Source organism: Lissotriton vulgaris, chromosome 2_1 (genome assembly GCF_964263255.1).
Source record: "Lissotriton vulgaris chromosome 2_1, aLisVul1.2, whole genome shotgun sequence".
NCBI lineage: Eukaryota > Metazoa > Chordata > Amphibia > Caudata > Salamandridae > Lissotriton > Lissotriton vulgaris.
In genome coordinates this window covers 2,079,232,452-2,079,376,630 of record NC_141687.1, presented here as the reverse complement: position 1 = coordinate 2,079,376,630, position 144,179 = coordinate 2,079,232,452, and the positions used below count along the sequence as shown (strand labels likewise).

At 44.3% G+C, this 144,179-nt stretch overlaps 1 protein-coding gene across 2 annotated transcripts; it reads left to right on the top strand.

The window, feature by feature from the left end:
* Nucleotides 1-47,697: 47,697 nt before the first annotated feature.
* Nucleotides 47,698-118,838, top strand: ONECUT1 (one cut homeobox 1). 2 transcript variants are annotated; one of them, XR_015308541.1, is made up of 5 exons: nt 47,698-48,889; nt 78,419-78,526; nt 104,999-105,040; nt 112,781-114,330; nt 116,871-118,838. XR_015308541.1 is itself a non-coding variant. In XM_086958314.1 (4 exons), exons 1-4 carry the CDS (start codon nt 47,827-47,829, stop codon nt 113,068-113,070), a joined length of 1,503 nt encoding a protein of 500 aa, XP_086814440.1. In that variant the 5' UTR covers nt 47,698-47,826; the 3' UTR covers nt 113,071-115,284. The 2 variants fall into 2 exon arrangements, 1 of the variants encoding a protein (XP_086814440.1); XM_086958314.1 differs by lacking the exon at nt 116,871-118,838 and having other exon boundaries at nt 112,781-115,284.
* The last annotated feature ends 25,341 nt before the right edge of the window (nt 118,839-144,179 follow it).

Here is a 144,179-nt window from a genome sequence, read left to right as displayed (position 1 = left end):
GATGACATCTCCGAACTCCGTACGCAGTTAGCCTCGGATCTCCGGGAGGTGAGGAGAGATGTGGATGGGATTGGTGAAAGTGTGGCGACGCTGGAGGACCACGATCTGAGCATGGCAAATGATGTGCACCAGCTCCAACAGGACATTATCCGCCTAACTGAGCAGAATTTGGATCTGCAAAGGACTTGGAGAACCGTTCTAGGAGAACTTGGAGAACCGTTCTAGGAGAAATAACATTCGTATCAAAGCGGTGCCGTGGGACGGTGAAGCGGGGGACCTGCGTGGGTACGTCCAGGCCCTGTTTCTGCAGATTCTGGAGGATGAAGAGGTGCGAGACGTTCAGATGGACAGAGTGCACAGAGTGGGGTTGCCCAGACGGGGGGGGTCCACCTCCGGATATCCTCGTCTGTGTGCATGACTTTCAGCTGAAGGAGAGGATTTTGAGGAAAGCTAGAACCATCTCTTCCTTGCAGTTTAGAGACCACCGCCCGTAGCTGTATCAGGACCTAGCGGCGACGACATTGCAGAAGCGGAGGGATTTCCGGCCTGTGACCGCCTTCCTCCGGGAGCGCGGGGTCTCCTACTCGTGGGGTCATCCCTTCCGGATTATCTTTCGATGGGAAAATAGGCTGAGGCAGATCAATTCCCTGGAGGTGGCGAAGGACCTTCTGGGCATAGAGGACGAGGACCCTTCTCAGGGGGCCCGCGGCTCACCATCGAGGAGGCGGCGTCGTTCTTCTTCCTGGCACAGAGTGGGCACTTCACCAGAGCGGCGGCGACCGGACCCTACAACTAGAGAGCAGGAGAGAGGGGCCGCGGTGGCTTCGGTGGCCTCGGCCACTATGGGGGATTCACAGACGAGCTCTGGGGCGGCATGACCCCGGTCCCTTTGCCTGGCGTCGGAGGGGCCCTTGCCTTGAGGTCCCTGGGGTTCGATTGTACTTTTGGAGGAGACACCCCGGACTTTGGACCTGGGGGTTGCCTGGTTGTCACCCCGGCCCCTATTCCAGTCCAGTGAGGGACATCCGAACTGTGGCCTGCTGGAACTGATGACTACGAGGTTCAGGTTCAGTGCCTTGAGTTATGTTTTGTTGTATCTCTGTTTTTTGGGGGTGACTGGGGGGGGTTCTGGGGCTGGGGTAAGCGGTGGGGCGTTGGGGCTTAAGGGGGGGTCGGGGTCTGGTGGTGGCGGCCGTGGGATGTGTGTGAGGGGTGCTGCGAGGAAGGGTGGGGTTCTGCGCTGTATTTTACTCTTATGACTCAAATTTCGGGGGCTGTGCTTGATACGCTCTTACTTGTGGATGGCGTGCTAGTAGTGTGGGGAAGGGTGCGGTGGGTGGATGGCGACGGGGGTCGGGGTGACGAAGGGGGATTGGCTGGGTCCTCGGGTGAGGAGGTAAGAGGTCCCCGTCCCGGGCTGTCCCTACTCTGGAGCGGGGGCTGTTTCCTGGGTTGTCATGACTATTAGTGTAGGCACCTGGAACGTGAAGGGGCTTAATTCACCGCAGAAGCGGCAGAAGGTGTGGAAGTATCTAACGGACCATCATCTAGACGTGGTGGGTCTTCAGGAGACTCACCTAGCCAGGAAAGACGAGCTCAGGCTTAGGCACCGACACTTTCCTCTCATATACAGGGCGTCCGCTTCCACTAAGCACAGGGGGGTGGCCCTTTTGTTTCGGGCCTCCCTCCACTTCCAACCGGTTGGGGTGAATGGGGATAAGGAGGGGAGATGGCTGATGGTGAAGGGGTTGCTGTATGGACATATGTGCACTTTTGTGGTGGTGTATGGGCCCAATGCTTCACAGAACGGCTTCTTGCAGACACTGTTGGAGAGGGTGGGGGAATTCATGGAGGGCCAGCTGTTCCTATTGGGGGACTTCAATATGGTGTGGGACAAAGTGCTGGATAGCTCGTGCGCGCAAAGGTCGGGAGCTGGGGTCTTTTCCACTGAGACGCAGCGGCGGGTGGGGGAACTGGGGCTGATAGATAGCTGGCGTTTCTTGTATCCCCAGTCTAGGGACTACACCTATTTCTCCCACGTTCATTTGTCATACTCCAGGATTGATCATATTTTTATAAGCCAGGCTCTGCGGGGGGACACCCAGGTTTCCAGTATCTTCCCACTCTCAGTGTCGTATCACAGCTTAGTCGTGCTGGGGTTGCAGTGGTCGATGGGGGGTGACGGTTGGAAGAAATGGTATTTCCCAGATGCGCTGACTCGGGATGATGTTGCGTGTAGAGATCTGAGGAAGGCCATTCGGGACTTCCTGGAGCTTAACCCGCCTTCGGACACCTCGGTGTATACCACTTGGGATGCCTGTAAGGCCTCGCTGCGGGGTACCTGCTTGAGCCTTAATGCCAATCTTAATAGGCACAGGAGGAAAGAACGTGAGGCTCTAGAGTCTGAACTAGCTGCGTTGGAACAGGCTCATAAAGCTAACCCGTCCCGGGTGACCCTGCGGCCTTTGACTGCGGTCCGGGGGAAGCTCCGGGCTCACTATACTAACAGGGCTGAATTCACACTCCTGCGGCTGCGGAGGACTTCTTACGCGATGGGGAACAAGGTGGGGAAGCACTTGGCGAGACAGCTTCGAGATAAACGGGAGCGTGAGTATGTCGGGGGGATTAAGGATGAGACGGGGAAGGACCAACATAGGGATGTGGACAAGGCTGCCACCTTTGGCCGCTTCTATGCTGCTCTATATGGAGGAGAAGACCTGGACCGAGCTGCCCAGTCTGCTTTCCTGGCTGGCCTCCCTATACCTCGGGTCTCCAGGGAGTGGAATGAGCTCCTCTCGGCTCCTATCTCGAGGGAGGAAGTGATGGACGCTATCAAAGCTCTGAAACTTCACAAGGCCCCAGGCCCAGACGGGTACATGGCCTCGTTCTACAAGTCGTTTGCGGGAGAACTATGTGATTTTTTTGGTCATCCTCTTCAACGCCATGGCTGTTGAGGGGCGGACCTCGGGATCGATGGCCGAGGCTTTGGTCACCATTTTCCCCAAACCGGGGAAGGATCCCACCCAGTGCACCTCCTACCGTCCGATAGCGCTCCTTAACCTGGATGCCAAGCTGTACTCTTCGATTCTTGCTAAACGGCTCCAGGATCTGATGCCGGCCATTATCCACCCGGACCAGTCTGGGTTTATCAAAGGGCGGCAAACCCATGACAATCTGCGCCGGGTGATGCATTTGATTGAAAAGGCTGACCGGTTCCGCATTCCTGCTATACTGGTAGGTCTAGACGCGGAAAAGGCCTTCGACCGGGTGGATTGGGGGTTCTTGACCTTAACGCTGGAGGCTTTCGGCTTCTCCCCTCAATTCATGACGATGATCCGGGCTAATTACGATCGGCCGGTGCCTAGGGTGCTAGTTAACGGGCATAGATCTGCCTGCTTTCCCCATTCCCGTGGTACGCGACAGGGGTGCCCTCTTTCCCCGCTTCTCTTCGCTCTCAGTATAGAACCCCTGGCCCTTGCTATTAGAGAGAGGGAACAGATCGTCGGCCTTCCCTTCACCGGCGAACAACATAAGATCTCGCTGTTCGCGGATGATGTCCTCCTGTCATTAGGGGACCCGGCCCGCTCGCTACCTTATGTCCATGCGGTTCTGTCTGAGTTCGAGGGGGTTGCGGGTTTTAAAGTTAATATGAATAAGTCATACATTTTGAATCTGACTCTTCCTCCGGCTGAAGTAAACCATGTGCGAACGCTTACGTCCCTCTCGTGGTCCGCCTCCTCGTTGCTGTATCTTGGTATTAGATTAACTCCCACCTTGGGTGGGCTGTTTGCAGCTAACTTCCCCCCTGCGTTGGCGGCGGTCCGTGGGGAGCTGGAAAGGTGGAAGCCGAAGTTCATTTCTTGGCTCGGTCGCGTGAACGCGATCAAGATGGTGCTGCTGCCCAAATTCTTGTACCTTTTTCAGGCTCTGCCCGTACCTGTGGACCTGGATTTCTTCCGGCGCTTGAAGACCCTGATGTTGAAATTTGTGTGGCAGGGAGGCCGTGCGCGGCTTTCATATGCTGTACTTCGACGGCCACGGGGGGAGGGGGGAGTGGGCTTTCCCGACATGCATTTATACTATAAGGCTGCACAATTGAGGGTACTGGTAGAATGGTCGCAGCCTCTCTCGGAGAAGCATTGGCTCCATATGGAACGTAGTGTAGCTGGACGGTCCATTTGGGACTTGGCCTGGAAGCCTAAACCTGATCGGCCTAAGAACGCCTATATATGCACTCCCACTAGCACTGTCCTGAAAGTCTGGGACACGGTCAGTAGCGATGAACGCTGGACCACCTTTCCGTCACCATTTACCCCAATACACAGGAATCCATCCTTTCCGCCGGCGGTGCGAGATGGACCATTTACACTTTGGAACGAGGGGGGCTGTAGAGTGCTCACTCATCTGTTTCATGGGGCGGAGCCCCTCACCTTCCACAACTGCATGAGGGACTATGGTGTCCCTCCCACTGAACGATTCCATCATATTCAGCTGGTGCACTGGGCTACTTCGCCAGAAGTGCGGGAGGCGGCCACGAGGCGACTGACGCCATTCGAGGCATTTATCGCTCGTACTTCTGGTATGAAGGGGGCGATCTCCTTCTTGTATAGACTACTCCTGGACACTGTCATATTTCCAAGGCCCCGCTATATGGAGCACTGGGAGACTTGTCTTGGAAGAGACATCTCTGATGGTGAGTGGGCGGGGTTGTGGCGAGATATCAAAGCCCATAACCATTCAACTGACCTTAGGGAGGCTCATTTGAAACTTATGTATGACTGGTACCTCTATCCATCCAAGTTACATCGCATATTTCCATCGTCATCGGACAGGTGCTGGCGGGGCTGCGGCCTCTTGGGAGATTTCCGCCATATATGGTGGGACTGTCCAGCTATCAAGCCCTTCTGGGCCGAGATACTAGCCCACATTAAAGAGGTGGTGGGGTATCCGATTCCGGAGTCCATGGACTATGTCCTGTTGGGACTTCGTGACCCGAGGTTGGAGCACCAAACTAGAGCCGACAAGCGGATTACTTGGCTTTGTCTAGGGGCGGCTAAATTGACATTGGCGGCGGCGTGGAAGAAGCCGGAGGCGCCGGCGATCTCCTTGTGGCATGCACGGCTGTGGCGCTTACTGAGTCTGGAAAGGGTGTCTGATATATTTCTAGGCAACTTTAAGAACTTCTTGTTTAAATGGGGCCCCTTGGTCTGGTTTCTTTCTCGAGGCCTTCAGTCAGCAGTATGTCCTTCAGCGTTGAGAGAGCTACATCTGTTTCAGATCTGATTGATGGGGTGTGTGCATCCTGGTATGATTGTGAAGTTGGTCGCCACCACGGGGAGGGGTGGGGCGGGGGGGGTCTTAGTTGGGGACTGTTGTTTTTTTTCTTCCTGTGTGACACTATTTGGCGGCTGGAGCGGACCAGGGAGGACTCCGGGGCAGATGCTTACCGGGCTGGGACCCTGGCCTGATGGACTACCGCCTCTTGTGGCGCATTGGGGATTGGTGGGCCCGGGCTTTGGCCTCGGCTGTTCCACTGTAGCGAAGGGACATGGACCTTGCATTGACTTTACAGCTTTTGCATACTGTATTCCCGTGGGCTTCTGGAAGGGTGTCCTAGGAGTCCCCTGGGTGGGAATAACTGATATCTGTCGAGGGTGTCTTCTTATTGTTATTATCTTTGTTTCTGAATCAATAAATACATCTTTGACAAAAAAAAATGTCATACTTTCTACAAGGCAACAATGAGTCAATTGGATTGTTGGCAGGTAGGCCCTCATTTCCAACTTATTGGCTCAATGACATATCATTTCAGAAAACTTTGTTAATGGGGTACTGATGACTTGCTCATGTTATTGCTGCAGTCTGTGATAAATACATGCAATTCTCTGGTGGTGTTAAGACTCTGGTCAACAGTCGGGTGATCAATTTGGTTTCTGCTCTCCCAACAGGGTCATATTTCTATCACCACCTTTGAAGTCACATTCAGTGTGTGCTATACCATGAAACTTGATGTGTATTAGTTCTGTTTCCAAGTGAGCCATGTTGTAGTGTGTAGCCATAGGGTAACTTGCATTGTTGTTTTGGATCGCCCTTATGTGCTCTTGTATGCATTCTTTTAAGGGTCTAATGGTACTTTTCACATGTATTTTTTGACAATGGAAAACTATACAGTATTCAGAACGCAAGGGCACCACATTTTGATCCCCATCAAGATGCCCAGCCATGAGTGATAAAAGAAGGCCTCATGGGGGACTACGGGGTCTAGAGCATGATGGAATCCCGGAACTGTTGGATGTGTGACTAGTTAGTAGTGGGAATAACAGAGGGGAAGAATACGAGTTGTGGCCAATGTAATAATGTTTTTTTTAAACGAGTAGTTTTTTCACAGGGTCATGCAGTTACTTTACTTAAGTTATTAATGGATGTTTTCAGTTCATTTACAATAGAACTAATATCATTGAACTGATGGTTGTGCATTTCTTTGTTTGCATTTTAGAAAACCCTGACAAAGAGTTTAGTCCCGAAATGCATTGGGTGACAATAAACATCTGTTATTCAGTGCCAAGATGCCTCCGGGTGAACGTGTGCTTTACAAATACACGTGTTATGTTATTTTAAATAAAGCGTGACGTGGATTTATTCATGCCTCCTGTGTCTTCATGAACAACAAATAACCAATATGAAATTGAGTAAAATGAATTGAAAAAAATAAGGGTGAAAAGGGTTGGAAAATAGTGGATAAAATTGGGGAATAATTGAAGAGTTTAATATGAATTTAATTCATTGAACTCGTTTGAGACAGTCATGGCTGTGCAGCTTGAAGGTGATCAAAATGTGGTGCCCTTGTGTTCTGACTACAATGCAGCACATTTGGACGGTTAAGGGCGGGAGTGAAAGAGGATCTTAAGTGTGGCGCAGTTTCCTGAAGGATTTTAACGGGCGGGTGGTGTGGCCTGCCCCTCCGGTGTCCAGCACGGAGCTAGGCTTCTTTACTGATTCAGCAGGCAGCATTGGCTTTGGTGCTATCTTGAGCTCTGCCTGGTGCGGGGCAGTTTGGCCGGCAGCATGGCACAAGGCCGGGCTTACTAAGAACATAGCCTTCTTGGAACTCTTCCCCATTTGGGTGGCGGTCACTATCTGGGCTGAACGCTTCAGGGACAGGGCAGTAACTTTCTGGTCTGACAACATGGCTGTGGTTCAGGTCATCAATAGGCAGGGGGCTACTGAAATTATTGGTGTTGGCTTGCTTGAGATTGAATTTAACTTTCAAGGCTGCACATATACCAGGTATTGATAACCACGCTGCTGATGCTTTGTCTCGTTCCAAGTTGCAGGAATTCCGGAAGTTTTACCCGCAGGCGGAAGATCGCATGACTATGTTCCCTACATCACTGTGGACAATTGGAGCCCCGCTTTAGAGGGGCTGGTAGGTGCCTCCCTGAGCGACCGCACGAAGCGTGCTTATCAACAGCATTTCAATGTTTACATATCTTTCTTACAGCAGGCAGGGATTGCTAAGAATTTTTCCCCAGAGTCAACCTACGGTTTTCTACAGGTATTAAGGGACCAGGGCAGAGCCGTGGCTTATGCTAGGGTGAACCTGTCGGCAATCGGTTTCTTTGCTAAAGTAGTGGGGGAGAAGGACCCGGGGCCCTCTTCCTAGTTAGGAAGGCCTTGGCAGGATGAGCTAAAGTGGAGGGGCCAAGGCAGGATTGTCGTAAGCCTCTGAATCTCCCTACCTTGATTGATGTTCTGGGGGTCTTACCGTCAATATGCGAGTCACTGTTCGAGGGAGTCTTTATGGGGGCGGCCTTCTGCTTAGCTTTCTATGGGGCGTTCCGCCTAGGGGAGATAGTCGGGCCTCCAGATCTGACCAGGGGGGGGCCTGCAATTCCGGGATATGGTCCTTTCTCCGGGGGAGGGCTGGTGGTACTGTTAAGACGTTCCAAAACTGACCAGATGGGTAAAGGGGCCACCATTCACTTACGGCCCGCTCCGGGCGTGGCGGCCTGCCCCGTAACCCGGATGCAGGCGTACCTGGCCTTACGTCCTGCTGGGGGGTGGCGGCCCTGTTCATACACGAGAATGGACATTACCTGTCTCAGTATCAATTTAAAGCAGTGTTCAAGTTGGCCCTGGGTGAATTGGGTCTGGGTACAGCAGGTTTCTCCTCGCATTCATTTAGGATTGGCGCTGCCACCTTGGCGGCCAGGGCAGGCCTCTCTCCTGCCGCAGTAAGGGGCATGGGGCGCTGGGCGTCAGGGTGCTATAAAAGATATGTCAGGCCGGAATTGTTATGACCAAATGTGGCATTCTCGTGTCAGACGGTGTTTAACAGTGTCATTTCTCTCCTTCTGACTAGTATGCCCGCGTCGGTGGTGTGGGTACTTGGGCACTTGTTTGTGCGTTGCGCGACAGTGCGCTTGCAGCAACGACAGGTGGTGAAACCGGTGGACTTGAGCGAGACCGAATTCCTGTGGCGTGGCGTCGGGGGGATGCGAATCCGACACTTGAGGCGGCTCGTTGAGGAGCTCAGGGCGCAGGAAGGGAACAGGCCCCCTGACTGGATTATCTTACATTTGGGAGGCAACGACATGGTCGACAGAGGACGCTTGGCAGTCAAGGAGGCTTTACTTGCAGAGTTTGCCAGGTTGGGGCACATTTTTCCAGCAGCAAAGATTGTTTGGTCGGGCATGCTCTCACGCAGGACATGGGGCCCGGGAGTCCGTGTGAGATCTTTGAATGTTTCAGTGAGGAGATTGAACGGTGAACTGGCAAGGTTGTGCTCAGTGAAGGGCCGCTTGCGCTACATACAACACCGGATGATTTCTGGAGAAGCAATGTACCACCAGGATGGGGTACACCTGTCGGACTTAGGGACGGACACTTTCATAAGAGAACTTTGGTCATTTATCTTGAACGCAGGTGGGAAAGGTGTCAGACCTGAGGGCCTTGGCCACCCTTGTGGCGGAAATGTGACCTGCGATCAGTAAACAGTGGTTGATGGGAGGCCGCTTGGCGGACTCAATAGGCCAGCTCTGAGGGGGGATATGGTAAGCTCTCCGCTGGGAGGAAGTCACCACCGGCTGGGGAGGCTAGGGCGACAGATTTCGAGCTTCCCGGGCGTCCCAGGGCAGCCTGGTGGTAGAGGGGTGCGCCCTGGTAATGTCGGACAAGGACCAGGGGTTCGGGCCCACCAGTCTAAGGGGCAGGTGCACGGCACCTGGCATAGGATACCCAGTGCAAGATGCGAGCCAGATGGGGCTCCTCCCTTAGGGCTGGGAATGTGAGAGGTACATGAAATGTCTTGAAAAATGTTATTATGAATATCAAATATGCATGTTATGTGCTTGTCATGTTTATTCAATGTTGTGATTAAACATGGCCTTTTACCCCACCGGAATCTTTTTGGTTATTACAAGGTGGGGGATACTGCATTGGGTATTCATGTGGAGGGGGAGGCGGGGGCAGAACTGGAGGGTACGGGTCCTATGCCAAGCGCAGAGTATCGCGAGGCACACCCTTAGGACCCGGCACCTCCGGGCCCCACCCCGCAGTCGTTGTGGTTGGGCGGCCGGGCGGCCATTCGGCGGCCGGCCGCCCCTTGTACATCCGGGTCACGGGCGACGACGCACATCCGGAGTGGTGGGGGGCGGAGACCTTTGGCCTATTTAGGGTCAACTCCCTGTGACCGGGGTCTCTGTTCCCTCCACCACTCCAGGACTGCATAGTGCCCCGTTGCTGCCTTCTCCGCAAGCAGGACCAGCCTTCTTTGTTAATTCCCACCCACCCGTCCCTTTAGAATAGTGGTTTGAGGGGGGCGTTGTTGCGGAAATGTGACCTGCGATCAGTAAACAGTGGTTGATGGGAGGCCACTTGGCAGACTCCATAGGCCAGCTCTGAGGGGGGATATGGTAAGCTCTCTGCTGGGAGGAAGTCACCACTGGCTGGGGAGGCTAGGGCGACAGATTTCGAGCCTCCCGGGCGTCCCAGGGCAGCCTGATGGTAGAGGGGTGGGCCCTGGTAATGCCGGACAAGGACCAGGGGTGCGGGCCCACCACTCTAAGGGGCAGGTGCACGGCACCTGGCATAGAATACCCTGTGCGAGATGCAAGCCAGATGGGGCGCCTCCCTTAGGGCTGGGAATGTGAGAGGTACATGAAATGTCTTGAAAAATGTGATTATGAATATCAAATATGCATGTTATGTGCTTGTCATGTTTATTCAATGTTGTGATTAAACATGGCCTTTTACCCCACTGGAATCTTTTTGGTTATTACAAGGTGGGGGATACTGCATTGGGTATTCATGTGGAGGGGGAGGCGGGGGCAGAACTGGAGGGTACGGGTCCTATGCACCCAGGACAAAGTGGAGTGTTGAACTGGTTTAAACAATGGGACATTAACATAAACATATTAACAACATCGATGACACAGGAGTCATGTTTCTGAGTCATGCTGATTTTGTTCATCGTGTAATACAATTTATAACGTAAAAGTTATGTTTGCATGCAATTTTTAATGTTACAGTGGTGGTCTATAAATAGTCAGTTTAACCCTTGTTGTTCAATTTATTCAAATTGGCTTGAATGCATTTATTCTTATATTGGCAATGTGTTGCCTGAGATCAGGTCAGATAAAGATTTTTTGATTCCATGTATAGCACATTCTGGGAATTGGAGTCACCTCAGATTAACAACGGGGTGATTAATTAGTGAGTAATACTTTGAATCCGGGACAGGGTTTAGTTTGCGCACAATAGAGTCATGTGATTGATCACCTGAGGGGGGCGAGCAACATGTGATGAACACCAGCCCAAGCTCGAAATTAGGTTAGGCAGCCTCCATTGAGAAGCAGAGAGGTGCGGAAGCACACTAAGCGAAATTTGAGTAACATTAAGTAGTGCTGCAGAAATCAGTGTTAATGGAGTAACGTTCTTATTTTAAAGCATATCCATGAATGTCACAGTAAGCGCACCAGCATTACCTTTGTTTAGAGTGATGAAGCAAGGCCTCACGAGGACTACGGGGTCTAGGGTATGATGGAATCACGGAATTGTTGGATGTGTGACTAGTTTTTAGTGGGAATAACAGAGGGGATGATTCCGAGTTGTGGCCAATGTAATGATGTTTTTTTTAAAAGAGTAACAGTTTTTTCACAGGGTCACACAGTTACTTTACTTAAGTGATTAATGGATGTTTTCAGTTCATTTAGTACAAAAGAACTAATATAATTGAACTGATGGTTGTGCATTTATTTATTTTTTGCATTTTAGATAGCCCTGATGAAGGGTTTTATCCCGAAATGCATTGGGTGATTTTAAATAAAGCGTGACATGTGGATCTATTCATGCCTTCTGTGTCTTCATGAACAACAAATAACCAATATGAAATTGAGTAAAATGAATTGAAAAAAAGCTAAGGGAGAAAAAGGTTGAATAATAATGGATAATATTGTGGAATAATTGAAGAGTTTAATATGATTTTAATTAATTGGACTCGTTTGAGACAGTCATGGCTGTGCAGCTTGATGGGGATCGGAATGTGGTGGCCTTGTGTTCTGACTACATTGCAGCACAATTGGACGGAGCGTGGAGCAAGCGAGCCCGCCTACTAGGTTAAAGTTACAGAGTACGTCAAACAAGGAATATAGTCAGAAATGGAGTACAGAGGTGTGCATCTCACCATCATTTTTGTAAATTTAAGCTATACAGTATATCACATATTTAGTATTACAGTTGATATGCTCCTAAATGTAGTGTTTCGTCATAGTGTTATATTCAAAACACGTTTTATTGTCTGTGGCATATTGACATGCATTGCATCTTGTGCATTTAAAGAAACCTTCAATCCATGAACCCATCTCTTTGTAGGGACTAGGCGTAATGTAACTTGGACACAAGATATTTCTCAATGTAGCGCCTCTTTTGTATGTGACCACTGGTTTGGGAGATCTATAATTCATCAAAGTAAAATACAATATTAGTATATGCCAGTGCTTGTTAAGGACTTTTTACACATTCCGACATTGCGTGCAGTATTTAGTAATCAGATTCAGTTGCTGATTAGTATTACGTTTTTTTGATTTGTGTTTCAGAAGTGAATTGCGTTCTGTTTTATCCTCATGCTTTAGTTAGTATCTCATCAGAGTAGCCTATCTGTCTGAAGCAAAGCTCTAGTTGATCAAATTCCGTCATAAAAGTCAGGTCATCACTACAATTTTGCCTAAGGCGAGTCATTTCGTCCAAGGGAATAGCGTTTATTTGTGCATAGGGATGTGCACCGTTTGTGTGCAAAATAGAGTTACAGGAAGCATGCTTGAGGCTATATTGGTCCCGTCTGTATATAGAATGACATCTAAAAATTCTATCTGCTTAGGATTAACATCATGTTTGAAAGTCAAGTTGCAAGGATTGTTTTTCAGATACTCAAACAGTATGGTAAGTTGAGTCAAACTGCCTGTTCAAATGAGAAAAATGTAATCTATATAACTTCCCCGATATTGTTTAGTTGCAAAATTTTAGGCAGTAGTGTTCCCCTGAGATTGGAGAAGCGTCCACACATTCGTTAAGATTCTCTAAGATATATGTAGCACGTGAATTGTATCTACTATAGTTTGTGTTGACCACAGAACATGGGTGTTCAGGTAGCCCTATTCACACCTACCACCCCAAGGCATTGCCTAGCACACAAGGTGCACAAAATATCACTTCAAAAGAAAGGGCTCAGTCAGCACACCAAAAAGTGGTCTGAGATATGTTAATTGTAGACAGTACTAGGTCTCCATAAGGTGACTAAAAGTTTCCCCCACTAAATAAGGAGGAAAAGGCCAACTGAAACAATGTCCATTCAAAACGTATTATGTGCAGATATAAAGATCCAAAGCAGAAGGTATTCTTCAAATTCTTTATTCCAAAAGTTCATATAAAAAACTTCTCAGCTCACAACGCCGACACGTGTTTTGTCTCAATCCTGAGACTTTTTCAAGGCATATAATGTGAAAGAATCTTTCTGTTCACTAGTTGTACGTGGTAGCTCAACCTATCCGTTAATGCGAGAAAGCACAAAGGGGCCGTGCTGGTACACCCCAGATCACAGGCTATTTGTGACTAAATAGTCACAATGGCTGCCTCACGTGACCTCACAAGGCAAAATCTATTGTGTACTTCACGATTAGCAGCACCTTTAATAAAAACTAAATAGGGTTGTATATAGGCCGAGTGTCTTTATAATAATCTCATTCTCCTAATATTCATTCAGACAAAATGTATCTGGGTCTTTCACCGTGTGATGACGCAGTGTGACTGTTAGAATAAAACCCTCTTCTCCTGCCATTTGGTTGGCTGTCCTCGTATCTTCAACAATATGTATACGTTGGAATGTTACTGTGTGTAATGAACTGCTGTAATTAAGCTTTACACATTGCGAGGGTACTTCTTGTGTTGTTGTTCGGCTTGCTTTATTAAAACTAGGATCAGCATAGAGAACTTAGGAACAGAGTAAGCAATTCTTATATATTGTAGTTTTGTGAGAGACATTTCAGTACAGGAATGTATCTTAGGATTTAAAAGACAGAGAACTTAAGGACAAATGACCAATAACTAACGGTGCACGGAACCTTCAGAGAGCCAAACAGCAGGGCAAAATTAGTCCATAACTGAGCCAAAGAAACGAGGGGACAGAGGTAAAAGAAACGGGACTTGTCACAGGTCGTTCTAAATACAAAGTATGGACAATGGTCAGGCAAGAGGAGACAATTGTTTTCAGTGTTGTGTCTCACCTCACACTTCACTTTTACACTCTTTGCCCCAAAATGCTCTTTTGCCTTCATGAACTAAAATTAGTTCAAGTAGTCTTAGACCTCCTTTCTGTCTTTAATATTATTGTTGCTGTCTCCCATATCTTAAGTGTTATTTTTTTATGTTTGTTTCATTTATTTTCTGTAAAGGAGGAAGATGTGTTTTATATTGATTCTTCTTGTAATATGGCTGGCAGTAGTCATTAGCCCTTCCTGAGTGTTTTCACCTTCTCAGTCTCCCAGAATACCTGTGAGTGTTCTAATCTGTACCAGAGTGTTCTATCTGTGTCAGTTGATGGTCTGGTCAGCTGGCGAGGTTTTGTACTCAGCTGTGTCTTGGAATAAATCTACATGTAATCAACTAGAAGTATCCTGTCATCTATCACCATCTTATTTACAACAGCTACCTGCAATATCAGGCGTCGTGACATCATGTCATGATTTCACTTGACCATAAACTAACCTGGTTAGTCCCCCCACTTCTTTTTTTTAGTACTTGTGCACTGCAGAGAACCACGTACCTAGAAAACAAAGACAACAAAGGTGAGTCACTGGGGAGCATAGAGAAAGATAAGACTTGCACAGTGAAGCAGTCTCCAACGTCCTCGAATCCCGGGGAATTAGAAGCTTCTCAAAATCCAGTATGTTGTGTTTACTTAATCACTGTACAGGCAATGTACCAGCACGCGACTAGAGCTGGATGGGTTGTGACGTCAGTGTGTTCTGATCTGGAACGCTGGCAAGGGGAATGACAGTTGGGGGGACAGTTGCTGGCGAGAGGCGCATGAGAGAAGGCGTACCTTTGGTGTCAGTGTACTTATGAATAAAAGCTTGATTCATCTTACCTGGCGGTGTTGCCATCTTTACAATTTGGCGACGATACGGGATTACTGACACCACAACGGACCCACCTTATCAGCTGTTCTTCGATTTATATGAGGTTGTCTTAGAGGAGCCTGGTTCACGTTCCAGTCTGCAGGTCCCCAGTGGCGGTTTTCACCTTATCGCTTGCGGGTGTCCTTGTGGAAGCTTCAGGGAGTTACTAGCTGATCGATCCTTCCCGAACCTGTGGGCTGCCTGGTTGTCAAGATCTACTTTGCGGCAGTTTCGGCGGTTCTTGGCTTGGAGGTTGGCTACTCCTGGAGGTGGTGATCGGAGCAGCAGTGAGAGCTCCTGGGAGACGGTTCCATTCACCGGGTCTGGTCGGTGAGTTTTGTGTCAGCTTGAGGACTTTGCGTGCTGTCAAATTTCGAGTGGCGCGATGTCCTCGCTTTATAGGCAGTTGGTTGTGCCTGTCATTTGACTGCTTGGAGGCTCGGTTGTAACTCCGCTCTGCAGAGTGATTTTTTTTTCCTCACGGGATCTGATGCGCATTTCGAGCAAGCTGCGCATTCCTGTCAGAAGTATCAGTTCCGCTTGTGAGCGTCACTGGAACGCATACGTCGTTCGACGTCTGGCGTCCATTTTGAAAGCGGAATTGAAAGTGCAGAAGCGTGTCTCCTGCTACGGTGACACGCACACCTATTTCTTCATTACAGCGTCTGGGGCAATTATCCACACAGTTAGAGCGTGTCTCCAACGGTCACACGCACACCTCCTTTGGAGAATATAAAGCGTGTCTACAACAACGGTGACACGCACACCAATTAATTTATTGCATTTTGATCAGCCATTGTCTGTGTGTCTTCTGCAACGGTGACAGGCACATCAGTGCTTTTCAATAACATCGTTGGAGGTATTTGCCAACTGATTCGGAGTGTGTTTCCACGAGAACACGCAAACCTATACATGTAATTGGAATTAATAGGGAGCTATATTACGTGTTACTTAGGGGTGACACGCATATTTTGAGCACCATTCTTTATACTATTCACAAGAGCAGGGTGCCTTATCCTGTCTGGGTTTTCAGGAGCTCTCTATCATTTTGTCCCATTTGTGCTTGCCTTGGATAAGTTGATTCTATACTTTGTTACGATACCTTTCCTTCTACACATACAATATGGCATCGGGCAATGTGTGGAATCTGTCTCCCCCACTGCCTTTCATTCCTTCAACAGGTGATGATGCACTTACATGGGAAGAGTGGCAAGAATACTTTGAGAACTATATGTCTACTTTCGAGGATGAAGAAGAATTGACTCCTGAAAAGAAGAAAAAAATTCTCCTTCATTGTTTAGGTGCCAAAGCTATGAAAATTTACAATCGTATTAACAAAAAACCTAGAGTAGGTGATGTATATACAATCGCGTTGGAAGATTTGACTATGTATTTCAAGCCCACTATTTCTATTTCAGTTAACAGGTTTAAGTTTTTTCAACGTAAACAAGGCCCAGAGGAATCGGTGGAAGAGGCCCAGAGGAGTCGGTGGAAGATTATGTGGCTGCGTTGAAGAACTTAGCGCTTACTTGCAGGTTTGGGGCATTACATGATGAATTAGTTCGCACCAAGTTGTCATGAGGTCCTCTAATAAACATGTTCAGGAGAAATTGTGGGCTAAAGGCGAATTGCCTTTAGAGGAAGTAGTGGAATTTGTTAAATGTACTGAGCTTACTGGAAGATGTGCCAAAGCTGTATTGAAGGAAGAGTAGTCTTCCACAGAAGACAAATCCACAGTTGCAAAAGTAATGGTTTCTAAAAATACTAACTGCAAACCCTGCGCTAGTTATGTACAAAGAAAAGATTCAAATTATAAGGTTAAACTTTCTGATGATTGGAAATGTTTTAGATGTGTTAGCAGATACCATTTGGCTAATGACAAATCTTGTCTAGCTTTGAGGCAAAAGTGTTCAAATTGTGGGGGAGTTGGGCATTTCATTGCAATGTGTCCGAAGAAACAGAAAGGAGGAAGAAATGTAAAAGCAATTGTGCTTGATGAACAAGAGGGTAGTATCTCTTCGGATGAGGATGATATGAATTTATTTGTGTTGAATGTTGATGATGGAGGAGGCAAAAGGAAGAAACCGATTTGTCACATGAATATTGGTGGGGTGGACATTTCAATAGTAGCTGATTCAGGTTCACCTTATACCATTGTTAATGAAATGGTGTGGCTGGAATAATGTGTTCCTGTTATAGGCAGAAAATTACAAAAAAGATTAGTGAGATGCTTTCCAACACTAATGGAGCAAAGTGGTTTTCCACAATTCATCTTAGCTCAGCCTACCACCAAGTGGCTTTGCATCCCAGAAGTAGGAGCCTCACACGTTTGTAACGCCTTTGGGATGTTTTAGGTTTAAGAGGGTACCTTTCGGACTGGCTTCGGCTGCGGCCATGTTCCAAAGGTTAATGAGCACACTCTTTAAGGAAGAGAAGGATCTCTTAATTTTTCAAGATGACATCATGGTAACAGGCACCACCAGAAGAGAACATGATAATAGACTGAACAGAGTCTTGGGGGTATTGGAACACCATGGCCTTACGGCCGATTTGCGTAAGTGTAAATTTGCTACAAATAAGGTTACTTATTTGGGACACGAAATTGATGGCAGTGGCATAAAACCAAAGAAAGAACTGTTGTCAGCTATTAGGGAAGCTCCTTCACCCAAGAACAAGGAGGAAGTTAGGGCCTTCCTTGGCCTTTCGGAATTTTATGCCAAATGTTTGCGTAATTTTTCTGCAAAGACCTTTCACTTAAGAGAACTTATCAAACAAAAAAGCACATTCGAATGGCGTGCCACGTGTGAAGAATCCTTTATAAGGATTAAAGATGATATCTGCAATGCCCCATCCCTCCAGGGGTTCAATCCCTCATTCCACAGCGTGGTCACCACAGATGCGAGTAATAAAGGGCTGGGAGCTGTACTGTCACAGATAACTGAAGAAGGAAAGAAGGTTACTGTAGCCTTTGCCTCACGATCGATCACACCCACAGAAGAAAGGTATTCTGTGATTGAGAGAGAGGCACTGGTGTGTGCTTGGGGTTTGGATCATTTTAGGCAGTACATTTGGGGTTACAAATTCACCCTAAGAAGTGATCATAAACCTCTAATAAAGGTACTTTCTACAAAGGGTCTCCAAATCACATCCCCCCGCTTAGCTCGCATCTCCATGAAGCTGCTAGAGTTTAACTATGAGGTTGAGTACCTTCCTGGAATTAGAAATAAGGTTGCTGACTGTCTAAGTCGTTTACCTTTACCCAACATTGACGGGAAAGTCTCGGACATTGATACTTTTTGGATAGCCAACATCGTAGATGAAATACCTTGTATTTCTGGGGCAGATTGGTCTGCAGCTATGGAGGAAGACGTTGTACTTCTTGAAGTAAAAAAAATATAAAAGCTGGGTGGCCGGTAAAGAAAAGAGTTCCTGGACATTTACATTCATTTTGGGAACTCAAGGATGAACTGTCTGTGGTAGGAGATTTGGTACTTAGGAATGGCAAGGTTGTTCCTCCCAAGTGTTTACATGCCAAACTTCTAGAGATTTGTCATGAGGGACACCTGGGGATAGGTAAAACCAAGAGTAGAGTCAGAAACTCGTACTGGTGGCCCGGGTATGACATCAAAATTGAAAGGAGTGTCAGGAATTGTGTGGCATGTGAAAATTCGAACAAATCTAAACACACATTGAGACCACCCCTTTCTTGTCCATCCATGCCCTGGGTCAGACTAGGGATTGACATTTGTGAACCTATTCGTGAACACGATGAACAATTGTACCTTATTGTGTTAGTAGACCATTTTTCAAAGTGGCCAGAAGTAGAAGTGGTCCAGGATGCTGAAGCCAGAAGTGTGGTAGGATTCTTACGTAAGTTATTCCTTAGAGAAGGCCTTCCAAATTGTATAGTATCAGACAATGGTCCACAATTTATGTGTGCAGTATTTAAAGAATTCATTTCTAAACATGGAATCAAACATAAAACCACATCTGTATACCATCCTGCTGGTAATGGCGCAGTTGAAAGGTTCAATCGGGTCATTAAGGGGGTCATTCAACTAGCCAACCAAAATGACCTGTCTTGGAGAAAGCAACTCATCAACAATCTTTGGGCTTTCCGAGTAACTCCTTGTGAATCCACGGGACCCAGTCCTTTTGTGCTCTTGAGAGGGAGGACCCCCATAACTAACGACAATGTGAGTTGGGCACTACCCAAAAGAGAGTGTTGGTCCCCCGACGAAGTTCAAAGAAATTTGCGGGAGTCACAAACTGTGGGAAAAGATACTATGACTCCAAACATGCTTGCAAAGAGGTTTCCATCCAGGTGGGAGACAAAGTTAGAGTGAAGAAATCGAAATGTTCAAGCAAAGGGAAGAATCACTACTCCCAACCAATGGAAGTCAAAAAAGTTTTTTGTAATTCGGCGCTACTGAGTGATGGTAAAACATGGCATTTTTCCTCATTGTCAATGTGTAAAGAGGGGGTGGCCACGTCTCATCCTCAGTGCGTACCTGTTGACCGAGATGGTGCCTATGCTCAAGACTACGATTGGATTCTGGATCGTGAGGTGTGTGGAGGCTCTCACCCACAGGGTACAAATAATGTATCTTCGGGTACAAATTATGTATCTTCTGGGTGCGAGCATACTTCTGACGGTTCACTGATTCGGGAGGACAGTAGTAATAGGTTGAGCGAGGAGTCATCGGAAGTGTACAAAGGATATCAGACCACTAGTGATACCAATGTTGATTTAGATGATTCTGTTGATGAAGATCGTACGGCTCGATACATCAGTCTAAATGGTGAGCCTACTGTGAGCAGATTTGGGAGAGTAGTCAAACCACCAGCTAAGTTACACGATTTTGTGTGCGATTAGCGTTTGGTCTTATCTCTGTTCCAAGACAGCTCACTTGCTGGTGCCACACATTTCTGTTTTGTTGTTATTGATAAGGAGATGTGTTGTGTTTACTTAATCACTGTACAAGCAATGTACCAGCACGCGACTCGTGCTGGATGGGTTGTGACGTCAGTGTGTTCTGATCTGGAACGCTGGCAAGGGGAATGACAGTTGGGGGGACAGTTGCTGGCGAGAGGCTCATGAGAGAAGGCATACCTTTGGTGTCAGTGTACTTATGAATAAAAGCTTGATTCATCTTACCTGGCGGGGTTGCCATCCTTACACAGTACTATATAGAATGGGTTGCAATAAACATGGTTGTTCTAAAGCTGTGTTCTTCGGCTCTCATATTCTTCAAAATACAACATGCAGAATCCCATCCGCTTTCTTCGCAATCTCTATGGGAGTGTGTATTTTCCCTTCATTGCCTTTTTTTGTTTGCTTCTGAAATCGGGGTTACAACCGCGATTTGTCAAATGTATAAACTGTATATTGAAATTGGTGGACATCGACAACCTCGTTCTTTCCGTTTCCGGGGCCTGATATTGGGCCCTGCCGCTGAGTGGCGTGACGTCATCGCGCGTCACGTTCAGTAACTGAGGTCATCATACTGTGCACCGTTACGCACCGCGCGCCGTCTGCATTTACATGAGCGCGTCAAGTTATGAATAACTCCTTTCGGCAGCGCTGAAAGAGAGAGTGCGGTAGGTGTTCTGTTCAAAGACCCTTCAGGTAACTACAAGTCCAATAAAGACTTCCCGGAGCTAACGATTATCCTGTTAAATGTGCGCAGCTTAACTACACAAACCAGGATTGATTGCAGCACCGAAATGATTTGTTTAAACGGCTCTCTCCGCGGCTGTCGACAGCGGGGGCTGAGTGAGGGCCAGCAGCCTTGGTGCTGAGGTGCATGCGTTCCAGCATCCTGTTCGCCTCATTTGGTAACTACGACACGTGTGTTTTTATTTCACAGTTCCTTAGTATTTACAAACGGTATGTAGCCAGCATTCCCACTTTCTGTTTCTCTTTCACTGCGCTAATCTTTTCTGGTTCACGTCACATATGCAAACATTAAGAGCTTAAAAGAGATAAGTAGATCGGGGTCTTATTTCACCAACATACATTCTAGGGTGTTCCAAAAATGATGTTGTTGATACATTTAAAGGATTGGTCTTTGCATTGACTAACAGTGATTATAGATCGATAACTGGATGAGTTTATATTTTTTACCTTGGTAATTGGTTTTTCGAAAACAATGTTTTTTGCTGCTCACAGGAAAGACGCGCATAGTGCTTGCTTTTTGAATTTTCGTTTTTTTATATACTAAATAACAAAACGGCCGCCGATGTGTAATGACGTTAACATAAACAAAGCTGTCAAATGCAGCAAGAATCTAGACAGGCGGTGGGGATTTCCACTGGTTGCTCTCCCCTGGCTGGACTATGCGGCGAATGCGCGTGTTTTCACTGTGTCTTTCTTCTTGGCTAGAATGGCAGGAGGTGAGGGTTTCCGCCGTGTATGCTTCTCATTCGCTAGAATACCTGGCAGAGGTAAGGTTTGGAACTGTGTTGGCTTCTTTTCTAAAATGTGTGAAGGAGGCGAGGGTTTACACGGTTTGCTTATCCCTGGCTAGCCTACATGGAGGAGGGAAGTGTTTACACTGTTTTGTTTCTCGCTGGCTAGCTACATGGAGGACGTGAGGGTTTACACTGTTTGTTTCTCCCTGGCTAACCTACATGGAGGTGGCGAGGATTTACACTATTCCCTTCTCCTTGCGTGGTCTATGTGGAATATGTGAAGATTTGTGCTGTGTTTGCTTCTCCTATTCTAAAATTTGTGAATAAGGCCAAGGTTTACACTGTTTGCTTTTCCCTGGCTAGTCTACATGAAGGAAGGGAGGGTTTACGCAGTGTTTGCTTCTCCTTGCGTGGTATATATGGAATATGTGCGAATTTGCGCTTTGTTTGCGTAACCTTTTCTAAAAATTGTGAAAGAGGTGATGGTTTGCACTGTGTTTGCTTCTCCGTGGCTAGCCTACATGAAGGAGGTAAGGGTTTACGCTGTGTTTGCTTCTTCCTGGCTAGCCTAGATAGAGAAGGTGAGGGTTTACACTATTTCCTTCTCCTTGTGTGGTATTTATGGAATGTGTAAGGATTTGCGCTGTGTGCATAGCCTTTTCTAAAAATTGTTAAAGAGGTGAGGGTTTACTCTGTGTTTGCTTCTCCGTGGCTAGCCTGCATAGAGGATGCTAGGGTTTACACTATTTTTTTCTTTTTTTCCGTGCCTGTTATATGTGGAGGAGGTAAAGGTTTGCACTATGTTTGCTTCTTCTTTCCTAAAATGTGTGAAGGATGCAAGGGTTTGCTTCTCCTTTTTAAAAAATTTCTAAAATATGTGAAGTATGCAAGGGTTTGCACTGTTTGCTCCTCCTATTTTTAAATGTGTGGAGGATGCAAGATGAGGCTGAGTTTGCACAGTTTCATTCACCTTGGCTGTGAAAATTTATTAGAATACGTGGAGGGGCGATTTGTCTAGCGTTTGCGCCCCCTCTTTTAGAATAGCCGGGTCTGGTGGCTCAGTGGACTAAGGCGTCCACTGCAGGGGCCTGTGTTCGACCTCATGGTCACAGATTAAAATCCCAGCGGGTCCACTCAGCCTTTCATTCATCTCAGGTTGGTAAAATGAGTACAGTTTAGTTGGGTAGCAATAAACATCTGTTATTTAACACCAAGATGCCTATGGGTGAACATGCGCTTTACAAATGCACCTGTTATATTATGATAGAATATGTAGAGAAAGCAAGGTTTTACATTGTGTTTGCATCTCCTTTTCTGGAAAAAGTGAATGAGGCACTGAGTTGGGGTTTTTCAGAGCAGTTGTTCGGTCAGAGAGCCATATCCAGCTCCTTCCGTCAGTAAGCAGACACGAAAAGTTGTCCCCGAGCCTTCCCTTAATGGAAACCAGTTTGTGCTCTGGAGCAATATTCACACTTACACCCACCATGGCACTCTGTCAAGTAGCACTCCGCCCCAAGAAATTCCCAACCTGTCCTCTCTGTACCCTCGACATATGGTGCCAACGTTCTAGGCTTGGATATAATGCTGACTCTTCAATAAACTACCTAAATGGTTGTTTCAACTTTATTTTGGTTCTTATGGGATTGGTACACTCATTCAAAGAGGAAAATGAACAAAATCACAATGTACTATGTAACTATTATTACCGTACAACGGGAGCATGTCCCATTCTGATTCATTAATACGATAATGACTCTGTATTTTTGCTCTGATCACTATGCTAATAAACAGATTTTCAAAAAAAATGGTTGTTTCAACTTTATCTGGTATTCTGCCTATTTAATGTACAACATTTGGCGACGATTGGTGCAGCTGACCTGATTCCAGAATTCCAGCATATCAGTTGAAGTACATCGTTTTTCAGAAATCTTATCTCCAACGGCGGATCCAGTGTGCAGCTCTTCCTGCCTCGTCCAGCTTTCTTTAAAAAAAGAAATCGGCAGATTTTCGGAAGTATTGGCGGCTTTGAGTCGTTTGGATCGGTGTCGAGGAGCAGCAGTCACAGCTGTAAGGGGAGAAGCCAGCGTTATTTTTGGCGCTCCACAAGTCTGTGTCGAGGAGCAGCAGTCACAGCTGTATGGGGAGAAGCCAGCGTTATTTTTGACGCTCTACAAGTACCCTCTGTCTCACCCATTTTCCTGTGGCTTCTCCGGTTCAGGGGTTCGGAGCTCACCAAGAGGCAAGAAGAAAGGTGCGGGTTGGCTCCAACTCCAGCTCCCAGGTTCCCGCACCTTGGCGATAGGAGCAGCCCAGCTCTACCCCACGCGGGAGGTAAGTGGTTGAGGCGAGCGCGGCCGCCGATAGAGGCGGCTGCAAAATAAGAGCCCGGGGAGTAGACCGAGGGGCTGCCTGACCAGGTCTTCCACCTTGCGGTTCCCCTGAGTGCTCCGCTTGCCCCCCCACTCCCCCCCTTCCAAGACGAGCAGACTCAGAAAAGACTGGCTCAAATCTTAAATCTCTTGCATAGATCAGCTCGGATATTCCCTGATATTTCCAAGGCTTATCATCGGTGCCTCGTCTGACACCCCCCTTCATTTCCATAGGCGCTCTCAAAAGCGGCCAAGTGCCGCGGTCGGCGAACCATCTTACCGGGTCGTTTTCTGTACCGCTTGTCGAGTGAACCAGTAGGTGTTCAATCCAAATCTCAAAATCCTAGTCCACGCAACCACACCACGATACCCGCCCCTAGAATCGGGTAGACTCGGGAAACTACGTGCTGACATAAAGGATTCTGGGTGCTGTAGTCTACTTTGATGCCAGCGTGCTCGCGGAGCCAGTAGCACAAGTCAAACATAGGTGACATAGTTTAACAAGGAGGCTCTAAAGCATTGAATCACATCATACAGAGCCCTAGCTACTGGCGCCTAAGAATGACGCTCAAAAAGACCCAGCCAAGCACGAGGTGGAGGTGGACCCCGAAAGTACAGTACAAAGAAGGATAACAAGGAGCATAAGCTCCCAAAAATCCCAGGATTCCGTCAATAGCAATATTCTCCCCCAAGGTCTCATCACTCATTTCTTCCAGGCGTCTAGTGGTCCAACAACTTTAGACGACGGGCAAGCAGGGTCAGAGACCGTCTTCAAACAGGGAACCCGAAAGACTATAAAGGATCTGAGGGGCCTCCATTCTTGTGAGTTTGCTACTACTCAGAGAATCAGGAGTCCCGAGGTACGTCTCCAGCCCATCGCCAGGGCAAAAAGCCTGTTAAGGATCACAGCTGACATTCATGAGAGACCTACAGTGGGGGAGAATCAATCAATCAAAGCATGAGAAGTGGGGAGAAAGGGAAGGAGGAGCATAAGGAGGCAGTCACAGCTTTTTCTCCAAAGAGCAAAAGTAAGCGTTTGATTCCATCTGAGACACCTCGGGTAAATCAGAAGATAATCTCCCCGGGAATGGATGCACTAACAACTTCATTCCTGCAAAAATTAGAACAGTCCATCGAACGAACTCTGGAAGCCACACCAATAAACCCAGGAAGACCTACTGTCCTGAGAACGCCACAAACAGAGGGTTGGAGCCCGCTGGGCCTAGCACAACAGCAGGACGTAACGGAAGAAGTCACTTTCAAAGAGTTAAACCTGTAAGCAATAAGATAAGTACACTATACAATGGCTAGGGCGTTGCTATGGCAGTCCACAAAGATGGAAGTACAAATTGATCTGCTGTACTCAATTGCCCGGCACTTGGCGCGCCAAGACGAGAAGTTGGCAAAACTAGAGGTCTTATTCGAAGCTCAACACGCCAACGCGGCTAATACCGACTCCTGTGCCGCCATTATAGAAAAATGGGCAAGTCTACCAGAAGTACTAAAGGACATGTTGGCATTAGCCAAGGGACAAAGAGAGACGTTCCCTTTTGAACAAGCTATCCAAAAGTCATCAGCCTTGAAGACGGTGCACCCTAAAATGACTAATTTTTGCAGTGCGGTAAGCAGCCCTCCAAAGGAGATACTGGCTGGGCCAAGCAATAATATTACTTTGGAAGCACAAGGGAACGGGGACCCCGAGGTCATGACACTTGGCACTACAAGTGACGACTCAATTAACGCTGCCCCTTCGGCGGCGATGGCTGAAGGTGCATCGGCAGGAGGAAAAGCACCGCTGTCTAGGGGGGCTAAAAAAAGACTAAAGAAACAACTGAAGAAATCTAAAGCCAAAAGCAGACAAATACTACCGGCAACACAAACTACTGGTGCCATAGACAACAAAAACAGCCCAACGCCACTCTTTCCCGTTTTTAACTTTAAACAGGAAACCAAGGCCACGAAGTCAAAGAGATGCACCCACCGTCCCAGGAGATGCCCAAAGACATCAGAACACCCATCGGGAGGGTCCACATGACAAGGAGGCTCAGCCGAGGAGATTGCAGGAGGAAGTCAGTACACAACCCAACGCCCTAAGCCCCTCAGGCCGGGCACACCTACACAGGATGGAAGCAGACCCCAATTCAAACCAGGCCGAGCTGCATGGAGTGCAAAGCGAGGAAGGTTTACCAAACGAGGTGCCAGGCAGACAGCCGCCTGGAGACACCTACATAAATCCTCTAAACTCAAATTGCCAGAGGCATATCATCGTGGGAGAACGGCAGACATTCTGGCACCTTCAACATAAAATTCAGCCAGCAACTTACGAGGTACTGCTTACTCCCAGATACACAGCCAAAGGCTCCTATGATATTCTAAATAGGTCTAACATTGTCCGCCTCTTTAGTCATATTGATTCCTTGGCACAAATCACCTCAGATAAGATCGAGTGGGTAAAGTTCAAAAGTCTGGAGATGGACACCCATGGCGACTCCACTTTAGTTGGATTCACTCTGCAGCAGGTCCAACATGCTGTCCTTAAGGAAGCAACACAACTCGCAGAATGGGGCATTGAAGTCACTATCCTCAGCGTACCAAAATACCCAATCATGGTCAGCAAGAATTCACTTCAGTCTTCAAAGTGACAAGGCCAACAAGCCTAGATGGGGGGACGAAAACAGGGAGGATAAGAACCCCGCTAAAAATAACATCTTGCTTAAAGACACGCAGCGGAGAGTGCAGCGGCCTCAGCAAGGACTGGTCCATATGGAAGACACCAGGAGACAGGGTCCCTAACCAAATATATACCCATGGAAACAGAGCACGCTCAAATCCTTTTAGAGGTAAAGATCGTAAGCTAACCATCATCTCATGGAACATAGCAGGGCTAAATAACATTTTCAGAGACACGGCCACACTTGATTACCTCACACAGGTGGACATACTGTGCATCTAGGAGACTTGGGCGAGGTCAACTACTCCAATTGGTGGCTTCTATGAATATTTTAAATCAGCAACCAAAAGGACGATCTTCGGATGCCCGGCAGGGGGCCTTTCCATCTTTGTAAGTTACGCTTGCAAACTCAAGATCACAGAACTAAAAGTGGTGTCACCTGACCTCCAAGCAATCACAATAGAGAGGTTGAAGAGTGTCCCACCCTCTTTTATTAATTAATTGCTACATCAATCCAACGCATCAGGGTATTGAATCACTTACCAGCACGTTGGAAGATCTACTCATAAGTCTGGAGCACCATGACGTGATAATTGTGGGAGACTTCAACAAAAGAGGCCTGGACCTGATCCCTGTTGCACCCCCAAGCCAGAAGTCAGCCCAACTGATTTCATTCCTCACAAATTTTAACCTGCAATCCACCCATGGGACACAAAAAACGAGTTACCCTGCATGGTCTGCCAAACCAACCTTCAGGAATGTCTCTATCATGGACTACATTTTCACTAATGAAGGGCTGGCCCACAAACTTTGCGATTTCACTGTGGACGATAGGGATGAAAGCGACCACAGGCCTCTCTGCACCACATTTAACTTGGCGCGGGAACAGGTGGAAGCACAGGAAATAATAGGAGCAACCACAGGCGATGAACATCATCTGGTCCTCAAAAGACTAAAATGGACGATCCACCTCAGCCACAGCCTGTCAGTTTGTAGCCAGCAGGGAGGCAGCACTAAAGTCCCAAGATATAAAGAACATCACACACTTCTGGGAATCACTGACCATGGATTTATTGAAGAGCATGGGTAATACTAACCAACCAAGAAGCTGTCAAAGTTATAACAGGCCGAAACGCAAAAAAACGCGGAGTCTGATACAAAGCAAACAAGCGCTCAACAAGGCAATCAAGGCAAAAAAGAAGGGCATTTATTTGCCACAGAAGTCCTCTATCCCTGCCCTGCGAGCCACTCACAAAAAGAAAGCTTGGGAGCTGAAAAGGCAGTGGTCAGAAAAGAACTGGCTCAAAGTGTTCTCCTTAATTAAAGAAAAAGACAACAGTAAGCTATGGTGATTCATTAATAGCCTGACGCCTAGAGCCGAGCGCAAGGAAAACAATGTTGCAGGGAATGTGTGGGAACAGTACGTAAAGGGGTTGTACACCTGCGGGGTAAATAAGACTAACGCTGGCAGTTTAGCGTGGTCCAATGTTGCAGCGGAAAATATTAAAACTCAAATCGCCCCGAATGTCGCTTCAGGGCCCAGTGAACCCGCTAAGTACACAGAGGAGGAGACTTTGAAATACATTAGAGCTATAAGAACAGAAGGGGCTCCTGGTCCAAATGGAGTACCCGCCCAGGTCTTTAAAACTGCCCCAGCCTTTTTTTGCAACCATACTTACCCCGCTATTCAATTATTCATTCGCCACAGCAATCCTGCCAACATCTTGGAAAGGCTCGGTCCTATTTCCTATACATAAGAAGGGTGACCACTCAAACCCGGCTAATTACAGGCTCATAGCCCTTCTTGATATAGAAGCCAAGGTATACGCCCACCTACTACTAAGGGACTTGGAGGCCTGGGTGGATAAGAACGACATTCTCCCGCCTACACAGACTGGCTTCAGGGCCAATAGTTCCACCTTGGATAACATTACAGCGCTCTCCTATCTCGCGAAGCAAGCCAACAAGAAGAACAAGTTGCCCCTGTTTTGTTGTTTTATAGACTATTCCACCGCTTTCGATCGAGTAAACAGAAGTCGGTTATGGGCAAAACTTGAAACTTGGGGGCTCCCTCAAGCCTTGCTTAAAGCCATAAAAGCACTCATGGGTCCAGGTGAAACTAAGTCCAACAATCACAACAGCAAGAATTGATACCAACTCTGGACTAAAGCAGGGGTGTGTACTGGCCCCCCTACTGTTCAACTTGTATACAGCGGACATGGGGCAAGCCTTTAAAGATGCTAATTTATTACTTCCAAGATTGGGGAAGCTGGTCCTGGGAACCCTGCAGTATGCAGACGACACGGTGGTAATGGACCACACCAGGGTGGGGCTCCAAAGAGCTTTGAACAGTCTTGCAACATACAACAAGGAAAATAGCCTTCAGATCAACGAGAGCAAGACAAAGATTGTAATCTTCGGTAAATACCACCATAAAAAACAAGCAATATGGTCCTTGGGGGAGCACCGAATTAGAACAGCCTCATTATATAATTACCTGGGGGTCTGGGTGTCAGAGAGAGCCACCACAGTCAAACACTTAAAGGAGCTAAAACCAAGAATTGACAAAATAATTCTGTCCCTTAGACATCTAAGCCATCGCCTAGCTAGTCCCTCAGTAGAACCGATGTTGACTGTACTCAGGGCAAAACTGATTCCCTCTATTACGTATGGTCACATAGCTTAACCAGGTACATTTGAGAAAGTGATCAAAGCGGCCCAGGTGAAAGCGTATAAACTTGTGCTACAGGCCCCAAGACAGGCAAGGAACAACAGGCTAAGGCTAGAAATAGGCTTTAAACGCCCAGAGCTGGTACTACAGGGGGACCTGTTAAAATACTACATCAGAGTACTGAAAGTACCTGAAAACAATCTTAAACATTTTCAAAAAATTTTGGGGGGAGAAGTGGGCACCCTATGGCACACCAAGGTGGCACAAGGCATTGAAAATCAAGGGAAACAGCTTGCCCCTTCAAGAAATTTCACATTCTGCTTGGGTCTTAGCTATCAAGCGCCAAGTCCAGACCATCTCGTACGAGCTGGATTGCTCATCACTCCGATATAATCCACTAACTCTGGCCCTGGACAAGTCTTATATTCCTGGCAAACCCCAACCGTATCTGCAAGACTCACTATCAACCCAAGCGAGAAAGAAAATTCTGTATCTGTGCCTCTTGGCCCTTGGGATCGTAGATTTTAACCCAAAATGGGCACGAACGGATTGTGCCATTGCCTGCCGGCTATGCAACTACCATAGAGAATCTTGGATACACCTTTTGTGCTGCTGTACAAAGTTGGTCAGCGATCGCCATCGCCTGCTGCGCCCGACCCTACGGAACCTAGGCTATAGAACCTGCAGAGAGGCCTCGGACTGGTGCTTTTCGGAAACAACGACCTGTCTACTAGCCAGGGTCGGCAAGTTCGTCCATCAAGTCAGAACTGCACTTGACACCCACCAAAAGGCCACTGACCCGAAGGTTCCTGTCATTGAGCCATGAGCTCCATCTGGTGCCCTAAGCTGTCAGTCAATTTAGGAGCTATTGCTAAGTAATTGGGATTACTAGACCCAGACACCAAACCAGGGGCGGGTAAGGGGCTAGTGAAGTACTTTCCCATTGACATATGGCATCGAGTTGAGATTAACCTTGCTGAACTTTGATTTAACTTTCTAGACTCTCGAAGGCGCAAAGACAAGGAACAAACAAAAGACGTTTTAACAGACATAATGTAGTAAAAACAGCCATTATGTTATCTTAATGTTGTATATAGGGTTTTACTGTGGGAAGGGTATTCTGTGGGGGGGGGGTGTTCATGTGTTTTATGCTGTAAAGATTTTAAGTAATCGCACAGTTAATAAAGTTTACTTCCTTAATGCTGACTCATTAACCCTTCCTCACTAGACTCTCTATCCTGGAGCCTCCAACGGGTAGCTTGAAAGCTACTGGTAGCTTGCCAGACCCTTTGACGCAGCTCCTTGAAGTTCAGTATGTAGTTTAAAGAATCTGGCCTAATAAAAGAAGGCAGCACTACACATCTCCAGACCTTCAGAGTGCTTGCCAGCCAAATCAATGGCGAGGTCGTACACCTGCACACAAACACATACTGTGACAGCCTAGGGGACTTAAAACATATCACATGGAGATTTGTCACTTTCCAAGCCCCAATCTGTAAGTCTATTGTGGATGGAAAAGACAAGATTTTTTGGAATCTTTTTATCCATAATATTTAATAGGAAAATTTGTATTTTGCTAAAGGGATAAGCTGATGCTTCAAAACAAAATGTTTGAAAAATATTTAAAGCTGCTCTTTGAATAATACTTCATGATATGTTTGGGAGATTTGCAGCTATTAACATTTTCTTTGTGCCAGTTGGCACTTGCTGCTGTAGCTGTTATTTCATTAGTCATGTGGGGTCATTTTATACTGATAATGATAAAGCTGTGCTCCCAAAATTGCAATTGGTAAGCATATTCCACTTTTTTTTTTAATGATTGTATTTACTTAAAGATACATATGTGTGTCTATATCTTCAATAGATTAGGAAATAGAGTTGAGAATAGCATGCCGGTCCTTACCTAAGTATGACTACCTTCATGATATGTATTCAGGATTCTGGAAACAAAACTTTGATGATATTTCTTCACTTGATATTGTGAAATACGTCTAGTTGATCCATACTATAATCTTGTGAAATGTGACCCCTACTGTGGTCATATCTGATACAATGATCAAAGTAAGTAGCTCTGGACTATTTGTATTGATCAGACATGGGTCTCATTATAGAAAAGGTTGGAGACCCTTGCTGTTTACACTCAGTCCTCCCTCTCTAAACCATCCTTGCTATGTTCCGCCCCTCTTCTCTACATAGTCAAATTCCTATCCTCGCTTTTCCAAGCCCTGATTACACCTCATGCTCGGATATGAAGCCCCCTTTCTGTTCCTTTCACTTGGGCCACCTGTACTATGTCCCTCCATATTCTATTCATATGATCCCTGACCAATCCTCCCTGGGTCTTCTGCGTGTGCTTCTACCCACCCCTAGAGTAAAGACCTAAATTCCTGGCCCTTAACGCCACTCCTGTCTGTGAAATAAAACTCAATCCGCGACCAGTGGTCTACTTGCCCTCTGTACGGGACTCCTCCAGTCCTTCGTTGGTATAGAGCTCACACACCCACCCTTCTGCTCTGCATCCTCTGTACGAAACCCTCCAGTCTCTCATCGGAATAAAAGCCACACACCCACCCTTCTGCTCTGGGTCCTCTATATGGGGCCCCTTCAGTCTCTCTTTGGTATCAAGCTAACACACCCACCCTTCCTCTCTGAGTCCTCTGCACGAGGCCCCTCCAGTCTCTCCTCTGTATAAAGTTCACACACCCACCCTTCCTCTCTCGGTCCTCTGCATAAGGTCCCTCCAGTCTCTCTTCTATATAAAGCTCATACACCCACCCTTCCACTCTGGGTCTTCTGCACGGGTCCCTCCAGTCTCTCGTTGGTTAAAGTTCACACACCCACCCTACTGCTCTGGTTCCTCTGTACGGGGCCCCTCCAGTCCCTCATAACTAGAAAGATCACACTCCTCCCTTCCTCTCTGGGTTCTCTGTACAGGGCCTCTCCAGTCTCTCGTCAGTATGAAGCTCGCGCACCACCCTTCCTCTCTGGGTCCACTGTACAGGGCCCACCAGTCTCTCCCTTCTCCTCTCGGTCCTCTGTACAGGGCCCACCAGTCTCTCCCTTCCTCGCTGGGTCCTTTGTACTGTCTCTTTCCACAAACCTTAAACCCTGAGCTGTTCCCTCCAAGCCCTCTCTACAATGCCCCCTAGTCTCTGATCAGTATAAAGTTCACTTCTCATCTCTCCTTCTTGAGCCCTCGTTATTATGCCCCCTACCTTTTCCTTTGATATAGTTCTCACTCCCTGACCCATAACGCGCCGGTGATGTAAACCTCCGCATTTCTACTGTGGGGTTGTATGACAGAACAATGACTCCCTAAACAATGCATGCCTTAACAACAGGGTCTTAACAGCAACCGTGTTTTATCATGCATGCCTTTATCACGCTTGCCTTTAAAAAGAACTTTGTTGTAAAGGCATGACTGGTAAAGGTATATGCGTGATAAAGATCACAACACAGCCCCTCTGCCCTGAGCCCTAAAACCCAGCCCCTAGCCCTACATTCTACCCGCCCCAGCCCTAAAAACTACTCGTACGCTGAGCCCTAAAACCCGGCCCCAACCTAACAAACTACCCCGACCCCCCACCTTGATCCCTAAAACCGACCCTCAGCCCTAAAACCTATCCCAGACACACCCCAACCCTACTAACCAAGTTGTGTCCCTGTCCTTCCTCTTCTGATTCTTCCTGTTTTTCCCCCCATCTACCCTCCCAGTATCCAGAGCACCGACTACCGTGACCACATATGCTTGGTTAAGGCAAGCGTGGTAAAGGAAGTGACCTGATTAGGGCCACCAGGGTCACTCGCGACCACCTCTCAGCCTTCCATACAAATGAAGAGTCGGTCAGACAATAAAGAATACAAACCAAGTATATTTTATTCAGGTACACTCAAGCAGAGTCCAGTCTAACCAGCCTCCTAGGATTGCTGCAGAGGGACGTACTTCAGCAAACATAGAGTTTACATTTTGTACGTTTCTGATCCAAGAATGTCCCGTCCATACTGAAAATCTACTAGCTGGTGCAGCTAAAACAAAGAAGTACAGTAAGATGAGTCTTGACTCTGAGACCGGGCAGACATTATCTTTATTCCAAGGTTGTTCTGTTTGTGTCTATCGCTAGACTAGTGGGAGAAAGGCTCTATCTATGGCAGAGGAATGTGTTAATAAGAACTGTGTATTCATTAGCAGTGCAAGGCCTAACCTTGGAGAAATGAACATTTCCACAGCCTGCTTCTCGAGTCAGAGAATACGTAGCTGACAACATGATACAAAATGGCAGCTAAACATAAATTGGTGTCGCGAATGCTAACTTAACAAGAGAACAAAGCACAAAAAAAATAACAAAACTATTTTCATTTCATCAGAGGTAACGCTTAAGGGGTAACAGAATGCGTGGTTCGGCCCGTGTTGTAAATGCCTTTTCCCTCTACTGTAACCTCCGCACAGTGGTCCTGTAGTCTGTGCACTCAAATAACGCCTCTCCTGTGACATAAAGCGCAGCCTTACTGCCTCTGACCTGTGTGCAGTGGCCCTCTAGTCTATGATCTCATATAACGCCTTTCCTGCCGCTGATATAAAGGTCGGCCCGTACTTTTATATAATATCTTCGCCATATGTGACATACAGCTCAGCCTTACCCCTTCTCACCTGCGTGCCGTGTCCCTGCAATCTGTACTCTCATACAACGCCTTTCTTGTGCTCTACAGCTCAGCCTTACTCCCTCTCTCCTGTATGCAGTGGTCCTGCAGTCTCTACTCTCGTATAACGCCTTTCCTGTGTTCTACAGCTCCGCCTTACTCCCTCTCGCCTGTGTGCAGTAGTCCTGCAGTCTCTACTCTCGTATTTTGCCCTTCTTTACTGAGCTATACTGCTCAGCCAAGCCCCCTCTGGTCGGTGTGCAGTGGCCCTGCAGTCTCTACTCTCGTATAACGCCTTTCTTTACTGTGCGATACAGCTCAGCCATGCCCCCTCTGGTCGGTGTGCAGTGGCCCTTGAGTCTACTCTCGGATAACGCCTTTCTTTATTGTGCTATTCTGCTTAGCCATGCCCCACAGGTCTGTGTGCAGTGGCCCTTGAGTCTCTACTCTCCTGTAACGCCTTTATTTACTGTGCTATACTGCTTAGCCATGCCCCCTCTGGTCGGTGTGCAGTGGCCCTGCAGTCTGTACTCTCATATAATGCCTTTCTTTACTATGCTTTACAGCTCAGCCATGCCCCCTTTGGTTGGTGTGCAGTGGCCCTTCAGTCTCTCCTCTCGTATAACACCCTTCTTTACTGTCATATACAACTCAGCCATGCTCCCTCTGGTCAGTGTGCAGTGGCCCTTGAGTCTCTATTCTCATAAACTGTCTTTCTTTACTGTGCTATACTGCTCAGCCATGCCCCACTGGTCAGTGTGCAGTGGCCCTTGAGTCTCTATTCTCGTATAATGCCTTTCTTTACTGTGCTATACAGCTCAGCCATGCTCACTCTGGTTGGTGTGCAGCAGTCATGCAGTATGTACTCTCGTATGACGCCTTTCCTGTGTTCTACAGCTCTGCCATGCTCCATCTGGTCGGTGTGCAGTGGTCCTGCAGTCTGTACTCTCGTACACCTTTCTTTACTGTGCTATACAGCTCAGCCATGCTCCCTCTGGTCGGTGTGTAATGGTCCTGCAGTCTGTACTCTTGTATAACACCTTTCTTTACTGTGCTATACAGCTCAGCCATGCCCCTCTGGTCAATGTGCAGAGGCCCTGCAGTCGCTACTCCCGTATAACAGCTTTCCTGTGTTCTACAGCTCAGCCATGCTCCCTCTGGCCGGTGTGCAGTGGTCCTGCAGTCTCTACTCTGGTATAACACCTTTCCTGTGTTCTACAGCTCAGCCATGCTCCCACTGGCTGGTGTGCAGTGGCCCTGCAGTCTGTACTCTCGTATAACGCCTTTCTTTACTCTGCTATACAGCTCAGCCATGCTCCCTCTGGTCGGTGTGCAGCGGCCCTGCAGTCTGTACTCTCGTATAACGCCTTTCTTTACTGTGCTATACAGCTTAGCCATGCTCCCTCTGGTTGGTGTGCAGTGGTCCTGCAGTCTCTACTCTTGTATAAAGCCTTTCTTTACTGTGCTTTACGCTCGGCCATGCTCCCTCTGATCGGAGTGCAGGGGTCCTACAGTCTGTACTCACGTATAACGCCTTTCTTTCCTGTGTTCTGCAGCTCAGCCTTACTCCCTCTGGTCGGTGTGCAGTGGTCCTGCAGTCTCTACTCTCGTATAACGCCTTTCCTGTGTTTTACAGCTCAGCCATGCTCCCTCTCGCCTGTGTGCAGTGGTCCTGCAGTCTCTACTCTCGTATAACTCCTTTCTTTACTTTGCTATACAGCTTAGCTATGCTCCCTCTGGTTGGTGTGCAGTGGTACGGCAGTCTCTACTCTCGTATAACGCCTTTCCTGTGTTCTACAGCTCAGCTATGCTCCCTCTCGCCTGTGTGCAGTGGTCCTGCATCTCTACTCTCATATAAGGCCTTTCTTTACTGTGCTTTACAGCACAGCCATGCTCCCTCTGGTCGGTGTGCAGGGGTCCTACAGTCTGTACTCTTGTATAATGCCTTTCCTGTGCTATACAGCTCAGCCATGCTCCCTCTTGCCTGTGTGCAGTGGTCCTGCAGTCTCTACTCTCGTATAACGCCTTTCTTTTCTGTGTTCTACAGTTCAGCCATGCTCCCTCTGGTCGGTGTGCAGTGGCCCTGCAGTCTGTACTCTCGTGTAACGCCTTTCTTTAATGTGCTATACAGCTCAGCCATGCTCCCTCTGGTAGATGTGCAGCGGCCCTGCAGTCTGTACTCTTATATAACGCCTTTCTTTACTGTGCTTAGCCAAACTCCCTCTAGTTGGTGTGCAGTGGTCCTGCAGTCTGTACTCTCGTATACACCTTTCTTTACTGTGCTATACAGCTCAGCCATGCTCCCTCTGGTCGGTGTGTAATGGTCCTACAGTCTGTACTCTCGTATAACACCTTTCTTTACTGTGCTATACAGCTCAGCCATGCCCCTCTGGTCAATGTGCAGAGGCCCTGCAGTCGCTACTCTCGTATAACAGCTTTCCTGTGTTATACAGCTCAGCCATGCTCCCTCTGGTCGGTGTGCAGTGGTCCTGCAGTCTCTACTCTCGTATAACGCCTTTCCTGTGTTCTACAGCTCAGCCATGCTCCCTCTGGTCGGTGTGCAGCGGCCCTGCAATCTGTACTCTCATATAACGCCTTTCTTTACTGTGCTACACAGCTTAGCCATGCTCCCTCTGGTTGGTGTGCAGTGGTCCTGCAGTCTCTACTCTTGTATAAAGCCTTTCTTTACTGTGCTTTACGCTCGGCCATGCTCCCTCTGATCGGTGTGCAGGGGTCCTACAGTCTGTACTCACGTATAACGCCTTTCTTTCCTGTGTTCTGCAGCTCAGCCTTACGCCCTCTGGTCGGTGTGCAGTGGTCCTGCAGTCTCTACTCTCGTATAACGCCTTTCCTGTGTTTTACAGCTCAGCCATGCTCCCTCTCGCCTGTGTGCAGTGGTCCTGCAGTCTCTACTCTCGTATAACGCCTTTCTTTACTTTGCTATACAGCTTAGCCATGCTCCCTCTGGTTGGTGTGCAGTGGTCCTGCAGTCTCTACTCTCGTATAACGCCTTTCCTCTGTTCTACAGCTCAGCCATGCTCCCTCTCGCCTGTGTGCAGTGGTCCTGCATCTCTACTCTTGTATAAGGCCTTTCTTTACTGTGCTTTACAGCACAGCCATGCTCCCTCTGGTCAGTGTGCAGGGGTCCTACAGTCTGTACTCTCGTAGAACGCCTTTACTGTGCTATACAGATCAGCCACGCTCCCTCTGGTCAGTGAGCAGTGGTCCTGCAGTCTGTACTCTCATATAACGACTTTCTTTCCTGTGTTCTGCAACTCAGCTTTACTCCCTCTCGCCTGTGTGCAGTGGTCCTGCAGTCTCTACTCTCATATAACGCCTTTCTTTTCTGTGTTCTACAGTTCAGCCATGCTCTCTCTGGTCGGTGTGCAGTGGCCCTGCAGTCTGTACTCTCGTATAACGCCTTTCTTTACTGTGCTTTACAGCTCAGCCATGCCCCCTTTGGTCAGTGTGCAGTGGCCCTTCAGTCTCTAATCTCGTATAACGCCCTTCTTTACTGTGATATACAACTCAGCCATGCTCCCTCTGGTCAGTGTGCAGTGGCCCTGCAGTCTCTACTCTCGTATAACGCCTTTCTTTACTGTGCTATGCAGCTCAGCCATGCCCCCTCTGGTCAGTGTGCAGTGGCCCTTGAGTCTCTACTCTCGTATAACGTCTTTCTTTACTGTGATATACTGCTCAGCCATGCCCCTCTGGTCAGTGTGCAGTGGCCCTTGAGTCTATATTCTCAAAAACCGTCTTTCTTTACTGTGCTATACTGCCCAGCCATGCCCCACTGGTCAGTGTGCAGTGGCCCTTGAGTATCTATTCTCGTATAATGCCTTTCTTTACTGTGCTATACAGCTCAGCCATGCTCACTCTGGTTGGTGTGCAGCAGCCATGCAGTATGTACTCGCGTATAACGCCTTTCCTGTGTTCTACAGCTCTGCCATGCTCCCTCTGGTCGGTGTGCAGTGGTCCTGCAGTCTGTACTCTCGTATAGCGCCTTTCTTTACTGTGCTATACAGCTCAGCCTTGCTCCCTCAGGTCGGTGTGCAATGGTCCTGCAGTCTGTAATCTCGTATAACGCCTTTCTTTACTGTGCTATACAGCTCAGCCATGCCCCTCTGGTCGGTTTGCAGTGGTCCTGCAGTCTCTACTCTAGTATAACACCTTTCCTGTGTTCTACAGCTCATCCATGCTCCCTCTGGTCGGTGTGCAGTGATCCTGTAGTCTCTACTCTCGTATAACGCCTTTCCTGTGTTCTACAGCTCTGCCATGCTCCCTCTGGTCGGTGTGCAGTGGTCCTGCAGTCTGTACTCTCGTATAACGCCTTTCTTTACTGTGCTATACAGCTCAGCCTTGCTCCCTCAGGTCGGTGTGTAATGGTCCTGCAGTCTGTACTCTCGTATAACGCTTTTCTTTACTCTGCTATACAGCTCAGCCATGCTCCCTCTGGTTGGTGTGCAGTGGTCCTGCAGTCTCTACTCTCATATAACGCCTTTCTTTACTCTGCTATACAGGTGAGCTATGCTCCCTCTGGTCGGTGTGCAGCGGCCCTGCAGTCTGTACTCTCGTATAATGCCTTTCTTTACTGTGCTATACAGCTTAGCCATGCTCCCTCTGGTTGGTGTGCAGTGGTCCTGCAGTCTCTACTCTTGTATAATGCCTTTCCTGTGTTCTACAGCTCAGTCATGCTCCCTCTCGTCTGTGTGCAATGGTCCTGCAGTCTCTACTATTGTATAAAGCCTTTCTTTACTGTGCTTTACAGCTCGGCCATGCTCCCTCTTATCGGTGTGCAGGGGTCCTACAGTCTGTACTCGCGTATAATGCCTTTCTTTCCTGTGTTCTGCAGCTCAGCCTTACTCCCTCTGGTCAGTGTGCAGTGGTCCTACAGTCTCTACTCTCGTATAACGCCTTTCCTATATTCTACAGCTCAGCCATGCTCCCTCTGGTCGGCCTGCAGTGGTCCTGCAGTCTCCACTCTCACATAAAGCCTTTCCTGTGTTCTATAGCTCAGCCATGCTCCCTCTGGTCGGTGTGCAGTTGCCTTGCAGTCTGTACTCTCGTATAATGCATTTCTTTACTTTGCTATACAGCTTAGCCATGCTCCCTCTGGTTGGTGTGCAGTGGTACGGCAGTCTCTACTCTCGTATAACGCCTTTCCTGTGATCTACAGCTCAGCTATGCTCCCTCTCGCCTGTGTGCAGTGGTCCTGCATCTCTACTCTAATATAACGCCTTTCTTTACTGTGCTTTACAGCACAGCCATGCTCCCTCTAGTCGGTGTGCAGGGGTCCTACAGTCTGTACTCTTGTATAATGCCTTTCCTGTGCTATACAGCTCAGCCATGCTCCCTCTTGCCTGTGTGCAGTGGTCCTGCAGTCTCTACTCTCGTATAACGCCTTTCTTTTCTGTGTTCTACAGTTCAGCCATGCTCCCTCTGGTCGGTGTGCAGTGGCCCTGCAGTCTGTACTCTCGTGTAACGCCTTTCTTTAATGTGCTATACAGCTCAGCCATGCTCCCTCTGGTAGATGTGCAGCGGCCCTGCAGTCTGTACTCTCATATAACGCCTTTCTTTACTGTGCTTAGCCAAACTCCCTCTGGTTGGTGTGCAGTGGTCCTGCAGTCTCTACTCTTGTATAATGCCTTTCCTGTGTTCTACAGCTCAGCAATGCTCCCTCTCGCCTGTATGCAGTTGTCCTGCAGTCTCTACTCTTGTATAACGCCTTTCTTTACTGTGCTTTACAGCTCAGCCATGCTTCCTCTGGTTGGTGTGCAGGGGTCCTACAGTCTGTACTCTCGTAGAACGCCTTTCTTTCCTGTGTTCTGCAGCTCAACCTTACTCCCTCTCGCCTGTGTGCAGTGCTCCTGCAGTCTCTACTCTCCTATAACTCCTTTCTTTACTGTGTTCTACAGCTCAGCCGTGCCCCCTCTGGTCGGTGTGCAGTAGTCCTGCAGTCTCTACTCTCGTATAATGTCTTTCCTGCATTCTACAGCTCAGCCATGCTCCCTCTGGTCGGTGTGCAGTGGTCCTGCAGTCTCTACTCTCATATAAAGCCTTTCCTGTGTTCTATAGCTCAGCCATGCTCCCTCTGGTCGGTGTGCAGTGGCCCTGCAGTCTGTACTCCTGTATAACGCCTTTGTTTACTGAGCTATACAGCTCAGCCATTCTCCCTCTGGTCGGTGTGCAGCGGACCTGCAGTCTGTACTCTCGTATAACGCCTGTCTTTACTGTGCTATACAGCTTATCTGTGCTCCCTCTGGTTGGTGTGCAGTGGTCCTGCAGTCTCTACTCTCGTATAACGCCTTTCCTGTGTTCTACAGCTCAGCCATGCTCCCTCTCACCTGTGTGCAGTGGTCTTGCAGTCTCTACTCTCGTATAACGCCTTTCTTTACTGTGCTTTTCAGCTTAGTCATGCTCCCTCTGGTTGGTGTGCAATGGTCCTGCTGTCTCTACTCTCGTATATCGCCTTACCTAAGTTCTACAGCTCAGCCATGCTCCTTCTCGCCTGTGTGCAGTGGTCCTGCAGTCTCTACTCTCGTATAATGCCTTTCTCTACTGTGCTTTACACCTCAGCCATGCTCCCTCTGGTCGGTGTGCAGCGGCCCTGCAGTCTGAACTCTCGTATCAAACATCTGGGGGCATTTCAGAGGGACTTACTTGGTTCCTCACGGTCCCGCTGTTGTTTCCTTCCCGCTGCTGAGCCCGGCCACCAGCGCAGCGTGGACGGACTTGGGGGACTACATCTCCCGTGAGCCCTTGTGCCGGAAGCTGACACCGCCTGCATTCTACCGCGCCCGGAGGCGCTTAAAAGATAAGAGAGCCCCGGTGGAGCGGGGCTCTGTAGCAGCTGTAGCAAACTCTCGTATAACGCCTGTCTTTACTGTGCTATACAGCTTAGCCATGCTCCCTCTGGTTGTTGTGCAGAGGTCCTGCAGTCTCTACTCTCGTATAACGCCTTTCCTGTGTTCTACAGCTCAGCCATGCTCCCTCTCGCCTGTGTACAGTGGTTCTGCATCTCTACTCTCGTATAAGGCCTTTCTTTACTGTGCTTTACAGCACAGCCATGCTCCCTCTGGTCGGTGTGCAGGGGTCCTACAGTCTGTACTCTCGTAGAACGCCTTTCCTGTGCTATACAGCTCAGCCATGCTCCCTCTGGTCGGTGAGCAGTGGTCCTGCATTCTGTACTCTCATATAACGACTTTCTTTCCTGTGCTATACAGCTCAGCCATGCTCCCGGTGGTCGGTGTGTAATGGTCCTGCAGTCTGTACTCTCGTATAACGCCTTTCTTATCTGTGTTCTACAGTTCAGCCATGGTCCCTCTGGTCGGTGTGCAGTGGCCCTGCAGTCTGAACTCTCGTATAACGCCTTTCTTTACTGTGCGATACAGCTCAGCGATGCCCCCTCTGGTCGGTGTGCAGTGACCCTTGAGTCTCTACTCTCGTATAACGCCTTTCTTTACTGTGCTTTTCAGCTTAGTCATGCTCCCTCTAGTTGGTGTGCAATGGTCCTGCTGTCTCTACTCTCATATAACGCCTTTCCTAAGTTCTACAGCTCAGCCATGCTCCTTCTCGCCTGTGTGCAGTGGTCCTGCAGTCTCTACTCTCGTATAATGCCTTTCTTTACTGTGCTTTACAGCGCAGCCATTCTCCCTCTGGTCGGTGTGCAGCGGCCCTGCAGTCTGAACTCTCGTATAACGCCTGTCTTTACTGTGCTATACAGCTTAGCCATGCCCCCTCTGGTCAGTGTGCAGTGGCCCTTGAGTCTCTAATCTTGTATAAGGTCTTTCTTTACTGTGATTTACTGCTCAGCCATGCCCCTCTGGTCAGTGTGCAGTGGCCCTTGAGTCTCTACTCTCGTATAATGCCTTTCTTTACTGTGCTATACAGCTCAGCCATGCTCACTCTGGTTGGTGTGCAGCGGCCATGCAGTATGTACTCTCTTATAACGCCTTTCCTGTGTTCTACAGCTCTGCCATGCTCCCTCTGGTCGGTGTGCAGTGGTCCTGCAGTCTGTACTCTCGTATACCGCCTTTCTTTACTGTGCTATACAGCTCAGCCATGCTCCCTCTGGTCGGTGTGTAATGGTCCTGCAGTCTGTACTCTCGTATAACGCCTTTCTTTACTGTGCTATACAGCTCAGCCATGCCCCTCTGGTCAATGTGCAACGCCTTTCTTTACTCTGCTATACAGCTCAGCCATGCTCCCTCTGGTCGGTGTGCAGAGGCCCTGCAGTCTGTACTCTCGTATAACGCCTTTCTTTACTGTGCTATACAGCTTATCCATGCTCCCTCTGGTTGGTGTGCAGTGGTCCTGCAGTGTCTACTCTTGTATAACTCCTTTCGTGTGTTCTACAGCTCAGTTATGCTCCCTCTCGCCTGTGTGCAGTGGTTCTGCATCTCTACTCTCGTATAAGGCCTTTCTTTACTGTGCTTTACAGCACAGCCATGCTCCCTCTATTCGGTGTGCAGGGGTCCTACAGTCTGTACTCTAGTAGAACGCCTTTCCTGTGCTCTACAGCTCAGCCATGCTCCCTCTCGCCTGTGTGCAGTGGTTCTGCATCTCTACTCTCGTATAAGGCCTTTCTTTACTGTGCTTTACAGCACAGCCATGCTCCCTCTATTCGGTGTGCAGGGGTCCTACAGTCTGTACTCTAGTAGAACGCCTTTCCTGTGCTCTACAGCTCAGCCATGCTCCCTCTGGTCGGTGAACAGTGGTCCTGCAGTCTGTACTCTCATATAACGACTTTCTTTCCTGTGTTCTGCAGCTCAGCTTTACTCCCTCTCGCCTGTGTGCAGTGGTCCTGCAGTCTCTACTCTCGTATAACGCCTTTCTTATCTGTGTTCTACAGTTCAGCCATGCTCCCTCTGGTCGGTGTGCAGTGGCCCTGCAGTCTCTACTCTCGTATAACGCCTTTCTTTATTGTGCTATACTGCTTATCCATGCCTCACTGGTCAGTGTGAAGAGGCCCTTGAGTCTCTACTCTCCTATAACGCCTTTATTTACTGTGCTATACTACTTAGCCATGCACCATCTGGTCGGTGTGCAGTGGCCCTGCAGTCTGTACTCTCGTATAACGCCTTTCTTTACTGTGCTTCACAGCTCAGCCATGCCCCCTTTGGTCGGTGTCCAATGGCCCTTCAGTATCTACTCTCGTATAATGCCCTTCTTTACTGTGATATACAACTCAGCCATGCTCCCTCTGGTCGGTGCGCAGTGGCCCTGCAGTCTCTACTCTCGTATAACGCCTTTCTTTACTATGCTATGCAGCTCAGCCATGCCCCCTCTGGTCAGTGTGCAGTGGCCCTTGAGTCTCTAATCTCGTATAAGGTCTTTCTTTACTGTGATTTACTGCTCAGCCATGGCCCTCTGGTCAGTGTGCAGTGGCCCTTGAGTCTCTATTCTCAAAAAACGTCTTTCTTTACTGTGTTATACTGCTCAGCCATGCCCCACTGGTCAGTGTACAGTGGCCCTTGAGTCTCTATTCTCGTATAACGCCTTTCTTTACTGTGCTATACTGCTCAGCCATGTCCCTCTGGTCAGTGTGCAGTGGCCCTTGAGTCTCTACTCTCGTATAATGCCTTTCTTTACTGTGCTATACAGCTCAGCCATGCTCACTCTGGTTGGTGTGCAGCGGCCATGCAGTATGTACTCTCGTATAACGCCTTTCCTGTGCTATAAAGCTCAGCCATGCTCTCTCTGGACGGTGTGTAATGGTCTTGCAGTCTGTACTCTCGTATAACGCCTTTCTTTACTGTGCTATACAGCTCAGCCATGCCCCTCTGGTCAATGCGCAGTGGCCCTGCAGTCACTACTCTCGTATAACGCCTTTCCTGTGTTCTACAGCTCAGCCATGCTCCCTCTGGTCGGTGTGCAGTGGTTCTGCAGTCTCTATTCTCGTATAACGCCTTTCCTGTGTTCTACAGCTCATCCATGCTCCCTCTGGTCGGTGTACAGTGGCCCTGCAGTCTCTACTCTCGTATAACGCCTTTCCTGTGTTCTACAGCTCAGTCATGCTCTCTCTGGTCGGTGTGCAGAGGCCCTGCAGTCTGTACTCTCCTATAACCCCTTTCTTTACTCTGCTATACAGCTCAGCCATGCTCCCTCTGGTCGGTGTGCAGAGGCCCTGCAGTCTGTACTCTCGTATAACGCCTTTCTTTCCTGTGTTCTGCAGCTCAGCCTTACTCCCTGTCGCCTGTGTGCAGTGGTCCTGCAGTCTCTACACTCGTATAACGCCTTTCTTTACTGTGTTCTACAGCACAGCCATGCTCCCTCTGGTCGGTGTGCAGTGGTCCTGCAGTCTCTACTATCACATAAAGCCTTTCCTGTGTTCTATAGCTCAGCTAATATCCCTCTGGTCGGTGTGAAGTAGCCCTGCAGTCTGTACTCTCGTATAACGCCTTTCTTTACTGTGCTATACAGCTTAGCCATGCTCCCTCTGGTCGGTGTGCAGTGGTCCTGCAGTCTCTACTCTTGTATAACGCCTTTCCTGTGTTCTACAGCTCAGCCATGCTCCCTCTTGCCTGTGTGCAGTGGTCCTGCAGTCTCTACTCTCATATAACGCCTTTCTTTACTTTGCTATACAGCTTAGCCAAACTCCCTCTGGTTGGTGTGCAGTGGTCCGGCAGTCTCTACTCTCGTATAACGCCTTTCCTGTGTTCTACAGCTCAGCCATGCTCCCTCTCGCCTGTGTGCAGTGGTCGTGCATCTCTACTCTTGTATAAGGCCTTTCTTTACTGTGCTTTACAGCACAGCCACGCTCCCTCTGGTCGGTGTGCAGGGGTCTACAGTCTGTGCTCTCGTATAACGCCTTTCCTGTGTTCTACTGCTCAGCCATGCACTCTCTGGTCGGTGTGCAGTGGTCCTGCAGTCTCTACTCTCGTATAACACCTTTCCTGTGTTCTACAGCTCAGCCATGCTCCCTCTGGTCGGTGTGCAGTGGTCCTGCAGTCTCTACTCTTGATTAACACCTTTACTGTGTTCTACAGCTCATCCATGCTCCCTCTGGTCGGTGTGCAGTGGTCCTGCGGTCTCTACTCTCGTATAACGCCTTTAATGTGTTCTTCAGCTCAGCTATACTCCCTCTGGTTGGTGTGCAGTGGTCCTGCAGTCTCTACTCTCGTATAACACCTTTCCTGTGTTCTACAGCTCATCCATGCTCCCTTTGGTCGGTGTGCAGTGGTCCTGCGGTCTCTACTCTCGTATAACGCCTTTCCTCTGTTCTACGGCTCAGCCATACTCCCTCTGGTTGGTGTGCAGTGGTCCTGCAGTCTCTACTCTCGTATAACACCTTTCCTGTGTTCTACAGCTCATCCATGCTCCCTCTGGTCGGTGTGCAGTGGTCCTGCGGTCTCTACTCTCGTATAACGCCTTTAATGTGTTCTTCAGCTCAGCCTTACTCCCTCTGGTTGGTGTGCAGCGGTCCTGCAGTCTCTACTCTCGTATAACACCTTACCTGTGTTCTACAGCTCAGCCATGCTCCCTCTGGTCGGTGTGCAGTGGTCCTGCGGTCTCTACTCTCGTATAACGCCTTTCCTGTGTTCTACAGCTCAGCCATGCTCCCTCTAGTCTGTGTGCAGTGGCCCTGCAGTCTGTACTCTCGTATAACGCCTTTCTTTACTGTGCTATACAGCTTAGCCATGCTCCCCCTGGTCGGTGTGCAGCGGCCCTGCAGTCTGTACTCTCGTATAACGCCTTCCTTTACTGTGCTATACAGCTCACCCATGCTCCCTCTGGTCGGTGTGCAGGAGCCCTGCAGTCTGTACTCTCGTATAACGCCTTTCTTTACTGTGCTATACAGCTTAGCCATGCTCCCTCTGGTTGGTGTGCAGTGGTCCTGCAGTCTCTACTCTTGTATAATGCCTTTCCTGTGTTCTACAGCTCAGCCATGCTCCCTCTCGCCTGTGTGCAGTGGTCCTGCAGTCTCTACTCTCGTATAACGCCTTTCTTTACTGTGCTATACAGCTCAGCCATGCTCCCTCTGGTCGGTGTGCAGGAGCCCTGCAGTCTGTACTCTCGTATAACGCCTTTCTTTACTCTGCTATACAGCTTAGCCATGCTCCCTCTGGTTGGTGTGCAGTGGTCCTGCAGTCTCTACTCTTGTATAATGCCTTTCCTGTGTTCTACAGCTCAGCCATGCTCCCTCTCGCCGGTGTGCAGTGGTCCTGCAGTCTGTTCTCTCCTATAACGCCTTTCCTGTCTAATAATATAAAGCTCAGACCGCACGCCCCCTGGCCCTCGTCCAGTGCACCTGCCACCCGCTCTCGTACAAGGCTTCAGCCCCTCTCTTGTGCTATAAGGCTCGGCCCGCATCCTTCATACAGTGGCCCTGCAGCCCGCACTCCCTTTTACCCACCCCTCCCCGCCCCGCACAAAGTCCCCCAGCCTCCACCTGCCCCGCCTCCCGCTCTCGGGCCCTGGCAGGAGGACCCCGTGCCTGCGCGGCCTCTTGTTGTTAATAGTCGAACAATGGGCACATCTGCCCTTTCTTCGGACACAAATCCTCGTCTCGGGGAGCTGCTACCTAGCAGCAGGCGCGGGCTGCGGGAGCGTCCGGCCCCTGCGGACACCAGCAGCACTCGCCCCAGACCCCCCCTCCACCACAGCCTCTCCAGCTGGAGATGGAGCTGGCGCTTGGAAATGCCATTGTATGTCCCTTTGTCAGGCTCTGCAGCAGGTTCCCCAAGTCAGAAATCTCCTTCTGGGGTTTATTTCGGAGGCGTCCAAATGATCAGTGTTACAAAAACACATGACGACTCTTTAAGACGCTCATCCCGACCCCCTACAGACGAAGCCACGCGCAACATTAAATAATATTATGGTTTTTGCATTAGTCCAAAATGTATAAACGTGAACTGATAAACGAGTGCATGCCTTTCTTTTCCCAATGTCCATTCTCTTCGAGTCCAAATGGCTGGGTGTTTAGAGAGAATGTATTTCACTCCCTCCCCCCCCCCCCCCCGAACCCCACACACACCCACACACCCACACTCGCTACTGTAATGACGGATGGGCCCAGCCCAGGGCGCTGCTAATTTCCTACACATCTGTTTTTATTTTGCTGCTCGGCTAAATAGGGGCCGTGATTTTCCTCATTGACGTATTGACTCTAGGAAACCCGGAAGTAAATGTTAAAATTCAGCTTAAGGAGGCTCCCTCGCTGCACATGCTAAGTGAAAAAAGGGGAGGTGTCAGTGAGCTTAATTACTGGCTCTCTGCCGCTCTCACTCGGGGGTCTGTGCTGAAGCTGTGTGTGCAGGTCGCCTCGCAAGCTACACTGCTTAAGCGTGTAACAGCATCATCCAAACACCATCTGAGCCAGTATTTCACTCTCCAACAGAAAATGGACCACGAGTCAATCAACTTATTTATTCATTGCTGCACATTTGGGTGTTCTGAGGCGCGGTGAGGGGGTGGTGATGGGTTGCTTATATACTGTCATGTGTGGGTGTGTGCAGGTGTGCCCCTTTGTACGTGGTTGCCTAGGTACGTGGCTGTGTGTATCCCCACACCCATGCGAGCGAAAATGAAAGTATATGCACGCGCGCGTGTTTATGTACCGTATATGTGCACCTGTTCACCTGTCTGTGTGCGCCCCCACACTGTGTGTGTGTGTGCAGGCGTGTGTATGTGGGCACCTTTGTGTGGGTGTAAAACTCCTTACACTATAGCAGTGTGTCTGTGTTAGCAGCATAGGTCACATATAGTGCGGTGCATATGTTCTTGTGGATTCCCTTGCGATAATTGCGTGTCACGGACTTGCGATTCTGCACTCCACTGTATCCGCAGTCCTCTGCTTTTGTTGCTGCTGCTAATTTTAATGGTCTTAGTAATGCCCTGTGCCCACTGCCCCTGAGAGTGTCCCGAGCCACGGGAGCTGCTTCTGGAGGCCGCTCTGAGTCCACGCTCAGAGCTCTGCTCAGCCCCTCTGGCCGCAGTCCCTTAATATGCACGGTGCTGATGTCACAGGCAGCGGCGCTGAGGCCACTGCGCATGCGCCGGCTCTCTTCAGCGGTAGCAGCTGCAGAGCGGCAGCCAAAGCCATTGGAAGAGTGAGACATGGCTAGAGATGGCGAGGGACACTATCAGGCTGCAGGAGCGACCCTGAAGGAGCAGGGGGCTTGAGGCGCATGAGAACACCGAGGAACAGCAAGCGTACAGAGCACACAGGGAGCTGCCGCCGGACTGCACAGGTGGAGCGGGGGAGCTGCTGCCGGGGGGCGACTGGGAATCCCTGGAGTAACCGGACGCTGCTCCGAGGGTAGGGAGAGCTGGGCGGCCGCCTGACCGCTGCCCGGGGGAGCCCCTGAGCGCAGCCCAGGGCAGGAGGGGCGGGCTGGCACATCGCCTCATAGATGTGCGGTCCGGCGGCTGCCCGCCCGGACACCCGCGATGAACGGCCAGCTGAGCATGGAAACCCTGGGGGAGCTGCACGGGGTCGGCGGGCATGAGGACGTGATGACCGGGAGCCCCCACCACCGGCACCGCGGCAGCCACCTGTCCGGCCACCCCCGAGCCATGGGCATGTCCTCCATCCTGGACGGCAGCGAGTACCACCACCACCACCACCGTCCCCCCGAGCACCTGTCCGGGCCCCTGCACCCCACCATGACCATGGCGTGCGAGACACCCCCGGGCATGAGCATGAGCAGCACCTACACCACGCTCACCCCCCTGCAGCCGCTCCCTCCCATCTCCACCGTCTCCGACAAGTTTCCGCATCACCACCACCATCACCACCACCACCACCCGCACCACCCGCACCAGCGCCTCCCGGGGGGCAACGTCAGCGGCAGCTTCACCCTGATGAGAGACGAGCGGGCTCTTACGTCCATGAACAACCTGTACACCCCCTACCACAAGGATGTGACCGGCATGGGCCAGAGCCTCTCGCCCCTCTCGGGCTCCGGGCTGGGCAGCCTTCACAACTCCCAGCAGGGGCTGCCACACTATGCCCACCCCAGCGCCACCATGCCCTCGGAGAAGATGCTCACCCCCAACGGATTTGAAGCCCACCACCCGTCCATGCTGTCCAGGCACGGAGAGCAGCACCTCACCCCTCCCTCGGCCGGCATGGTGCCCCTCAACGGGCTCCCCCACCACCCGCATGCCCACCTCAATGCCCAGAACCACGGACAGCTCCTGGGCTCCCCCCGGGAGCAAAACCCCTCCCTGGGAGGCTCACAGACCAGCAATGGAAGCAATTCAGGGCAAATGGAAGAGATTAATACCAAAGACGTGGCGCAGAGGATCACCACAGAGCTGAAGCGCTACAGCATCCCCCAGGCCATCTTCGCCCAGAGGGTGCTGTGCCGCTCCCAGGGGACTCTCTCCGACCTGCTCAGGAACCCCAAGCCCTGGAGCAAGCTCAAGTCCGGCCGGGAGACCTTCCGCAGGATGTGGAAGTGGCTGCAGGAGCCCGAGTTCCAGAGGATGTCGGCGCTCCGGCTCGCAGGTGAGCGCCAGGGTGCTTCGAGGAATGTGCCTGCCCGCGCGCGCCCCACGCGCGGATCAATGAATCCATGCGCGCCGCGCGCCCACTCCAGCCCATAGTCACTGGCAATCGATGCTGCCGGCTCTTTGTTTATCAATTACTCTCAATGGTCGTGTTTACAATGCAGGCAGCTTCCAGCTCAGCCGACCGGCCAACACACCACCCCGTGGAAGGTGCCTGTCTCTCACACGGCCCCGAGCTGAGGAAACAATAGCTCTGACAGCGAGACGGTGTAAACCCACAACAACTCACACGCACGCAAACACAGGCGCGCAGGCACACACACACAGACCAGGGAAAAGAGCAAGCAGGCCTATCTATGGTCGAGTCCGGATTGCGCGCCAGTTGTGCATTTAGAATGCCGCTCACACAAAGGACACGTATTTGTGGTAACCTGAAGCAAGCATGTAGCGATAGCTCAGTTTTCTTGCACGCCTATCCTGCCAGCGCCTCTTACCAGCTGCGTGTGGCTTGTACGATCATGTTTAACTAATTGCGTTCATGCATAGGGCCGAAGGACCGTGGCACAAGTGGGCAGTGAGCCATTTTCGGTACAGCTTTTGTTTTATTTTTACCAATTGTGTATATGGACATGTTTTTTTTAATGTATTGTGTTTTGCTAGAGAATACGAACGAAGCCACTGGTACAGTGAAATGCATGTATGTTGATATATGGCGGTTTCTTTAAAGCCTGCTCCCGTTGCCTGTTTACTGGTTATGGTGTTCACATACGTGATTATTAATTAAATATGTCTGAGGAATGTATAGGAGGTCAGAGAAAAAGTATTATAAGTGTATGTTGACAGGGTAAATTTTCTTTGCCACCGACGCCCCTGTGCCTGTGTTGTGTTGGTTGCACATACGCTGTGAATTGTACGTGTATGGCGCGTGTGTAAGACCGTTCGCTCTGCTGCGCTCGGACGCCCCTCTTCAATGCCGCAGCCCCGTGGAGAGGCTTCAGATAATCTCACAATCCGTCAGAGCCCTCTCTTGCCGCGGGGCTCTGGGTCAAGTAGTCCTGTCTGTGCGCCGGTGACAGCGCGGCTGCAGTGCTGTGCAAATGCACTCTTTACCTAGATCGGGATAGCTGCGTTGTGTGGGGGCGGCTGTGTGTGCCTGTGACAGCCGTGTTGTACAGTGGGCGCTGTTTACCTACATCGGGCTAGCTGCGTGGTGTGGGTGGGTGGTGAGGGCGGCTGTGTGTGCCTATGACAGCCGTGCTGTACATGTGCCCTGTTTACCTAAGTCTTGCTGGTTGCGTGGTGTGGGTGGGTGGTGACGGCGGCTGTGTGTGCCTGTGACAGTCGTGTTGTACAGTGGGCGCTGTTTACCTGTCTTGCTGGCTGCTTGGTGTGGATGGGGGTAGGGGTGGCTATGTGTGCCTCTGAAAGCCGTCCTATTCATTTGCCCTGTTTACCTAAGTCTTGTTGGGTGGGGTGGGGTGGGGGCGGCAGTGTGTGCCCGTGACAGTGCGGCCGTTGTGCTACACCATGCGCATTGTTTACCTAGGGCCTGCTGGCTTCAGGGAGCTACTAGAGTGATGTAGACGCTGTAGGGTGAGTGGCGAGATCGGGCCGCCCAGGGTTCCACTCACAAACGCTCTTCTCTCTCCAGGAATCTAACCTGGAAGTCGTGTAATCCACCGGCCACTTAAAACGTGGCCACCATTAGCGACCCAAACAGTTACAAAATTTCCCGTATTTGCAAAATGAGGCATATCTGAACTTGTAGAGACCTGCTGTACAAGGTGTGTGAGACGTGTGTGCGCCTGCTGCAGGCAGTGCTCGTGGTACAATGAGGGAAATAAACAATTAAAAAAGAGGCACACCTGAACATAAACAGGCCCACAATCTGCCAAAAGCGGCCAAACGGAGTGGTTAGCCCAGTCCGTCTGGCGCTGCCAGATTGCCCCATAGGCCTGTTCCCCCTGCCTGCTTGAGACAAAAGGCCGGCCAGGCACAGGCCTGTGAGCTGTGAGTAGCACGCAGACTCCCGACTGTCGACGTTTTACTCACAAGCCTATTTATATCCGCATATACCTAGGATTATGTATGTTTGTGTCACATATTGATCTATCGATTCACTTATCGATCTATCAGCCCTTCCTTCACTCTGACTGTATTTATACCCCTCGGCCCCCATGCCAATGACCACATCCGGTGGGTCGTACTCGTAGGAGTCTGCTGTGTGCATCTGCCTTTTTCTACTCAGTGGCTGTAACGTGCGTGCGTGCTTTGTGTGCGTGTTTGCTGTCCTGAAAACTGCTGCTGGAGCTCACACGCTTTGATTACAATTGCGCTTCCCTCGGCGAGGGCTTGTTAATTAACTGATAGGTCTCCATTAATTTGTCCCCCGGGGCCGCAGGCGGTCAATCGCGCCAGAGTCGGGTCACTCGTCCGTTTTATAGACAAAAAGTAAAGGCGAGAACCGCTGCGCCTTCTGCACACTGCACAGAAGAGGCCTCGTTTGTTCGTTCTCGAAGACGCTTTTAAATACTTCGTCATGGATACAATCTTTTGTCCCACTCCTACACCTGCTTTCATTTGTGCACACGTAAGTATAATTCCATCTATATCTGGAACAGGAACTGCATCGTGTGGTACTATCCGAATACGTAAACCAGACCCATAGAGATCTGCGCCATTGTAAATACACTTCTTAAATGAAGTCGGTTGAGGAGTTTCCATGTTCCCTTCTCCTACAGTGTGTCGTGTTCGGCCCATACACAAAGGCGCGGCCTGCAGAAGGCTTCCCAATTATAACCCGGGCCGGGCTACTGCTCAGGGCGCAGACCGAGGCAATTTGTCGATGCTATTTCCATATATTTTGCATGGATCGATAAAGGAAACCACCTCCGGGTTCAGGCTCTGCCGGGGAAGCGCGCGAGCCCAGGGCTGGCTGCAGAGGGGGGTTTAATGAGCTACCGGAGCAAGCCGCGGAGCGGGCATTAATGAGCGCCAAAAGCCGACTGTAACAGGGGGCACTATTGAGCGGCAACTGCCAGCTGCAGGGGACATTAATGAGCAGGCCGCAGAAGGGCATTAACGAGCTCCCAGTGCTAGTTGCTGAGATGGCATTAATGAACGTCCAGCCCTGTCTGCAGAGGGCATTAATACGTATCAAACGCCGACTGTAGAGGGGGCATTAATGAGCTGCCATACTGGCTGCAGAAGGCATTAACGAGCTCACGGTGCTGTTGCCGAGATGGCATTAATGAACGTCCAGCCCTGTCTGCAGAGGGCATTAATGAACGGCCATGCTGGTTGCAGAGGGTAAAGCGGGTACAAACGAAAGCCCGGTGGTGGCTGCTGTGGGAGCTTCATGAGCGTCCAGGCATTTTACAACAATAAACACTGGAAGCCAAAATGTATTTACGTATGCGACAACGGGCCTCGGCGTAGGACCCGGAATACGATGAAGGAAAACAAGCGACTCCTGACTTTACTTTATTTAATCATTAGATCGAAGACTTAGGAATTGCAAACGTTTTTAAACATGTGGGTATGTTTTATTTTTTGTTTTACACCAAAGCAGTTATTTAATTATAAACTTTTAGTCGGCTAAGATGGTAAATGGATCCAAATTTCGTAGTTTTACCACCAAAAGACCGCAAGGTATGAGGCCCAGGTGGGGTAGTTTTTTCCTATTTTATGCCCTGTATTTTCCGAAGGATACACCATGGCTTGGTGTGAAATGCACGCGTTCTGATGTTTACTGCCCGTTTTTCTGAAAAATCTGCTGGACAAGGTTTTACGTTTGAGCTGTGTCACTTTCGGATCTTATATTTTCTCATATTTTACTTGCCTCGCCTCCCTGTCCCCACTATAAACCCACAGGCTGACAGAATATCGGACGCGGCCTACAGACACACGGGAAATAACATCAGCAAAGAGGGGTGAGGACACGAGCGAAATTTCCCTGCAGCCCGGAACGAAATTCGTTTCGGTTTCAATTTCAATCGGTGGGAAGGATTAAAATAGAAAATTGGCAACACAATTATTCGTGTATTTATTGCAATTTTCTGCGCAACAGAATTTTCGAATTTTTCCTAGATGCAAATGATGTTGTGGAAAAGAAGACAGGACAGATCTCCTGAGTGGGCGGCTGCAGGCCGAGGTAAATATTGTGTGGGAGCACGTGATTAGCTAATCGATGGCTCTAATCAATAGAACAACACCCCGGGCTGCCTCCGACCGATGCACCTGCGACAGAAACACCACAAACCAACGTGCTCTGCGCCTCGGAGAGAAGATGGAGGCGAAAACAGCGCGCACTGTGCCGCAGCGCGCCCGAGACTAAGGCCAGACGAGGCGTGCAATATCCCGAAACACCGCCTTGGATATAATACACTCTGGGAGGCAGACTGAGATTTAATGCACACTCGGTGAGGCAGACACATGGATAACGCACAGTGTGAGAGGTTTACAGCGTTCTACAGCGCAGCCCAACATACGACGCACCTTCGGGCTGTAAAACTAAGGTAGAACCCACATTGCGATAGGCAGGCAGTAGAACGCGACGATATGTTTTAAAACAAAAACGGGTTAGTATATAATACCTGTCCTAAAACGGTTCGTAACTCCGGTCAGTGCTCGAGCCTTGCACGAGCTGCTGTCTTTGCGCGTCGTAAGAGGTTATTTGTATTATAGTGGAGGGTTGTTGTGGCAATTCGAAAGGTTATTTTACTTCTAGGGGATTGATTATAAGAGAGCAGAACACTTCACAAAACACGCAACCCTTTCAGTACGTGCATCTACACGTTTTCTATGGTCGGATGATATATATATATATATATATATATATATATATATATATATTCAATTAATCAATCATTTGTAAAGCGCACTACATACCCGCCAGGGTCTCAAGGCGATATATATATATATATATATATATATAAAAAAAAAAAGATATATATATATATATATATATATATATATATATATATATATACACAGACAAACACACACAATGGCATTATAAATCTCTGATTGTTTTATCTATTTTCATTATGTTTGGAATCCGTCATTTATCTGTGAAGGTTCTCGGCAATATTCTCTCTAAAGCTTCACGGCACAAAAAACTGAAGGGCGAGACTTGCAGCGCCATCTCGTGGCTACCTGCATCAAGCCATGTGTGAACACTAAATATCGGTTAACACGAGCTGGCAACTTAATACGGATTTACAATAAATGACAACCTTTTAAGTTGATCATATGGCACAAACTGCTACGATGTATTTGTTTTCCCTTTAAACACTAGACCGCAGTCCAGCTGAGCTAACTTAGTGCATGCTTTGCAAAGTGTCGTCTGTTTGTGCACGTGGCTAAGGCTGGATCGTCCTTGTGCTCCATCCTGCAAGAAATCACTATGCACGCATGGAAGGGCTGGCAGAGCCTCGTTTTATGACGGGGCCTTTCTCTGATTGGCTGAAAAGCAGTGCGTGCGTGGGTGTACGTCGCACACCCGTGGGAGTCTATGCGGGCACTTAGAAGTCAACACTTTCTGTATTTGGAACACAAGGTTCACCACCCTTTATTCACACCCTCCTGGCGGCTAAGAGTGGCAGAGGGGCTCTTACACCATCGTAAAACTAGGCAACAGGAGTCCCTATCAGGGCTGTCCTTCACCGCTGATCCTACAGTCGCCCCAGTTCTGCCAGCGCCCCCTGTCACACTCTGCTAGGAAAACGGGCCTATCCTGAGATACATGTCTTCTAGTGTGACACCGTTGGTTTATACCGGACCCAGCTGTGACATGTAGGCCGGGGGTATAATATGTGACTAACAGAAGCAGTAAAAAAAAAAGAACATTAAAATAAAAACTTACAATGAAGCAGGTAGTGAAAGATCACACAGCTCACTTCCAAAGGGCATCTGGTTTTAACTGTAATCTTCTCCGTCGTAGTCCAGCAGTTATTGAAAACAGCAAATGAAGGACTACTGGAATTATACTGGAGGCGATCACCTAATTATGCGCCAATGTTTACTAAAATTATGCAGCTAGAAATGGCAAATTATGCGGTGTAATGCGGCTCCCCCCCCCCCCCCCCCCCCCCCAGCGCCTTGAGACCCTACGGGTATGTAGCGCGCTCTATAAGTGTCACTGATTGATTGATTGATTGATTGATTTTCTGATAGTATTTCTTCATTACATTGCAATTGTTGTACTGCAACAATGTCCAGGTAAAGGTTTCATCTCAGTACCAATTTAACATTCAAATTCAATAGTAAATAACTGAAAGGTGAACAGTCAACCACTGGGAAGGACCATCCACTGGGCGGCAACACATGTTGTTGTGTTTTTAGTTACTTTTGATCTGTCTGAACTAGAAACACATATTTTTTCTAAAATCTGCAGAATATGCAACGGTGGATGCCCTATGTGGCAAATGCGGTAAATCTATAACTATGGAGAAAACCCATTTGCAGCAAAATAAAATAGTTCTATGTCTCTTACCATTTGGCAGTCACTGGGTAGTGTGTAACTGTCAAGAGGGCTTTCTACCAGCATACCTCACTGAACGTCCTGCAAATAAAGGCCCATACATAAAGATTGACTTTAGTTTCTCATTCCAAACACCTTTACTAGAGGCAGAATTTCACACCTAATACCCCTTGCTGAACCTCCACGCCATAACTGTGTAACTCTAGGACCCCTTGCTGAACCTCCACGCCATGACTGGGTAACTCTAGGACTCCTTGCTGAATCTCCACGCCATGACTGCGTAACTCTAGGACCCCTTGCTGAACCTCCACGCCATGACTGCGTAACTCTAGGACTCCTTGCTGAATCTCCATGCCATGACTGCGTAACTCTAGGACCCCTTGCTGAACCTCCACACCATGACTGCGTAACTCTAGGACTCCTTGCTGAACCTCCAAGCCATAGATGCGCAACTCTAGGACCCCTTGCTGAACCTCCACGCCATGACTGCGTAACTCTAGGACTCCTTGCTGAACCTCCACGCCATGGCTGCGTAACTCTAGGACCCTTGCTGAACCTCCACGCCATGGCTGCGTAACTCTAGGACCCCTTGCTGAACCTCCACGCCATGACTGCGTAACTCTAGGACTCCTTGCTGAACCTCCACACCATGACTGCGTAACTCTAGGACTCCTTGCTGAACCTCCACGCCATGACTGCGTAACTCTAGGACCCCTTGCTGAACCTCCACGCCATGACTGCGTAACTCTAGGACTCCTTGCTGAACCCCCACGCCATGACTGCGTAACTCTACGACTCCTGGCTGAACCTCCACGCCATTACTGCGTAACTCTAGGCCACGCCCTCATTTCAGCATTTCAGGCCAGTAACATAAAAGATTTGCATAACCCCGCTGCAAATGGATTATGTTACACTGCGAACCTTTGCTACCCAAAGAGTAAAACACGCGTAATAAACACAATTTAATTTGCATTCTAAGAATTTCGACTGACAATTGTTTTGTTATTTCCATCTTCCATTAATAATTACAGATCCATTTCAGATCTTGTCTGGGTGCGTAATTCTGGACGCCATATTAACGGTGGTGTTGATTTCACCTGAATTTAATCAGATTTAGAAACGTTCAGCTGTCCATTCTATAATGTTATTGATGAATATCGAACGTACATAAAAACAAACACGCTCTGTTATTTACTTTATATCTGGCACCTCAAAATGTCCAATTGTTTTCTTCTGACTCTTCATTGCTCCAGAATAGAACCATATATATATGAGGATTATTTTATATTACCAATGACAGTGCCATCCACGTGAAACAGCTGCATAAGTGTGGCATGTAATATTTGCAGACTATGGGTGTGGATCAAATGCATAGCATGCTTAGAAGTAGATAGGTTCCATAGTAATTGAAACAAATGAAAGCTTTGTATGTGAGCACCTGTACTGTGATACAGATCTTGTAGCAACGAGGGCCTATCCGCCACGAGACCCACCCCATGACTATTCAGTTCATGGGTTGTGCTTTGTAGGCTTGAAGCCATTTTGTTTACTCTAATAAACCACACAGCCACCCACTGTATGTACACCACCTCCAAGGTGTGTTCAAAAAGGTACTTCTGCCCTCCATCTTCCACAGGGAAGGTTTGAAATAGCAGTGGTTATTTTCCATACAATTGTGGATACAGTTGTGCCCATAACCAACCAAACCATATCACAACAATGAATGAATAAAATATCGCATGTTTCATGTGATCAATGGGTAAAAATTACTTCTGGGACACACTGATATGCCTGGAACATGGCAGGATGGCATACAAGAGAGTCCAGACACATACAACAGCACCATTCCTGAAAAGAGGGCAGGGTGAAAACACAATACAGAAGCTGACATCATTTATATAAATCGCACAGAGCCTAAACACGAAACACAAGAATACACCATTCAAGAACATAGACACAGCACACAAAGCCACCGTCCATGGAAAGAGGCAAGGCTCAGACACCACACACAAGGTGAGACATCTTGTAAAGAAGAGAACTGAGACTAAACACACAAGCAAAGTGTCCATTTTAAAGAAGAGGAGAATGTGCAAAAACGACATACAAAAAAATAGGACAAGAACAAAATACAACATGCAAGGTAAAATCTTGTGAGAAGACAGCCCAAGCAAAACACACACGGTGACACATCTTATGAGAAGAGATGTTCCAAAATACATAAAGCAGGACTTCTTATGAGTAGAGGACAGAGGAAAACAGAGACCAAACACATCACCAAATTATAGAATTTGTCATGGGAAGAGAATTAGACCCAAATAGTTCCTCTTATTATAAGAGGACTGAGCTGAAAAACAACACTCAGGACAGCATCACCCATGATGAGAGGAGAGTAGCCAATCACCCTATAGGAGAGAAGGTTCAGAATAATGAGGCTTGTATCAATGATGAACAGTTGCAGACTTAAATAGCAATTTAGGTTGTATATAAGTGTACAAATACAGTTTCATTAAGGATTGGCGTTGTTTTGTTGGTGTACGAATACATTTCATGGAATTGATTGAAGAGGAGTTACAGGTCTGCAATTAGAAAAGTGTGTTTATTACAGGTGTAAAAACATACTTCGGGACGCTGTGAGGGAATTTATACACTTACTGGTAGAGGTGCTCATTTGAGAAAGCGTATTGTTGATGTAGAATTACAGATTTGTAGACGGGTTGAGGATGTTGGTGGTGCTCATGCAGGTTCGTAGACGAGTTGAGGTGTACAATGATTCTTTAAATACAGATTCACATGTGATTTGATGCTTATTACAAGTGGACACATGCACATGCCTGGATGATTTGATGTCAATTGTAGGTGTGCAAGTTTTCACCCAGAAATATTTTGTTGTCTGTTGCAAGTGTAGAAATGCATATTAATTGACAATCTGGGGTGTATAATGGACAAATGCGGATTTATTGGGGATTTGAGGCCCATTCTGGGTGCACATATATATTTTCACAGATGATCTGAGGACTATTATAGATCCACAAATGGATACTAATGGATGATTTGGGGCCTGCTGTAGATTCACACTTAGAGATAGATGCACATATTACATGAATCCTGTGAATAGAACATGATACATGTGTACATAATCAGATGTGTCAATGGTGCACAAAGACTCTCAGGGTTGATTCATGCATGTTGACAATGATTTGGAAAAATATAGGCTGGCACGTAAACTGTCCCTGGTGTTTCCTTTAAGCAACAAAGGAAATAGCCGTTCCAACATTTCTTATGTATGGACCTTCTCAGGTATCACGCTGATCTGACCCTAGACCACTTTGTTGAAGAGAGATCTCTGGCACCTGTAAGCCTACACTTCTAGGATACCCTGACTCTGAAATGTGTGCCATTGTTTAGAGATGCCTCCTTCAGAAGGTCAGCACAGTCCTGGCAGCTAGGACAAGGATCTAACGTGTCTGCTTCTTGCTTCCTCAACATCATTTTTGTATTCTCACCTTTGTGTAACATTTGCCAAGTTGCTAAAATCGATTTTTAAGTCTGCTAATAGCGATAGAATGCATTTGCATGTCAAATTACAGATGATTTAAAATGGAGAACAACTGCATAAGATTGTCAGTGGTACTGTCAGTTACATTTGTTGAGATGCATAGAGCTGTAATTAGAGATCAGTGAAATAGGAACTGTTTTGGAGGGAAACACATTTACAAATGTGAGAGCAATCTGAATAGAAATAGAGGCAATGAAAAATATGTGAACTGGGCTTATTAGGTCAATGAATTCAGATGCACATGAGATAGTATCTGTGACAGTTAAGTAGAGATCTGTGGCAAAAGGGTTGTTGATGTGCAGATACACAGCACACACTAGAGAGTTGTGACTAATGACTTGTAGTGTGTCACGAGACATAATTCTTCGTTCGAGGTGTACATTTGCAAAGCACTCCCTACAATCCAAACTGCCTTTTGTGGTCGAACCGAACAACAAGAGTGCCTCAAGAGGTTTATGAAACTTCAAATGGTTGGGGCAAAATTCACGAAAAGGGGGAATGTGTCCCACAGCTTAGGCTTTGATAGGTGTATCACATCACTTTGTTAGACTGAGAGAGAAAGGAGGAAAGATACTGAATGATTGAGAGGCAAACGGAAATGTGTCGAAGAGAAGACATAGAAGGAACGCGCAGGCAGAGTAATTGAAAACATTCTTATATCCAAGACAAATCGACTTGATTCTTTTTTTTGGATTTGCGCAGAGGTTAGTGAGGTTGATAATCTTTTACAGTTTTTGGATGCCACTAGCTTTGAGGTAGACTTTGATATATTAATGTTTGCTCCTAAGTTTTATAAGGAAAACTCAAAACAAATTGGTAGAGCATAGTTATTGACAGGCGTGTCAGATCATAATACCAGCTTCCATTTTTGGAATGCTGAGAATAAGGCATTTTAACTGACAAAAAGGTGCAAATAGGAGTCATGTTCACAGAAAATATTTCACCAGTTGGATTAGTCATGGAGCAATGCAAATCCTATTGTTTGATTTGTGTTTCTACTGGATATTTGTCCTGAAAAATGTTAAGATTTAAAACGGACATTTGTAAGAATTTCCTAGGTACCAATACCATTGAGTCTGGCTTGAAGTCATTCCATTTGAAGGGACATATATTAATTCATACTGTATATGTGAGGATATTCATTAGTAACAGATAACACATTGATGGGAATTCTTCCACTAAGATAACACATGCTTATGGCATTGACACAAGTGTGAATTTTTAGCTCAAATCTGGTTGTTTTCGTACATGATAAATATAAAGAAGAATTAGATTAAAAGGCAGCCTTGGGAATGCCCACGGTATCTGTAGACCAGGGTAAATTAGTACATGGTCTATCAGAAAACAGTGAATGCAATTTGAGGTATCATCCGAGATTCCACCACTTAGCAAAGCCATTGCAAAAATATCCAATAGATTAATTCGCAATTAGTAATCATCACGTTGTCTTGCTCTAGCTTTGAAGTTTTAAAGTAAATGTTAGTGTTATGGTGCTCACGCTCTCTACTCAGCGGTAACAAGTAGTTGCACAAAAAATATTTATCACACAAAGTTGCACCCACATTCAAATAGAAAAGACAAGGTTGCCTATCCCATTGCTATGATTTATTCACATTTACAGTTAAACATTTACTTTTAACTCACACTTTTCACTCCTCATGTTTGCACTTTGTTACTATTTTAGTTCAGGGTTGTGTAATGTCCTTTGTAATTTTTTCGTTTTCACATGCAAACATGAATAAATAAAAACAATAAATGAACAGCTTTGACTTATCTGCTTACAGCTAAGTTGCCCCAATTTCGAGTGGTACATAAAATCACCCAGTACTCTTCCATGGTGAAGGCACTAAAGAGTGTTGCAAGTACAAATACGTAGCCCCCATGTTAGTCATAAGCACATTATTCCAGATGGCAAGAAGCATTATCTAAGTCGATGAATATTGATTGTAGGTGTGTGAAACCCACTCACAAATGGCAAGAGAAAATTGATCAATGATTGGGGCTGGGAAAAGATGGAAGTACAGATTCACAGATGATCAGAGATATATCTCTCTCATTTATAATAAGAAAAATAATTTATCAAAAGACCTCTAAAAGAGACTGTGTTGGTGGTATTGTATGGCAATATCCAATAAAATACTTGACTCCTATCTGACAATAGAGTGAAATACTGGCCAGCCATATGAAAATTAATAACTGAATTAGGACCAAAGGGACTATAGGCCAAGAGGCAATGTCAGAGAAAAAACACAGTATGCATGTAAAAATATTATGTTTGAAGATTCAGATTATAATTGGCATTCAGAAATCTATGATATTACCTCTACTGAAAAAAAACAACAAGCTACGTTTCTTAACCACAATATTTTATGTAAAACATCCTTACTGATTGGGGTCCTGCTCATTGGCAATATATGTAAAATAAACATAGCATGCCTTAATATAAGATAGAGGACTGGTCATTCCTCATTCCACACTCAGAACTAAACAAACATTAACATTAACATTCAGTAGAATTCAAGAAAGTAATGTGTCAGAGGAGCAGAAACCATTACTCACTCAGAGGAAACACAAACGATTGCTTAAAGAGTGTTTTCATAATTGTTTTAACATATCACCAGGGTTTGGTAAAGTATTAAGCAGCATTTCACACTCCTATCATGGAATGGCCATTAAATATATTTTAGTGAACCTATATGTGAGCATTTTAGAAAAGCAGCTTCAGATTCACGCATGCCACAATGGGATTTTACAAAATAAAGATAACCTTGTACCTCCGAGAATAATGTGTAACATTGCAACATGGCAGAGCCTCTTCTTTCTAAAGCCTTTTATTGTTTTATCACAGACTGTAGCCTTGTATGCCACTATACATTATTGTATTTGCTTATGAAAAAAATGCTCAACCCAGATATTTTATTATTCGTATTTACTCAATATGGATGGTAAATTATTTTCAACATTCATTAATTATTCTTTGCAAAGTCACAATGTTACAAGTCTCTGATCTAGCATTAAAGTGAATTTATACATGCATTTTATATCATCAAACATATTTTACTCGACTTTGAAACAAGTTATAATCATAAATGATGCATCTCTTCATGGCATCCATAAACTTAACAAAAGTCTTCAATCTATCTCACAAAGAGAGAGGGGCATTATTGCCTAGACAAAAGTAGGAGAAACACAAGTGAGACTGATAATCAGAATTTAAAATCCACAACGTAAAATGGTGTGCCATGAAAGCAACGAACTGAAGAAAGAACTTGTGAAACAGGTTGCATCCAACACAAAGTCTTTCAGAATGTTTATTAGAAATCTGGACAATGGTATTGTAGTAGATACATGAGACGTTGAAGTGTTCTGGATACATACATAGCGAACATCCCTTTTGATTATGAATTTGTTTTCTTGTCAAAACCCACCCCCCTCTTACAGGAAAAAAGTTTTATACTACTGACATGAATTCTTTCAGAATAACTGATTATAGACCTTTAAAAAAAAATAATGGAAATCTACTGACACAAAAAGCACAATTGCTTGAATTTTGGAATGAATTTACTTAACGACTTCTCTTTAAACAACCCTATAAGATTATATAAGAAAATTACAATTGTCAATAAGTTGAATACAAAACTCTCCTGAAACTACAGTGTAAAACATTTGGAATTGTTTGACCTATTGTTCAAATAAAATGAAAGCTATTCTGTTGTATGGAATGAAATGACACAGCTATAGCTACAATGTTATTGACCTTTTTGAAAATACCTTTTTTGAGGAAGCACTCAGTATCCCAAAGAAATCACAAAATACTATTACGGAGTACGGCCTCACTGTCGAATTCATACATAGTAGATAAATTGGTATAGTCAAAATAATCCAATCCTTCAGATTGACAATTGCCAAAACATAATTTAGTTGAGAAGACTAAGACAGAGATTATGAAATCCTCACCATACAAAGAACTATTGATCGCATATGTACATATTTTTATCAGAAGACACGTGGTAAGTCCATGGTTATACTATCAAACTATTTAATCCAGAATTCCCCAAAAGCTGACATTTATCAGGAAGCCTACTTATAAGAATCACTTACTCTTACCTTAATTTAAAAATATACGCAGTAATGTCTCTATAATTAATGTTCAAGAGGTCTATACTTTTATGCGCAATGCTGAACTATTCTTTGAGTTTCAGCAAATCAGGGGTGAGCAAGTTGGATATGCCTTAACATACTTTCTCCTGATTTGTTCTTCTATCAGACACCCAAAGCTAATGCAAATAAGTAACGATTTACAGTCTTAAAGACTGAATATTGAACAACTTCAAAAAAGAACAAGGAAATCATCAGAATTTCTTGCCTAGACCTGGAAAGAAAGGGAAAATAGACAGTATAAAATACTTTTTAGAGTTTTTATACCATTCCGTTCTCACTTTGCTGTTGTTTTTCTTTCTTCTGGTTTCCAACAGTGCCTTTTTGTGCTGAGACTTTGAGGAAAAAAACACAATGACACATTTTGGACATAGGTTTATCTTTTTTGGAGGTATGTGTAATTTGGATGTTGCATAGGCATTACTGAATAATCAGCCAAATGCTTTATCAAAAATGATTAGAGGATGGGAATCTAAGATAAGGATGTCTATAAAATGGATGTTCATGCTTTGCCAGTAAGTATAAAGCAGGCCAGACTTCTACGGTGTCCCAAAATCCCACTCTCTTCGATTAGTCTTTTTTCACATTACACTTTCATGATTTACGGTACGTTCAGATTACTATGAGTGAAACTAGATAAATATGTGGAGAGAGTCACAGTTAGAGTTGTGCTAGTGATGGTTTAAGCTTAAAACCAGTATATGACGACCACTCGGATGCTTTATATTTATGGGTAAAAGCTACACCGTGTGTGGAAATTCATAACACGTGTTCTTACCTGCATCTAGTTAAATGTCTAAATGCCACTGGGATCATTGGTAAAAAGGCAGCAACTTGAGTTATCAACAGGAACCGATTGGGAGTTGAAGCATTTGTTAAAGGTAGTAGAACCTTAAGACAGATATAGATATCTGTACAACCCATGTAACGTGCACACTCGCTGTCATGCAGGAATCAATAACCTTGAACAGCATGCATGTTACTCCCATGGCATATTCACCCAAAGTGCATTATCCTTGTGACATGGTCGCCTGCTCTTCATACCCAGAGTAATCTTTATGAAATGTCACATTCACTGCATTTGGGGAATTTATAAATGTTTATGTTTTTCGTGTTCTTCGCACAATAACATTCACATTTTCACACAGTGAAAACGATGTCACAATCATTGTCTTCCCAATTAAACATTTTAATTACACTGATTGACGTGACAATTTCATATCACTTCTGTCATAATAGCTGTTTGATGTAATTTTATTTTTCATTGGACTGATCAGTAAAGTCAAGTGAATAGACAGTTATTCTAAGGCGCATTAATCTTGTTATTTCTAGATGATTGCCCCTTTTTTGGGTAGACAAAAATGTTTTTATCCACTTTTTTCGAGAATCCATCCTATGCACTTACAATTCTACAATGTGTGACATCAGAGAATAAAGCCAAGGGAGAGAGCGCTATTATGGTTCTTTGCCTCGGTGTAAGTGTGCAAATGCATAGGCATTCAAGAATGCATACATGCTCAAGCATTCTGGGCCATTATGATATATTTTGTTCTATTGACAAATATATATATATTATTTTATGTTTGGTCTTGCCACTTATAGGTTATATGTTAAAGCAGTGTTACGGTACAAAGTAAGATATTTTTGTAGTATATTTAAAAAATATGATTCTGTCTTGGACCTTTTTGAGATTCTCTGTGTATTCCATCTTTTTCAGATTTAATTTCTGCTTTTGGTTCATCAATTCCGCTCACGATACCATGATGATGTTTTAGATTTGAATAGCTGCAGAGTTCATTTACAATCTAAGTAAACTTGTATGAACGACCCCATAAGTATGCACAAAAATATATTTTGGTTAAAACCTCTTTTGTGTGTAAAATTCAGGCAATGGCACGTGTGTGATGTGTGGTTAAGAAGTCTGCAAAGTGCAATTATAAATTTTGGTTTGTTTGTTTTGTTACTTCGGTACATATCACATTTAGTACATTTCCTTAACACTCTCTAGAGTCTCTTTGGCAAATAAATGGCAAACGGTTTACAATATCCAACTATGTTTCTAATGCTGTGGGTTGGATTGTTCTTATAGCAATGATTTGAATAATTTACATATTACCAAATGGCACCATTTTTACACAATCTCATTCAAAAGTGTTGCAGGTGAATCACAATGTGGCAACTCATTTGCCAAAATCTACATGTTACACCACATAAGATTTAAACCTGTGAACTGTTTGGCATACTTTACCAGACCTATCCTCTGTGAGCTCATTGGAGACCATACCCCCTTCACTGATTATTGCTTCTTAAACCACACCAAGCTCTCATGACGGCATTACCATGGCCTTTGGTTAATATATTATAGCCCATGTTCTGTTTCTGTCCCTAGACAAGGAACACACACAATTACATATATGGCTCACGTAGTAAGTTGTCTTTTTTCTTCAGTGTACCACATTTGAGGCGCTATATATATGCTTCAGGGTACTTCAGAGTAGGACATACAAGAACAAGAGAAGCATTAAAAGAGAAAGAACACCGAAAGTCTAAAACTCAATGACAAATTCGAAAGGCAAGCCTTTTTAAATAGCCATTAGCTGGCGATTGGAGCCCATATGAAGTCATGTGCTTCTAGAGAATCAAATGAGCACTTGCAGATAACCATGTTTTTTAAGTTGCATAGCACCGTTATGCTTAGCTGTGGTAACTCTTGGTAAGTCGTTGACTACCTGGAAATGAGATAAAAGGCTTCAAATCCCACCCTCTGCTGTGCAGGAAGCGAGTGGAGGATCCTACGTTCTAGGGCTAGATATTGAGGAGTGTAAAATCCATGTCGGATGGTCAGGATAACCACAGGCTGGGGAAGTGTGTTCCACTCAGGTTAACATTATGATTGTTTATCTGATGTGGATATCCTGGAAGTCCGGCATGAATTTATCACTCCTTCTCTAGGCATCCCTGGGATCTGTTGATGTGACCATAATACTTAATACCAAGCTCTAGTGCCCAATCATGCAATTTTCATGGATGTATTGTGAAGCTATTATTAGATGGCATTACAACATACTATCCTAAAAACAATTGTTACCATAAATTTGGCAGTGATGAAAGAATATGGAGGGTTTGTTTCACATATTACTGAGTTGGGACTGTACCTTTCGTGATGTGATTTTGTGGACAATGTTTACTTTCTAAAGCAGGGATCACCGTGTTTCTTAAATACTCTTCTATAAATTTAAATATCAACTTGAATTTTATGAACAACTATCTCGATTGATTTTAACATCGAAGTATCCATATATCGAATGCTTACCACGTGCGCTCCTGGATCAATGATGGCCAGATAACTGAACTGTCCCCACGCCCCACATCACAGGTAAGGCCAACTTCAACCTCTGCAAACACATCTTTGTGCTTTGTGTGGGAGAAACTGCCCACAAATAGATTGATCAAATCTCTGAATTGCATCAACTCCTGCTCTCCAGCGCCCCCTCCCAGCCCTGAACGCCCCCGCACTTTGACTCAAATACAAATCACGCGCCACAGATCTCTGCTTAATCCAGAGGTCGCACTCAGCATTCTGAGGCAGTGGGAAATGGAGTCGGAAACGAATTGGAAACAGCCATGAAAAAAGAACAAAAATTCGCGTTGGGCCATTTTTACATTTTCTAAGCATCAGTCACTAACAGCACATTTAAATGAAAGCATTGAATGTCACCAAAGCGTGTGTATTTTGCTTAATGAAGATATTTGGATTAATTTGCTTGTACATTTCTTGCTGGCTACTGATATGCTTTTTTGCATACACATGTGGAGGTGGGGGTTCAAGTGTGGAGGGAGGCGAGGCTGTGATTGCATTTTTAAGTGGTTGTACGGTGTACACACAGTATGCACTGAAATTCGCGCCTCAGCCTGGTGCATAGAGCTCAGTACGATTCTCTGAAGGACGAGGTCATCATTTCCGTTAAAGACACACACTCTATAATTCTGAAAATGGCGACGCAGCAGGGCAGGCGCGCGGTCCCATTTGTTATTGTGGTGTTTACACGCCGCATGGGCCGGTGTGTGAGAGGGGCCGTCATGACTGTAACGAATGCGGAGCCGCGCGCGCGCCTGCTTAAAATGCATGCACTATTGATTTCCCGGCACGGTCCCGGCCGTGTGAGCGGCCTACTAATTGGCGAAAATACGCCCCAGCTGATGCTGATGTGTAAACAGAGGCGGCCACGAGCCGGGAAATCCCCTACACCCTCCCTCGTGCTATGTTTATTTTTAGCCATTCAACCTGGTCTATTTACTAAATTACATCCACCGGTAAAAGGGCCTTTTCTGAGGGATGGGATGACAGGCCGCAGGTGGAGCTTGTAGTATGTGGTGCTAAGGTCCCTCCGACCCCCTGCCCCCTCCCCCCCCACCCCCAGCCGTAGGGAGGGCCTACCAGCTCTCCAGTGGGCTCTGGATTCTTTGTCCCTTCAGTCCAGGGGTAGCAGGGGTTGTAGAAGTAGGAGGGGGACAATGGGACCACTGGTGGGTCCGCAGGGTGAAAAGAAGCATTGGCAAAGCCAATGGGTCTTGCCTTTGTGACTTATTGGATTTGCCAATGGTTTAGGATTCCTACTGAGAAATGAAGCCATCGAAAAAAAGACTCTCTAGCATCATTGCTAGTTCTTTGATTGCATTTAAAGGAGCACAGGGAAATTATTTTACACGTGTTACTAAAACAACTGGCAAGACATGGCAATAGGGTGAACACCTTCCTCGAGGTCACTATGCACCTGGTTCCTGGACTTTTGCGTGCTAGCCTAAAGCATTCAGGGTCTTGTAGTCTTGTTTTCCTTCCATTGACCTTATTTGATTAGCCCACCTGAAATCAATGATTTGTTGATGAAAAGTTCAGTACTGGTGAAAATATCCGTAATGGCCTGGAGTGAGATGTCCACTTTGTTTGACAAGTTGGCATTCATGAATTTATCAACTAGCCGTCATGTACATTCTTTGCATTTTGGAAAACTGAACCAGCTGAGCAACTCATGCTTGACATAGGGAAACCTTAATATACTGTTATCTCAGAGCCCAAACAGTCACTCTTCCACCTAAACTAGCATGTATGGTTTATTTAAACACAGGCCATTAATGGTATCAAGCGGTCCCCTATAAGTGTGACATCTTCAGCCAGTTCTGTCTTTTGAACAACAGCACTGTGTTTCAACATTAACTAGCATTCCTTTGGGAAAACGAGTCATTTCACATTCGTACAAGCGGCCTTCTTTAGATACTTCAGCTTTCATATAGTTGCCATTGTTATGTGCTGACGAAATAACTGGGCAACATCACTTTCATTCTTGCCACTTGCAGTTTAATTTGCCCATTGTAAGTGTTGGCCTAAAAATGTGCTGTTTGCGAAGAAATAGGGATTATCTCAAAGTCACCCTTACAGCTTGTGTCATAGCAGGAATCATTTGATCCCCTCTAGGTTGTGTGTTCTAAAAGTGTGATAAATAAGTAAATCATAGTTTTTAAATATGTTAAACAAAAATAAATACTACTACTGCTCCCAGAAACTCACAACTAGTAATACTGCGTTCCCCCAGGAGTCTGTGCAAAAAATGTGTAGGTGTCTGCCCCATTCCATTCTACTGTGACATGAGCAACAGGCCCATTCAATCAGGGGCCATTACTGTGTTTCAGACCACATACTCCAGGCCAGCGTGACCCATCCTGCATTAAATCACAGAGTGCTGAAATCAGGAAAGGGCAGACTAAATGGGAAACCTGGACTGTATTCCTGCCTTCTATATCATGTTTTCTCTCAGGACATATCTAAATGCCAAACCGTGAGCACCTTGGCACACTTAAAACCTCTCCGTCGAAGAGCATGCCATACTAAGAAAGGAAATAAAACTGAGACAGGCCAATGTACCCACAGCTTCAGTGAACTCATGCACTGCTCTCTGCATCCAGAGCCATCATCCCCTCAACCTGGAGCGTCCCGTGCAGGTAGGAGAGGTGGGGTGGGGGGAGTCGACAGTCCGTCGACTTCACCCTCCCTATCCTCTGCCCCGCCGCACCGCTCTTACCTGCACGGGTCGTTCCTGCCCCTAACCAGAGCCACCTCACCTAAATAACATCAACAAAGTGACTAATAGAAGCAAAGCACTGTTTAAGACTGTCCAGCGTAATTCAATCTTCATCAAAATCTGTAACTAGACCACACCCCATCTTGCCTGCTTGACTTTGTCACCGTCTTTCACACCTTCGACCATCAAACAATGATTCTCAGCCTGGAAACACCTCACAGACTCATTGCTACAAGAGTTCTCGTCTTACCAACAACCACCAGTATGTCTCTCGCCATCTTCAGTGTTTACACGAAACTCCTCAACCTCATTTTCAACAACAAAAATGGCGACACCCATCAATACAGTGATAACACTCGACTCTACCTTAAAGTCTCCTCCAGGAATTACATTCCTTTGATTAACCCAGAATTGAATGTCAACTGCTTATCTAAAGTTCAGCCCTAAAAACGCTAAGTTAACCAAGTCACAGGTCGAAGCCTAGCTATTTGACATGAACCAAGACAGCTTCGCCCTTTTTTTTGTAGTTTTCTAAAGTAGGATTTCGACCCGAAGGTATCACTTTATATGGGCACCAGTTGCTTTAGAGGGGAACACAGTAATTTCGTTAGGCACTTGGAGGTTAAGTGATTTGCCCAGAATCACAGGATGTTGAGCGTCTCTGCTGAGGCTCGAACCTGGTTCCCCAGCTTCGAGGTCCACGCTGCAGCAATAGGCTACATCTGCCCTTCAGTTGACAGATAGTGTAAGCTCACTTGGATTCAATCTCAACACAGATTTTATCTTCAAAGAGCACACCAGCAGGCCTAAGACCGCAGTACCAGCTCGCCTACCTTAAAAAAAGTTAAACAGATTGAGAAACAACACAGCAGCCCCTGTTCCTCAGATACTAGCATGTAGGCATCATTTTCCTCAGTGGCCTGCTTGAGAAGAGTCTGCTTCCACGTAAAGACACCTACATCCTACAACACATCTCAACACAAGCTTGAATCATATGACACAGTCACAGAAAAATTACACTGGCTCTGCCTCCAGGCTTGTATCTCCTTCAAACCCAGCTACATCCACTACAAGGAAACGCATATATACAAGAAAGAAAAAACCAGACGGCATGTCCTGTCAGTCTACGCTTCTAGTATATGACATAACAGGTCTACTGCAGGGGTGGCTCCTCCATTAGGAGGGAGGAGCGTTACCCCACTGCTTTCTCGCAAGGCCGGACTGGGAACCACAACCAGCCCTGGCAAAGTGCTCGGCCTGCCCCCCCACCCCCCCACACTCGGGGGGTTGGAGGTGCCACCGAGCTCTTTCCTGGGGCTGGTTTTCGGCCGATTTTGGTACATAGCCGATTTTGCAGCTGTGTTACAAAAACGGCCCTGTAACAAAAATGGCCCCTAGGGGCCCAAAACCGGCCCCCACCGTGCGACACACCGGGGGATTGCCCGGTGCCCACTATGGCCAGTCCGGGCCTGCTTTCTCGCAGTGAGAGAAGCAGTAACATAAAATGGTATTTTTAAATACCATGTTATGTTTCTGATTCTCGCACTGCGAGAAAGCAGAATGGTATGCCTGGATGGGGGCGGGCGGTTGGGCGTTTAGTTGAGGAGTGGCTTGCCCAATGCTGTGGGCCCTGACTGAGTATTCAGCCTCTAGGGCCGACCAAAACAGTCATGCGCGATATGGATTTTCTCTATGTAGGCTGCATGCATCCCATATAGGGAAAATGGCCTCCCCAGAGGAGCCCGGCTTGGCGCCATCCTCACTAATCACAACGCTGCCATTGCAGTGTTGTGATTGGCTTAGGGTAGGGGAGGAAGGTTGCCTTCCTGCAGGAGAGCAGGAAAATAGCAGAAAAACGCAGGACCCGGCCAGGAGCAGAGGCGGCACGGGACCCAGTATGGTACGTTTGCAGAATGAAGCCCTCCATGGCAGATGGAACCCAGCCAGGGGTCTCCAACCTTTTCAGTACTGAGAGCTACTTATGTTTAATGAAACGCATTGAGAGCTACTAATATTATTAGTCTTGTATAATCTCAATGTTGTTTTTAATTCAACCAAGTTATAGCTTTCTAATTTAATAAGCTAGGCTGCACACAGGTGAGCTACTCAAAAATAGCTGGAGAGCTACAGTAGCTCAGGCGCTACTGGTTGGAGATCCCTTAAAGTACTTCCAGTGTTAACAGATAACCTATTAATGCACTGCAGATGTAAATGAAGAGGGTAAAACAATGAAATAATATATTTGTTGAGGGAATTCAAAGCCATATAGAAGCCGCTTGTTTAGAAAAACTTGATCGCTTCTTCCCATCACTATTTCTAGTCTGCACGTTTCGAGAAGGGCACAAAAATGCATGTATCTTAATGCCCAGTGAATAAGTTGGAAATTCGAGAATCTACAAAAAAAATCTTCTTCCGAACTAAAATCAGACGAGATGAGAGTTATTGTTTAGGGCATAGCTTCTTATATAGAAGTGTGCATTTAAACTTACGTGGCTTCGATATGAAAACGAGCAAGTGTGTAGTGAAACTCTTGTTTTAAATGAATCGTTTGAAAACAATCTATGAATAGTTTTCATGCATGACTTTCGTTTGAATTCCAGTACTAAAGTTTATTTATCTGGTCCATTTCACTGTGGGAGGCTACTGGAGAACGTACATATATCAGGCCTCTTGTCCTCCATTACTCTGTCCAAACTGTACTAAAAACACGAAGATCCCAAACAAACTTTGGTTCAAATAGGTCATCTGGCGCTAAAACTGTGAGCCTCTCAAAAAGACTATTCCAATGGAAAAGGAATTTAAGTCCTATCTGAAAAGGACCTAATCATGTGTCTGTAAATCTATGCAAACAAACATGTATGCATGTATCTGCCATACAAAGACCCTAGCCTGAGTAGAAAGACGTCACCTAATGGGCACTGGGCCAGGTGAATGAAGTGAATTTTTTAGCATTTCAATGTGAGTTCTCACATTTTCTTGTAACTGTCAATGAGCTTCTATCAATATATCTATCGACTGCTCTATCTATCCACTGTTCTATCTATCTAACCACTGACCTATCTATATATCTTTCTATCTATCTGGGAAGCAAACACTTAGTCATTGACAGTGATTATTATCATCATTGTATAGTACTTCCCACTGTATTAAAGGCCCTTGAATGCCCTGTGGTTCCAATTGTGCTAGCCACTTTCAGTAACTTTTAGTGTCAGATATATACCCTACCACAAATATTAAATTATCCTGCGCCCAGTCTCACCTTGTTATTTATTCAAGAACAAACTCCAGGATACTTGATTAGTTGTTTGTTAGACCCTCACATATTCTATTAGCTTCATGATTCATCATCTGCTTCCATCCTGGTCCCTAAAACCGGGGTGAGCTCAATCATATTTCAGGGAGCACTTTAAGCTATAGTCAAGGGGAAGGATAAATCAAGGGGAAGGGACTACTATACTTCCCCCCAGGAGCACCAATAATTCATAATTTTAATCTTGACTGTGATACCCAGTAATAAAGGGATACCAGGATATCTCCAGGCATTTTTATCCTTCTCACTCCCAGTGCCACAATATCTAAAAGTGAGTTGGATTATAACCTGAAGCAACACACAGTTCTGCAATGCACTGACTTGTATTTCTTTGCAACAAAGGTGTATTCCATGGGTGGTGCATAGTCATTCCTATGCGCCCAGGGATTTTAAGATAAATCCTTTTCTACGAAGAATTGTATATATTTGTGGCAAAATCCTGCGACTCCTAGAGGCAGGCGTAACAAGAAGAAATATTTTAATTTCTCCTCATTCTTCTTACTTGGCATGTGTGCTGCATTCTACAGCAAACATACAATGTGGGAAACACCTTTAAAGCATAGTTTTGTACTGGAAGGGACTCCTCCCAGTCCAAAACGTATGCTTCCCACAACACAGACACCCTTGCACTATGGCGCACAGGAGTTTGTATGGCAGCTAAAAGTGCATAATCAGAGGGAGAGAGTAGGACAGCCGCACATTTTAGTAGATATGGTGCTGTTCTGCTTCCCCCATTCAAGCAACACGGTGCAGCAGATTTATGTAAATCTGGTCCGTTGTCTTCTAAGGGCCAGAGACATCGCTCACATGCCTGTGAGCAACCTTTTCTCAAACTACCTGAAGGAAATTAAGCCCCCCCCCCCCCCCCCATGAACATTTAAAGGTAGTACAGCTGTGGCCCCCACAATGTCCTCTGTATGATCATGGGCCTCTTTTGTAGCATTGCAAGGTGCATAACATTTGCAAAAAGGTATGCTACACTTTAATGTATATTGATACATGTATATTGACAATGTATATTGATGTGTGTGTGTGTGTGTGTGTGTGTGTGTGTGTGTGTGTGTGTGTGTGTGTGTGTGTGTGTGTAGAGAGAGAGAGAGAGAGAGATAGGTCCAGTGGAATTTTCGGCAGCCCTTCTGTTTTTATTCTAACTTGCACATCATTTTTTTTATTTTCTTTACTTAGACAAGACCTTTTGATGTTATTACAGTACTCCCTGCTGCGCCTGGACTATCATGGCAATGTGCAGCTTTTGAGACCAAATAATGTATTTTTTTTTACATTTAGCCAAACAATTATTTTAGATTGATGAGGGCTCTATAATTTCCCCAACAAAGTTTTACAGAAAACACAACATTAAAAAACAAACCTTGACAAAGCCAAAAGGCTGGCAGCCTAGGATGACCTATCAGCTTTGCAAAGGCTTGTTAAAGATAGCGACACCTTACAATTTCCATTACACACACAGGTGTTGCGACAGAGATAGGAGGGGTAATTTCCAATAAAAACAAGTACAGTTTGCTGTAACTAGACTAACTTAGTTCTAAGTCGTTGGTGCCATAAAGCAATTAGGCCTCCAGGACATAGCCGTAAGTGATTACGTTGTAATTATTAATTTGCACGAGGGCTCCCTATCTCCCTCCCCGCGAGCGATGGCCTCCGGGTGTCCACAGGTTGCAGCGCTCTCGCGCCTGCGCCGGGGCTCGCTGTGTGCTCAAAGCTCATCCGGGCCCTCTGCGCGCGGACGGCGCAGCGCTCCCTAATGGCCGGGGAGTGGCGGGGGCATTGTTGCACCCTATCTGGGGTGCACGTTAGCAGCCTCAGCACTCAGCAGTCTGGGCCTGTGCGCGTGATAAGGCCGATGGGGTGATAGCAGCTCCGCTCCCAGCACCCTGAGAAAGTCCCCCACCCGAGGCCTGCCTGTGTTTGCTGGCGGCGTCCTTGGGCCGGGTGATTTATAACCAGCCAGCACGTAGGTTCATTTGCTTTTTTGTTAATGTTTGTCTAGCTCAGCGACTGTGGTACGCGTTATTTTCGACTCGCATTTCTACGGGTAAAGCACGTTCCTTTGGAGTCCGGTTTTACTTTACACGCAGCCGCATTCATCGATCGCATTTCAAAATATTAATTTTACAAGCAGAATATGCGGCACGACTTGTTCGGTGTGCATAGGACTGAAAAAACAGTACTGTGAAAGTGACTTTTAGACAGACCTGGCTTTTTAGCCAGCAGAGCGGAGCATGCTGGGACTTGTAGTGAAGTTGCTCCCCTGGTTTAAACAAGTGGGCATAGAAGTCCCAATTAGCTAAAGGAAATGGTAATCACCTTATGACGTGTCAGTTGACAGCTATAGTGAGTGCCATGCACGCCAAGAACTGCAACACTTTAAAAGACAATCGGTGCAGTGAAGACTTCACTTCGTTTTGCTTCCTGATACTTGAAGTTTCGAATTCCCACTATTAATTTAGGGCTACATGAACCAAAATTCAAAGAAATTCAGACTCTCACGCCTGACATGGAACAGCATCAGCGTGAAAGCTCTAAAGTCCACTCTTTGATTACGTCACTGTTGTTGTACACACTGAATTCACGAGATGAGAGAACAATTTGCTTGGGTAAAATAATTTACCATTCATAGTATATCGAGGAAAGCTGCGAAGTGACTCGAAGTCGAGTGTGAGATTTCCAGCTAGCATTTTAATCAATAACACATTGCATATTGGGACTTTTAAACCCGCGACATTAATGAGAACAGTAAGTCTATAATATCCATTATGCTATGCGTGGTTAAAAACATAACTGGTTAACTATATATAAGGCACTCTCATAACATCCTTGCTCATATCTGTGCCCTATAACAATCTAAATAGATCAAATTTATAAAAACTGAAGGTGTCGCGTGCTCTGGTGCCCCTCATATGCTATTTAAGGCCTAGGAGTGTACCCCTTTCTTCTTTGGTGCAGGCAGGCCCTAACCTCGTTTGTCCTCCCCTCCACTACCTACCTCAATATGTTATTTGTTTACACTAAACTAAAATGGAGCTGGCCAGATTTTGGTGCTGGGCATTGCCCACTTTTAGTAACCCCCATGGCTTGACCTGAGGGCACCAGCCTTCTAGAGAAGAGCATCTTTTTTGGAGGGGGTGGGGTAAATCATCTTTTGATCAAGGATTGGATGCGAAGAAACCAAGCTTCTGTACCAGCGGATGCAGGGAGCAGGAGCTGGTGTACGGGTGGCGTGCGGACAAGGGGTGAGGAGTTTTATTTAGGGTGGAATGACTGGGAGAAGTTTATATAAATGTCATCCATTTATATTATTTATTAGCCTTAACAATGTGAACGGAAAGGTTGTAGAACAGGATAATTGGCAATGTTTAAATATGTCGAAACATTTTCAAATATGCCTAAACATATTTAAACATTGCAGTTCAGCTCTCTCACCTCTTTTTACACATACTCCCAGTCAAGATACACATGACAAAAGTTGTTAGTGATGAGCCATTACAAAGTGACTTACTGCCGCTCATATTTTTTACACTCAAAACAAAGCATGATGCTTCTCTTGGCCAAAGACTGGCCCCCTCCGAGGTCACTTGAGGCCCCTCGCCCCCCCCTAGGAGGACCCACACCCTGGTTTGAAGACTTCTGCATTAGGCTGATAAGTCAATTAAAGGCTGTGCTGCATACACGAGGTTCATCTTCCAAGGGCCTGATGTCACGTTTCACACCTTCTGCCTTTCCAGGCTTATTCAACAGCCCTTTACATGCTGAGGTGTTTGAGCGCCCTCGTGATATTCTACTTGGTGCTGTGGCACAGAGGATGTGCACATCTCACCAGCATTGTGTGCCCATTCACGCAGTCTGTTCGCTCCCTTACAGGGTGGCAAAGTAGCAACATCACAAAATAATGTGATGGACGAAGTCTTGAAACTTTTCAAACACTCACCCTCCGTCACAGATCTAGGTTCAATCCATTGTTATTTTGCTCGCCACATGTTCCCAGTTCAGACCCAGCCATATGCAAATTAGTCCTGACGCAGCTCTTTATGGGAACAGTCCAGCCTGAACTGCCAGGCCAGGTCCTCCCTGGACCAGAAACAAGCATCCTGGGTCCGGTTTCGGGGTAGCGAAGTGTTCTGGTTTGTACTGTGTTCCTCGGTGCCTCTTTGAGTGCATGGTTGAAAAGCGTGTTGGTTGTGGTGTGGCCTTTAAGGGAGCTGTTGTGAAAGATGTTTGGAGGCGTGAACGTGCGAAGAACCATCTTTTAGTGCTCTCCAGGTTTCTCGATAATGTTTACACTTTTCAGGCAGGACATGTGTTTCACATCTTAGCGGCTTGGGTTGCGAGGGAGCTCCTTCCAGCACCAGGTGTTTTAAACAGATGATAGAGAAGAGTGGAGCTGGTCTGGCGGGAATAGATTTTTTGCTGAAAGAAATCGAGAGCTGAGGTGTGAATGGTGTGATGAGTTATTCTCATAGCTTTGAGGGTGATCCATCGAGCCGCAGACAGCCAGCGCTGAGACTGGAGTGCTGGTGAAATGCACAGCCAGATATTGGGGTCAGGAGCTGCCAGGCTGGTGCATTCTGGATTCTCTGTAGCTTCTGAGTCCCTTGGCGGGAGCCTGAGAGGTGTACAGCTGGTTTACTTTAGAGAGGAGAGTAGGGTGGTTGATGGTGGCTTGTCTCCTTTTGTGGAATCCTAGATAAGAGAAGGTTTAAAATTGGCATCGCATAACTCCGTTCATTTGAGGGATCAGGCGATGCTCGTATCTACAGCCTAGGAAAGCTGTTGAATAAGAAGCAAGCACATGAGAGTGACAAAAAGTCCAACCAATGGTAAGCAATGGGCTGTCCAAGCCACTCCAGATTCTTGGTAAGTCCACTATATGTCTTTCACAACCAGGTGTAGCTGTCTGGTAGGCTCGAGCTCAAAATTCAGTGATGGTCGGGGCTCGCACCCCAATAGATTTTGAGTCTGTAGAGCTAAAGGGCTGAATGGATAAGTCAGAGATGGTAGTGAAAAGAGGACAGGCGGTGAGGCAAAAGACTAGTTGAATATGCATCCAAAAGCACGGCACGCAGACAATGTGAGCTGCTACTGAACTAGTTCCACATTTACAATGTAAAGTTGCCAAAACAGCATCAATATATCGAACACGGGTTTAGAGCACATCAGTTAACTTCAAAGCATACATTCCACTGACACTGTAGTGTAACTAACCCCATATTTAAAAGGATACTCAATAGGGCACGTGTAGACATGTTATTTTGTCTATATTTTCTCGTAAAGCGATGCACTGTATTGTCAAATGTTCTCCTTGTTAATTGAATGTTGGATGAATCTTCTGAAATGAGTTATCCAAAAACGATTATAAAAAACGCCACTATAAGGTTTTCTCTTTTTAAGGGTGGTTAACCTGCACACGAATCCGATGGCGTTTTAAGCACTGCGCTTCACATAATCAATGCTGCGCGTGTCACACCACTGTGCTAGACGCTAGAAGTCATCCTTGGCATTTTTTGAAGGCGTGCGCCATCTACTGGTCAGTGTTGGGAAAAATTGCACTAACTAAAAACATGAAGTATTTATTATAAGGAAGCTTCCTAGGAGGAAACATACATTACAGCGATGCCTTCCAATGTTTTGCTGTCTAATCATGGAAGATGTTAAGAAATCATTTTAGAGAAATACCAGTGGTTTAATTGGAACTACCTCAAACCGTAAAGGCACAGCAGATATATTTGTTTGAAAACGTCTGGCATGTTTCGAGTAACTATCTATTACATTGAGTTGCATGCGTTCTTGTGAAACTATAAGGACATTAATTCTGTAGACATTGTAACATAAACCGTCATGTTTAGTTTGAAAAAGTTATTGAAATGTGCATGTAAATATATTGTCGTCTGTGGCATTCATAATATTTGATGTCTTTACAAAACTAGCCTTGGTACCAGCAGACCCGGTGTTTCAGCACTCTGGACAGTTGCCTACGGACTCCATGGTCAAACTCGGCTACCCTCCATCCCAAAACTCCCAGTCTAATCATTTGTGTGAGTATAATCTATTTATTGAGCCAATGTTTAGGACAAATGTTTACGTTTACACAACTGAAGAACAGCACCTTAATATCTTACAACGTTTCAAGAAAAATGTATTGTTGGTCCGATTTGCAAACAGAACGAATCTAAGCTCCACTCACACTTTTGGTTTCTGGGTGTGTGAGTGCACACATTGGGATTAATTTGAAAAAAAATGAGTACATTTACACCTAGAGGCTTACGATGCTGTAGGTGTCCTCATTTTTTTCTTCTAATTATCAAAGGTTTCCCACCGGAAACCCTCGACAGACAGACGTTCCAGACCCACACCAAGAAAACATTTCAGTCTATGCAATTCCAGCTCGTTCAATTGCACACGGGGAAATGCCATCATGTACGTGCAATTCCCTTTTCTTCCCTTCTTTTTTTCTCCAGGGTGGAAAATTTCCGCGCGGAAAATATCTTTCCTCAACCCTCTATTATTTTAGGGAGAATTCGCTACTCCATCTCATCATGGGGAACCACGCACAGCTGTCCTTGTCAGGAGTAAAGTTCCAAGTTATTCTAGGATGGTAATGATTCATAAAGGTACTTACGAGTGTGATTGTGTTCCCTTTAATCACACGCAGGGGGTATATAGAGTACACAACTACAATAGTGGAAAATTCCCCAGTTTTGAAAAACTGCCCTCACTCACATACCGAAGTATGTGACATGCTTCATCATAGGGCCTGCTATTGTGTTTCCTTCCCATTTTGGAAAGAGATTTACTTCTGCCCTTGTCAGGAGTAAAGTTCCAAACGTTTCCAGCGCGAAAAGTTGCAGAGAAGACTTTGTGACAACCCACAAAATTATGGTGGGCACACAATCACAGTGAATTCCCACCCTGGAATAGCTTCCCTCCCACATGACTGGAGTTTCTCCTGCGAAAATATGTGCGTGAATAATTCCTTTCAAGAGTGTAAATCCAGATTCTGAACATTCCTCACGGAGTTGGGGGCACTGAGTTGGCTGCCCACCTACAAACACATAATGCATGTGGTAGAAGAAAGGATAGCGTGTGTATAAAAATAATCTTGCAGCCAAAGAGATGTTCTCTGCTGTTTACAGTGTATTCAAGTATTCGATTACATCAATCATTGAAAAATATCACATTGACACCCAAAAAGTAACCTTAAGGCATTTGTACTTACAATGCTACCAGATGTTCTAAGTTCCTCTCCGCTCGCTTTTCTGTATTTCATTATTAATGCAAAATATAAAATGATTTTAGTGGAGTCCTGTGTGTGTGAGTGAGCATTTATTTGATGTACTTTTGTCAGATTTTCACTTGCACATTTAGAGAATAGTGTTTTTGTTCTTAAAAGGCAAACTGCAATGCAGCACTGTCAAATGTTTACACATTGTGGCATGGTGATGACACCAATGTCTGTCCCTGAAAGGGAGATATACTCTGCCATTATCTGTGTGGCCTTTCGCGGAATGCTGAAATAATATCATATACTCACCCCCAGTTAAGAGATCTGGGTATAAATCCATCATTCTTTTGCTCACCATGCCATTTCAGTTTGGACCCAGCCATATGCAAATCAGCCTTGACCCTCCTCCCTTGGAAACAGCCCAGCCTGAACTGCCAGGCCAGGTCCTCCCTGGACCAGAAACAAGCATCCTGGGCTCGGTATTGGGGTAGCAACCCTCATCAGCCAGGCTGGCTTGACTCCGGTGGCATGGTGAGCACAGGACCCATTTCGGGGCATATGGATGGATCCAAACTGGGGTGGCACGGTGAGCAAAAGAACAATGGATTTAACCCACATCTCTTGACTATGGCTAAATATTTCATTTGTTCTGCAATGTGTCCATCATTAGTGTAGCTTGTGCTTACATATAGCAGCTATTTATTTCTAAGAATGTTTTAATAGTTTCAGTAGAAAGTATGCATTGATAGGCATAGGCACATTATCCGACATTTTTCGCATAGAGGAAGTGTTAATATTGGCCCTTAAAAGGTAAAGTAAAAATGCACGGTTTTCTGCTATAAAATGTAATAGTGCATATCTTATGTAAATGTCTTTTCACATTTATATTGCAGACGAATACCAATACAGTTTTTTAGGTTTGTATGATTTGTAGACTCTGGGCATACAATTATCTTCAAGCATATACTAAAATATGCATATTTTCCAGACAGTATTGATCAAATGTCACCTCGCCAGGTTCTGGAAACAGGCCACCACTAACCATTACACATGAGTAGCAATGCATGTCCTCAAGAGCTACCCATTCACGTTTTATGTAGCAGTGTAGAAGCCACTGTCAGGATAGGAGTGGCACAGAAGAGCTTGTACAACATACACATCGAGCTGTCTGGAGGCCGTGGTAAGGCAAAGATCTTTATAGGAACCTCGGCTCTCCAGGGGGTTGTACGACCAACCTCGGCGCTTTATTCGTCAAGAGGGTCAGTGGTAGTCAGAAAACAACAAATACAGGAGAAAAACAGCCGAGCTAAAAGCCAAGGCAAAAGTAAATCCAACAACACTGAGGATTGTAGAACTAGAAAATGCAAAAAGATCAAAGATGAATAAGAACAAAAAGAAATAACAGGACCTAACCAGAACCCAGCATCGCTGTCCAATCAATCTTCATAGTTGGAGTTTTTTAATATGGCATTTGGACGTTCTTAGCAGTGCAAGGCTCTGACAGGAACCACGCGTGGAGGAGACGTGGCAGCGTTAAGTGCCCGTTTGTGGTATTCCATGGAAAGTTAACTTCGTGCTGAAAATTTCTTATAGTGAAAAGTCCATTAATATGTCCTCAGAGTTTTCGGTGGAACGGAGAATATCACGGAGTCAAGCAGTGGTCATAGTTGTTACATAGATGACATTTCAAACCTAGAAATCCCATTGATAGTTCTGGGTCAGCTGTCCCACAGTCATAGGGATGGAGGTAGTGACCCTGGGGATACTTCTGGCTGCATGAGAGCACCAGGTCTGCACCGGGCATCGGATATAAAACAAATGTCTCTCAAAGACAGCATTATGAACTGGAGCTGCGTTTGTGTCCACAGCAAATGGTGCACATTTGGTATGATGCTGATCTGCACTTCTTGATAAGCACTTTTAGCAGTTAGATGATGAATTTGAGAAGCTTTGTGTCAAGTCTCTGACAAAGACCTAAGGTTTTGGGTCGGCAAACGTTCACACGCCTTAGGCGGATGGGCTGGTGGCACCACAGCTATCACGCACCGAATCCCAGTGGAGGGTGAACAGGTCAGGGCATAGCCTGTCCTCTGCTGGAAGCTCTTTATCAGCTCTCCATCAGCCCTTGAGCAATGGCTGGAAGCAAATCCTTTTATATCAGGTAGTTTACAGCACCCTGTGTCAGCGCCCCGCTTGTGGTGGGTAGTGCCACCACTCGGAAGGTATGCACTCAAGTTGTTGTGTCGCGGAGTCAGCACCGGAGCACTTCTGAGTCTTTGCAGAATGTGGTCACACTCAATAGCAGCTGCAAGCCACTCTGTACCTATTGTAAGTGCAAAATCAATATTGTGCCTACCCCTGCTCTTAGGGTTAAGGTGAGCCAGTAAAGTTATTCAGCTGTTCTGTAAAAACTAAACTTCCATACCCAATATGTTGTTCAACTAAAATATACACAACTCGATCTATTTAGGAAAACCTTCACAGAATGCTCCTGGCATCTGTGCAGATGCAAACTCCTCATATCACATACAGCTCAGCCCCGAGCAGAGGATGCAATGCCTGCTCTGAGGTGCTCTTGATGGGGGAGCCACATCAGGACATGGTAGGCGTGACAAAATAGATGGCAAACTGGATCTGATTTACACTGCAGGCAGCACAATCTCACTAGTCTCTCGCTGGGAGAGCAAGGTGATCCCCTTCCCCAAGTCCGGGATTTTCAATAAGCTACATCCAAGCTAGAGAAAGTCAAACTCAGGCACAAACTCAGAGAAACCCCTCACAGAATTCCCTCTCTCAAACTCCCCAACAGATCTCCTCATAAGAAACCCCATCATACATACAGCCACAGCCACATCATACATACAGCCACATCATACATACAGCCACAGTCACATCATACATACAGTCATAGCCACATCATACCATACAGCCACAGCCACATCATTCATACAGCCACATCATACATACAGCCAGAGCCACATCATACATACAGCCACAGCCACATCATACATACACCCACAGCCACATCATACATACAGCCAGATCATACATACAGCCACAGTCACATCATACATACAGCCACATCATACATACAGTCATAGCCATATCATACATACAGTCACAGCCATATCATACATACAGCCACAGCCACATCATACATACAGGCACTACCATATCATACATACAGTCACAGCAATATAAAACATACAGTCACAGCCATATCATACGTACAGTCACAGCCATATTGTACGTACAGTCACAGCCATATCATACGTACAGCCACGTCATACGTACAGTCACAGCCACGTCATACGTACAGTCACAGCCACGTCATACATACAGTCACAGCCACATCATACATCCAGTCACAGCCACATCATATGTACAGCCACATCATACGTACAGTCACAGCCATATCATACGTACAGTCACAGCCACATCATACGTACAGTCACAGCCACATCATACATTCAGCCACAGCCGTATCATATATACAGTCACAGCCACATCATACATACAGCCACAGCCGCCATATCATACATACAGCCACAGCCATATCATACACAGTCACAGCCATATCATATTGTCAGTCACAGCCACATCATATTGTCAGTAACAGCCACATCATACGTACAGTAACAGCCACATCATACGTACAGTCACAGCCACATCATAGCCATATCATACACACAGCCAGAGCCATATCATACACACACTCACAGCTACATCATACGTACAGTCACAGCCACATCATACATACAGTCACATCATACGTAGTCACAGCCACATCATACATACAGTCACAGCCACATCATACATACAGTCACAGCCACATCATACACACCGCCACAGCCACATCAGACATACAGCCACAGCCACAGCCACATCATACACACAGCCACAACCACATCAGACGTACAGTCCCAGCCACATCATACATACAGTCCCAGCCACATGATACGTACATTCACAGCCACATCATACATACAGTCCCAGCCACATCATACATACAGTCACAGCCACATCATACGTACAGTCACAGCCACATCATACATACAGTCACAGCCACATCATACGCCACATCATACATACAGTCACAGCCACATCAAGGATACAGTCACAGCCACATCATACGTACAGTCACAGCCACATCATACTTAGTCACAGCCACATCATACTTACAGTCACAGCCACATCATACATCCAGTCACAGCCACATCATATGTACAGCCACATCATACGTACAGTCACAGCCATATCATACGTACAGTCACAGCCACATCATACGTACAGTCACAGCCACATCATACATTCAGCCACAGCCGTATCATATATACAGTCACAGCCACATCATACATCCAGTCACAGCCACACCATATATACAGCCACATCATACATACAGCCACAGCCGCCATATCATACATACAGCCACAGCCATATCATACACAGTCACAGCCATATCATACACACAGTCACAGCCACATCATATTGTCAGTAACAGCCACATCATACGTACAGTAACAGCCACATCATACGTACAGTCACAGCCACATCATAGCCATATCATACACACAGTCACAGCCACATCATATTGTCAGTCACAGCCACAGCATACATACAGTCACAGCCACATCATACGTACAGTCACAGCATCGCAGCCACATCATACATACAGTCACAGCCATATCATACACACAAATGGTCACCAGAGGCCTTTCCAGGTTATATGGCCATCCAACGAGCTGGGATTTCAGTCACTACTCCAGGCAACCCCCCAACGTTATCACTCACCTCTAAATGGCTGCACATTCCATCAAGGTCTTACAACTTCCCTAATAACCTACCCAGTCACAAAGCAGCTCACACTTGGTTTTCCTGCCCCGTGGCAGTTTGGGCAAGACCTGTTTTGAGGGATACACATTGAACCCTCCCTTTACAGGTGGATGGGACAACATACCTACTTCCCAACAAGCAAACATAAAATTACAGTCATGCCATCGGCACTCCACGGAGCTGGTTCAGATAAAAAACACTCTGCTATACCATGCACGTTTAGAGCCCCCTCTAGGTATTACGCATTGCTATAAAGAGGCATGTGTGTGGCACACAGAAATCACAAGTAAAAATCGTATTGCCATTTTGTACCACATTTCAGAGAGTTATCCAGCTGTCATCTTGTAATACTCAAAAGACAAGTTGAAGCTAGTGTTTGGTTGCTGAAAGTGTTAGCAGGTTAATGTTTACCTTTCATGTAATTGCCACATTAGCTCTGTAACTAACAGAACAGTGACACATTGAATTTACTTTTCCCTATATGAATAGTTTATTCTTGAACAGGACCTACGTTTTTAAACCTCACAAAAATGTCATTACAGAGGCTGGAGGCAAACATAACACTTTAGGTAGTATGAGAAAGTGAATGAATAATTGTGGTAGATGATAGTCCACCATGAGGAATATCGTCACTATCTTGTTCAGTTGAGTTAAAGGTTTCAATAGTTTAAATCTGAGTTGAACCCCTGGTAGTTATGGTACAGAGCAGATAGTAAAAATCAAAAGCACAACACAATAAAAAATCCCACTACATTTTAGGAAAATAGAGAATAATTTAATAAACAAAATCACAACAAAACAACAAAAATCCAATGAGATGAACCAGAAATGTGAATTTTCAAGTTTTACATGAAAAGAGAGCCAAAAAGCACCAAAGGTAGTCAGTGGCTTGATTTTAGACCTACTACAATGAAGTGCAGATTGGTAAAATCAACCTGCTTGGATATTTTACAGTGGGACTTCAGTTTTTTTCTGGAAGTCAAGATCCCTCAGTGGGGCAAGTCAGTAGGTTGTATCCGAAGAGGGTTCCCCCACATTGGCTTGATTCAAATTTTCACCCCCAGGGAAGTCCTCTTGCTTGGGTAGTTTTGGCTTTTTTACCTGGTTGCGATTTCTACCATTGGACTTAGTCTCTTTTTCAGAGCTCTGAATCCTCCGGAGGGGGAATGGGGGCTGCAGGCTGTATCGAACAGCGCTCCTCAAGGCCTGATCCCTTCTCGGTGAGGTCCTGCTGCATTGGATTTGCTGCTGCAAGGAACTTCAGAGTGGGGGGAACCTGTTTTTACAGCCCAGCATCAATGTAACTTGGTGGGTAGGCTTTGCAGGCTTGTCCTATTCCTCCTGCGGTCTGAAGTCCAATAACGTTCTAAGACCAAGAATTTTTCAGGATATTAGGTGGAGTACACTGAACAAGGGTCCGAACAGCTCAGGAACAGCACTTGGGGTCAAGACTTACTCCAGCAGAGGCCACCAGCAGGGTCCAAGGCATATTCAGTTTGAACTGGTGAGCTGGGCTTTTCCAGAAAAGGGCTTATAGCAGGTCAGATTGTTGTGCCCCTTTATCATAACAGGAAGTCCCTGCCCCTTGGGAGTCCACTTCTTTGTTCAGGCTATAGGAGCAGGTCTTTCAGGTCTACTCACAGGGTTCAACCAGCAGGTGCGGTTATTCTTTCCTCCACAGATCGAGAGTGTTTTGAGGAATGTGCCACATTTATGCCTGTCACTAACCTGTGGGTGGGGTGACTCCTGCCCCCCGCCCCAAGCAATAGAGTAAATGTTCCCAGAGGTAACCACACTCTATTTTGCAGCTGTTCCTGTGCAGCCTGTTGTAAACAATCCCCCAGTGTCCCTTTCTGCCTAAATTTAAAATGCTGGAACTTTTCTCCCTTTGTGCAGAGCCAGTATGCCCACCTCAGAGGGGTGGCCAGGAAACTGAGCAACCCTTCCTCTATAGTCACTTCAAACCAGTTCTGGGGGCATCTGACTGGCTAGGGAAGCAAAGAAGAGGCATATGCAGGTTTCATGTGGCATCAGCCTGTGTCAGGTGTAGCCCCTTTTAAGTCATTCAAGTTCATGGGCCCTGCTCAAATGGTAATCTTACAAGAGAAACAGAAACACCTGCCCGTGCCCAGGCCTTTGTCTCTGCTCTGTGAGCTGTTTTCATTCCTAATTCGGAGTTTTAGCATTCTGAGAGCTGCAGCTGGATGCTACTGCAATATGGCCTCCAGATGCTCGAGGCAGGGGAAAGCTAACTGTCTAAAAGTACATTTTCCTTACTATTAAAAATCCAATTTCACTTGTGAATTGAGCTTTCAATGAATATTCCAAAGAATTCAGGAATGACATTTCTAGGTGTAGCATTATTAAATGTAATAGTGCATCCCAGTGTTCTTATATCGAACAGCCAGCCTTGCTACAGTGAAAATAGCTTTAGGGTGCTAATCACTGCAATAACATGTTAACTTGAAATGTATATGTGTCCTACTTCTAAATACCATGCGTCCTGCCTTGTGAGCTACAAGGCCTACATAAGGTGACTTATAAATATTTAAAAGTAAGCTTTTCACCTGCGTAAAGGGGTGATTGTGACAGGGGGGTTACAGATTTAAGCTGCAGCTGCCAGACTGCTGTGGCAGGCCAAGAGATGTGTTTACCTGGTCATGGAGTGGATGGCACAGTGGTGCTCTGGTCCATAGGATTCAGAAAAGGGGGTGGTGATGAACAGAGTGTCTGAATTAAGCAGACCACTCTTACCCAGTCCAAAGATCAGGGCTTGATCCATCACCGTTATTTATCTCACTGCACCATCCCAGCTCAGAACCTGGCTATATGCAAATCAGTCTGTCCCTGGCCCAGTGCATCATGGGAACAGGGCAGACTAAACTACCAAGCCAATTCTTCACCAGAAAGGAGACAAGCTACCGGGGACCAGTTTCTGGCATTTCAGCCGTCTTCGGCCCGGCTTGCTTGAATCCTGATGGTGCAGTGAGAAAGGGACTCATGTCTGAGTATACCCTGCCACACCTATAGTGGCCAAAAACGAATCAGAAAAGGGGGTGGTGATGAACAGAGTGTCTGAATTAAGCAGACCACTCTTACCCAGTCCAAAGATCAGGGCTTGATCCATCACCGTTATTTATCTCACTGCACCATCCCAGCTCAGAACCTGGCTATATGCAAATCAGTCTGTCCCTGGCCCAGTGCATCATGGGAACAGGGCAGACTAAACTACCAAGCCAATTCTTCACCAGAAAGGAGACAATCTAGCCCTGATCTCTTGACTGGGTGAGAGTATTCTGCTTAATTCAGAAACTCTGTCCATCACCACCCCTTGTTGTTAAATATTTTGTCCACCCTAAGCGTGGAAGGGTATACTCAGATGTGAGTCCCTTGCTCATCAAGCAAGCCGGGCCGACGACGGCTGAAATGCCAGAAACCGGTCCCCGGAAGCTTGTTTCCTTCCCAGTGTAAGAATTGGCTTGGTAGTTTGGTTTGCCCTGTTCCCATCATGCACTGGGACAGGAACAGACTAATTTGCATATAGCCAGGTTCTGAGCTGGGATGGTGCAGTGAGCTAAAAAACGGTGTTGGATCTAGCCCTGATCTCTTGACTGGGTGAGAGTATTCTGCTTAATTCAGAAACTCTGTCCATCACCACCCCTTGTTGTTAAATATCTAGTCCACAGGAGACATTTAACTTTCCATGTCATAGGTGTACTTTAGATACCTTATGCTACGGAAATATAGGAAAGTTAAATATGCCAATTAGGTGGTATCTCATTTAACATGTTTTTAGGATTTGGAGCACATGCCCTGGTGGTCAGCAGCGTTCCAGTGCAAAGTAAAAAAAAAACAGCAGCATCAGCCCTCAAAAAATGTGGGTGACCATGCAAAAAGAGGCACTTTCTCACAGGTAGAATCAATAAAGTGGTCACATTGAGGCTTATAAAAATAAAAAATATCCCCCTTTTTACCTGATAAATCTCCTGCAGCCTACAGATGTCTGAAAATACACCAGCTTCAGTTGGAACAGCTGATTTTTTTTCCACGCTATCCTTATTAAATAAGAGAGGTTCACAAGGCTTCCCGTGATCAGACAGATTGAGGGAGTTCAAGCAAATGTGGAAGTTTGCTTAATTATGTTGAAGTAGTTGTTAGGAACTTGCAGTCACACCCCTGCATTTTATTTACCTTCAGCTTGTCAGTAGATACCGTACAGCTGGATAGCATATGGTCTTGTACATGGCTGCTTTCTGTTTTGCTGTTACTTTTTTCTTCAAATCTCACTTAATAATCTGCTCAATAAATTCTTATGTACTTTGCAAAATATATTTTGTTTACATATCATATTAACATTTCCATAGACACTAACTGAATGTTATTGTTCCTTTCGCGTACCTCTCATATTTAATAAAGATGTTTGCAAGGCAGCAATAAACATAAGCTGGGAAAAGTAATTAAGTAACACATGATAGCATGATTCATAAAGACAGAAGTTATAGGTATCTTGGCACATGTCCATAAGCTCACACTGCCTGTGCACAATGTATAACCCAATGATGTCACGTGCAGTCTAACATTGTGAGGAAGGGTAAATAGTTGGCTGTGTCCACGAATATTTATTTGCCTAACTTCTTTGTAGGAATTCACAAAATGCACAAAGTCTTACTACTTACAATGACAGGTTAGGTGCATTTTCAGTGATGGAATAGATACTAGACTGTCCCCGCTAAAATAAACTAATAGGCGTATACAGGAAGAGGTTTCTCCGCTGGAAAGATATTTTGCCCATGGACAAGCAACTATTTCTATGTACCCTAATTCAGTATGCAGAAACGTTCACCTAGTGAAACCTTTTAGTGAAAGTGACCCGAGTTCTCCCAGAAAAATATGATTTTTCTAGTTTTCTAGAAGTACTCCTGCAATTCTTTCTAAATCTTATAAAACTTAAATATTCTTCTAAATGTGAGATCGATGCTATGTGGGAAAATTCCCTCATTTAGTTTGCGTAATTATATAGTGACTTGCACCCATGTTGCCACACTATATGAAGTTGTAATGACAGGAAATGGAAGACGCAGCCATGAAATGAATCAATGAAAGCACTTCTTCCAAAGCCTCCAGTTCCAGTTCTTGACCACCACAATCACCACTGCTTCTATTACGATACCAATTGCGTTCCGTGAAATTTGGTGGATATTGCGGCAGATTTATTTGTATTACCAATGAGCAGCGAGCACATTTTTTACAATTAAAATACATCCACGAGAACAACCAACTCTTTTCAGCGGTAGCAGCAAGCGAGAGCCGAGAAGGAATTGTACTTTCAGTTTCTTGAAGTTTCTGTGGCGCAGAAGGAGATGTAATGGATGTTATTTTTACTTTCTTTGTATTTATAATTCGTACGTGACGCACGGACCGGCTCGTGAGTGTTTCACAAGAAGCATGGATCCTTTTAGCCGCAGCGCATTTGGAACATTCTAGAAGAGAAGCCTAATGGCCGCAGTACTGTGTGCGGCTGATGCACTGCTCTGTACGCTGGCTGCAGACTGAGCTAGAAATGACACAGCAAATACAACGCAGAAAAGAAAAGCTGCCCCAAAACAGAAACAGCCCCCAGCAGTCACACCGGCAAACTGTAACTTAGATCAAGCTACTAAATGCTGCTATACCTGTCATCTACCGGCCACGCACCACCATCGTCGACTTAAGAAAACACTACATCCGTCAATAGACCCCCCTCCATTGGTCCGAGTCAGGTGCGCAGCAGGGGCATATCAGACCCCCCTCCCCCCTTATCCCCTCGCAGCGCCAGTGGTAAAGGGGGCACGGGGAAGACTCACTGTTCACCTCAAAGGGGGAAGGGGGGCTTGCTCTGGCCAGCTGCAAGCACATCATAGGACCCGGACCCCCCAGGTTGGCTCCTGGCCCCACCCCCATCCAAACCCACAAATCAATACTTGACGACCAGAGCTGCGGGTAAAAGAGGCCATGTTTATTACAAACCATCACACAAACATGACAATATCTAACTAATGCAATTTGATACGATATGGATTTATCAAATTCAATCGCTTAGCAATATTTACATTTATTTTGACCATAACATCATAATCCATTAGTAAGTCTGACAAAACTCAATTTATATACACGAAGAATGTTGTCTATTGCTCCAGCACTAAGGGGCCTTCCGGCTCGCGTCCCCCAACCAACTGAGAACCACGCAAGGCGCAACCGCCTGCGTCCTTGAGAGGTGAGCCCCTGCCATCTGGTCCTTGTCCCCCACCTGGGGGACCCACCCCTCCACCACCAGGCTGCCCATCGGGGCTCGTAGGTAATAACCATGGACGGGTGGCCCATGCCCTAGTTTGTAAACTGGTGCCCTTGCCCCCAGCTGGTGTCTCCATTCTCTATGGGGTGAGCTTACTGTTTCTCCCCCTCAGTGCTGGCCTAGGGAGAATGCAGGAAGACTCCCCTTATCAATGTAAAGGCAATTTATGTGGCCTCCTTACCGCCATTCTCTATTCCACATCCAACACCTCCCCAAGCTCTACCTCTAGGGACGGGTGGGTGGAAGATTCAGAGACCCCTGCTTACTGGGGCAGGCACCGTAAGGAAGAGAGGGCGAGGACCAGGGCAAGTTGCCCTAAATAGGCTCCGGCCGGAAGTTAAGTCACAACGTTGCCCAGTAAGTGATTCCTGCTGTAGTCCTGCTCAATCCATCGATGAGTAACCATAAAGGGGGCGTGACCGGGTTCCCGGGGGGCCGCGTCCTAATGGCGCGCTTCATTATATTTCGCACTTTTCCAAAAACTTCGAAGCATCAAGGGAGTTATGGAATGGGGTCCCCTCTCACCTTGCCTTGCTAGGGGGGCGGGGTAGCTGTGGGTTTGTTACACCACTGATGCACACATCTTTCACTAATAAACAATTATTTAAGCATCCTACAGTTTCTCCACTAACCGTACAGACCCCCCCCCCCTCCCCCCCCAAAAAGGGACAGGGCTGCACCTAAGGCTGTTAAGATTCGATTGAATATTGGACCTGAATAGCCCCAAAAATTCCAAACGTCATTAGAAATGGCTTTTTCTGGCATAAACAATCTGATTAACCGAAGAACGTTTCAACTTCAACGTCATCATTGGCTAGAGGCCCCAAGCCAGCGCCTTACAAAGTAACTGCATGGAATACAAAGTAAAAACAAAGTGGAGCGAAACAGACTAACACAGAAAGCAAAGAATGCGAAACAAATTTACAGTCCACTAATCTTTGGAAGCGCTTCCCGTTTACAATAGCATTTTAAGCATTTTCTGTTTAAACATTACAGATTAGGGACCTCGATAATGTCGTATGACCAGCAACTAATTGATTCACACATGTTGGCAACATGGAAAGTAGCGTCCCTGGCAGGTGAACCGTGCCTTCTGGGCAACAATGTCTTTCCGTTTACAGACCACAGCCAGGAAAGAAGAGCGCCACCTAGTGCGCAACCTGTATGATTAAATGTGAATTAAATTGTAGCGCAACAGGAGTGGCTAATGTGATTAAAATATTGATGTATTCACAAAAACTCCCATTAGGACAATTTATTTTTTGCTATTAACCACACTCTCCATTCATTGGGCTAATTAAAGCGCAATTAAAGTGATTCAATTCTAATTACGAACGGCAGACAAATTATTATCAAGTTACAGCAATGCAGTTAACTGTGGACCCAGCTACATAAAGTAAACATTAACGGGCGAAGATGCACTGGGAGCGCGGATGCGCATTGGGAAGCAATGGTTCCAACGAGGTTAGAGGGACATTATACAGCGCGGCTAATAATCAAACGATAGTTGCAAATAAGGCCATTTTGTCTAAATCTAATAGACTGCACTCATCACCATAAATCCGAAGCGTAATTGCGTTACTTGTGCTTAAAGATGACACAGGTTTTCATCACATGAATGCAAACCTGCAACATCAACTCGTCTGACTGTTATCAGGTTGATTAATATTTTAATTCGACTAGATATTACTTTATTTTGCAGTTGGGAGCGCGAGCAGCAAATATCAGTCTATACAAATGAATTGTCATGTTCAAGGAGAAGGTGTCATGTTAATTACAAGTACACCAGGTTTGGTCACACAAATACATGGCGATTAGTAAACTCAGTGTGGTTTAGAACTGGACACAACTTGTCGTTAGATTGTATGTGTGAGTCCGTGTCTGATCTTTTTTCGTCAACTAACAGTACTCAGAAGTTTCATGTCAGATATCACAAAGCAGCATTGGACCCAAGAATGTCTCCAAACATTTCTACTATTCTAGGAAAGTAATTGGAAAACATTAGCAGGTTGTTCATGTATGTTTCTGTGCAGTGGCAGTCTGATGTACTGATCACATGTATGTAAAGCCTGGCTCTCTTTCAAATACAGATGCATGCCCCGAAGTCATTTTATGCAAAGAGAACAGTAAATGAAATATAATCCCAAACGATGTCCTTTTGTGTATTGTGAGATACATTCGTAGACACAGTGCGGGCTCTTTGTTAAACTTTAACGAGACAAGCCTTGTGTATTCCCTGTGTCCTCTGTATGCAAGGGACGAGAACTAGCTGGCCTTACCACCTTTTTATCTCTGCCAAGAGAAGGGGAATCTTTCGGGGGTTAACTCTTCCAGGGGTACCTGAAAGGGACTCAATGTAACTAGCCACTAGCCAAGCAAGCAATAAAATGCAGTGCCACTGGAGTTATGCAGGAATGGAGACCAATATATTCTGTGGGATTGACTACATTATGCACTAAGAAAAGGGGAAATATGTGGCATAATGTGGTGCATTGTGTGACAATATTCGTTCGCATTTGTGTCCTTTTCTTCGACATAAATACAACCTGGGTAAAAGTTTCACCGCATTAGCGCCTGTTTAACACCTGAATACAGAAATCATCACCTGACTGGCCACCATTTCACATTGCAAACCCTCTGCCTCTGTGCTTGAGCATAGGTGGCACGTTTCTCCAGTAACTTTTAATCCACTTTCAGGAAGAAAAGGTGCAGGGAGCTTGAAACTCCAAACAATACCTTCAAAAAAGCTTAAAGTTTCGAGGACGTTAGCTTACACTATCGACCGAATTGCAACAGGATTTTGTTTGTGGTAATCTCTATGTTGTCCCTTCCTTGCCAAAGGGTATTTAGGCAACTTCAGAGATATCCTGAACAGGCTCATTAAGGGCTTGCGATCTCCTCGAACCAAGGTTTTACTTCACTGGAAGTGGGTGTGCTTAGGTTGAAAACATATAGATCACATTTGGACACGTAGCCCAACTCTGCTAACGGGAGCTTGTATGAATCCTAAATAAGGCTATGAGAATCGCACAGTAGCATTAGTTAATCACCAAACCAGGTCAGTGGAACTATGCCAACCGATTACAGGTGCCCTAAATAGAGTTCCTATTTTGTGGGGATACCACCGAAGCCGAAGTAGAGTTCCACACCATGCATATCAAGGCCTTCAATCTGATGAACATTGTCACATTATACAAGGTCGTTAATCAATCAATGGTGAAGACCTTTGAAGGCCCATTGAAGTTCTGAAGGTGCTGAGAAGTCCTGAAGGCCCATTGAAGTTCTGAAAATGCTTTGAAGTCCTGAAGGCCCACTGAAGTTCTGAAGGTGCCTTGAAGTCCTGAAGGCCCATTGAAGTTCTGAAGGTGCCTTGAAGTCCTGAAGGCCCAATGAAGTTCTGAAGGTGCTGTGAAGTCCTGAAGGCCCATTGAAGTTCTGAAGGTGCCTTGAAGTCCTGTAGGCCCATTGAAGTTCTGAATGTGCTGTGAAGTCCTGAAGGCTCATTGAAGTTCGGAAGGTTCCTTGAAGTCCTGAAGGCCAATTGAAGTCCTGAAGGTCCATTGAAGTTCTGAAGGTGCTGTGAAGTCCTGAAGACCCATTGAAGTTCTGAAAGTGCTTTGAAGTCCTGAAGGCCCATTGAAGTTCTGAAGGTGCTTTGATGTCCTGAAAGCCCATTGAAGTTCTGAAGGTGCTTTGAAGTCCTGAAAGCCGATTGAAGTTCTGAAGGTGCTTTGAAGTCCTAAGGCCCATTGAAGTTCTGAAGGTGCTTTGAAGTCCTAAAGCCAGCCTAATTAAGTACTAGAGTCCAAGGAGGTCCAGACCTACCTCAGCTCTGGAATTGGACATTGTGCTGGAGCCAGAACACTTGACGTCATATGGTCACTGATAATAACTAAAAAGACATATCTTGTAGATCACGAGTGAGGCTGAGGCCAGAGTCTTTTTTTTCAATGTTCGGCACAGTTCTGGTCCATGAAACAGAGAAAGTGACTCCGTGTGGCCCCTTCCATGCTCATTTTCCGCACTTAGAACTCTAGAGAAACATTTACCTCACCATTTACACCGGTCATGGACCGTCTCCTAATCCCATTCAAGTTTCTTCTGCAGAGATATATGCTCATTGTCTCTTGCTGATTTGTGTTCCTGCTACTTATAATTAATTATTCAGCCTTTCAACAAAGACTGTAATCTGATCATGACCTGCCAACATCTTTCTATCCACACCAACTGCCTCTCCTGTACATTATTTATACAAGTTAGTTGCCAAGACATGGTCAAGTATAAATGTTCTGAAGGTGATGCGGCTGTAAACTGAGTCCTTGGGGTTTTCAAAATATAGACAGTAAGCATACTGATATTTGGTGATAATTAATCGGTGACTAGCAATGCAACTAGAGGTTCTATGGCACTTTAACTGTGAAGGCAAATCTTTGGGAAATAACCAAAATTAACATTTTTATACTTTTCAACTTGAGTTTACAACTAGCTCCAAAAAATGGTTTAAATGAAAAGTGTGAGTGAAAAATGTGTTAGCCCCGTATAGCTGGGGCAAAGTATCTAGTTCCTTAGGGCAAAGGACTTGAGTGGATTTCGAACATGGACTTCAGACTGTCTACTCTCAGTACATTTTCAACAATAATTCTTAATAAGCATGAGTCTTTCTCCCATTTCTATTCATTCACTTTTCTGGTGGCATAGTCCTTCTTTTCAATTTCTCATAACTACAAGCAAAGAGAACCCACAGGGATTCTTGACTGTGCAAAAGAACTGTGCATGGATGACGGAATCCTTCACTAACTCATTGGGGCATTTGGAATAGGTGCTGTACATTTAAACATTCATAAACAATAAGGGTTGCACTGACATTTTTGCACAAGGGTCTCTTTTCACTCGTAAAGAATAGGACCAGAAGGATTTGCCCGAAACTTAATTTTCTTTTACATCTGAATTTTAAGTAAAGTCATTTTTATGAGGTTCCTGAGGTTCATGCACTGCAAATTCATGCAATCAATTTGCCTAATTTGTTTGCCCCAGGTAAAATAAATTACAAGTAATATCTCCCATTATTTTCTTGACGGGATTGATGGTAGAGCATGTAAAAGCAAGGTGAAGGGAACTAGTAGGGTCTTATGTGCTCAATATGATTTGGTAACTTTCATGTAGCAGGAATATGATGTTTTAGAACTATAGACTTTCAGATTCTGTGGCACATAGTTGCCTTTGGCTCTGCATTGTGCAGCGTTCACACCCAGCATTATTTAAGTGCTTGGTTTTCTAGCTCACTAACCTCACACACACAGAGTGGATAGCCTGCAAAGGCTTCATTTTTAAATTCAGAGCAGAACAATAAGTACCTGACTATTACTTTGTTATTCAAATTCATCACCCATTTCTTTTTTCTAAAGGTTGTACCTCCAGAGTTCGAAATTGCTACTTTAAAATGAAACATATCTGAAATAAAATAAAAAAATATTAGAACATGAAATGCTCATCATTTTAAAATAACTCTATTTTGAAAATACTTTAAAAGTATAAGAATAAACAGCAGTGGCGGTGCCTCCATGAGGGCAGAGGAGCATCGCCTCTCCACTGTGAGTGCAGGAAACATGAAACATAAAATGGTAATAAAGCAAATTTATTACTCTTTATTTTCATGCTAATAGCAGCTGAGTCTGAGGGCGGGGTCAGCAGCAGGGAAGAACAGTGTGCACTTCAGTTTAAAGTGTGCATGCCACTTTGGCCAGCTGTCTTGGGGCGGCCTGCTTGAAATGCGTACTTCCAACCCGAGCTGACTTGGACAGCTGGTTGGAGAGCAAGCACAGGCCCCCTGTGCCTGAAGGAGTGTAGAACTATCATGCTCCAACCAATCCTGGTGCTTCTCTCATGGTTCCTGAGCAGCATCTGGAATGGTAGAGGGGAGTTGGCTGAGGCTCCTGGAGCCTGTGCTGGAACCACCGACTGCTAAGACAAAGAAGAGCACCAAGCACGAGGCAGTGGGCAAGTAAATCTTTTATTTTTTATTTCAAGTTGATTTAATTCACTGACGGAGACTATGTAAAACTCGCAGTGCCTTCAGCCTCAACTCCAGAGCTTTAATAGTGGCCCATTATAAACACTGTTTAAAAAGGACCGAGATTGAGAGCTATGGCATTTAGCCTAAAGATACTGCTGTTTTATTTTTTGTCAGCGTCTGTCAGTAGGTTAAATATTCACTCCACCAGTTTTAGTTGCCACTGACTGCCACTGATAAACAGTGACAGGAAAAAAGATCAATCCCTGTGGCAAGAACAGGCAGCCGAGAAGAGAGACTGGCAATAAGTGGAAGGGAGAAAATAAAAGGTGGTGTTCAAGTCCTACAACCACCAAAAGTAAAAAGGGGAACCGGAATAGGCAGAGCCAATAGGTCTCACCTTTGGTACGTTTTTGCTTTGAAAATGATTTTTAGCGATGCTGTATAACATCCCAGATGTCCTTTTTTTCTTCTTCACGGAGAAAATATTGTTCCCCACTCAGAAGTTTATTTCCAGGCAGCCCGTTAAATATAGGGATGTTCCCTCCCCATTCTCAATATGCAAACACATCTACTCCTGCTTCTGACAGCACCACATTTGTTTGTGTTTCCAGGATGGAAAACTCCATGCAGGTGGTATGTAAATACTCAGACGCCTACGAGTTTAGGGGTTTTCATCCCATTGTCATAGTGTCCTTAATTCAAGCATGGTTGAAAAATGTCAGCCTTCTTAATGACTCTTCTTCTTGTTTTTGCTGTTGCAGGGAGCACGTTATGCTATATATTACATAGACTGCGCTCAGTTCCCTATTCCTCATTTAATACTTGCTTCTCAATTTTGGGTTGCTCCATGCTTATTTACTCTTAGTTTTTATTAGATACAGTGTACACTTGCACTGCTGACGTCATGGAATTGCTTTTTTTTCCCCTTCCCCCATTTCATTTCTTATTTATCACTCCATGGGAGTGCATGTTTGACTCCTTTGTTTGCTTAACTCGCGGAGAGGGCAGTTACACTCTTTCCCTGGTTCTTAAACCTAACCCACCCAGCCACTCCTGCCATTCTCCCTCCTAGCAATCCTCTACAGCGCACCGGGTGCCAGACGACGGGCTGGCAGTTGGCCTGCATGCTCTTGTGCAGCCCTTTCCTGGTGCCTTGTGGCACGCCCTTCCCCACTATGCCCCTCTCCCACTTAAAACTATAGAAAGCATTGTTTTCCACTCCTTAGAGTATAGAACGCATTGTTTTATATATTTTCAATGTAGTCTCCAAGTTGTGGGACACAATGTGACAACGATACCTACTGACTATTTTGAAAGTATAGAATTCACTCTCATACTTTCAGATTGGCCACCACAAAGCATCGTCAAGTTGCATCAAGCAAGGTGGCAGCCATCTTACGAGTCTGGAATCATGGATTTCTGTTCTTTCAAGATGGCCTCCATGCTGCCTCATCTCTTGGTGTCATGCAATGTGACATCCAGCTTTAAAATATTTAAAACTGTAAAGGGGAGAAAACAATGTTTCTTATAGTTATAAAATGGCCAATCACTTCTGTCAGGTTTGCTAAAGCTGCGTATTTTAAAAGCATCTGGCATCGGGAAAGCCTAAAGAGGTAGCTGTGCAATATTTGCTAATTGAAACCCATTAGCTTTGCCAGTGCTTATTCAATTTCTGGCGGAATGTTGATTAATCTCTCTGCCTAGTAATGAACAGTGGGAAGTGCCTGCGCTAGGAAAATAGAATTCAAAGTAAATATGCTATAGAAATACTGTGTACATACATGCCTAAATACTTTTAGGATTTTCTTCAAAACTGATTGCCTTTCTACAACCAGGGTTAAAAGCCATCTTAAAATGGCGACATAAACTGGCAACCTAAATTATAAAGCTGAGTAGGATTGAGAACTATGCTGTACCTAGGGATGCTCTAATTCTATCACCGAGTCGATATCCAGATGATTAGCAGCAACGTGGCCCATTAGCATGTAGTTAGTTGCTGCATAAACTGTATGTAATAAAGATAATATTTTAGGTTTATGTAGACCTTGCTTATGAAGATTTGTCTAGCTCTGCAATATAAATAACAGGTATTGATATTACTGAAATTAAAGGTAAACACACTTCTTTTCCCAGAAAGATGAAAGGCGGAGTCCCTGATTCAAAATGATGGCCTTCAGGTTACACACAGGTCTCATAAAAATGCTTCACTCAATGAACCTTTCTAGCTAAAAGGACAGAGATTCTGATTACGAGTTTGGCGGACAGGGTTACTCCGTCACAAATGTGACGGATATCCTGTCCGCCGTATTACAAGCACAAAGTTCCATAGAATATAATGGAATTGTAATATGGCCGACGGGCTATCCATCACGTTTGCGACGGAGTAACCCTGCCTTCCAAAATCAGACCCAGAGTCCTTTTGTCCTAAATGTGAGTCACTAGTGCACTCGCACCTGTCTGCTACCTAGACAACAGGATGATGTGTGCCACAACTTGAAGGAGTGTACAGTGAACAAGATGCTCCATTGAGGAGACAGGGGGCCCCTCTGAGGGCCCTGGGGTTCATACCTTGTGCGTTTCTTCCTGGCTGCATTTCTACTCACCTTATCTAATCTGGTTTGTGTACTTGTTTCCTACAAAACATACTCCCAACAAAACATACACCACTGATGTAGTCTCTAAATCCCAGCACAAATCACTTCAAGCTCTTCTTTCTCTTAATCCCATGTCCCCTTGGGCTGCCGCTCTCTTGCACGTACGTAACAGACACTAAGAGGATGCTTGGGCACTTTCAGTCCACAAAAATTTGGAAGTAAATGATTTGAAACTTTTTTTTATATGGAGAGTATTATGCAAAGTGTTAGAAACACCTTTTTTGTTTTTTGACTCTTGCAGGTAATATCTACAGCTGAGGCCCTGGGAATTTACTAAAAACAGAATGTAAATAATGCTAAACCGAATCTTAACGAAATTCATAGAGAAAGCCATGTTTGCAGGAATTGTTCGTCAACCTAAATGTATTTTTCACAGTCCATTTGTCACAGTTTCCAGCAGTCAATTAGCGATCAATTAACTACAGCCATTTAATTAAACAGTGGCACTATTTTTTTCACTTAAAATCAGTCAATATTCGGAGTCCATTCTTTAGGACCAAGTCATTGTCGAAACTACCATTAACAAAACAGTGCACACTAATTGATTTGTCAATTATGTCCTTCTGCTTCTCATAGTCTATTGGTTAGGCCGGGAGTATACTATAATACAAATCATGGAATATGGAGTTAATGAAAATGTTATTTTACTAAATTACAATATCCAGCCTATACTAAACAAAATAATCAGTTTCTGGTAGCTTGGCATAGAGTAGTCCGGCTTAACTTAGAAGCAATGTATAAAGTATTTATATGTGCTTCGAACAGTAATAAAGTGGAAACACAACACAAGAAAAATCCCACTCCAATTTAGACGAAGAGAGACTAATTTTATAAATTATTTGACACTAAGACAACAAAATCCTAGTAGTAGAACTAGCGATATGTAATTTTAAAGATTTAGAGTAAAAATCCCCCCTAAAAACACAAAGCTCCACTCGCAATTATCTGGTTTTCCGAGACTGTGACAAAGTCACAAGTTCAGGCCGACCGCAATGGAGCTGGGGCCGACTACAGGGACCCGGTTAGGCCAGCTGAGCAAAGTACCTAAAATCATGGTTGCTAAGCAATGCAGAGTCCTGCGTCAAGGATGTGTTGCACAGCAAGGCAATGCGAGGTCCTGGCATGGAGGTTCATCCCACAGCGGCATTCTGATGAGTTGAAGGCTGTGGTGCCTAGTGTAGTGTCGGGGATGTGTCGTGTAGCGGTTCCGATGTGGAGTCTTTGGGAGGTGATACGTCATGCTTTGGTTCAGATGCAGAGTTTTGGGGGGTGATGCATCGCGTTGCGTCAGTTCCACAGCTGGCTTGGTAGGACACCTTGAAGCCCAGTGCCAAGGGTCCAGGACTGGGGTAGACCCTCTTGGGAAAGCAGATCTCCCACCTGACAGAGGCCAGGTGCTGGGTTCATGGATATTGGAGCCTGTTCTGTCTCTGAGGTCTGATCAGGAGGCCAGCCAACTAGTTATTGGAGTCACTCTGGTGGTCCTGGGTTGAAGATGCAGGTCCAGTTCTTCTCACTGAGGCAGAAGGAAGCAGGGCAACAGAGAGAAAGTACTTCTCGCAGCAAAGCTGCACAGCAGACCTTCTGCTAAGTCTTTCACAGGTCCAGATGTGAACTGAAGAGTTGAGCCTGAGGTTCCATTATTTATACCTGGTGCCCACTTTGAAGTAGGAGAATGTCCTGGAGGTTTCTACCCCCCATAGGGGACAGGCATCCTCTTCCCACCTGCCTTGGCCTCAGATTGTCTGGGGACACAAAAGACTTGTGACAAATCCTTTGTGAGTGTGTTCAGGCAGCTCCTACCCCCTTGTCAGAGTTACCCATCCTGCCAACACCTATCTTCCCTCTGTCTTATTGTCTTGGAGCAATCCACAAAGACCAACTGCCAGCTACGCCTAGTCATGTGACCAAGGGACAGGCTGCCAGCACTAAATGGATAGGACAGGCAAATGGCAACTTTCTAAAAGTGCTGTTTTCAGGATTAGGATTAAAAATTGGCTTTACCATTAAAGTGGGCTTTTAATTGCAATTCTTTATACACCAAACTCTACTTGTCTACCTGATCCCAATTAAAAGTTACCACCTTTTAAATATAATAGGGCCACCCAATGTTATCCTACAGGAGAGGTAGGCCTTTCAGTAGGAAAAAACGTATTTCAGAGTTTTTCACTACCAGGACATGTAAAAATTAAAAGCACATGTCCACCTTTTTTTTTAATTGACTGCATCCTGGCCTATAGGCAGTTTAGGGTCTACCCTAGGGTTGACTTATATGTATTAAAAGGGTAAATTTATGCCTGGCAAAAGGTTTATTTCAGAAGGCAAAAATGGCAGTGTAAACTTCATACACAGGCTGCAATGGCAGGTCTGGGACATGTTTAAAAGGCTAATCAAGTTGGTGGCACACTCAGTGCTGCAGGCCCACTATTAGCATTTATATTACAGGCGCTGGGTGCACGTGGTACCACATTACACAGGGGTTAGAAATACGTAAAATATGGCAATTGGATGTAAGCGAGTCTTACCATGTTTAAAGGAGAGAGCACAAGCACTTTAGCACTGATTAGCAGGGATAAAGTGCTTTGAGTCCTAAAGCCAGCAAAAATAAAGTCAGTAAAAACAGAATTCTGGAATGCAAAGATTTGGGAGACAACCATACCAAAGATGTCAGGTCCAATATATCTCTATTTAGAGACGACCAGAAAAAAGGCTAGATTTGTTTTCAATGTAAAAGGGTCCTATATCCGTGCTCAGCCATACCTTGTCAATCAAAAACTTGGAATACCATTCCTGGTGAGCCTAAATGTCAGTTCCAAATTCTTTCAATTTGTACAGACAACTTTTGTGACACCTACCCACCTGTTCTCTAATCAATTAATTTTTGTACTGTACTCCTCTTGCCTTTTTTAGGCAGTTGCTCTGATGTCCCTGAACAGTATCAGAACTTTATGGAAACCAGTAAATATATAGTAATAACACAAAAGCTTTCACGTTATGCACATTTATACGTGCTGGACATGTTTGTAAATGGTTGATAGGGAAGATGTTGAGTGGCGTCTACATTTTTACAATTGTTTGTTGTTTGAAGAACGTGGCAGACTGTTTTTAAATGCCTGTATGATCATTGACTGCAATATAAGTGCTTGCACGTGGGATATTAATCGAAATTTCGTGCATTTTTTACTTTGCAAGTGTGCTGGCTCAGTATTTGTGCAGTGCGTCTGTGTTTATGACTCGTTTGTTAGCATTATTTGCATTCATGACATGAATTTTTTGGTATGCGCTAGCATACCCTTGCACGTGATGATTACAGACCTGTTGTGTTTTCACTTGGCATTAACCCCTTCGCTGCAGCGGCTATTCGGCCGCAGCGCTAAGGGGGGCGGGGGGGCCGTGCGGCGCGCCCATGCTGGTGACGGAACCGCTCCGTCACCAGCCGCAGTCGCGCTGTGCTCATGACGGAGCGGTTCCGCCACGGCCCCGCCCACTCAAGGGAACGCTCAGCGCAGGCGTGGAATCCGAGCTGCGCAGGCGTGCCGAGCGGGCTGTGACGGAACCGCTCCGTCATCAGCACAGTGCGACCGCGGCTGGTGACGGAGCGGTTCCGTCACCAGCAGGGGAGGGGTTAAAGATAAGACAGGTGCTTGTTGATGGGGATGAATGCACCCCATAATACCAAACTGTGACACACCGCCACTTCCGCAGAGATGGCTGGAGAAACCTACTGACAAATGTCAAAATTACTTTTAAATGCAGGGTGGCCCATGAAGGTGTCCCCAGAAAATCAAACAGTATTAATATTGTTAATTATTTTTATTTAAATAACTGTGTGTTTGATTATCTGCAGTCACTGAAGGTTTTCAGCACTACATGCCAAATATTTCAGACAAAGACAACACAAGTGAGCACTTGCATGGAGTGCAAACCCACAGTTTAGTATACCAGCTGTATTTCTGGAAGCTGTGATGCTTATCAACAAAAAGCTTTGCAATCATCTAGTGTCACATCTTATACAAGAGAAGGTCTCTCCTGACAGACAGGAATGTTCTACTATTTTTCTAGCGGTACAAGCACATTTTAGTTTGATGTATACATGATGTACAAATGAAGGACATCTGTAACAATTTCACAGAGCATCCGGTAAACCCAAAGGAGAGACATATTGTAATTATTCCAGTATAACATCTGTCCATTGTAAATAAGTGTATGTTGATCTAATACGCCTTCTTAGCTTTCTGCACAGAGTAAACTATCTATAAACCAGATAAGTTCAGTGTCCAAGTGAAAAAAACAAATATTGCGTGTATGCTTGTGTAAGGAAATGGAGTTTAAGACGTGTTCTACATTTGGCACACCTCTTTTCATCAAGAATATGACCTGAAGTTTGTTTGATAGTCTGGAATATGTGTTTGGAAGGCTCTTCTACTAGCTTATGTCCGAATTTATGAACATGTGTTCCTCCAGTCTGGGTAGAACTGCACTGTTTCATTGTGTACCATCCATCTCATGGGGTGCCCTGTGGGCTCGAAGGATCAGTCTCTCAGTGACTTCCCCTCCCACATTCTGTCCCTTGACATGGTACACCCTTCCTCATTTGTATGAACGAGCTGTGCGCCCTGCCCAGATTCTGCCTTAAAAGCACACCATTAGTCTGCTCTGCTAAGGGACATTACATTTGATGCAGCCATAATTGAACCCCTGCCACATGGTTGCCGTGCACTAAGAGAGTCAGGGAATTATGCACCACCCCTTTGTCCGCCTGACCCTTAATTGGAAACCCAAACCTCAGTTAAGTGCATAAATACTGCATAACCAAGTTTAGGCCGTGCTATGACTCGGTTTATTAGGAATTACAACTGTCAAGGCCCTTCAGTGTTGCTGCTCTCAGTCACATAACTGACAGAGCGTAGGTGAACATCTGCTGCAATGATATCTGTTCCACTACATTTAATAAATGATTTACAAGTGTAAAAAAAACTTGGAAGCATTGAAGCTTCCCTCTCTAGCAGACTTCCAGTGTTTCATCCACCCATATGTAGAGACACCTACACATGGACAGAAAACCTCATTTTCTGGCGCCAGGCGTCCACGGTTCTTTTTTTGCATCTAGAATCTGCCATTCGAAATTGAAGCAGCATTTCTTGTCGTGAACGAGCTTTAAACACATCCGATAGCACTGAAGTACATATCAAGAGAAGAAAATGATGAGTTTGTAACATGCCCATAATAATGTCACTGCATTAAGCCATTGCACCGAATACGTTAAGTTAAGCATTTCAATTGTTATGATGTACAGTATACGATGTGCACAGGTTTGTCAATAACATTCACTTTATGATTTTAGCACGTTAGTGTGTTGTGTTCAGGTGCTGACTGAAAAGTATGTTGATGCTTCTCCTTTACGGAGATGGAAACCTATGACTGGTATAAATATTTACCATATTTCTATTAAAGGTACGCTGCTATTTAAAGACCATATGGAAGAGCCAGTGACAGGTACTTATGTGCAATATTTCTTCTTATATTTCTTTAAAGTGTATTAATACAACTATACATTTGGCCAACTAGGCCTTACTGTTACTGTTTGGATGTTCCATATGTCTGGTAGCAGCGCGTCATGCCCTTAAAAAGCAGCGCACAGATGTTTACCTCGAATGTCTACGTTTCATAGTTCTGCGGTAGGAGGTGTCCACTAGGAAGGCCTTTAAGAAGCATATGCTCTCCACACGATTAGTAGGTAGGGTGTTATAAAACATTAACAACACACCTAGGTTGTTTTCTGACCACACATGCTTCAGCCTTGCTTTACCCTTGCTGTGATTACAGTACACCACAAAAGCTGCAATAGTCTAGACAAATGTTGAACTATAAAAAGTATATGCACCAAACCTCAATAAGTAATGTTTAACTGTGCTACCACTACAAAGTCCATAAGAACAATCCAGTAAGACTTCCACCTTGCACTTCACAAGCTGCCTTAGTTGCACCTGTTCCACTAATTGGATTTTGTCTCTTTTTAGAGTCAATGTTTGGTTTATGGCATACGTGGTAGGGAAGTATGTATTTTAATAAACTTCTTAATCACGCTATAAAAAACGTCAAATTCTCTAGGATTCTGTGGTGGCTGGTTTGTTTGCTAAGTGGGCAGATGTTGTGATTCTTCATAAGGAAGTGTTCTACAATTTCTGTCTACAGTCACTTACATGCCCTAGACTCATTTAGTAATATCCTAACATTTCAAATGGACACCCAGAGCTTACACTTAGTATTGCTCATTACAGGGGTTTCATTTCTTATTCCTACTCATTAGTATTATTTTTCCATAAATTACTACATTTAAAATTGTCAATGAAAGGCTCACTTCACAAAGTCTTGGAGCACATCTTCTTTGGAAATGTATTTACACTTGTGCAGCATAAGGGTGTACTGAAGTATAAACACTCAAAAACCTTTACAGATAAGCAAGGCATTCAATTCAACGTTAATGACCGGCAGAAAGCCAATTATGTCCCTTCACAATAGTAAAAGCTTATGTGTTATTTTATGAAGTGGGTTTGTTAGTGTTAGAAAATGCCTGTTAGCATCCGATATATCACATTTGCAACTTTGATTCTGTATAGCCTCCTTATAGAGGCACACTTGTAGCCCATTGAAATCTAATACATGATGGAAATACAAACATACAAAGCTTGGTGTGTTGTGACTACAGACATCAATGTATGCTTAAAATCAATTACCACACATCCAAAACACACCTGCTGAACTTACGTGTCTGCTATAATGTAACGCAATGTATGGAGAATCTTGTAATTTTTCATAGACAGAAGTCATGCAACTTATGTTCTCAAAATGTCTTACCTTGGCCTCATTAGTACTTTGCAGATCTAGAACCTTCATGTTGATTATTTGGAGGTGGATTTTCACTATACCACATTAGAAGGCAAGAACAGCACCTCCCCCTATATATAGCAATGTGGTCTGTCATACTGTAGTGGTCATTGTAGTGTTATTGTAGCGGGTTGCTTATTCGAGATACAGTTGTATAAACAGTGTGGTGCAACGCCTTTATTTGGTCATCTCTTAATATATTCCATTTTGTATGTCTTCATTATCTGCATCTCCTATACCATGGTATATGTTATGATAGGTTCTGTTAAACTGCCAAAAAATATACAATAGCAACTGCTTTATTTAGAGTTTGGTGGGTGCAATACTTCATAAAAACGTGGTAGATATTAATCTCATCTACCATGTTTCAAGTGCCTTAGGCTTTAATGTACTTGTAATGTGGTAAACAGAACATCCACCATATCTGTGACGGAGTATACCATCTACCAAACTGTAAATAAAGCCCTAAATTCTTAACTGCATTGCTGCAAATGACGACTGATATGTAATGCGCTGCATGAGACAAACAAGCATAAGGTGTGTGTTTAATATATTCAGACGTATCACCATGTTTGTAGTGCGCACACAGCTAGCGTCCAACAAAGTCCTTTACAATTTTTAATTGAACAATTGCATTACATTTAAAAAGAACATCAGCTTTCACAATTTTAGGCAACTACTCCCAGTCAAGTGGGAGAGCCAGGATTAGAACCTATGTTCCCAGAATCAATAGCCTGTAAACTACCCACAGGAACACACCTCCTCATCTGTACAGTATGGAGAGATGTAAAGATGATCTGCATGTGATGTGAATTCTTAATGTAGCTCTTATCAGCCATGCACTTAAAAAAAAATGTTTTAAAAAAAAACATTTACTGGTCTAGTCTCTAGACTGACATTGAGGGTCCAGTCACAGTGATGTTGAAACATGCACCTGCAAATTGAGCCCTGCCTAATCCGATTTATTGAGGAGCGCACAAAATCGGAGGTGTGCAGTTTGCACCCAATTTTGAGTTAGGCTCCTCACAATGGACAATAACTCACCTATAGCTCATTGTGGTCTGTATTTTGAGGTGCACAAACAGTGCATGTGCACTATTTGCTGCTGGAATTTGCAGCAGGGTACCACTGCTCCAACTCACAGGAGCAAACATCAGCGATTTGTGCACACCTTGTAATATTCTTTTAGGGCACAAATAGGAATTTGCACTAAAATCACGATGAGAAGCCACATCATAATTATGCAGGGGATCCCACAATGGTGCTTGAGTCTTATATTCTGTCATGTGAGCAGAAACAACCCCATAAGTCCCGAATTCCCAATCACCCCAGATTGAAACACATCAACGAGTTTCACCTTGGCTCTTCAGAGCCCACTTTAAGAAAGGGTAGACCAGTTCTGTTGCATTTGCATCACTTCCCTCTGTTCTAGGACAACAAGATAGGATAAAATAGAGACGTTTTGGTTGTGTCCTTCAAGGTCAGAGAACCTAAGCCACCAAATAGAAATTGAATCAAAATGTTGTCAAACAAATCAATTCCTGTCTTTCATAACGTGGACACCAAATGTGATTTTATGCTTCATAACTTTTGGCGGTTTCAAAGGTATCTGCCTTGTCATTTTATGTAGCAGACAAAACCCAACCTCACTTGATGTTGCATCGTTCTACGTCACTGTTCGAGCAATAGAAAGACAATGGAAGGGAGGGCCAAAGAAAAAAATACACGTGAGATCGGAAACCATAGATTTGCATAGCCCAAAAAAACATTGAATAATTTGAACATTTCTGATATTCAGCAATGGTCGTCCGTGCTCCAGAATGCAAATACATTAGCTTTGAGTTTAGGATGAGGGCACTCGTGGTCTGTCCTATAGTGAGATTTACAAAATGGAAGATAACAGTTGAACCACACTCATTGTAGTTAAAGCAGGGACAAAAACACCTCCCGAGCTCTGTAAATTGATGGCAGAGTTACCATTCTTCGTCCTGTCTTCAGCCACTTCTCAGTCCTAAAAATCACCCAATCATCCTTGCAAGCATTTACTAAACACCATGGACCTTAATAGAGCGATTGGTCAAGCTTTCAACAGTTGCAGCCGACTGAGTCATAATTAGAGGTATCATGAATACGCGTTAAGGAATCAGTTCACTGCTCTTGATATGCAGGTTCAGAGGTCGCACATGCAAATTGCTAACCAGTGCACATGTCCTTAAAAACCTCTGAAAACTGAAGGAGCACATCCAACAAGAAACTATCTGCCTTGACCATGTCATAGAAAGGATAGGAGCCTCTGTACCTTCTGCCCCTCACTCCCCCGTAAGGTTGCTTAAATGCTGTAACTGTGCATACCGAGCAGATATGGTGAAGACAGATAACCGATCTAGAATGAATTGTCTTTGTCCATTACTCGGTAGAAAAGGTCTTCCACGTAGGCCAATGTGATTCGTTATCTTGGTTCCAGACTTGAGCCCAAATTGTGATGGACATCAAGAGAAGCCGTTTGTTGAAAGGCAGAACTGAGGTTTGATGCTGAAACCGAAAAAAAGGCAGTAGTTAGGTCTCATCTGTCTAATAAGTCCACATCTGACCTTGGTGTCTTGAGAATTGTGTTGTTACAAGCTTGCTTTATGTATGGAATTGTAACACTTATTTAGGATAAAGTCAGGAATGCACATTTTAATTACAAATCACTGCCATCTAGAGATAAGACTTAAAAATGTAAAATACTAACAAAACGTCTATATTTTTCTTTCATTCATTGAAACATATAAAATAGAAAATTATATTTGACAGAACAGAGGACCCTAGTAATTAGAGATCAACTGAATGATAGACATATACTCGATAGTATATATGACTGCTGTCCAGCCGGGCAGAGTTTTTTATTTTTCAAAGTTTCAGGTTAAATGTGTAAGTATAACATTTATACAAAAGTGGGCACAACCTGTGACCCACAAAGGGCAAGACAAAACATATGACAGAACAATTATGTAAAAAGCGCACAAAAGCGGTCTGTACTAGTAATCCATTTTACAGACTGGAATTAAATCATAGCAACCCATTGTTTAACTCAATACGTGAATTGAAACAAACATATGGTGCAATATGGTCGACGACGTTTCGATGCAATTTCTAAATGCATGCATCATCATCAGGACAAAAGCTGGTGTGTCAAGTTTGTCTTGGAAGTTTAAAGCAATTTCATTACCCCTATGGTAATTTACATAATATTAAATTAACATTTGGAGAGGACATGGAAGAAATGGAGAAAAAAACACATAAACAAAGAAATAATTAGAACTTGACTGGGTATGAGTACATTTTACAAGATGTGGTGAAGAGGTAAACACTGTGTATAGTGACTAATTGGTACATGCTTGTGAACATTCACGGATAAAATGGTGACAGGTTCCTGTTTCAAAGACCGGACATTGAGAGGAGTATGTGGATTTCAAAGGATTATGCTCTGGCACATGCAAGGGGGAGACAGGTGAATATCGGCGTGGTTTGGTATGGACATGCTTAAGATCTGGCATATTGATCATTTGGCGATTAGCATTGAATTCAAGGCAGCGTCGCAGTGAGAGGGCTCTTTACTAGCGCAACGTGTTTCATTCAATCTAATAAGCTACATACTATTAAAGCATGCAAAGTGAAAACATGTGCTATTCGGCGCGTGGGCTTTGTACATGCTTGGTGAACTGGCAAAGTGGGCCAGCGGCTGTTCAAAGTAATTGTCCATATTTCAATTAAGAACGGCGCAGTGAAAGGGATTGTGACTGACCTAGAGCATAATGTGAGAACCCAACGCTGGAGAAATTATTTCCAAGTTTTACCTTTACTGTGCATAATAGCTTTCTTGGGGGTACTCGGGCTTTCAGCCTTGGTTGTTTAGCTGTGAGAGCTAAAGGTTATCTACCACAATGTCCCTGCGTGTGAGAAATTACTCACATCGCCTTCGCCGGTGGAAACTATGGGGAGAAAATACTTTAATTAGCCGAGGGAGCGTGGACAAGGACGAGAACGCCGTGAGCCGTCGCCACACTTACTTAGAATAATAGAGCAGTGCTCGTCTTTGCGGCGATTCCAACATCCATAGTAGGGTTTATCTGGGGAAGCAGACGTAAAGCAGCAATTAGGGAATGAGGCATACCTTCCACGCTACGGGGTGTGGGAAGCGGGGGAGTTCGTGCATTACTTACAGTTTGGGCATTGCTTGATAGCTGGTCAGGTGGGTTCTGGCGGGGATCGCTTCCTAACCGCTTGTGGAACTTAGTGGTAGTAATAAAGGGCGGACTAGAAATAGTGGGAGGACTATAGCTAAAGGATCCCTTGGCTTTGGCGGCCATCTTAGAGAGGTCTTTTTTCTCGGCTCAGAACATGATACCAGTATACAGGGAATATACAATAATTATACAAGGCGGAAAATGGCTCAGTGAGCAGGCAATATGCATTGATTAGGAGAGGCGGATGGTGGCTCAGTGGGGCCAGCGTGATCCATATTGTCACAATTACGTCCCTTATCGATCAAGCATTAAAAACTGATGGTGAAGGTGAAGTGGCGTCCATCATAGAGTGGTGAAAAGGGGAGTGACCCAAGTGAAGTGAAGTGCTCAGTTACCATCTAAAATTATATTATTATATGTTGTATAATAATATAATTTTAGATGGTAACTGAGCACTTCACTTCACTTGGGTCACTCCCCTTTTATATGGATCACGCTGGCCCCACTGAGCCACCATCCGCCTCTCCTAATCAATGCATATTGCCTGCTCACTGAGCCATTTTCCGCCTTGTATAATTATTGTATATTCCCTGTATACTGGTATCATGTTCTGAGCCGAGAAAAAAGACCTCTCTAAGATGGCCGCCAAAGCCAAGGGATCCTTTAGCTATAGTCCTCCCACTATTTCTAGTCCGCCCTTTATTACTACCACTAAGTTCCACAAGCGGTTAGGAAGCGATCCCCGCCAGAACCTACCTGACCAGCTATCAAGCAATGCCCAAACTGTAAGTAATGCACGAACTCCCCCGCTTCCCACACCCCGTAGCGTGGAAGGTATGCCTCATTCCCTAATTGCTGCTTTACGTCTGCTTCCCCAGATAAACCCTACTATGGATGTTGGAATCGCCGCAAAGACTAGCACTGCTCTATTATTCTAAGTAAGTGTGGCGACGGCTAATTTAATATTATGTAAATTACCATAGGGGTAATGAAATTGCTTTAAACTTCCAAGACAAACTTGACACACCAGCTTTTGTCCTGATGATGATGCATGCATTTAGAAATTGCATCGAAACGTCGTCGACCATATTGCACCATATGTTTGTTTCAATTCACGTATTGTGTTAAACAATGGGTTGCTATGATTTAATTCCAGTCTGTAAAATGGATTACTAGTACAGACCGCTTTTGTGCGCTTTTTACATAATTGTTCTGTCATATGTTTTGTCTTGTCCTTTGTGGGTCACAGGTTGTGCCCACTTTTGTATAAATGTTATACTTACACATTTAACCTGAAACTTTGAAAAATAAAAAACTCTGTCCGGCTGGACAGCAGTCATATATACTATCGAGTATATGTCTATCATTCAGTTGATCTCTAATTACTAGGGTCCTCTGTTCTGTAAAATATACTACCGCCCAAGGACCCTAGTGGCATTCCTTTTGGGTTTCCCTTGTTCTTAGAAAATAAAATATATATAAAATAGAAAAGCATACTTTACTCCTAACACAAACACGTAGACACACACACATACTAAAATTCACACATGCAAACACGGTGATGATAGTTGAAAATATAATTTAAAAAATGTCCAACCATTCGTTACAAGAAATGAAGTTATGTACTATACTACTTCTAGGAATATAGCATTACCAGTAACATAATACATTGCTGCTGTGTTGAGAAGCAAAGTTTGTGCATCTGATGTAAAATGAAAGAGCATCCCTAATAAAGTTAAATTTTCCACTGTAGTTGAAAAGTGTCACCCGGAAACACGTGACAATCAATGGGCAATAATGCATTAGGGTCTCTTTGCCAATAGTCGACAAGTCATTGGCAAAGATACCACAGTTACTACTGTTCTCCAGTTTACTCATAAGGGGCTGAGGACTAATTACTTTAAGATACATTCTTAATTTTTTTGTGTAAATTTGATTTTACAAATAATACAATATGTTTCAATATTCTCAAAGTGTGCATGATTAAAGAAATACTTAAAAGGACTTCACCTTTCGCTCCCTCCTCCCTCTTTCTCTTGTTTAGTTCCTTTATTTTGTACTTAATAAACATCGATTTCTTTGATTTGTGCTAATATGAACTGCTATGTTTTGTCCACAGCGTGCAAAAGGAAAGATCAAGAGCATGTGAAGGATAGAGGGAACACACCTAAAAAGCCTAGGCTGGTCTTCACAGATGTCCAGCGTCGAACTCTACATGCAATATTCAAAGAAAATAAGCGCCCATCCAAAGAATTACAAATTACCATTTCCCAGCAACTGGGTTTGGAGTTGAGTACCGTCAGCAACTTCTTCATGAATGCACGGAGAAGGAGCCTTGATAAGTGGCAAGACGAGGGTAACTCCAGTTCAGGCAATTCATCTTCATCAAGCACTTGTACCAAAGCATGAAGGAATAACCACAAACTAAACCTCGGTGGAAAAGCTTTAAAACAAAGACCAGGACCTCAAGATAGCAGGTTTAAACTGATAACTGTTTGAACAAATGTTATTTATAAGTCCAAAGAAACCAAAGACTTAGACACCTACATTATGACTTTGTACTGAGACACCCACTTTAGTAGGAGGAGGACGACTACCAAAAACAATGGAAGATAAAAAAATCACACTGGGCCTGCACCTTCATCCATCTTCATGTTCACTGTACTTGGCTGTCTGGTGGTTTGGAGCATAGTGATTTATCGTCATTGAATGGGCATCTTTCCAAATGTGACTCTTCATTTCCACGTGGATGCCATGAAGGTGTATGGTGTATCAGTACTGTGTACATACCAGTGATTGGACATGGTCAAAGCTGGTCTGCAGAATGGGTAGAGACAGCGCAAGACCAAAAACATTTTAGTCGTCTGAGTTCATTTGAATGGTGGAGTGTTTGCTCTTGTATAATCTGGATTTAGTGATTCAAGACCCAAAATCTAAGTCCAAACCGATGGCAAAGAAACTTTGAATGGCACCCAAACTAGTGCATTCTCTTTGTTTGTTAAGGAATGTTCAAACCAAAACTAAACATAATTCCTTAAGCAGAAAAATATCTAAGTAAACTAGGAACCAAAGAACACAATGAATATTTCATTGCAGGTATTTTATTGCAACAATTTTAATATGTCAAAACTATTTTTACACAAAATATTTAGAGTGGTAGGAGTAGGTCAGTTTCATTTACCAGAAATAGGATGTACAAGTGACTGTTATTTGCAATAGTTAGACTAACCTATGTTTCTAATGGAAAGAGTAAATGCTGTTCAAGAGCAATCATCCTAAGATCTAATAACGGCACCATTCATTTTAGAGTGATAGTGCATCTCATATACCTTGACAGCCCTAAAAGTTATCTAAAATGTCAAATTGGCCTGATACTTAATCTTCAGCAATCAAAAGGTAGGGATAGGCTAAAATTTATCACTTTTGAACTATAGAGCAAGGAGTCAGAAAGTAGCCAAAGATTAATTGCTTTACTGGAAAATTCCATCATAATGACTTTGAATAGGGGGTAAACAATCTACACATACGCCTGAATATCAAGCTGTGGGCAAACACTTTGATGAAAGGATATGCAATGATTGCTTTTAAGACAGGTCTCGAAAGCTCGCTGCTCGTTGCAGAATAAGTTATCACGCTGTCTTATACATTCAGCCGATATGAATGAAACCAGTAAACCATCCATGTAAATGTAAAGCACTCAAGATCACCATACCCTCTATTTTCAGTTTTCACAGCATGACATTTTAAACACCTTAGTTTTAATTGAAACACATAAAACATGGGGCATAGTATCAAGACAGGCGATAAAATTATTGCCGCTTTAGCTGCAGAAAACTGCCGCTAATACGGCGAAAATGAGCTTGATAATGCTCTATGGAATTCCAATTGAAGCCCATGTTAGATGTGAAGGACATCTAACCTGAGCTTCAATTGGAATACCATAGAGCATATTATCAAGCCCATTATCGCCATTTTAGCGGCAGTTTTCTGCCGCTAAAGTGGCTATAATTGTATCACCTGTCTTGATAATATGCCCCCATATTCTCAGATCTAAGCATAGTTTCAAAGCTCACCACTAACCCCACTTTGTGGTCTAGTCACCTACATAAATGATGACTAGCTACTGCAAACCCAAATGCACAACAAATCCAAATCTAGCCAAGCCACCCATATAGACCTCAAATAACAGCAGATCTTGCTGCTCTTACAAACAGATAATAAGAATAGTTTCTTCTTTGTTAAACAACCTTCATATGGGTTCTGCATTCGAAAGGCATATCTTTGTGCCTGATATTATTCAATCTAAGTTGCCACCTCCAAGTCCATTCTTTAGCCTTATTCAGAAGCAGGTATTTTCTACTTCCTTTGTGCTATGAAATCCATAGCAGGTCATTGTATCATAATAGAATAATCTGTCACATTATTTCTCTAAAGTGCCCTAAATCAAAGACTGGCTTTTGTACATGCCAAATGTCACCTCGCTTTATTCAGAAAGAACTTGATTTAACAGCTGTCTACTAAATGTCACATAGTCCCTTCCGATTCAGTCTGCCCCTAACGAGGCAGTTAGGCTTGGGCACAAGTCATTTAAATGAATGCTTTACTGAAGGGCACATGGTTGACATCGATCTCTCTGTTCTTGTATTGCTTAATCCTGGTCCAAAAAATAAGATTTACCTGGTGAAATATCATGATAAATAATATGACCCAGGTCTTGTCGCTCATTGTTTTCAGAATATTCAACTGATCTTAAATCTATGCATGACCCAAATGTTGATTTGCTGATGCATGTCTGCCCAGCTATTGTCCAGCTCCTACTATTTTAAAGTAATGACACATCTACCAGTCTAAAAATATGTGGAACCTCTTCTAAAGGGAGTTATTGAACCTGGATGCCAGTAGTGCTCAGTGATTTCAAATCAAAATATGTGATCAAACCATGCGTTAGCATTTGGGTACAGATATTATTTTTTTAAGAGCACAAACAAAAGAATTCTAGATTGATGAGTACATGATTAAATAATGGAGATGACAATTGCTTTCATTTTCAGTTCATTCTCCATATAAAGTTTGCGCCAATAATACAACAATGGGCTATTGCTTGTTAATTGTTCATATCAGCCATTTTGAAATAAGAGGTTAAATTAATATTTTCAGTATAATAGGATAATAAGGAGTTTCAAAAACAACTTTGGATGCATAGATTTAAGTCCAAGGTCAGTAAACACATTAGATTCAGTCAATTTCCCCATAACAAAGCAAGACTTACCACTACCCCTATTCAAGACAAATGTCTGTATTCTTCTCTGTGGATGTAGTTTACCTTGTAGAAGCTTTACTGTTGCACTAAATTTACTTCACAAATTCTGTCAAGACATCTCCTGATTGGGGTAGCATACACTCCCCTAGATAACGGTAACTCAGATAGCTCAGGAAATGAAGCAACTCTATGTTTAATGTGTTGGCCATGGATTGGAATCCTGGCTGGGATGACTGTGCTTTCCCTCCTTCTGAGGTTGATACATTGAGTACCTTGGAGTTGGGTAATCGTAACACAGTTTTTTAAAAATTGACTTTTTCCATCCATCAGAAAACGTCTTATTTCTATTCTACAAGTAGCTATGAAAGAACTGTCCAAATAACTGAACACACTTAAAGTATGATTTTCTATGCTTACACGTCTGGGCTGTGTTTCTATTAGTTTACTAAGACCACTTATATTGTGATTTATATCTTCCTTTGCAATATGCTGCGGCATTGTTATTCTTAATGCCATTACAAATTGGCATTCTGAATTCAGTTCAAATTTAGCTGTGAACATACTACTAGATCTAGACATAAACTAAAAGATAAATCCACTTCGTTATTCCGACTAACAGTCTTCATTTCCTGTGCCACACTGCCTGGGTGCAGGTTTGTTTACGGTCATATTTGTGGAGAGAAACATGAAATGAGTTTGGTAAACTCCTGTCCAGCACCTAATAGCTCCCTTGTTCTTAAAAATGTAGAAGATCCAAAACAACTGTTTACTATATAAGCTTAACAGTCCACCGAGAGGAAATGTACAATCTTAGTGCTTGTCTAGAGTTTAGTGGAAGGTTACTCCACCAGATATATGATTAATATTCTGTCCACCTTACTGCAAGTGAACTATACCCTAATGACCTTGCATTAAGAGGACTGAGTTATCGGCCACATTTGTGATGGAGTAACCATCCACCAAACTCTAAATCTAGCTCATAGTCACAACCCATATCACTATAACATTGGCTATCTCGTAAGTGGAAATTCAGGAGACATCCTTGTGCTCCAAGTGAAACTGTACAAACAAATACACTTCATAATAATAGCGGATTACAGAAATAATTTTTACTAATTACATTTTTAGGTTTTCATGAGTAGGAAAACAAAATCCCAAACAGTAATAGTAGCCAATTGCTCCAGAAGTTTCTATATTTCTAAGTGATAAACACTACCAAGTCTTTAGGCTTCGGCATCTGGTCCCATATAAAAATAGGATTTCCTAATCACAGTGACCACAAAGTGACCCAAAAAAGCTCAAATGCATCTATGTGAATATACAGTGCCACATCTAGGTTACATCAGTTGCTGCTAAAGTTAAGCACCTGAAGTCACATGCATGGCCCTCGTCTCAAGGCATTTTGCAATAACACTCTAGCTCTTTACCAAAGATCTGCAAACTGATAGGCACCACAAAAAATCAGGCTGTTAGGAAGCCAAAACCACCGAGACAAATGCACATGAATATGTATTCTGTGTACTTTTGCCATTTTCCTCATTTTTATGTTTTATGAAGTTAGTAGCAATAGATTAGATATTATTTTGAGGTTATGTCTCTTTGTGGGCCTTCTGTATCATGTGTGGTGCTTCCTACTGAATTTAAGGGATGATTCACAAGCCTTCCATAGGATCAGTCCCTACAGATATTGATCTGTAGCAAATGTATGATTCTCAAGGGATCCACTAAAGAGCCCAGTGACCTGTATGAAGATTTCTTGGCATACTCCAAATGCATAATGTTTACACACGTAGAATTTTCACACAGTAGAACCTCTGCTTACGTAAATGTAATGCTCATGTGATTTTTACACATGTAACTTTGCTAATATTATTCCTGATAAAAAAATTCCATCTGTTCACATGCTCCCTGAGTATTAGAGTATCCCCTGCCTTTTGCTACCTAGGAAAGGCACTTACCTCTTCCTTTATCAGGAGAAAGTTTGAATGAATTTCTAGGATGGGACACTTCCTGCAAGAGGTATGTGATGGCGCCCAAACTGCATTTTTGTAGAAGTTCTCTGCCTTTTGCAGGTTGACTCACAACTAAATGCCCACAATCCCAAAACTATGACTATGGTAATATCATAATGCCAGTACAATCTCTGCAATCATAAGTGCACCATATAAGTGTAAATGTTCACTAGTCCTAATTCTGTGAAATAGGATTGTGATTTTACATTCGCAATGTACATATTTTGGATTGTTACATTCAACTTGTTGGCAAGTAACGCTTTTTGAATTGGGCACATATTACTTTTCTACCAACAATATTAACAAAACAGCTGTGGCAAGCTGCATTGTACTTAATAACCAGTTAAGATTTTAGTTCAAGCTACTTTACCAAAGACAAATCAACTCCTTCTCCTTATAATAAGCTGGAACAGTTCTGTTTCTTTGAAGATAGTTTTTGCTAAATAATTTTATATACCATAAATTATTTATTTATTTTTATGTAAAGAAACAACAATTCAAATGATATTTGCTTTCTTGTATCTGCGATTTTTTTGTTCAGTAGAAGAGAGACCTGCAGGAAATTAAGTTCTCCAGTATCATAATTTCCATTCAAATTTTTATGACAACCAAAGGACGTATTTGCTGTAACCAAAGACTACATTAACACACGTGCAGTTGTAGACCTTCATACCATATGTCTCCCACATAGTCCTTTTTAACTCATGTACCTAAATATTATGTTTTATCCTGATCACTGCAACTTCCACCTCAGAAGTAGAAATTTCACTTTCTGATGTTTTCAAGCATAAACCAAAGTTTTTCCAAAATTAACTGAATCTTTACCATTCACTTTATATGTATAATTAAAAATAAACATTTCGATATACATAGGAGAGCATTAAAGAGACAAACTATACAGTAAATCGAGTGTGACCTTATAGGGGTGCAATGGTAATTTAAACTACAGATCCACTTTCAAAGAAGGGAACCGTGGCGATGGGAAACACCCAGTGTGGAAGTTATAACAGGCCAACTAAACAACTAGACTATACCAAAGACAATACACCATAAATGAGTTTGAATGTTTTCATATATTAAGGCATATTAATCACATATACAGAATAATAGTTACTATGGGGAAATATGGCTAAATGCTAGCCAGTTGCTTTAAATAGGTAGATGAGATATTGCCTTTTGCCCAAGATGGACCTGTCCTTACAGGCAAAGTAAACTGCAGACCTAGATATACCAAAGAGTCTTAGGACATTTCTACTGATGTGAGTCGGAAAGGCAGTTTCTTAGAATGGCTCTTCTTTCTACAAGACGATAAAAAAACTATGCATTTAACAAACAAAGAGAAAGCACTTGACCTTTTTGTAACAGGTGGTTTGGGGGCATTCAAATCATAAAGGCAGGCCAGTGGACTGTGTTGGCCTGCTGGTTATTTGTGGTGTGGTTAGCTTTACAATACATTTGGTAACTATTTCCTACTACAAAGAAGCAAATGTAAGAAATGGTTGCTTCCAGGTGTATAATGTGTAAAGACCTACTATTTATAGTGTGAACCAAAGACGCTACCTCACTCGATTTCCATTCGTGATTTTAATCACATTGATGATACCAAAGAATACCAAAGATTTTTCCTTGCACGGCCTTCCTCTGCAGAGGGCACTCGGCATCCTTCCTTCTACCCCTCCACCCCATCTTCACTCAGTGCAAATGTTTTCTTCATTAATATTATTATGAATAATAATAATATGAATAATACTACTATAAAGCTTTAGGCAAAAATGTTGCAAACTTTGTAAAACTCCTAGGATGAGTGCCTTGCTTAAACCAAAGTGTTAAACCGCTGTTGACCTCTTATCTCTCACATTATACTCTATGAATACCTCAGCCTCTTAGAAAGGCCACTTACTAAACATAAAAGGAATAATTCTTCACCGTGGTGCTTTTGCAGTGCAAGCATGCAATGAACCTTTCTTTGATACCAAAGGAATCTGTTTCCATTTTTCTTGCTGAAGAACCAAAGTTCCAATTAATATCCACAGATCAATAGGGACTGTGCATCGCAAGCATATCCAACCGTGTCAGTGGAGGTTGCCAATTTAGCTTAATACGGTAGCACTTGCAGCATGAGCTACTTCTCTTAATAGCAGATGGTCAGGAAGGACGAGAAACCCTGTTATGAAAGGAGAGAACGCATTAAGATAGGAGAGGGGTATGGTGAGGATTTGAGAGTGGAGTAACATTAATTCTAGATATTTTTCAGTGACTTCATTTCTCTTGAGTATAGTTCCAAAATTGTTATACTACAATAAACATACTGTTGCACATTTTCTACTATATTGGGAAATGTTTGAGAGTATAGAAATCTTGAAATCATCTGTGGGACATAGCTTCACAGATAACATTTAGATAATGGGTTGGCTTGTTTGTCAAGATTAAGCAAGTTGAGTAAGAGAATTATGTTCAGCCTTTTAAAAAATATTAACAGGCGATATAAGAAGCAAAGATTATGCCATCTCACAAACATCACAAGCCCTTGCTCGTTCCTTTATTGAGCAAGAAAGTAAGGCAATCTTTCCCCCACTGAAGATTCTAATACAAATTGGAAACTGACTTAAAAAAAGCTACAGAACTTTTTTAAGCAGCCATTTTTTGCCCCTTAATTTTCAAATAGCTATTCTTCATGCACTAAAAGGTCACTTTTTGTAGTACATTTTTGCATTATGTAAAATGGTTCCCCAATCCTTCAGATCATCACCAGATGTCAGACTCAGACATTACATGCCTACGATGCACAGTCCAGATGGATATATTGCCTATGATCTCATCTCCCACCCATACATCCTGCCCTCTTTCCCTCCTGCTGGTGCTTGCGCGCAGCTCACCCGAGTCCCTGGTGCCCTGATGCAGGCCGTGCAGTGCTTTTACCAATTTTTCCAAATACCTCATAGTATACGAAATCTTTAGGGTTATGTTGTATAGAGAGTCTATGTGATAAGGCAAAACATAGTAGTTTGAAAATTGGTAATGTTTCTTCAAATGCTTTATAATTATTATTTATTTTGTAGTTTTTATTTTTGCAGAACTAGTCTGTTGCGCGCAAGGAAGAATTTTTTGAAAATGTTAAGGGGATGCAAAAATGAATGCAAGAAAGACATTAACATGGCTTTAATTTTTTTGACGATCCTTTGTGTTTGACAGTTGATGTTCTTTTCACAGGGTATAAAAAACATTCTCGTCTGTGATAACTGTGCTCATACTTTTATGTTCTCTATAATGTGGTGTGATTTTTATATTTAATTGCAATTTTGTAAGCTTATTTAATCACTGCTTTAATTTATGATTGTGTAGTAAAATGAACAAAATGTGTATATACTAGATTTGGAAATGGCCAATGCTTTATGTTACAATCTTTTTGTCCTTCTGCTAAGAAACAATGAATGGGAGATTGCTTCTCATGATTGACAGCAGGGTGTGTCTTCAGGATTGTCTTAGCAGACACTTCAATGTGTGTTCTAAACACTGCCAGATTCCCCTATCCTTGGACATGCCAAAAGGAAGGTTCATGGTGTTGATATTTAAACACAATGGCATTATTACCTATATATTTCTTTTGTTAATTTATTTGTCCTTTTTAGAAAGGTTAAATTGCAGGTAAAACCTGCTAATCCAAAGAAATGAACAGTTGTATAATGTTAAAAGCACTGGCGTATGCGGGAGAATTTGTTGCTTTTTTATTATAATTTGCCACATGCACGGGTATAGAATGTAGAATGGGTAAGACTTATTAAAACAAGCTAACTTGAATTTGAAAATTAATCGGAATCAATCATGTAACATTGACCACTTTAAAAAAACTGACAAGATACATTAATGTCAAAGGGAATATTTGCAAAATCTGAACTACATTAGTATATTGCTTCTTTCACTGCAAGGCCCACACGGTGTAGTTGGTCTGCAAAATTAGTTATTTCTGTGGACCTACAGAAGAGTTTAAAGAAGTTCAGCACAGTTCCACAGTTATAGTGAGTAGGAACATAGATATCTTCTAGTAATTTGACAGGTGTGGGTCAACCATTATGATAATATTCAGCCAATAGTAAATAATGGCAAACATGGGGTGGTTTCCGCCCTGCAGAGAATCTTTAGACTGAGTGACTTGGGGATTTCTCTTTTTCTCCATCTTCGAAGCATTTGTCTATTGTAGTCATCTCAATAGTCATTGGGCCTCGATCTATGCCTTTGGAGATTTTTGTTAAAGGAATAAGTTGAAGTATGATTAACTATTAGGCTCATGCCAAAATGTCAGTAAATCAACTTTGAAATAGAAGGAACGGGTCAAACACCCCTGTTCTGAATGTTTTTTGTTGTTGTTGTTATCATTGCAACACTAGTTAAAAAATGTACTCTGAAAATGTGGATTAACATAGGCAATATAACAACAAAATATTTTGACATTTAATATTGGTCCGGCAGCCATTTTGTGCTAGAAATATATTATTTAGTAATCCACTTTTCAACCGAGTTCATATTGCAGCATTTTATGACATAAGCCTGTTTTTTCATGAAAGCAATGCCAAAGCACGTATGTTCAGAGGATGTTGTAATCTTGGAAAAGGAAGGCCATGCCAGTAAAGAAGGTGTGAATTGTGTTATATCAGCAACACCTTTGTATCTATGTCACAAATGTCAAAAACGTAATTTCTTATAACACTTATGTTATACTTTGCTATCTGATCTATGTATATTGCTCCTTCCTAGGAAAAGTCTCCTGATACAAAATAGAACATAGGAAGCACTCACTATGGGCAATTAGGCACATTTATTCAATGTATTCAACACAAGTTGATATTCTTCCCCCATAAATCAGTGATATGTGTGTACATATTTTATGCCAATAGCACTGCACATATACATAATACATAGTTAGACAAAGTGCTATGGGTGTAAATACATTCTGATTCCTCTCAGAACAGAAGTTAAGTTCAAGGTGTATGCTATCGAATGTAGGAAATGTAATTGGCAACTTGAGTGTGTGTTGGGAAAGTGGGCATTTGATCTTTGATACATTTTTGTACCTCAAATATTGATATAAAAAATAAAGTGATCTGAAATGTAAGATCATTAAATGGTCACACGGTTAACAGTGACAATAGGTGATTGTCTGCTTTTTATATACACACACCGTGCTTTGACAAAATGTTTAATGAAGCAAAAAGAAACACAACGAGGCTATTCAATAAATATACCATACACCAAAGAAAAGTGCAGGTTTAGAGCACTTTTATTTTCCAAGTTGAAAGTGATTTTGTGCTTATTACATCGTCATTGTGAGATCAGTTTTGTAATGCAAAGAAGTAGTACTGTAATACATTTAAAAGTTGTTCCTTAGCTTGCTTCAATGAAGTTTCCTGAATGGCCCTGTTAGAGGTTAAGTACCAAGGGGCCGATTTAGAGTTAGGTAATAAACGAGTTTTCTGTGATTTCTTTAGGAACAGCCAAATGCAGAGAATAATCCATGGGTGTAATTTCTTCCACCATAATGTCCCTCTAATGGAAGACATTTAACCCAAGATTCACCTTCAAATTAAGCACTGCAAAACAACAGTAGATTTTCCATTATCACTCAGCTCTAAATCAGGCTCTTGTGTAAAATCATATGTGTGTACAATGACCCTACAAATGCCCACAAATTATTTTTTTTAAAAACTCCCTTCTATTCTGAAATACGGTAACACCTTTGATCTTTCCTATTGTTTTCAAGACTGTCATTTTCCATTTTCAAGTTAGCTTGGACGGTGATGTTCCCAATGGAAAGAGCGCGCCCAGGACAATCATCAAGTGAAAGAGCCGGAAGAGAGAGACTCTTCTGGGAGCAAAGGGGGAAGTTCTTCCAAGCAATGAAACAAGAGAGGTTAAAAATGATTTTGATAAAATGTAATACATCTTTTCAGAATTGATTTGCAAGTTAAAAACGTTAGAAGTTTATACATTTGCATCTACATTTCAGAATACTTATTGTACCTTATTGCGGTTTCTTGCTCATCCTTTGTCGCTCTCTCTCTTAGTCAAGCGCTTCTTATGTATTTTTGTGTGTAGCGCACACGTGTAATGCAATAGGCATTATTCCAGTTTGTTGATGGGTATCTCCCGTACTGCGTTAAGATTTATTTCATTTTCTTATTTTCAGCTTTGCTACTGTTCTCACTTTATGCCGTGCAATATCATCTGCTGTGTTTGCTAAGCAAAAAAGCAAGTGATGTCATCATGCTTTTCAGTGTTAAAATGTTTCAGCGTTTATGTAGTCGCAAAAATGTAGTAAATAAAATGTTGGATTTTCCAGCGATTTAAATTTAGGTATGGCTTGCCTTTTTTGTTTGTTTAGGTGGAACTACACCTGTATACCAAATCAGATTTACAAAAACAAATGTTTGTGTTGTAGTTTGTTGGGGTTTTGCCATGTTCCAGGAACAAAAGTCACAAATTTATCAGGTTTTGAGGTGAAACAATGTGTTTATGTAAATGCTGATCTTGTGCTTATATGTACAGTTTCACACTAAGTGACACGTACAGGGTTGCTGCATCTATACTATAATTGTGTAGTTCAATTAGCATGCACCCAAATCGCATGCATGGCCGTTGTAATAGTTCCAATTGCACAAGTGGCACAGACCTCGCGTCTATTTTAGAAACCAGTCGGCCACAGGAAATGGTTGACAGTATGATTATTTGAAAGGTGGGTGCTATGAATATGAGTCACCAAAATGTATCTTTACCATAAACCAGTGTCCAACAAATGGACAAAGAACACTGAAGAAGGTAAAAAGAAGAAGGAAGATGGTATTTGACTGACACAGTTCTTGTCAAAATGCACCTGAGAATGTCCTTGCCAAAATGGGTCTATTTATTTGAAAATGTATTTTATTTATTTATTTGAAAAGTTTTATATGGCGCAAACATGACCCCTAAGGGGTTCAGGACACTGTACAAAGAAGTAGGTACAACTGGCAGGTAAGAGAGTACATAATAAACACATGGTAAGGTAACAAGCACAGTTACAAAAAGAGCAAACCAAACATGTAGTACATGTAAAGTAACAAAAATTGCTTCATTGAATGAGACACCCATGTTTTCTATAAGAAATACAACTTAATTATGGTGTCTTCTGATTGATTGTTGCAACTGGTTATTCAGGAGTAACCCTTTGACTTGTTTTTTGAATGAGGAGGTTGAAGGCTTAGAACTGATTTCAAGAGGAAGAGCGTTCCATATTCTCAGGGCAAGACTGAAGAAAGAGTGGTTGTAAGTACTTATCCTTTGCAATATGCATCTAAAATATAATGGACTTCAGAAATTGTGTGGCATCAACTCATAAGTTATATAGTAGCGTGTCAGTGAGGACACACTCCATCTTGCAACATTTTCTTTAAATGTGCAACTGCTCACATCTGTTTCGCCACCGAATAAAGATAAGCAGGTACAAGATCTAAGACAGGGGGACTATCTAGTTAGCCACTCCCAGAGCTCAGCTGATGGAGAGCAGTTCTAATAAAAAACAATTAAATAAAAGTTCATTTATTGTGAAAACCTGACTTTTGAATCATGGGAAGAGAGACAGAGGAGAGGGCCACTTTTCCTCATTGAAGTAACATGAAGTATTCAATTTACAAAACCTTGAAAGTCACTGACCATCTTGAATGAGATGATAGTCGCCAGAAATGCCAACTTGCACAGATGTAGGTTGCTGTTATTACAAACTATAGGTTTTAACAGCCTATCATACAAGAAGACAATTTACAAAAAGGAACACTTTACACCCTTTTCCAGAGGGAGAACGACTATTTGATCTGTTCTTGCAGACTTTAATAGCTACTATATACTATAGGTTTCTATTGATGTGGTTAGACCAATATCTCATAAACCAAGCAAAAATCATGATTTAATCAATCTTGATATGGCTGCGTGCTAATATATAGGCCACTTGCTCTTGTATCAAGACCTTAAAGGGCACTATTTGGACACTGAGATCAGGGATTAAGTAAACATGGATCAAACCTTTAACGTAAGCAATGGAATGATGGGGTCAAATACTTAATTCACTTTACAGAGCAGAAAATCTATAGCAAAGTGAAGGCAAAGAAAACTGTGTTTGCAATCATAGTTAGTTCAGAGACGCAACACTGACGGGACCATACTAGAGACCTTGGAGAATGGGTACAAGCTCTTCATGAATATGTGCAGGAATCAGAGATAAGTATAATGAGAGGGAAAGTGTTGATAAAAGTGCCTGACCAGTTTCAAGTAAAGGCATCACCCGCTGTAACTAGATCTCGGCCTATTAAAGATACAGAAGTCATCATTTTTTTTTTTGGCTGGTGATTAGTTGAATCGGGACAACTTCATCTCAAATGACCCAGAAGGCTTTTGATCATATTCCCTAGTCAAGATAACGGATATGCTGGATTTTGGAGATGTCTGCTAACTCAACATCACATATGCATGTCTATAGGGAAATATTTTGGGTTATCAAAGCTGTATTGTGGGTTATCAACCATTCCCACATTTCAACTTGCAGATTTGGGGCAGGGTGGAGTACCGCCATGCTTTATATTGTGGTATGAGGTTGTACTGTTGTTTGTGTAGAAATAGACATCAGTGGGAGACACAAAAATTATGCGCGTGAAATGTGTGAATATGGCTTTGAACTGCAGAATGTTTATGTATAGTGTGATATCCTTTATTGTCCAGAGGATATTGATAGATATCTATGACAATAGCGACCACCTTAAATATCAATAGTTGATAGTAATTGAAATAGTAATTGAAGCCTATGGTGAAGGAAGCTAAAAATGACTGACCCAATTCACAAAAGTAATCTGAGACAAAATCCTAACTTTACGACTTTTGGTATTCACAAAGGGCATTTAGGAGTAGTAAACTTAGGATTTTTCTCAGTTAAACTTAAGTTTTGGTCTTAAGTTAAACTTAAGACCAAAACTTAACCTTAAGGCCAAATCTTTGTCTCTGTTAAACGTAAGTTTTGGTCTTAAGCCCAGTAAGGAGCGAAAGGGAAGAAAAAAGGAGAGGAAGCTACATGCAATGAAAAGTCTGAATCAGGGGGGCAAGTGACAAAGAGGGCCTCACTAAGGTCGGTTAGGGGCTTGCTATATGGTGACTCTGGGACTACCCAGCCCCTGATTGCAAATATATTCTCCCAAGTTTGCAATAGAGATCTGAAAGATGAGATGGGGGGGCAAACATGGTTAGCGCGGACTCCATAATACTGGAAGGACGTGTGGAAATTGCCACCACGAGTATGGAGGAAGCTCCGCTGATGGTGTCCCTTACTAGAGTGATTGGAAAGGTGTGGAGGAGAAAGGAACAAGTGAGTTGAGCCAAGCCCCAGATGATCAGCCAAATTTAAGGAGGGAACAGGCGGGTGCCTCTAGTAGAATGCCAGATGAAACACTGGCACACTGCAGTACATCATCTTCATCTATAGAAAATTTTAGCCTCTGATTCCTCTATTGATAGTGCTCCAAATAAGTCTGCTGTTCTAACTTGACGCAAGTTGTCAAAGAAGAAAAAGAAGGCAGAGAAGAGCTGTCGAGAGAGCAGGGGCAGGACATTGATGCAATCTCCATGGAGAAATTGAGATGGGATTGTTCAGCTACAGTACTGATATATCCAGCGGAAGCAAATTAAAAGGAACCGAATGTAAGCGGTAAGGCATCTGAGAATGCAGCGACCGTGCCATCTAAAGTATTAATTTATTTAAAAAATGTTGTATAGCACGGACTTGACCATCGTAGGGTATCAGAGCACTTTACAATTGGTTAAGCAAGAAGTAAATGGACAACCAAGCAATACAAATGCTATCAATCCCCTTTGAAAATTGGGAAGAGGTCAGTGAATTAGACTGGCAGAGATAGGTGTTGAGGGTCCGGCTCTGAGTCTCCTTGCCTCCTTTCTCTGTGAAATGGAACAGAGGGTGAAGATGGGTCAGTTCCTCTCTGCCCCCAAACCCTTGCATTGTGGGGTCTCTCAGGGCTTCTCTCTAAACCCCATGCTTTTTAACATTTATGTGGCCCCCCTTGCTAGGGTGGTGAGATCATTTGGGCTGGAAGTGTTGTGATATGCGGACGACACCCAAATAATGGTCTCCATTACACATACGCTAAAGGACTGTGCCCTCAACTTCAGGAATTGTATGGAGGCTGTTTCCCAATGGATGGTGGAGAATTTCCTGAAGCTGAATGGAGAGAAGACCGAGGTCCTGTGAATGGTGGCCGTCCGTGCTCGGGGAGGGCCCCTGCCCGGCCTCCCATGGGAAAAACCTGGGTGTGATAGTGGACACTGCCCTCTCTTTAGATGTTCAGGTAAACAGGACTGTCTCCACCTGTTTCGGTATTACTAGGACCCTCAGGAGGATCTCCCACTATCTATCCACCGATGCACGTAAGCAGGCCACTATGGCATTACTGTCTTCAAGACTGGATATTGCAATGCCCTTTACATAGGCATTAACAAGAGCCTTATCCACCGGCTCCAGATCGCACAGAACGCGGCAGCTAGGCTGGTACTGAATCTCCCGAGACACAGTTCAGCCAAGGCCGCACTAAGGAGCCTGCACTGGCTTCCGATGGAGCGCATGATCACTTTCAAAATCCTGTGTTTGACCCATGAAGCCTTTTATGATGCCGGCTCTGAAAACATCAAGTCGCTTGTCCAGCATTATGCCCCTTGTAGACCCCTTCGATCTGTTCATAAAAACCTTCTTGTTGTCCCTAGGTTCCAGACGGCCAAATGTGGTGGCAGGGCCTTTTCCACGGCCGCGCCCAAACTGTGGAACTCCCTCCCTCTAGAGATCTCCGGCCAGGCCTCTCTTGTTATTTCGCAATGCCTTAAAAACCTGGCTTTTTCCCCGATTCATTTTCTTCAGCTCTATTTTTCCTGTGTCCGGTTGCCCCGCACCAGCGCCTTGATGTCCTTGGGCTAAGTCTGCGCTTTACAAGACTATATTCATGTTGATGACGAGAGACAGTACCAGGTTGAGACACTGTGTCAGCAAATTGTCTATATGCTGAGTCAGACGTTCTAGGGCAGAGTTTTTTTTAATCAAAAATAGTTTTACTTCTTTTTTGAATGAAGTGGTTGATGAGTTCAGTCTGATTTCAGGGGAAGCGGAGTTCCAAATTCTAGGGGCCATTCTGTAGAAGGTTCAGTTGTAGGTTCGTTTTTGAAATTTTTAAGGTTTCAATAATAAGGTGCTGGTGCTCCTAGAGGATCTGCAGACATCAGAGAGCTGCAGTTTGTGAGCTAGGTTTTTTGCTTTGTTGAATCGTAGTACTCTATGTGTCAAGCAAGCAATTTACATCTGTGTCCTTGCCTCATATGGGAGCAAGTTTAGTGCCTTCAGATTGGGAGTGCAATGGTTGTATCTCTTGGATCCAGTGATGAGTCTTACAGCAGAATTATGGGATACCGTTAGAAGATCCAGCTTGGATCTAGGCAAACCACATAAGGTATCACCTCCATATTCTAACCTGGGGATTACTAGTGCTTGCACAGCTGTTTTGAGGTCATCCCAGGGGGAGGAAGGTTTTTTATTTTTCTCAGTATGTTGATTTTAAAGTTGGTTCATTTGGTGGCTGTGTTGATGTATTCCTTCATGTTGAGATTCTTATCGAGTGTTATTTTTAGTGAGCTTGTGGAATCTACAGCATGTGAAAGGCAATTGAAGGCTGTTAGATTTTTCATCCAATCTTTGATGTCAAGGTAACCTTTCGGTGGGGTGAGTATGAGCAATTTGGTTTTAAGCGTATTGAGTTTAAGGTGGAAACAGTAGAATCAACGCACGCATTTGTCCTCTAATCTATTAAGGAACTTTGGGTTGGAAACCCGGAGTGGAAGTCATAGTGCTGAACTATTAGAACAGTAAATATAGCCTGCTCGGACATTGTGGAATGAGTTACATTGGTGGAAGGATGGAATGATTGTCTAGAGACTGAGATTAACACATGGAGAACCCAGAAATCTCCACAAGAAGCAATAATGACAGATGTGCTATGGAAACTAGAAGATCAAGAAAACTGACAATGCAGGAACAATCTAAGTTTCATGGGGATTTCGGAAGGGGCGGAGCGGAGTGACACAAGATTGTATATGGTGGCTTTATTGAAAGGGGCATTTCCTGAAATGACCAACTGGAACTGGGACCTGGAAATCCAATGTATTCATCGATTTCTGTCAATGGTAAGGACACACCAGTCTAATGAAACAGAGGCCCGGGCTAATTTTTTTTATTTTGGGAATTTCTGGCTATGAAAAATGATTTACGATGTGGCCCGTCATAATGCAAAAAGAGAATATAAGGGGTTTTCCTTTTTTGGTAGACCCGATTTTGCTCACGCTACTGTAGAACGGCAGTGGGGGCTAAGGCAGCTCTTTAGCCCTTTTCAGAAAATCGGGGCTGAAGTATATATTCAAAATCCTGTGTGACAAAAGTTATATACAATGGGCATACTCACAGTTTTACTTTCGAGATACAGGCCCAGGCATATCGAAAGGAGCTTGTCTGAGGCCACTGCTACTGCTAGTAAGTAGAGATATTGATTACAAAGGGATAGGAAATATAACTATTCCTTACTCTTCTGGTTGTGATTGAAAGCTGAGCCAACATGAAGGAGGTTGAAGGGGTTAACCTTTTGGTGTCTGGTGTTTTGGCTAAGGCTGCATACAGTCTGCTTCTTTTTTCTTAAGGCAGTGCCCAATTGGGGGGGTGAGGTAAAGGGGGGATAGGTGGTTGGGGTGTCTCTTTTGGTGTTATCAATCAGGCATAGGCCTGACTTCTCATGCTTTGGTGGTGGGTGGGAGGAGGTGTGGGGGGGATGAGTGGACAAAAACACCAGAGGTTTGATTTAAAAAAATTAGGCCTGTATCTGTCAGTCTTTGTTTCCTGGTTATGTGGTATCATGGGGGGTTGAGTGTAGTTTGGTAGTCAGGCTTAAGGCTAAATATGGGTAAATTACGAATGGCAACTGCTAATATGTGCGGCTTGAATGATGGGAGAAAATTAGAGCTTCAAATGCTAAATGCTGATATCTGTCTTCAAGAGTCTCATATTGAGGAATCAAAACTACAGTTTCTTGTCTCGTTTTTAAGTTGATTGGGGGACATCACAAGGGACATTTTCTTGTGGTTTTGCATTATTATTAGCTCGCAACACATGTGATCAGTTTAAGCAAGTACGCATGTTAGACTTGGGGGTCTCTAGTTGGCAGAGGTAAGTACCTTTGTCTAAATGGGGACCCTTGCATCTAGTAAGGGTAAGGGGGTACACTCCTAAAATTACCCCTGCTAACCCCCATGGTAGCTTGGCACGAGCAGACAGGCTTATCTCAGATGCAGTGTGTAAAGCATTTGTGAACACGTACAGTACCCTAGTGACAACACTACAGATGGACACCACACAAGTTGTAGTATATAAATAAGAATTTTTATATAGACTTAACACAAGACCACAAACGACAAAAATCCACAATACTGTACTTAAAAATGGTAGAAAAAGCATAGTTCTCTTTAGTTGTAAAATGCAACACTTTAAGTTCAATGTACCTTTGGATGCGTAATGCTATACAACGAATGTGTTGCAGGGAAGGTGGTGCGTCGGTTCCTTACACGCAAGAACTGTTATTTGCGGTTCCCTACTGCTGCGTAGGGGACGGTGATGGGTCAGTTCTTCTCTGCATGGGGAGGTGATGCATCGGTTTCTTACTGCGCTTCCATGGCGATGCGGCCCACAACGCCGTGATGCGATGAAGATCCGGTGCAATGAAACAAAATGGCATCTTCTTCTTGATGAGACAATGATGCGTGCACGCCCGACGGCCGTGCAGCGATTCAACAAATCTTCTGAGCCGCAACAGGCCCTGTGACACGCTTCCCCGGTGATGCGACAGCGTCTACTGTGACACTCTTCTCCAGAAATGCGAGGCGCTTTGGTGATTGAATGCGACAGTGGGGACACCCTTCTTCAGTGATGCGACGATAGCTGCTGTGGCAGCGACACGCTTCTCCGGTGATGCAACGGCGTCTGCTGCGATGGGGACACTCTTCTCCGGCGATTCAAGTCGCGCTATCATCTCCTTGCGACACGCAGTTCCTCAGAAGGCCCATCTCAACAGCAGGCACTTCAAAAGAACTCAGGGGAGCTGGTTGGTGAAGTCTGTTATCCCTGAAACTTCAGCATGAAGCAAGCTCAATTCCATGCCCTTGGGGATCCTTTGCCTAGTCCAAACCAATTGTGGTCAGTCCTGGAGCACTTTGTTAACAAGACTCCTTCTTTCATTTCACAGTGCAGGCCAGAGACATCAGACACGCCACAGGAGGTGGAGCAAGCATTGTGGAGGTAAGGCACAGCCCTATTCAGGTCCCAGGTGCAACTCCTCCCTCCCATCTGCATTCCGATCTCTCTATTCACTCTTGTGCTGACTCGCCCTGTGTCCTGGAATCCCCCAGCCCCTGGTACTCAAACTTCAGACAAGGAATACACAACCTAGCAGAGACAGGCTTGGATGGTTAGACAAGAAAATACCTACTTTCTGAAAGTGGTATTTTCAAACACCGAATGTTAAAACCAGCTTCACTATGCGAGGCGCTTCTGCGATGGCGATGGCGTCACGCTTCTTCTTCGTGAGTCACGCTATCATCTCCTTGCAACAAGCAGTTCCTCAGAAGGGCCAGCACAACAGCAGGCACTTCATAAGAACTCAGGGGAGCTGGTTGGTGAAGTCTGTTATCCCTGAGACTTCAGCCTGAGGCAAGCTTAATTTCATGCCCTTGGAGATCCTTTACAAGTTGATGAAAGTAGCACAAAGTTCCTTTCCCCTTTCTTTGGCAGTCAGGAAACCACTGCAGGTCAATCCCCCAAACAGCACTCCACTTAGGTATAGTCTCCTCCTTCAGTTTTTCTCTGGTTCCATTCCTCAGCAAAGGTTCTTCTTGTTTCCAAAAAGTGATCTAAAGTTCTGGGGTTTGGGTCCCCTCATTGATACTCATGTTCCCTTTGTTCTCTGAAGGGAGAGAGGCCTTTGCCTAGTCCAAACCAGTTGTGGTCAGTCCTGGAGCACTTTATTAACAAGACTCCTTTCATTTCACAGTGTAGTCCAGGGACATCAGACGCACCACAGGAGGTGGAGCCAGCATTGTGGAGGTAAGGCACGGCCCTATTCAGGTCCCAGGTGCAACTCCTCCCTCCCATCTGCATGCAGATCTCTCTATTCACTCTTGTGCTGACTCGCCCTGTCTCCTGGAATCCCCCAACCCCTGTTACTCAAACTCCAGACAAGGAATACACAACCTAGCAGAGGCAGGCTTGGATGGTTAGACAAGAAAATACCTACGTTCTGAAAGTGGTATTTTCAAACACAGAATGTTAAAACCAACTTCACTAAAAGATGTACTTTATCATTCTGAGTTCAGGCATACTAAACTTGAATTTCTACCTAGTCAGTTCAGACTATAAGGTGTAATAATCAAACTGCCCATTCTGGCCTGTGGGGAACAGAGAGCCCTGCAATAGTGAAAAACCGAAATGGCTGGAATTCACTATTAGAACATGCCACACACAACAGGGCATGTCCTACCTTTTACCTACAATGTACCCTGCCCTTGGGCCTACCATAGGGGTGACTAATATGCAGAAAAGGGAAGGTTTAGGGACTGGCAAGTGGGTGCACTTGCCCAGTCAACATGGCAGTACCAGACAGCACACAGGCTCTGCAATGGCAGACCTGAGACACACTTATACAGTCTGCGTCTGTGGGTGGCACAACCTGCGCTGCAAGCCCACCAGCAGTATTTGGTTTACAAGCCCTGGGCACCCTCAGTGCACTGTACTAGGGTCTGACAAGTAAACCAAACCAACCAATCATGGAATCACTAATCCATACATCATTTTACCATAAGGAGAGCTAATGCATGTTAGCACTGATCAGCAGTGGTAAAGTGCCCAGAGTCATGAAACCAACAAAAACAGGTCAGACAAAATAAAGGGGGAAAGCAAAAAGTTCAGGGATGACCCTGCAAAAAGGGCCAAGTCCAACAGTGCAGATAAACACAGTTGGTGGGTCATAGCATAATTCCAGCCTTCTGAGAAAAGATTTACTTTATGTTCCGCTTATGCATGCATCACAGATGATCCGGGTTATTTGGCTGGCTCTCGAGTAAACTAGTACTTTGGCCTTTACCTATGATCTTGTGTGGAGTTTTGAATATTAATATGTCTGGGAGTTGGTCCTCTGAGGGCCTCTATGTATATACTGGGAGTGTATCAAGTTCTTTAAGGGGGCTCTACAGGGACCATGGATGAATGGATGTATGGCTGGTTAAGAGAACCACAGAGTTTGGGATCACATTCTTCTCTACGCCACATCAATCTAATGCCAGCTTAGATTTTTCTTTGTCTCCTATGCTGTTGTTCAAGAGTGTGATATTGAAAACTACCAACGGGTCATGACTGATCAACAACCTCTCATATTAAAAATAAAAAGAGGAATATTTCTTAGAAAAGGGACATAGTGGAGTTTTGAACGTGCTCTTTTAGTCAATGAACAATATCATGAATATATGAACATATGAACAAATGGATACCTATTTTTCTGTAAGAAAAAATAGAGAGTGCTCTGCTAGGGGTGGTATGGGACACATTGAAAGCAGGGATACAGAGGGAGACCCTTCAGTTTACTGTGAACCGAGGAGAGAAGGAGAAACAAATGTTGGGTGTTCCGTATGCAGCACTGTCAGTAGAGGAAGAAAAACTTGTTATGGCTACCCAGCAGGGAGATAAGGTAGCTGATTGTGGACATTTCTGCAACAAAAAAAAGCTGCTGACAAACTCACGGTGTGGCGGGAAAATGCATACAAATGTAGTGAACAGATAGGGCATCATTTGGCTACCAGAACGAGACTGAACAATGCACAAAGCAAGGTGCGGGAAATTAGAGAACCTATACTAGAGATGGTTTCTGACCCTGGGTATCAGGGTGACATTTCAAAGATATTATCAAGATATTTCTACCAATAGTACTGAGGGAGATGAAATTACTATAATCCACTATTTGAATGGGGCTCCCTTAGAAAAATTTTAGTCAAGAAGAGCAAGATCTATTGGAGGGGCCCCCACTGTGGGAAGAACATTTGCTTGTGTTGGGTAGTGCTCCCCCCTGGGAAGGATTCAGGTACAGATAGCATACCTACCTAGCTTTTACACAGATAGCATACCTACCGGCTTGAGGTCAAATAGTGTATAACCAACTTGTTTATGCAAATATACAACGAAGCTAGTCCACTGAGCTCTTGATCATTGGCAAAAACAGTTGTTTTTCCCAAGAAAAATAAGTCTGCAATATAACTTGGATCCTATCGACCGATCACTCTGATCAATGGGGATTCTTTGGTTTATTCCAACATCTTGGCCATTCAGCTGTCTCAGGTAATAAATAAGGTGATTTCTAGATGACAAAATTGGTTTATTCCTGGGAGAGGTACAACAGATCATATACCTTTTTTGACGCTGCTTGGGTGGCAGGGGACCCTATGGCTTTGATTTTTGCTGGAAGCAAAGAAAGCCTTTGAAAGACTGTCCTGGCAATACCCTGGGAAACGATGCAAAGAGAGAGAATTGGGCCAGGATATTGCAATTAAGTCAAGGCTTTGTACAATAAAGTAGTGGCCAGAGTGTTTGTAACAGGGCATTTGTCTGAGTCATTCAAGATCTTGATGGGAGACAAGGCAAGGGGGCCCTTGCTCGCCACTATTGTATGCCATATGTGGTTATTCCTTCATACATAGTTTGGAGATTAACATCTCAATCAGTTCCATGCAGTTTCAGGAAAGGGACACAAATACCTTGGCAAATGGCAAAGATATAGCACATGTGACCCCCGGTCCGATAGAGGCGCTTAAAGTGGTCGAGCAGAAAGCCATTAGATTCGAGAATATCTCAGGATAATCACTGAATAAAGAGAAGATATTAATTGTGTTAAATAATAAGATCTTACTATCAGATAATCATGTTGTGAAAAGCTCAGTGCATCTAGGAGTAAGCATATCCTTAAACATAGATAAAATAGTAAAGGCAAATTTAGATTTTTCACAGCCTGCTGGCCAGAAAATCTGGATTTTATTAAGGACACGGAGGCTAATATTATGCAAATCTCCTTTATTACCACAGCTCAGTAGCAACAATTGAAGAATACAGAACTTCAATGAACATTCTGAGTAAGAATAAAGTTCCTTAGAAACCATCTCTCATCCTTCTTTGTCCAAACTGCGAAGAAAGATCAACGTGAGATAAACTTGAAGAACTTCATAACCAAAAATCCAGAACGAATTATTCTGAAAGAAAAAAGTAAATATCGTAAAATCAGTCAACTGGGAGGGTTTAAGAAAAGATAAGAGGTGGGATAATATTAGCCTCTGTGTCCTTAAGAAAGTCCAGATTTTCTGCCCAGCAGGCTGTGAAAAATCTAAATTTTATGGCACGACACGGAGGCCATATTATGCAAGTTTAAAGTGCATTAAGAACATTATCAATCACATTAGGTATTGGTTTGAAATAACATGCTCTGAACATACTATCACTTGACCAATCTGCAGCTCTAAGGATGTCTCGTTGCTCGGGTCAATTTCTTTAATCCGGCCCCTTCCGAATGAAGTTAACGAGGGGCCGGAAGGTTAGCATTAAATGCGGGATATCTGACATGTGTGATCGCAACGCGAGAGGGGAAAAGAGAAAATCGAGTGATCGCGTCTCGGGGAGGGGGCGGAGATGTTTGGAAGGTAGGCATGTTTAACCCTGATGTGAGTGCGAGCGTTCAAAAATAAACAAGAAACGAAACCGGTCCGAAATAGAACCGGAGGGGGACATTTTGCGAAAGGAATTAAACTGATCGGCATAAAAAGAGGGAAGCGCTATGAAGTGTATTGGAGCTATGAAGTATTCAAGCATACAGTGATACAACAGGCATACAGTGATACAAGATACAGGCAAAAAAGGGAAATATACGAATAAAATGATAGTTCTAAACCTCTGGGATCATGTAGGGAGGGGTTCCCATACCAATAAGTTTCCCATATAAGGTAAATATAGTATTACGTAAACCTATAAGGAGTAAATATCATACTAAGTCTGAGTATATAAAAGAGCTACTTATCTTTCTGAGCAGCAGCAACACAGAAGGATGAGAGATGGTTTCTAAGGAACTTTATTCTTTCTCAGAATGTTCATTGAAGTTCTGTATTCTTCAATTGTTGCTACTGAGCTGTGGTAATAAAGGAGATTTGCATAATATGGCCTCCGTGTCGTGCCATAAAATCTTGAGCCCTTTGTTGGGAAGGCAAAAAGAGACTTAAACAGATTAAATAGTTTGCATCTATCTCTAGTTGGCAGATGCAACATAATAAAAATGTTTTTTCTGCCCAAGATTTTTTAATTTCTTCGGGCCATACCATTGTAATTTGAGATTCAGTAGAGGATTACATTTCTTTTCTTTATTTTGGCCTACTCTAAACCTAGTAGAGTTTTTACATTTCTTACGCTACCAAGGTAGAGAGGTGGGTGGGCCCTTCCTAACCTCAAATTATATAGGTTGGACGCCACTTTATAATATAGTCGGATCCTTCTGCAAGAAAGGTCGGTGGGGGGTGCATGGGTCTTTATCCCCACCCCCTATGAACTGTTAATCGGCATCGATGCTTGGGGATGCTTTTGGCAGAAGATCGAGTTTAGTTATTTTAAAAGAGCACGCTTTAAGACCCTCCAAGTTGTTTTTAAGGGTTGATCTATGTTTTGTAGGGTGATGGGGATTGGTAGATTTAATTATGACATGCCTATTTGAAAGAATAGGAATCTGCCTGATATCTTTTGTGATCAATATATTTCTTGCTGGGACAGTGTTGGGCTAAATAGACTTGGGCATTTGTTTTCTGTCATTGGGATTGCATAATTTGAAGAACTTAGAAATGATTTTGACATTGGTCACAGAGATTTTCTGAGGCAGAAGGGGGAATAGTAGGCTTTCATAGAGTTAACCTGTTAGATCTGGCTTTTAGAAAACAAGAATGTCCTATTGGGGTAATCTACAGTTTCTTCAACGTGTTTATGAAAGAGGATTTGAACAGACACTCTTCGAGGTGGCAGGAGAAATTGGCCGTACCCCAGGCAACTCTTTTTCACTAGCAAAATCAAATCTATTGTCATCAAGGTTACAAATGCAATATAATAAAACTTGCTTTAACCTATATTATACACCCAGTAGGATTATGAAATGGGGGGACGATAAAGGGTTGCGGTGCCCCAGGTACCAGTTGTTGCTGACATTGTGCTTATGTTTGCTACCTTCACAGTGTTATTGGCTGTGAAAGAGAAGAAATTGAGATTTATTAATTGATGTTTGAATTAAAGCCACCCTTAACTCCAGCATTAGGGGGGAATGTGAGGGAAAGATCCCTTATATTTATCTAATTGACCATTTTCCAACTATGCCTCGCCTCTGCCTGGTTGAACCCAATTCCACCTGCATTTCAGCAATGGTTAGCCTGGGTGTTGGCAGTATATAACCTGAAAAAAGTGGTATACTCAAGTAGAGGATTATGGTCTGGGAAAAAGTGTTGAGAATGTGGGCTCCTCTGACTGATTGGGTAGACTTTGGACAAGCCACTGGTAGATAGGAAAGAATGAAGCTGCTGTATTAGCTATGTATTGAGATAATTATGCACTTATCACTTTAGACAGCACTGGCCTTCCTCAACTTTTTATGAAATGTTTATTGTCTTACAATGAATTTTTCAGTCTTATAATTATTTCCCTTAGTGGCTTGCTTGATGTTAAGTTCACTGCTATGATGAATTTATAGGGTGGGAGTGGATAGGTAGGTGGAGGAGGATGTGGTTTTGCATATAATATGGAAATTGCAATAACAAATATTTAGTACAAAAAGGGCATTTATGTTTTGTGAATTGCTTAATGTATTATTATTGGAGATGCGTCAAGATGAAAAGGTTTTCTCCAGTGACCAGATGTCATGTTACCTCATGCTTTCCTGATGTATTTCCATATGTAATTAAAATGCAGTCTTTAAACAGTCTCCCAGGTATGCCAGATGATCTGGATGCAAAGGGAAGATGTACAAGATGATCTGGACAAATTCACAAAGAACCTCCATATGAAACACTGAACTGAGGCTCCCTCCCCTCTTTTACAAAGTCAATGTTGTAATTAGCCAGTCAAGCAGAAGGCATGGTGATACAATTCCAGGTACCTAGGTTATGCAGCCACTTGTGTGACCAAAGTTCATTACAGCTCTCTGATTTGCATTTAGTGTAAGTCCCAAGATAGGGGCATGGTCTGATAGTGAGTTACTTTGACTACACATTTAAAAAGCTAAATCTGGAATTCACAGATAGTAATGTGGGAATATGTACAATGGGGGTGCAATAAACAGTTAGTCCTCCTTAATTCCTCTAGATCAGAGTTCTTCAAACTTTTTGATTCTGAAAGCCCCTTGTCAAAGGTTTTTAGGAATATGGACCCCCTTCTGACAAAAAGTTCTAGAGCCTGATACTCATCATCTACAACAATAAACGCCTCCAATTCCCACACAAAATAATTTTTACAGTGGGGAAATATTATTAAACAGTGTTTAGCAAACCAAAGGTCAGTGAGCGTGGGGGGGCGTTTTCAAAGGTGTAGCTAAATACAAAGGGCCTAATTTATGAGGAATTGGTGTAGGGCAGCGTCGCAAGTCTTCTTTCTGTGCTGCCCTACGCCAATGTGAAAGGGCAGGAATGCACCATATTTATGAAATATGGTGCATTCCTCTCCGTTCCCCTTGCATTGGCGCACAAATTTCTCCCTCACACCAACATAGGCAGGGTTGTTTTTGTGCAGGAATGGGCACATTCCCTCACAACAACAATCTTGAAAGATATTTTCCTCTTTTTATGCGAGCTGCAGAATTTTAGTAATACCAGGGAGTATGTATTGCAATGTATTTTTTACATAACTGTTCCTTCAACACCTCCTTAAGGGTACTAAGGGTTGCTGAGTAAAGTACCATTTAAAACAAACACTTCAGTTGTTAACTCTTTGCACTACCACTCAAGAAAAAAACCTGTTTGTCATCACAAAGCCTGGAGTGATTCACCTGGTCCCAGACACCCTTTGCACTTGTAGATTAACTAATGAGGTACATGTGCATTTCTTTCAGGCGAGCAGGCACCATGGCACAAAAGCTTTTCACAGCACATTAGACTCAGCTGAAGCTTTATAAACAGTGGAAATTAGCTGTGCCAGGATGGCTGTCTTTTTCCAAAACCAAAGCAAATGTTCTAGAATCCAAGCACAAGTGAAGCTGGGGAATGTGCGAACCCCTTCCCAGGACTCCACGGCTCCCCTGGAGGTTGCGCCCCACAGTTTGAAGACATCTGCTCTAGATAGTCAGAATACTGGTCAGAGTGAATACTTTGTCTTTCACACACATATGAGCCAATTCAAATATAGGTTTAAGAAAGGCAACAAATGTGACAAAAAATCTCATTCAGATCTCATACAGATGCGGACCAGCTTTGTAGGAAGGTAAGATCCTTCTGCATGGTTACTCCCACTTTTTTCCTGGTGCTAAGCTGTGTTTTGACTAGTCTGACTGGGATCCTGTTAATCAGGACCACAGTCTATCTGATTTCTCCTTAAACTGTTGTCTTATGTACTTAGGTACACCCCAGATTGGATACTGGGGTACCCTTGTCAGACCCTAGTATATGGTACCCATGTACCCAGGGCATAGGTACCCCAGAGGTCTCACATGGGTTGAGACATGTATTATGCCACCCCTTCGAGACCATTCAAAATGAAACTACAGGCCTGCCATTGCAGCCTGTGTAGGTTAGTGCATGCACCACTTACTAAAGATATAGGTTTACTATATCTAAGGGTCACTGCACTTAAAACCTATAAGTCACCCTTATAGCAAGCCTTTATAACACGGAGGGCAGGGTGCTTGGTTCTAAGTGAGAGGGTGCCCCTGTATGAGCAGGACACCTCTGCAGCCTACTGAGTCCACTCTCCTGGGTTGTCAGTGAAGCAGCCATATACTATGCATATAGAGGGGCATCGCATAATCACGCAATGAACATCTAAAAAATGGCTGCAACTAATCCTATCATGTTTGGTATTCAACATGTTCGAATCATACCCCTGCGCCGTAAAAGGTGTGGGAGGTATGATTTAAAGCACTGGGGGAGACCTCCGGTAGGCTCTCAGTGTTCCCGGTAACAGCCTTCTAGTCCCGGACAGCACAAAATGGTTGCTGCCAATGAGAGACACATTTCTGCCCTCCTTCTGCTGAGCCAAGCTCGAGCAGAGGAAGGTGGAACAATAGGCATCCTGTCGCAGGGAGGTGTGACCACCGCCCAGGCAGGATATAGTGTATTATGGCTGGGTGTATGCTCTTGCCAGCACCTGAAAGTCTGCATGAGGGGCACATTTGGTGTCCTTGTGCATAGTCAGGTTCAAACCAGTCCTGGGAGCCATTGGCTCCTGCTCTGGAACAAAACTGGACAAAGGGCAAGGGAGTAACAGCCCCTGTCCAGACTTTCCCCTGGGAGGGTCCCCCGAATCTTCTCAAGTCTTTTGTACTTAAGGGCTTACCTTGGTGTGGGTCTTTAGATTTGTCGTGGGATAAGATTCAGAAGTGAAACCACTGCACTTCTAATGTCTGGGGACTCTGGACTTCGCTGGACTATGTTTGGGCCTGACTGTGTCTCCCTTCCAGTCTGCTGCATTGTCTGTGCCTGTGCATCATACAGGAACCTTCCAAGGCCTGCGAAGCATCAAGGACAACTGAATTAATCGCCCTTGGAGTGAAGGCGTCACTCACCTGCATTCGCAGGCACCACAACTAAGTCAACTGGTCTGCAGATCCAGAGCTCCTCAGAACTCCATGGGCGCTACAACACAGGTGGTAGTTTTCTCTGGCCCCAAGGCCTGCTCTACCCTCTTACCAAGTTTGAGGTCAGTAGTTTTTGTAGGGGTTGCAATAACTGAACCCCTGGGTACCACGTCCCCTTTGAGGTTGGAAAGACTTGTTGACATCTTTCCAAGAAAATCTTCAGGCTCCAAGTAGCCTCAACCTCGAGCACCTCCAGTGACTAGAATCTTCAGCACACCGCATCATGTGCATCGTTGCCTGCCTCTTTTAAGGAGCTGCTTGAGGTCCTCTCACAACTCCTGTGCCTTTGGCCTGTGGGTCCATTTGAGGGTCCTCTTCATTTTCCTTGGGCTCCCCTGATTGCTCAAGGCCTGCCCTGACTCCCCTGCTTGTGGTGAGTCTCCTGGACCTTGCTGGACCTAATACAGCACGTTCTTAACTTCCTGCATGGGCTGCATTTGCCAAGGCTTGTTGGTGCTCCTGCCAGACACCAACACCTCAAGACTCAACATCCTTTGTGGGGCAGCTTGTATCTAGGTCCTGGTCATCCTGTGGTAACCTTTCATAAAATCAATCAAGCTGATCATTTGGCATTTGCAGGAAGGATGTGATACAGGAAGTGATATAGAAGATTTCTACCAGATTCCATAGTTGTTTGCATTGTGTGGCTTTTGTTAAATCACTAAAGATGGGAGGACATTATCCAAAGCTCTTAAATTTGGAGCATTTTAAAATAGGACATGTAAGGAATGACATCATTTTTGCTACCCCACAACTATTTTCTTCCAATCTGATTTTGCTTACTTTAGAGCTCAGTATGATTAAAGCGGTCGAGCAGAAAGCCATTAGATTCGAGAATATCTCAGGATAATCACTGAATAAAGAGAAGACATTAATTGTGTTAAATGATAAGATCTTACTATCAGATAATCATGTTGTGAAAAGCTCAGTGCATCTAGGAGTAAGCATATCCTTAAACATAGATGAAATAGTAAAGGAAGATCTTGAGCCCTTTGTTGGGAAGGCAAAAAGAGGCTTAAACAGATTAAATAGTTTGCATCTATCTCTAGTTGGCAGATGCAGCATAATAAAAATGTTTTTTCTGCCCAGAATTCTTAAATTTTTCGGGCCATACCATTGTAATTTGAGATTCAGTAGAGGATTACATTTCTTGCTTTTTTTTGGCCTACTCTAAACCTAGACTTTTTACATTTCTTACGCTACCAAAGTAGAGAGGTAGGTGGGCCCTTCCTAACCTCAAATTGTATAGCTTGGATGCCACTTTATAATATAGTCGGATCCTTCTGCAAGAAAGGTCGGTGGGGGATGCATGGGTCTAAAGATGGGAGGACATTATCCAAAGCTCTTAAATTTGGAGCATTTTAAAATAGGACATGTAAGGAATGACATAATTTTTTGCTACCCCACAACTATTTTCTTCCAATCTGATTTTGCTTACTTTAGAACTCAGTATGATTTACCAGCAACATTGATTCCCTCTCAATTAGAAGCTGTGTATTTAAATTCCCTGTTAGGCCTATTTACTAACCTATAAGTCCATTGTACATAGAGTCTAGAATGCACCTGTGGCATGAAAGGTGTATAAGCTGTGGTGTGTATTTGGACCATCCACATGTATTTCCAAAGGTATATGTCTTTCAGGAGCAACACTGTGCATGCCTGGGCTGCACTTTAAAGAGACTCAGTGACACATATCAAGAAAAGGTGACATATAAGAAAAACTATTTTTATGTATTAATAATTTAATCCTAAAGTGTGCTATGTAAAACAGGGCTAGATGCCTATAAAGCAGTGGCATAATATACACTTCCAATAAGTGCCTTCACAGTGACTAAAGGCCTACAAGTTATTTCAACTGTACAGATTCAGCTACATTTTCCGCAGGACAGGACTAGATTCAATTAAACTATGTAATTATACATCTCTCCTGAAAAGATTCTATAAAAATAGTTCTCCAATTTTTTTTCAATATCTCATTTAATATTGAAACTGAATTTTTATTAATTTGAGTAGAAAAGTAACTTTATAAAATACAGTCTAGAATGCACAATCAAACATTGACTTAAAACCAGTTCTGACACTCATCACATATCCTGAGCTGAACTACACATCCTTGACTGGGAGAGTTAACGAATCCCATAATTTCTTTAGCTGCTGAAGAATGCTGGATTTTGTCATCAATGCACACTCATTATGTTTATATGGATCTCTTGGACTCATTTCATCTCACAAAGTTTAAATAGG

What these genes read in the sequence shown, in the direction of transcription:
- ONECUT1 (XM_086958314.1), top strand. Translation starts at nt 47,827, where the DNA reads ATGAACGGCCAGCTGAGCATGGAAACCCTGGGGGAGCTGCACGGGGTC. An exon ending in CTCCCAGTCTAATCATTTGT is followed by an intron (nt 78,527 to 104,998) that starts GTGAGTATAATC and finishes TTTCTATTAAAG; the next exon opens with GTACGCTGCTATTTAAAGAC. An exon ending in TATGGAAGAGCCAGTGACAG is followed by an intron (nt 105,041 to 112,780) that starts GTACTTATGTGC and finishes TTTTGTCCACAG; the next exon opens with CGTGCAAAAGGAAAGATCAA.